The 144179-nt window shown below is 43.9% G+C and overlaps 1 protein-coding gene and 1 long non-coding RNA gene across 5 annotated transcripts; one reads left to right on the forward strand and one right to left on the reverse strand.

The window, feature by feature from the left end:
• Positions 1-24250: 24250 nt before the first annotated feature.
• FAM107B (family with sequence similarity 107 member B) lies at positions 24251-104121 on the reverse strand. Of its 4 annotated transcripts, none has more exons than XM_014607514.3 (4): positions 103991-104121; positions 37170-37353; positions 30412-30565; positions 24251-27554 (listed from the first exon to the last, which is right to left on the reverse strand). In XM_014607514.3, the coding sequence occupies exons 2-4, from the start codon at positions 37295-37297 to the stop codon at positions 27438-27440; spliced, it is 399 nt and encodes a 132-aa protein (XP_014463000.1). In that variant the 5' UTR covers positions 37298-37353; positions 103991-104121; the 3' UTR covers positions 24251-27437. The 4 variants fall into 4 exon arrangements, with proteins under 4 accessions (XP_014463000.1, XP_006273259.1, XP_014462999.1 ...); XM_006273197.4 differs by lacking the exon at positions 103991-104121 and adding an exon at positions 38703-38769; XM_014607513.3 differs by lacking the exon at positions 103991-104121 and adding an exon at positions 38706-38749.
• A 103-nt stretch (positions 104122-104224) lies between these two features.
• On the forward strand, positions 104225-108518 carry LOC132249952 (uncharacterized). The gene is made up of 3 exons (XR_009461495.1): positions 104225-104810; positions 105883-106207; positions 106412-108518. It is a non-coding gene; the product is annotated as an uncharacterized LOC132249952 (long non-coding RNA).
• Positions 108519-144179: the final 35661 nt, after the last annotated feature.

The following is a 144179-nucleotide window of genomic DNA, read 5'->3' on the forward strand; positions in this document are numbered from 1 at the left end:
TCATCTCTCAGAGGCTTCGGCAGAGCATAAGCTACAGGTACCCTAGATCCTGGCAAAGTGACAGGAGGATGAATTTGAAGCTCATTCTAAAACCCACTGAAAGTCAATTGAAAAATCCCTATTGACTTCACTGAGCTATGGACTAAGACCTTGAAGATCTAATTTACATCTATAACCACTAGGATCCTCCTCTTTCTTCCTTTCAACTTCCTTCCTTTGGTCCCTGCTCTTCATTCCAATTAAAAGAGTTGCAGATAGCATGTGAAACGACAAGCAATGAATTGCACTGCAGGGATACATGGTCCAAGTATCCACACTTCACAGCTCATGCTCGTTTCTGTTATTAATCATAGTTTATGAGTGACTAATGATGAAAAGTACTATATGCAAATACAAAGCAGTGTTATGAATGGTCTTATCTGCTTTCTTGGTGCCATATCATCTCTGATGAGTACGTTTTTATGTGGTGGTGGACACACTCCTAGGTCCTAATTTATTTATATAGCTATTTTAAATTAAAAACAAGAACCAGAAGGAGAAATAGAATAAGAAATCCACAGTAGTTAAACTTCAAAGCTATTTCTTCCTGGCTGGCTTCTATTAAGAATATTTCATAGTTGCCAAATGCTGCTGTTTTATTTAACTTTATGCCTAGTAGCAAAGCATAACCTTCAAGTGTTTACACTGGAAGGGAAAAATGCAACTGTATCTCAAAGAGGAGATGATAGGAGATCAGGTCTTAGGCTGCTGTTGCCCCAGGGACCCAATACCAGGAGTTATGAGTTAGATACTGGATGTGGTTTAAGCAGGGATTTTATGTTCCTTCTTTCCCAGTTGCATGTGGCAGAGATGCCTGTTTGCATGGAGTGAAAGACTTTTGTGGTTCACAGCACAATCACTATTTTATGTAACAGCAAATCTAGTAAAACAGAGGTGGGCAATTATTTAGGCCGGAGGGCACTTAGGGAGTTTTGGTGAGATATTGCAGGCCGGGTCAGCACACCCCTGCCCTGCCAAACCAGGTCAGCACTGCACCCCTCCTCCCCCAGCCGGCAACAGCCCACCAAAACTCCCTAAGTGGTTCTGCCCCAGGGCCCAGCCCCAGCCCTGGGGTCTCCATGGAGAAAAACCCAAGACCTGCACAGACAGGGCACACAGCCAAATGATATGGGGCTGAAGGTGGGCAGGGAGTGGCATCCAGGAGCAGGATAGGTGGGCAGGGCTGGGGCTGGAATTACAGGCCCCCGGCCCCAGCCCTGCACTACCACAGCCCTGCAATCCCACCCCAGGCCTGGCCGCACACACCCATTGTGCTCCCGGATGCTGCTCCCTGCTCATCCATGGCCCCATCCCATCTGCCTGGCTGCACCCTGCCCACACGGGTCCCTCTATGGAGACCATGCCCACTCCATCTAGTATCCCCAGTGGTGGGTGCAGGGTGGATGGGCTGGGGTGCCCGTGCAGCAGGGCCAGGTCCAGCAATAACTCTGACACTAGCAGTGACAGCCTGTGGTTGGGGTATGGGGGGGCAGGCATGACCTGCAGTTGGGGTGGTGGGCAGGTGCAACCTGCAAGGGGTGGCGGGGAACTTGCTGAAAGTTGCTACTGCTGCCAGGAAGCAGAGTCTGGTGACCGATGCCCCAACCCTGCTGCACACCCAGGGGCAACGGGACCAGCTGCACTCGCCATGGCCCAGGCTGCCCCCCATACCTGGATGGGCAGGGCTGAGGGGTGGGCTGTGGGCCAGAAAACAATCCTTCAGGGGCCAGATCTGGCCATATTTTGCCCACCACTGTGATAAAGTGTTCTCAGCATGACTAGTTTTTCTTTAAGCAGTCATCCTGTGAGCCTGATCCTGAGTTTACTTAGCACCAGTCAGGATTGGGCCCAGGTTTGAGTAATGCGCTCTTTTCTTTTCAGACACCCCTGCTCTGGACCCTAGTGTATGAATCCTGAATGGACTGGGGTGGGAAAGAGACACTCAGCCAAGTTGGTAGCACCCCAGGGCATGTTCAGAAGCAGAAGTTCAAGCATTGAGTAATGATACTGGTGAAAACGTAGGTTTCTGTAGATGAAAGACAGGAGGGTTTGTTTGGACTGAGGCACCTGAATTCTTAAATTTCATTTGAGGCATCTACCTGCATTTGTAGACCTGGTGCTCAGCTCTGAGAGCAAGACCTCAGTTTTTCCAGTGCTAAATATGTTATAAGCACTAACCACAAAAACTTAGCTCATTGTATAAATTATTATTAATTTCATAGATTTCATAGACATTAGAACTGGAAGGGACCTTGTGAGATCATCAGGCCCAGTCCCCTGTCCAAGAGGCAGGAAGTCAGCTGGGGTCAGACTACCCCAGCAAGATAAGCATCCAAACGTTTCTTAGAGGTATCCGGAGTAGGTGATTGCACCACTTCTGTGGGGAGTCTATTCCAAACTCTGGAGACTCAGACAGTAAAGAAGTTTTTCCTTATGTCCAGTCTAAAACGGCCTTCCAGCAGTTTGTGACCATTAGACCTTGTCTTGTCTTAATGAATTAGTTATCCAGAACAGATGTGTATAAATATATAAATGAGAACTTATCAGAATTTTGACTGTTTAACAATCATCATCATCATCATGACTTGTCTATACAGCCCTGCTGTGCAAAGACAGCCAAAAACCGGAGCTCACAAACCACATGACCATTGTGTCTCTGGGTGGCTTGTTGTTCTTAAGTACACTTGTTCCAGATCCAAGCCACTGCAAATGGTAGAGACTTGTAGTTGTGCGCAGGGGATGTAATAGTACAAAGGGCCTCTCATGTTCGGCCTCTTTGCTGCCTTATCAGAACAAACTATTATGAGGTTTCAGTTTCCTCTCTAGAGAGAACTTTATTTAAAATTCTGTTTGTACGTTTCATTTGTGGTGCCTCGGGGGCTTTACCACTGTGGAAGCTTAAGAATGCAAACTTCAATGAATTTGTTTAGAACAACTTCACTGCACCAAAGCTTCCCTGTAAGCCCCAAATGCAGCATGGTGTCTTTGATTATTGCTACATCCCATTCAATCTTCATGTCTGGTAAACTTTTCCCTTTCCACACTCAAGGCTGAAATGTCCCTCTCCAGCTGCTGCATTATGAAGGATAAAATGTAAATGTTCAAACCTGCTGAATCCCTAGTTTTGTTAGAAACTGATGGTTGTGCTAATACCTTGGTGGTTCAGTGGAGCTGAATCTAGGTCTGCCAAAATCCTTCCATTATTTGCATTGCAAGGGAGGAAAATAACTCACCACTTTCATCTTGAGAGTCCAACTTGCAGCTGGAGATGCCATCTTTCCAAAACTGTGTAAATAAAGTGCCTTAGTCATTACTTGCTATATAAAATCCCTAGCGAGTTTTGGAAGTATGTTAGTGATGCCTGGCCTGGTCAAAATCCAGTAATCACATTATGTCTACTCAAATGCCCCATGGCATTTCAATTAGATGCAGTGGGCCAGGCTTTCAGCTGGTATTAATCAGCATAAATCCACTGATGCAACTCTGCCAACATACACCACTTGATGATTTTGCAGAGTTTTCTTCACTTCCCCTTCTTAACTATTGTATGCACTAAGCTGTGAACTCTTGAACAGTCACAGGATTCTAGTTATGCATGAAGTGACTCTGGGGGCGCATTTACAGGAGGCATTAGCCTAATTTAATGCACATTATGGGCGCGCGTCTACAGGTGTGTGCCCTTAACGTGCATTAAAAATGGAAAAATTAGGTGCAATTAGTTAAAGCACATTAACACACATGTAGACATGACCCAGCACTAACTTTAGTGCTGGGTCTGACCTGCTGCTAGAGGCACGTGGCAGAACTTCAGGGACTTGACACTGACTTTAGTGCCAAGTCTCTGCATGTGTAGATACTGGCCAAAAATCACTTATTGCACATTAGCTTAACATGCATTAAATTTAGTTGTACTTAAATGCACGTGTAGATGCACCTTGGATACAATGTTTCTATCTAGTAAAGTTTATAGTGTACTTTCAGACACTCTGGGATTGAAGGCAATATAAAAATATGGAATACTGGTGTAAAATAGTGACCTTAATTCTCTTTATTGCACTTTTTCACGCCACTGTAAAATAGGCAATCAGTAGGGATCCAGGTTTTCCATTTCTCTGGGAAAAACATTTTAAAATGTCAGTTTTCCCTTTTAACCAAGAAAAACATGGATTTTTTATTTTAACGGGGAAACGCATGGATTTTCCACTTTTGCAAAGAGCTCTCTGCAGGCAGGCAGAGTTCCAGCCTGCAAGAGGCTGGGGGGAGCAGGAGAAGAGCGGTCAGGCAGGGAGCGCCATGTTGGCTGCCAGACAGCCTGGACAGCAGCTCCTGCAGGTAAATCTGGTGAGGGTGGATTGAGGCCCCCATAGGGAGAGAGGGAGGGAGGGAGCTCAGCAGGGCTGGGGCTGCTGTCCAGACAGGCGGCGCATGGGGCTTGGGGTCCAGGGCTGGAGCTTGCAGCCTCAGGGCCCCAGCGAGGAGTGGGACAGAGCTGCAGGTGGCTCATCAGAGGAGCAGGGAAGGGCTTGCTCCCCATCACAGTGCACACTCTGGAGGGATATGGGGAGGATGTGTCCCCCAGATTTGTGCAATGGGCAGGGGCAGGCCGCCTGCTACAGGCTCGGGCTTCCCTCCCTGCTGCCCTCCACCAGGAGTCTCTGCAGCTCAGTGGGTGGGACCCGGTAGGGCAGGGCAGAGCAGGGAGGCTCCTTGCTGCTGCAAGACCTGTGCCATCCTGGTGAGGCACCGCCTGACAGCCCAGCTGCAGTGGGGGTGGCAGCACAGAGTTGTGCCTCCTGCTGCTGCCTGGCAGGCAGGGGGTACCTCGCTATGGTAGTGCAGGGCACCCAATAGTGGTAACGAGCCTCCCCGCCTGGCTTGCTCTACCCTGCAACACCAGGTCCTGCTGGGCTATAGAGGCCCTGGAGGCTGAGCAGCAGGATGGGGAGCCCTGAGCCCGCAGTGGGCATCCTGCTCCCCTCTCCCCCCTGGCTCCACTCCAGCCATACAGTGCACAGGGGAAGAGGAGCTAGGACACTCCGCCACGGCATCCAGGGCTTGGGTGCTGCTGGGGAGGTAGGGGGCTGCAGACCCGGGTCTGGTCTAGTAGCCCTAACATCTGGGGGCCCCTCTGGCAGGGCTGGGGGAACTGTGGGTAGAGAGTGAGGGTACCAGCAAGGACTGGGGAGCTGTGGCTTGGGAGTGAGGGCCTGGACTTGCATCCTGGTGAGCTAAGGGGGCAGGGGAAGCATTTCTTGTCCACTTCCAGGTCTGCTGCTGGCACACTCAGGAGCCCCCCATGCTTCTTTGGGACACTTCATGTGCCCCAGCATCGCAGCACTCATGAGCTGCCGGCTACCTAGAGGTATGTAGAATGATTCTGTGGGAGCGTGTACGTAGCTGTGTCTGTGTCCAAATCACCGAATCTTTCCAAATCTCTCCGAATTGATTCAGAGAGATTCAAGGGTCCTCTGATTTGATTCGGATTCAGAGATTTGGCCACCGAATCAGGCCGAACGTCCGCCGAATTGAATCAGGGACTGAAGCTTCACACAGCCCCCAAAACCAGGATCCCTGGTAATCAGGCCCACATTATAGAAAACAATGCTCTGGTTTATAGCAACCATCTTATTTTTGTTCTCAAATCAACTGACAGCTAATATGTACTGTTATTCTTAGACATCATTATATAAGTAGGAAAAGCAATATACATGCGTGGATCTTTTGTTCTAAATCAGTCTCTCTTACCAACAACATCTGCGTTCATTTAAAACATTCCCATTTGTGTATCATTTAGGGCTGCATTCTCAGCTACAGCAGAAGATTGAGAGTACAAAGATAACATCTATGTTACCTTGACTGTGGATCCACTTTGCAGCTATTTGGATTGCCTGGCAATTTAATGACTCCATAAGACTTTTTGTTTGATAAAGAATAGATGCTTACTAAAGTCTGTTACCAATTGCACCGAAGAGCCAATAAAGGTATGAAAGATAGAAACAGATAAGCTCACAGGTAATAAGTTAGTGGTAGTACAACATTTTGTGTCAACATTTTTTGACAGATAATTTGACATTTTATTTAATGACAATTTCCATGGCAAAAGACCATTCCCTTTGAAAAATTCAATTTCTCTTTAAAAAAAGTGCAAAAGGAAAAAAAAAAGACTTTCTTAACTTCTAACTTTTAATAAACCCCTGTAACCTTCAGCAACAAATTTCTAGGAAAATGATGTTTTCCATTTTATATCATTTTCCATAGAAATTTTAAAAAAACATTTTCTAACCAACGAATTTTATAGTCAATCAAAAGTGAATAGAATAATAATTTTGGATGCTTACACAGGAACACCTTTAAAGAATCTAATTATCTGAATGCAGATCCCTTCTCTGAAGCCTACTGAAATGTTTTAGGCTGGACACTCAATCTCAATCACTAAATATAATTTCTTATTTCTGAAATTCTTATCCACAATTAAAGAATCCTGGCCAGCAATAGCAACGACATTCCAACGGCAGAATCTTTATTACAGTTTTTCTGCTGAGGCATAAATTAAAAAAACACTTACCTTCATTTCAGATCCCAGAGTAGTTTTGCCAGGCTGAAAGTTAAGAAAATGTTTTATCAATCAAAGAAATTGAGTCTGGAACATGGAACTCCATGGTACAATTTTTATAGTCAGTTTTCAGACTGTATCTGTCAGTGTATCAGACTGTTATCTCCTGCCCTTTGGGCAGGGGGCTGGACTCGATGATCTTCCGAGGTCCCTTCCAGCCCTAATGTCTATGAAATCTTAATTTTAAAAACTAGCATATATATATTTGATTTTCATTGGTTGGGGGCATAACTTAAATTGTGAGAATGATTGTTTACTCATTTTTAAATCTGCATATACTTTGCAGAAAGTCTCCTCTAAAACTTAGAACTATATCAAGAAAAGCTCCCAGAAATCAGAGTGCAGAAGCCCCTGAGTGCTAGTTTACTTATTTTAGCTTATCTAGTCAGCTTTAATCTGTAGGAGCTATAGATTCAAACTGGTGCTGGAGTTGTCACACAAATCCTATTAAAAAGTAACTGGATTTCTGTCTCAAAATCTCCATGAACAACTTTGAACTATTACCTTGAGGCTGTTCGGTTTTCTGTCCAGACCTAAATGTAAGATACTAATCAAGGAACAAACCTGAAAGGCCATTTTGAGAGAAGAAACTAGTCTCGGCCTTTCTTGCTGAGTAAATAAACTTTCTTTACACATGAGAACAGTTTTCTATACTGTCTGGAAGAGGAGGTCACCCATGTGCTGATGACCAGTACAAAACCGATCTATAACCCACTAGTATGGATTTATGTCCTGCTCTGTTCCTGATTCATAGAGGGCATAAGCTACAGACCCAAGACAGAGACTTGGTTTTTTAGCTACAGGCGTACTGATTTATACATTTAGCTCTGAAGGTCTCTAATCTGTCAATAAAGGTGGTGTCCATCACATATGAACCACTTAATTTCTCCAACCAAGGAGGTGGCTTACTGGACATCAAGCTTTCTCATATGCCTCAGCAGAGAGGACTGTGATGCTGTATTTCCAAAGCACTGAACAAATTAACTAGTGAAGCCTCATAACAGCCATGGAGGACAACTTCATGCAAGTCTTGGGGAAATGATATACCCCATTGTGGGTGCACAGTGAAAGGCAGGAACTGTTTTACTTAGGTTTTTGTCCCAAGACTTATATGGTAATTCTAGGGAATCTCACACACTGCCAGTAATTCCTCCAACACACTACAGCTTTGGGGCTGCCAAATGCAGGAAATTTTGTCTTGGATCTGCCTAGCCATAGGGAGCCGGCCAGAGCCCAGTCCCAGGGCTCCTGGCTGGGTGCCTCTCCTCCCCCAGGGCCATAAGCAGGTTTTTATTGCTGGTGGCTGGGAAGGGTGATGGAGGGGCACTGTTTATTGCATGGGGAGGAACAGGGATAGGTTGTGAGGGTAATAGTGTTTTTTGTTTCATCTGTGTGTGTCCTGAGAGTCGTGCTGGGCATGGGCAGTGGCTAGGGGTTGTGTGGGTAGTGGGCTGAAGCAGGGAGTGCAGAAGGAGCGGGGTGGCCAGTGCCTCCCGCAACTGGTGCCTTGGCCCCCGCTGGCAGGTGCACGGCTCTCCTGGGGCCCAGGCACGGGGATGCCTGCTGGCGCCAGCAGGGCCAGCACCATGGCCAGCAGGAGTGGGCTGCTGGTCGTCACTGGCAGGGGCCAGGCTGGAGCAGCGGGATGCTGGGCATCACTGGCAGAGGCAGAAGCAGCCCTGGCACAGGAAGGTAGGGTGGACAAGGAGGGAGCTGCTGCGTGCTGCCCCTATGCTGGGCATGCAGCTCCTGGACAGGGAAGGGGCTGGCCAGGGATCAGGGGGCGAGGGTATGTTTCTAAAATGACTGCCAAATGCTGGAAACTGGCTCTGGCTTCAGCATGGTGCTAGTGGCTATGTGTCCGGAAAATGGAGCTCCTCCTCGTGGCCACAGGGGCACATGGCAGGGCTGAAGTGACCTGGGATTAAAATTAATCCCGAATTCTCCCATATGTAGACACCTGGAAAAACCCACTTAATCTGTATTAGTTTAATTCGTATTAAATTTAAGTCTGCTTAAATTCATGTGTAGATGCACCCTTAAAGACCCTGTCTGCTACTGCATTGCTCTCTTCTCCACTGATGGTTAGTGCTGTGCTGCTGCAGCAGTGCAGTGTCCCTACTCCTGGTTGCTACTCCTGCTACAGACATTGCTGCAGGTGGACTGGAGAAGTTTGACTTCAGACTCAAATGTACACATCTGGGGATGAGCTGGGACTGGTGTCTGGATGGTAGGGAGGAGCTAAGGGATTTGTTGTTTGGATGGCTATTGGGTTTGAGGCTAAAGGGTCAGCCTGGGAAGGGGGGGGGGGGGGGTGTTTCAGTCCATAAAACCAGGCTGCATCTTTCCGATGATTTAGAAGAAAGACAGTAAATAAGTCTATGGTAAAATACTAGCTGTCTGCTTTTTAAGCTATGCTACAATTTGCATATGCGTATCTTTGCACTTATAGCAAATTTTGTCTTAACTGATTTGCAACTGCGCATAATTCTTTTGGTCACCAAATTATGAGTCCAGTTAATTTAGGCAAAAACATTGAGCTGTTTGAACATGAGAATTAAGGTCCAAAATTGTAAGATACATAGGTCACAATACCATTTGGTACAATAGAATGGATTAACACTGAATTTGGTTGAGTATTACATTTGTGGTACTTGCTGCAGTGGTGTAGACAATTCTGGATTGGGAGGAACAAGAGGTGGGAAGAGTTACTGCCCAATATTTAGGGAATGGTTTAATAAATATAAAGAACACAGAGCTTGGATTGCAATCCCATGTGCAGGCTATAGACTAGAATGAGTGGTTACAACAGAACAACGCAGAATGTGTGGTTATTCATACTAGCATCGATACCAATTCCAGCATTGGTTTTAGCCCCAGGCTACTTGGAATTAATCTTTCTGCAACATCTGAATGTCAATGGCTTTGTCCTTGCATAAGATCATACTCTACTGCATTCATGTAAAATCATGCACAACTTGAGCCATGATTTTCTCATTATGGATCAAAGCCATGTTTTAATACGAGGTAGAGGACTGAAATGACACCCTCATAACATTGGCAGCCAGTATCACCAAAATAATTTTTTATCAACTTCTACACTTCAGAAAGCAGCTAAAGCTTGGCTTGGCTGAGTGAAGAACTGACTGCAATGATATTTCTGTAAGCGGAGAGTTGGCTTGCAACAATGGAATGGAGTAATCATTCAATCATGGCTGAAATCTGAACCACATATGTATTGGACTTGCATGTAATGCAAAGTGCAAGGTTTTGAATAATGCTGTAAACTTTTTAGTCTAATTTTAATTGAACACTATACTTTGTTAAATTAATAACTTGAAAATAAAATAGATGTACTTAGAAAATTTGTTTGAAGAACATCACTGGGGTGGGAAGCCCTCTTGGCTAAACAAGGAAATCACGGTCCTCCTAAGAAAGAAGAGTACAAACAATGGAAGCTCGGGACAGGCCCCAAGGAGGACTATACAACAACAGCCCACACTAGTAGGGAACATATTAGAAAGGCTAAGGTGGCAACTGAACTTAAATTAGCAACAAGAAGTTCTTCTTTAGGTACGTAGGAAACAGGAGAAAAACAAATGAGAGTATGGGGCCATTGCTCAGCAACTCAGGACAGCTGGTTACTGGCGCTCAGGAGAAAACTGAACTCCTGAATGACTACTTTGCTTCGGTATTTCACTGGGCCCAGTGGAAAAATCATGTCAGATAGGATACAAAATGAGGAGGGCAGGAATTACTCCCTTCCTACTATTACCGTAGAACTGGTGTGTGATCAGTTAAAGAAATTAGACATATAAAAATCACCAGGACCGGGTGAACTCCATCTGAGGTGCTGAAGGAGCTGGTTGAAGTCATCATGGAGCCCCTTGTGAAACTCTTCCAAAACTCGTGGTGCTATGGAGAGGTCCCTGAGGACTGGAAGAGGGCCAGTGCTGTACCCATCTTCAAAAAGGGGAAGAGGGAGGACCCAGGTAACTATAGGCCAATTAGCCTAACTTCTATCCCAGGGAAAATCCTGGAAAAATTCATTAAGGAGTTTATGTGCGATAGGCTTGCGGAAGGTAGGATTCTAAACAACAGCCAGCATGACTTCATTGCGGGCAAGTCTTGTCTTACCAACCTCGTCTCCTTTTATGATCAGGTAACTCACCACCTGGATAAGAGAGAAGACTTCCAAAAAGCCTCTGATCTGGTATCCCATGATATTCTTGCGAGAAAATTGGAGGATTGTGGACTTAACAGTGAGACAGTTAGGTGGGTATGAAGCTGGCTGCAGGGTAGGACCCAGAGAGTCCTAATGAACAGATCTATGTCATCCTGGTGAGAAGTGGTCAGTGGTGTCCCACAGGGGTCAATGGTTTGGATGTGGGAGTAAAGAGCTCACTGGCCAAATTTGCAGATGACACCAAGTTATGGGGAAGCGTGGGCATGCTTAGAAATAGGCTATAGTTACAGGCAGATCTAGACAGGCTGGAAAGTTGGGCAAGTCAGAACCAAATGAAGTTCAACATTGAAAAATGTAAAGTGCTCCACCTGGGGATGAACAACCCCCAACACACCTACACACTTGGTGGTGCCAAACTAACCAGCACCACAAACAAAAGGAACCTAGGGGTAGTATTAGACTACAGTATGAATATGAGCTGGCTGTGCGATGCTGTGGCTAGCAGGGCAAACAATACTCTGGCATGCATTAATAGATGCATCTCCAGCAAAACCAAGAAAGTAATTCTTCTGCTCTACTGGGCATTGGTGAGACCACAGCTGGAGTACTGCATCCAGTTCTGGGCACCACACTTTAACAAGGACGTGGTAAAGCTTGAGAGAGTCCAGAGAAGGGCCACTCGTATGATCAGAGACTTGCACGGCCAGCCACATGAGGAAAAGCTGAGGGACCTGGGATTCTTCAGCCTGAAAAAAGAAGACTGAGAGGGGACTTGGTAGCAGCTTACCACTATATCAGGAGAGTACATCAAGGTGCTTGGTGAACAACTGTTCACCAGGGCACCCTTGGGGAACACCAGGTGTAATGTCCACTCCTGGAAGACTGCTTCAGGTGCAACCATTGGTGATGTGTGGGGGGTGCACATGCACCACCTGAGCTTGGCAATGTACCCCCTGCAAAAAGCACCACCAATGCTGCTGGCAGCACCTGCAGACAGTCGCCGGTTGCCACCCTTCCCTTTGCTGCTGACACCACTGGTGATGTCTGCGGATGGTCCCCAATCACCACTGACACTGCCAGTGGTGTCTGTGAGTGGTCACCGAGCACCAGTCGGTGCTTGCCACCCCCTCCTTTATGTTGATACTGCAGCACCTGCCTGTGGGAGCTCCCCACTCGCTGCCACTACGCCCCCACCGCCACTGCTTGCAGGCAGTCGTTGTGCCTCCCCAGCCTCCGGGGGCACGCAGCATTCATGGGCGCAACATTAGGAAGAACTTCTTCACAGTCAGGGTGTCCAGACTGTGAAATAAGCTCCCTCCAGAGATGGTGCAATCGCCTACCCTGGAAATCTTCAAGAGGAGACAGGACGATCGTGCCTTGCTGGGGTCACCAGACCCCAATTATCTTTCCTGCTTGGTGCTGGGGGCTGGACCTGATGATCTTCCACGGTCCCTTTCAGCCTTACAATCTATGAATTGCCGCAAATGTGTAAGTGCAGCCTTTGGATGCCCCCCCAAAAAATGGGTGTTGAAAGATCACAACATCAGATCCAAAACCAAGCTCATGGTTTATCAAGCAGTTGTGATCCCCATTTTGCTGCATGGAGCTCAGACATGGACAATGTACAAGAGACATCTAAAGTTGTTGGAGAAGTACCATCAGTGCTGCCTGCTGAAAATGCTCTGAATCCAGTGGGATAACAGACATATCAGGCACTTACATGTGTGTGAGGAGCCTGCTCTGTCACACTGAAATTCAGTGTGTTGAAGCAAACTCAATTAATCAAATCTGCTGGAGCACATAAATTGCTGTGCCTCGGTAGCTGCACGTGTCACGTGTATCAGCAGTGCAGCGTACCTCTGTGCTGAGAAAATGGTGGTAATGCACTTTGAACTAAAACACATTCGATATGCTTTAGTTCAAAGCACACTGCCACCATTGTCTCAGCATGGAGGTGCATTGCACCGCTGATCCATGTGCTCCTGACATGGCACTAGGCACTTTTAATTACTGCAGCTCATTAATTAAAAGTGCCTGGTGCCACATTGAGTATTTTTACATGTGTTCCCATTGACATTAGTGTCCTCTTGCAAGCAAACACTACAACTATTGAGGTGATGATCATCCAACATCAACTTTGCTGGGCTGCCATGTCATCTGAATGTCTGACTCCAGACTCCTGAAGCAAGTTTTATTCTCCCAGCTCAGCCAAGGTGCACAATCAAGAGGAGGGCAGATAAAGCATTTCAGGGACATCTTCAAGGCCAGCTTAGAAAAAACGCAACATTGATGTCAACTCATGGGAGACTATCACCCAGGACTGCCCCAAATGGAGGAAGAGTCTGTTGCAGGGATCTCAGTACTCTGAAACCTCCCAACAATAGCAGGAGATGGAAAAGCAGGAGTAGCAGAAACAGTGTGTCATGGACCAAATCAAGAATCCAGCACCACCCACCCTACATGGAAACACGTGTCCAATTTGCAGTAGAATTTGTTGATCCTGGATAGACCTCAACCATCTTTGGACACACAGATGAGACAATCATGGAAGACAAACATCCTCAACTGCGAGATTGCCGAAGGTTTCGTAGTACTTTTGTTACGATTTTCCTGGTTTCTTCTTTCATCTCAGAGAAAACAGCACATGTCGGCAAAGTACTTAAAGTCTTTTGAAAAACATTAACAGCCTCTTGTACTATGAAAAATGTAGTGCCTCCCAAAACTAACTTGCCTCAAGTCTTTTCCTAATTAAAGAATCCAAACAGCATGAAAGCTTCATTTAAGTACTTCAGCAAAATCCGTTTTTTTGCTTAAAAGCTGCAGAATGGAAACAAAGTACCCAGTCCCTAGCTTCCAATGAAGAAACCACTGAAAATCATCCAGCCAGTATGAGCAGACAGAATGGCCTTGTTTTGCACAGAAAAACACTTACGCTGTGACTAAGGCAGCATCTCAGAAATACTAACAGTAGCAGATCATTCTAGTTGTCGCCAATAAAAAAAAAAAGTTGCTGCAAAAGAGAAGTGTTGCACACAAAGAACTGGCAACACACAACCATCAGCAGAAACAAGAGCACACTGCCTGTCTTCTGGGACTGTCAAAGGTACCCCTGTATTCCCACTTGCTGGGGTTGGTAAGTATTGGTCAGAGTCCATCATCTGCTGAGAAGAAATCAGGGTGCAAGTCTCTGGGCACATGGCTGGGATGCGAGCTGCAGGTGCTGCACATCTGCAGGCAGTTCTCTTGATAAAGAGCTCATTTCGTTTTAGAAGCCTGGAGTCCTTTCCTGTGATTACCCGGCACATGGGATGCTAATCAACCAGTCCTTGAATTTGTGCCTCGTCGGTTTGGAATTCAGCAACTTTTGGAAGGTTGTTTGCTGGAGTATGAACAGCTGAGAGGGAGGGACAGTTACAAACTCTTGGGCTTTGTTTTTAAAACTTGTAGGTTTAGATTTTTTGTTGTTTGAAATATTTTTTTCCTGCTATAAATTTAATGTACCGATTCATTTTATCTACAGTGGAAGTCTGAGGCAGAAGCGGTTCTTTTTCTAGGATTTGACTGTAACCCGGGCGGTACTCCAAGAGGTACCCCCTCTCCAATTGAAGGGATCAGAGCAGTGCACAAGCATTGTGGGAGGTGTAGGGATCCTCCTTCCCCTATAAAGCGTGGGGATCTTAATGGGGACTTAACCATATACCTTTTAATGAGAAAAACAGCAGTGGGAACATCACATGTAGTGTCTCCTATACCCCCTGGTTTATACAACGCCCTGAGGGGACAGGATTCAAGAAAAGTTAGGCACTTACACTCGTAGACGTATTCATCCAGTTGACAAAAACAGGGTTAACCAAAATATAAAACACAGACAGCAGAACAAACAATACTAGCTGATGAAATATAAAATGCACAAATACAAAACGTCAAATAACAAGAAATATAGGGCCTAGGTACCGGGGGGGTAGGGGGGAGGAAAACCCAATGAGCCACCTTCCTTGTGGTCCCTTGCTGGTCTCCCCCTGAGTCAGCTGCACTGCCCCTTTTATCCCCCTCCAGGTGACCCAAGGGGCCAATCAGGGGACATGGAGGGTGAGTCTCTGGGGCCTGATTGGTGAGGAAAGGGAATCCCAAGCCCTCCAATCATCTTTTACCCTTTCAAAACCCCTGGGCCAAATCACTACCAGCTAGCCTGTCACATGACCATCTGCTGAAGTCCACATTGCTTCCTTAATTGACATGTATTTTCTACAGGATGACTGCTAGGATGAACAGGTTGCCTGTAGGTAGTTTGTCAGTCTCATCTCAGCTTTATTGAAATGGTCTATTTCAGCTCAGGACAACTGATACAATTTGAAGGCTGGAAAAGGATTTGGCTATCCTATGGGTGCTACTTAGACAGATGCCTACACAACAATCAACCATCACTAGTCAGTTAGTCATCTGAGGTCACCGCCCGTTACTTACCCTAGCTGCTTCATTGTTACCTTGTGTGCCTTCCCCCCCTCCATTCTCTATCCATTTGTTGCATCTACCTGCTGTCTCTCACCTTACACTTCTGTTGCAAGGTCTCTTGGTGTAGAGTTAAAATTCTGTTTGCTATTCCTCTTATTGCGTTTACACATGCACAAAAACATCGAATTAGAACTGTCTGGAATACCTGACCTTATAATCTGGTCACCCGCTTTGAAAGTATGAGCATGCGTTGGTAGTGATTGAGTGAATGGCAAGAAACCAGTATACCTCATCTGAGGTATACTGGAATAACCACTTTGAGTGACAGAAGGTTGGCGACATGAGTGATGGATTTGATTGGGGAAGCATATGACTGACAAGTGGCAACTCTGCATGATTAGGCACCTGAGAGTGGGGTGATATGATGTGAATGAAAGTATACAAGGTACCCATGTACACCTGGTGTGAGAGAGTGGGCGCATCTACACGTGCTTTAATGCACAGCAGCCTATTTTACTGCGCATTAAGGCGCCACGGCAAAAACCGTGATAATATGCTAATGCGCAGTAAAATTAAGCTACTGCACATTAAATGTCACTAAAAAAGCATGCACTTTAATGACTGTGTGTTAGTAGCATGCATTTAGTTAGTACCTAACATGAGAGGTACTAAATTTAATGTGCAACAGCAAAAGCATATTAATGAATGTGTAAAGGTACCCAGTGTGCGAGTGTTTTGGTGCACCTTGGCTAATACCTAACCCTTCCGGGCCTAATATCAGGGTTGCATCCCTCTCCCAGGCTTTGGGCTCAACATTGGCAAGAACTTTTTTTTTTTTTGTTATGCAAGAAGAGAGCTTAGCACCAGGAGGCCCTCGTCCTTGACTGGATCCTCCTCTTGACACTTCCGCAATAAATAAGATAGTCTATTAACCCTCTAACTATCATCTCATCAAAAGCAGCAGAACTTGGGTTCATCACTTCAGTGCTGTTAATGGAGAGTAAAACAGCAGGTTGAATTTCCAATGTTGCAGATGGAGAACATTTTTTATTTAGATTTCCCTCCATTTTTATTACATGAAAATATTCCTCCTCCTCTTAGATGCTGCATAACAAAAAGCCAGACACAAAACAATTCCTCCTACCTTTTGTGATTTGAACTATATGACAGGTGACAGTATACTCACCTTGATGACTTTAAGTCTAAGAAAGGAAGGACAAACAGCCCATTAGGGCATGCAAGGCCAGAATAAAATGTTTGTACATGAACGAGAAGGTGAGAAAAAAGCACATGCGCAGCCTTTACAACCTGGCTGAGCTCAGAGGCTTAGGTAACATGACTCAAAGCTAAATTATTGACAAATGGCCTGAAAACAGAATCCTTTTTTTCTCTGGCTACTTCAGCTGGGATGGGAAAAGACAACAAGGCTGTGGATAATCCTGAATTGGAATATGAGGGGTATGTATGTGTCCATGTATGTCCGCAAGCCCCTTCATTTTGTACTCTTTACAACAAGTGTAGGTTGTAGATAAGCCAAACCTTATGATAAGTTCTGCTGAACACCCATAAGTGAAATACCTGAGACTGAAATTTCACAGGACAAGCGTTCTTCCCACCTGCTGAACAGCAACAGCAACTTTCCCAAAGTCTCCTTTTTTCACATTCTCTGCCCACTTGACTTGCTCTGTGAAACAGTGCAAGGGACTTGATCAACAGACTTGTACCCTGGCTCAGTCAAGAACTCCTGAATCCTCATCTCAGCACCCATTAGAGCAGCACTCATGGGGCCCTACCTCATTGTGGTCTTCAGGTGCTACAGCAATATAAACACTAAATAATGACAAACTGAACAGAGGCCCCAGTACTGCACTTCCCAAGAGGTGCTAAATATCCTCAATCCCTATAAAATGTAATAGAAGTTCAGTGATCAGCACTTTATAGGATTATCCCCCTACTCCTTTGGTAGGAAAAACCTGCCGATCAAAATCCTCGTTCAGAAATCCTGCTCCTCATATCGGTAGTATAAACCCCCCACTGAAGAATAAGTTTGATATTGGTAATAGCCACTAGATGGCAACCTTATGTACAGGTTCAAACAAATGTAGCACTTGAAATCTGAAAAGTAGTGTTTGAAGGGTAGTCGAGGAGGAAGCTATGTTAGGCTCTCCAAGCCAAGGCAGACGGGAAATCTATCAGTGGAAATATTTTTTACATTTCAAACATTTTTGGATCCTATTAGGATTGTCCAACTCTGGCTGTGGACAGACAATACTAGCAATTGCTTTAAAAACAGATGGGGAGCCGCAGCTTAGGAGTTTCTGCTGCTGCACTGCTGTTGTTAAGTTGGCAGGCACCCAGAGTGATGCAAGTGAATTGAATCCCTGTAACTTTAACCCCAGAAGAAAACAGGGTTAAAATTACAATGGCTTTACTACACTTGCATTTCTATTATAGGAGCATGCAGACATAAGAGGTATAATGTAACAGCTTATACAGCTGTGGTATTATAGTACCATTCCACAATGATATCAGCATGTCATTTCTACATCCTCATCTAAATAATGGGGAAGACTTCACGCTACAAGGCACCACTCGGAAAATGCCAGCTCTTATGGCATTTTTACATGTGCTCCTGATGCGGCGCCGGGTGCTTTTAATTAGCGAACTAAGCTATTTCAAAGTGCCCGTGTGTCGCATGCATCAGCAGAACAGCACATCCCCATGCTGAGAAAAAGGCAGTAGTGCGCTTTGAACTAAAGCGCATTGAACGTGTTTTAGTTCAAAGCGCACCACCACCATTTTCTCAGTGCGGAGGTGCGCTGCGATGCTGACACACGACACGCAAGGCTGCCAGGGCGAGTCAATTTATGTGCTCCGGCAGACTCGATTAATCGAGTCTGTCCAACACGCTGGATTTCCAGCGCATCGGAGCAGGCTCCCCGCATGCAAGTGCCCATTAGATCTCACTGTTTTTGACCATGGAGAAATAAAAGTTCAGATCTTCTGTTGCAAAGACCTCAGAAAGACCAGAGCAGAATGCGTTTATTTGAAATCTCTAGGTTTATCTTGTGAATCATGTTTGTACATCTAATAGCGCCTCCATTTCGTGACACCCCTTAGCACCCTTGAAAGGATCTCAAGGCACCCGTGGTACCCTGCTTGGGAATCACTACACTAGACAACATTATTGCATTATTTTAACAGCTTAAACAGGATAGGAAAAAACAACAGGATGGCTTGAATTTGTCATAAGATCCATTTTCTTTGTGTCCTCAGGTCTATTTTACCCAAGTCCCTCATAATTCTTAATACACTTACCCTCAACAGCAGTCCTATCCAGCAGGCAAATATTATTGTCCCCATTTTTCAGCCAGGGCTCAGGGGCATGGAGATGACTTGTGACAGATTGCACTGGGTGACTGAGGCAGACCATGGATTAGAGTCGAGCCCTCCTGAGTCCAGCACTTCAGCCGCCAGGCCAGCCATGCTCTTCCCCTCCCATGTTTCTCCGATGGCTCTTTGCAGCCAGACCCGATACCTTTACTTCTCTACAACATCTTTTTTCTTCCTCTCTCCCTTCAGGTCCCCAGGTTTCTTGGAATATGAATAGCAGTGCAGTGTTTAAGTCCCAGTTCTTCATTTTAGGATCTAGCCCTTGGTATTCAGAACTAGTCAGTGCCTTTTATTACAATCCGGTCCAGGGAAAAAGCAGAGTACAAGGATGATCAAACATACAGTGGGAGCTGGGGGTAAAACTAGGAAAGACAGAACAAGAGCCAAAAGCACAAGGAAGCTGCAAAAAAGGGACATGCCATCTAGTTTTAACATGAAGAAATATGGTCTAGTGGTTAAAGAACAGGACAATTGCCTCTTTCAGCCAGTCTTGCTGTTTGATCTTGGACGCAATTACAGGGGACTCATGCAGAGTGAAACCCCTCACCTGGAAGTAGTAAAATACTACTACTTTTCCATACATACCTGAATACCCCCACTGATGCACCAGAGCCACTGACCCCTGTCCACGGGACCTCTGCCTTAGAAGAGAGCCCTAGATTGTCATGTATTAAACCTCCCTAATCCCAAGGGTAACTAACATTCACTAACCCCAGTGAATGTGAAACCCCAGTGGAACGTATAGACCAGTCTCCTTGCAGATACCTCGGTGCAAATCAGAGAGAGCTCCACCAACGTGGCACAGTAATGACAATCCATGCATGTGAGAGGGTCTGGCCAGAATCAGTACTGGATCAATGCTAGTGTACAAGCACGGTCATCCCCGATAGGAGGAACAGCAACACTCTGTGTATCACACGGAAAACCTGCAGAGGTGGGACTGAAGGAGACGAAGGTTAAAATATTCAGAAGTGCCTATCAGAGGTGTAGCAATGTAACTGGGGACATGGGGCAGCAGCACCCTCCAGCCGGCGCCACGCTGCCAGCACAATCATGTGGCTGTGGGGGCAGTATTTGTTCCTACTCCACCTCCCCCAAGTCAGCACCTAGGGCAGCAGCAGCAGTTGCCCAACCTAGTGCGTAGGCCACGTGTTTGAGGCCATGAAATGCTGCCTCCTTGCCAGACCTAGGACCACCACCCAGGATCCTTCAACACTCAGGGTAGGGCAGGGGGGAAGGCATGCCAAGCATGGGAGTGTGTATGAGGATGGGGAAGGGGAGCAAAGTCCTATATGCTGCTTCCTCTGCAGAGTGAAGGGGGGATACACTGCTTGGTGTGGGACTGTCTTGCCCAGCTCCTATAGCCAAGCACAGGCAGCATAGGGTGATATGTGTTGTGGCAAAGATGCCTGAAGATGGGGTTCATGTCCCACTCACCCCACCCTAGTTATGCTACTGCAAAGATCAAGACCCAGTCACTTGCTTCTGCTCAGCATGCAACAAAGCCCAGCCGTTCCCCAGCATTTGTCCTGAGCTGGCAGTCCAGCGCTGTTCTCGGGGACTCACTGGAGGGGCACGTGCTCAGGACAGCTACTCTGCCAATTGTCAGACTTGGCTGAGGGCCAGTAGGCAGAGCTTGGTCCTCTGCATTGATCCCAGGCTCAGCAGGGAGCCATCACAGACAGGTCCAAAGAGGGACTTGAGTTTGAAGTCCCATGGGCTGTGCTAGCAGCATTCTCTGGGCTACCGTACTGTAGCTGAAAAAACAGTGCTCTCTTACTATAAAACTCTTACCAGTGCAATACTACTGATTGCATATTGAATTTATCCACCAGGAAAATACACAAGGACTTTATTAAATAAAGCTTCCCTGATGAAAGGCTTAATAAGGACTTCAGGGTCTGGCAGCCGAAGGTTAAAGAAAGTCTCTCTCTTCCTGTCATTAATGATAAAAGCTAATCCTTATTTAACTTTCCATCAGGGAATGATCTTTTAGTCCTGGCTTCACTTACTAGAGTGCCTGCCTTTGAACTCCTTTCTTCAACGCCATACTATAACCCTCCTGCTCCCCAAAAGGCAACAAAATTAAACTAAAAAGCAACAAAATAAAACAAATGGGCAAAGTTCAAAGTGTTAATTTGCTAAGCCACAACCACCGAGTGCCTGGATTTCAGCCTGCTGTAGGGAGCACGTCTTTCCCTCTGCCTCTGCATACAGTCTAAGATGCCTCTTGTATCATATGAAGGACTTAGAGACACTGACTTCTCTTTGAGTTTCAAACCCAATAGATAAGGGCTAAGAATTTCAAGTGCACCATCAGACATTTTTTCTCCAATACAGCTGTACCAAGTAGTGTATCCAGTCAATCAAGAGGTCTAAGCACAGGACTGAGAGTCAAAAGCAGATTTCTCATCCTGGGCTTGACACCAAATTGTTCTGGGGCCTTGAAGTGTTGTAGTAGTTTCCATCCATTAAAGGAGGGGGGGGAGGGGAATACGTACCTTCAGCTTCTGCTACTACTCACAGGAAATAATATTCATGAAGCACACAGAACATGCACAACTCTAGGTAAAAGCTTAATATAACTGAGTGTGTCTATATGTATTTATCTAAGTGTCTGAACTTGCCATCTAAAACAAAGGTAATTAGTTCTGAGCCAAAAGCAAGTCAGAGCACTGTATGTAAAGGAAGCTAAAAAAAAAAAGGAATTTAAAACCCCCATCAGCTGTCCTGATTCTTGTTCCATTCATTTATCTCCCCAAACAGTTGTGAAAAGACACTGCTCCTCATTGCTGTGTTGTCCAATCAGTTACCTGTATAAAGGAAACCCCCCCTTCCCCCAAACCTGAAAGAAAATTGCAAAAAGGCATGTGATGTAAAAGGTTTAGGGTTCTTTTATCTGAGGCTTATTAGGCCTTCTGTGACTTTCTTGTACTACAGCCAAACCTTCAGCTGTATCATGTCTTGTGACTGCAGACAAGAGGAATAGCTGAGAGGAAGCCATTGTACTCTGAACTTACATGGCATGGCGATTGCTTATAATAGCTTGTGATTAACGCTAACAGCATGATAAATATCAAGGACAAAACACGTTTTCTAAGGTTGATGCCAAATATTTTGATAAGCCAGGATCCTGCCCTCAGCTAGCACAGAAAAGGGGCTTGGTTGAACTGCAACATTAAAATCTAAGATGGCCTGCACAATGACCTGCTCCTCAGAGCAGTCCTTGACACTGTTTGACACTTAGTCCTGTTCCCATTCATGTCAATGGGGAAAATTCCCATTGATTTTAATGGAGCAGGATGAAGCCCATAAATATGCTAGGGGAAGATACAGAGCCTTCCTCACTATCATTCACATACAGGCACTACAACCTTGAAATATGCAGGTCATTCTTGGTAACCTTCTTATTTCTAAAGGGCTTATTCTACACTCTTTGTGTTGCTTCCCTCGTAAAACCACCCTCAGCCTAGTGATGCCAAAAATTTGGCAGGGAGGCCATGGTCTAGGCCCAGTGGTTTGAGCCTAGGACAGAGTCCAGACCACCATCTTCTTTTATAAAACCTCTGAGACGCATCTTCTCTGTTGTCACGGTTTTCCATTTCCATCAGTCAAAGGATTTCATGCCGCTCACCAGAATATTTTAAGACTTGAGTGTGTCAGATAAGAGGCTATTAAAGTGCAACAAATTTATAGCAAAAACCTGCATTAGGTTGTATTTTCATGTTCCCAGATCTCAACCCTCTGTGCACACACTCATTTGCCAGCCCTTCCGTGTTCTCAGAGAGGGAATCTTGCCTTTGAGGTTCCCCAGCAGTAAGAGACTTCGGGAGGCGCACACAACTCCTTCACCCCTTGTACCTTCCTTAAAAGCAATGCAGACAGTACTGATTTCAATCGTTTAATAGTTGCATTGCTGTGGCTGCTTCCTCTCCTCTCCAGGCCAGAAATCATTATGTCAGTCACATGGGTGCAAGCAATTTTAAATCATGGACTAAAATCTAGGGCTGGCCCAACCTTAACGGTAGCCAAAGCCTCTCTCTGCATAGTACATCATGTTCAAATGAACATAAGATAAAGGAGAACAGACTTCCTCCCTGTAGTGAACTTACAGAAGATAGTACGTGCAAAGCCATCTGACACGATACATTATTAGCATGATGCAATCCAACCCTGTACGAAGAAAGTGCATCTTTTTTGTTTTGCGTTGTTTTTACTGGAATCACGACAAAAGCAGATCACACACCCTCTTCCCTTTATTTGTTTCTGAAACTGGAATCAAAGGATAATTTGAACCACATTTTGAGTAAGTTTGGGGTGGAGGGTGCTGGGGGAGAGCACAGGGCCACATTTCTGACAGGTTCTGTATTAACACCCCATTGCCTCTTACCTTCCCCCACCAATCTGACAGCTCCTGGAGCAGCTCCAGTGTTTCCACTCCAGCAGCACTGCCAGGATCCATTCCCCACGCCGAGTACTTTCTGAAGGAAAGAGCATTTCCTGACATCTGCTCTGATTTCACTGCTCTTCCCTCCCCCTTCCACTCGACCCACTTCTTTTTGTCTCTTTTCCTCTCTACACCTGATTGGGCTAGTCTCAGTGCTCAGGTCAACGTTGTCATTGCCATCAAGAATTCAGTATAGGAGGGGAGAGCCACTCACCTACCCACACCTCCTTTTTTCCATTTCTCCCTGTTTTTGCCAGTCTGCCTTGACATGTCATCATCTTGTTGTCAGACAACTGAATCCCACAGTTGCTAAGCATTCTGATGCCAATCCAACAATCATTTGAGCACGTGCTTAAATTTAAACACCTGAATAGTCCCATTTGTACGCATACGCTTAAGTGTTTTTCTGACTTCAGAGCATCTTTGCAAGACTAAACCCAGGACTGCTCTCATTTCTTATTCCTAGGGTGACCATAAGTCCTGATTTGACCAGATTACTCCCGGATTTCGTAAACTGGTCCTGGCCGGTTGGTGAAAATTAAAAACAGAAGTCCCAGAATCACAGGGGTGCAGGCTCCAGTTTGGTAGGGAGATGGAGCAACAGGTCCTTAAAAATGATATGGTCACCCTACTTACTCCTCACTGCTTTTTCTATTGGGCAAAATGTATCCGTGGTAGAACCTCCTTGATCTCCGGACTGAATTTTATCCAGTTGGCGCTAAGAAGGGTAGCAAACCTGAGCGTGATAGTTTCTAGGAACTATTTAATCTCATTAAAATTTTCCCTAACACATCCTCTCCACACACTTGCAATAGCTAAACAGCTTTGCAATCCTTCTCTCTCTCAAATTGCTTCTCCATATTCTGTCCATATCTTAAATGCCTTCCATTGAAAATAGGATGCAAAATGATTGCAAGATTTAGCTGCACCTGCCAACCTAATATGCTCATAATTTAGCACATATAAATATGGCTGCCATTCAAAGCAACCGCGTCATTATGACCTTGAAATTACCCCCTGCAAAAAGAAAAAGAAAACATAATATTTAAATAAACTTGGAAAACTTTCAGCCCAGCTCAGAAACTCCATTTCAGCAGGTGATAACAGACACAGTTGCATATTCCAAGCACATAGTAGATTTTATTAAGCTTAACTTTGGTTCTAAGTATTCCACCCTCATTTTTCATCATACCTTTAAAAACAATTATACAAGAGCAAATACAAAAAATATTAAATTATGAAAACAAATCCATTAAGGCTCCCTTTTTATATTTATATATATTTATATATGTACACTCAAAGAAGGAGATATATCAACAGGAGGTTAAAGCCAGCTTTAGGAGCTAGAAACAAAACCCTACGTTTACTATCCTAGTATCAAAAAGTAAAGGGTTAAAAAGATTCTTGCCCTATTGGAGGCAAAAGTGGTAAAAGTTTAAATCAATGGAACACTTGGAGGATTGCTTAAAATTCCAAAAAACTAAGGGCCAAATTAGGAATCCCTTACTCAGAAGGGCAAACTGCCCTCCAAACAAGCACCCCATTGGAAACAATGGCACTTCTGGTGTGACTAAGTGGTCACCAATCTAGGGGCCGCACATTCTAGCCCAATGCTGGACCCTGATTTTAATGACCGATTTTTGCCTTTCGAAACACCATCAAATAGACTTTGGGATTCCTTGGCAAAGATTTCTACGGTGTCCTAACACACGCATCAACGTTCTACTAGTATTTAATCTAGCAAGAGAGAATTTGAATTAAAAAGAAAGCCTACTTCACACTTTATGTACAAGGGAGTTTTCAAGCCTTCTGCGAAAGAAAAGCTCTACCCTGAATCACAAGCCAATAGGAAAAGAAAGTGGAAAAGATCCATCCTGCATTTGCCACAATCACCTAATCCAAAAATCAATGAAATTAAAGGAGATCTTCCCATTGACTTCCCTGTATTTTGAGTTTAGACCCCAATTTCTTTTATATCAGTGGCTGTGAGTAGCAGGGCTGTCTCACAGATGGAAGGGAAGTGGTAAAGCCTACGATTCCTTCTGAGAAAACAAGTTGATCAGGCAAGATGGGCATTTCTTCCCTCTTGCTGAAGACCTGCCTGTTGAACATGAGAGCAGCTGTAGAGTGGAGTTCAGCAGACTTGAAGAAGGTCGTGATGAGGCAGGGATTGGGTGGCTAAAAATCAAGGTAGGATTTCTAAGGGAGCATTTTTCACAGTCCTGTCTTGTAGGATGCACCACATAAAACAAGAGTGTAGGGCCGTCTTAACAGAAGACAAGCAGCCAAGTCACTTGATCAGTGTGAACATCTGAACAATGGGCTGACCAACAGGAAGACGACTTCCTTCCCAAGGAAGTACAGAAGGGAAGAAGCTGAAGTAGTTAGAATTTTGTTTTGCAGGAAAACAGCATGGAAGATCCTTATATTTGGCCTCTATAATCTATCCTCTATAACTGACCATAAAGGGAACAATTTTGTAAGCCCTTTTAGCGTTCAGTCTTCTGAACGTGAGCTTTGCTGTAAATCTAGTCAACGGTAGTATGTTTGTCACAACTTAATTTACTTCTAAATTTGATTGTGTCCTCATAAGAAATGCCTGGATCTTAACGACATGACAGATGCAGCCAGAAAGCATAGCTAAGTTGGCGCATTATGCCCTGCCTGCTAAACTGAAGTTGTATTTAATTTCCAGGATGCAGAAGGGAAAGCAAAAGAGAAAAATACAATAAAACTTCTTACGCAGAAACGCACACACTTCATATTATCAGAGCGTGTTCTCAAACAGTGAGCTCAGGTGTAAGCACAAGCTAGGATGTATTTCTGTTTAGCAACTGATGGCAAAAACTACAACCAGATCACCACTGGTGTGATGAGCATTTCTCTCTAGTTTCTAAGGTCTTTGAGACATGTGCACCCATTTATCTCAGCTTAGGACCTGAGCCTACATGAGCCATCATCTGTTCCGCATGCCCAACTCCAGGATGCCCTGGAAAAAAACAGTAGTCATAAACACAAAGGGTCAAATTCTTCATCAAACAAAGTAGAGCCTTACTCAAGAGCAGTTCAAGGGACTACTTGCCCGAGGATGACAGAAATCCAGCCTTAAAACTCAGTGGTAATGCGAGTCCCTCATTTCACGAGGCAAAGGAAAGATAAGATAAATCAGGTCCATTTCATAAAGCAAAATTAAGAAAGGTTTCTCATTTCAGTAGCAATTTAACTATCCCTCCATAGCAGGTCTGGGTCGCCATCCCTGTTCTGGTCAATGGGAGTTCACAGGTAGAATCACTCCCCTAGCTCAATGGGCCTGTGGTCAGTCACACCAAGTGCGATTACAGGTCCTGACCAACCCAATAATACTGAGTTTGGATCTTGGGGTTCACAGCACAGAAAAAACACATCAACAAAATAGGCAGGATTTCAAAATGTAACAACTAAAAGTGAGGGCTGGTTGCCTGTAAGAGCTGGGAAAAGCAAGGTGAGCAGGTGGAGCTGCATGGGCCTGTCCACAGTACAATTCCTCTGTGGAAGATAAAGGAGTGTCTGAAGGTAGAAAGGAAAAAATAAAAAATAAAAATCAGATTTTTACCTGCCCAAGTAGGGAAATAATCTGATTTTTGTTCTCTCAAGGACCAAATTCTAGATGCACCTCCGGAGGTGGAATTTGGCTGAAAATATTTCTAGCTGCTCAGGGCTGCTGAAAGCAAGCATTCCCATCTCCCCACACCAATTTCCTCTATTGTAACAGATAACCAAGGTGCTCAGGTATGATTAAACTATACCACTTCCTCTCTGGATTTAAACACCTATTAAAATTAAGTGCATGAATCCACATTTCCCAACCAGACTTGACCCAGACCAAAGGGACAGACAGTGAGAAGTTTACTGCACAGCCAAATTCCATAAAATACTAGCAGAGGATTTTTTTTTCCTTAAAAAAAAAAAAAAAAGAGCAAAATACAACTTTGATGTCTTCATTAAACTGGGATTAGAAGAAACCAAGCAGTGCAACATTCAAGGGGTTTATCTAGGGCCCCTGGTTTCTTTTAAGTCTCCGATTAAGCACTTCAGATGTCCACAACCCTGAACTGACAACAGGCTGCTTCCATTTGTCTCAGGTCTGTGTTTGGCGAATTCAATCGTTTTATGTTGCAGTCTTAATCCATACACGTTCCAGAAATTCAAAACTCATCCTCAGCAAATGTCACCTGGATGCTGTTTATCCTCTCTACTGCGGGCAAATTTGAGACAATCTCTCTCTGCAGCCACCACTGGAACGCTGGCAGTCTTAGCAGGTGCTTGCTCTAGGAGTCTGGGGCTTCTGTAGTTTCTTGGACCGTCCTCCTTAAATTGCCTTTGACTTTTACAAATTCAGGTGCGTTTTCCTGCTCCTCCTGTATCTTCTGCTTCTCGAGTTCCAGCTTAAAAGAGATTTGCATATAAAAATAAAATGAAATGACCATGTTGCAGGGCAAAACTACAGCCTTCATTCCATGCAGAAGGAAGCTTATTTTCAAAGAATCAGGTATGACAGAGGGTACACTAAACATTCCCCTTGTCTTTCCCCCCTCCTCCACCCCACAAAAGGTGAAGAGGCTTCAATCAAGAGTACTGGACTGCATCTGTTTTCTATTTCACTCCAAACCCTTCTCTCTTCAAAGCTCCGTTAGATTTGGGAACACTTTTGGTACATGGGGCAAACTGCTTGTCTGATGGGGCAAAGGGTCTGGGAGCAAATTCTCATTGCGATCTTTGGTTAAAAAAAAGATAACCTCTCCTCTTCTACTCCACTCCTGGATTGCCAATCCTGTCCCCTGAGAGAACACAGGCGAACAGGCTCTGAGCCATGGAGGTAAGTGCCTCACCTGAGGTATCTTTGCCTATCCTGAATGTCCTCGGTTCCTTTAGTACCCATCCCTTGAACTTTTACATCTCGGAGTTCCTGCCTCTATGTGGAATCATCCAAAAAAGCGGTAGGACATGAGGTTATTCACTGTAGCCATGCACTGGCAAAGAAGGCTGGCTGCTTTACGCACCATTTTGAAGACTAGCAGCCCTACCACTTGACAGCAAACCTAGGAGCCGACAAGCAGGAAGAAGCACCTCTTTGTAAAATGAATGGTAAATGCACTCCTGAAAGCAACGTTTCATTTGAATACACCAAGGTCTCCCTGCTGATTAACGGGGATTGTGTAGCACCTACCCGAACAGGCTCTCCCTCCTCCTGGCTCTGTGACAAGGGACACATCTTATTAAGATAAGATAAGAACTGCTATGCTCTGCGATGAATCATGGTGTCAGGCCGACCTACAGGGCTCCCAGAGTTGCAACACTATTTGTTATGGGCAGGGCTTTTTTCTCTGGTAAACAAGAGTTTTCATTTCTGAATCTGAACTTGAGCCAACCAAGGGCATTTCAAGGATCTACCAAGCGCAGGCCGAGCTCCAGATAAACAGAATCCATTTCCTTCCTCAAAGATAGCACTTACCTGTTAATGCATATCAATTTTAGGCTTGAAATGTAATTAGTTAATTAATATTTCATTAGAATATTAGCCGACTTAACTGGATTTTTATTAAGGCAGATCTTATTGTTCTTCAAACTTTTCTTCTTCAAATGGATTCTTTTTAAGAGGAGAAGTGATGCTTTCGAGGATCGGGTCTTCTGTCTGCGGGCACTTTAGATGCTTGCCTAATGCAGAGACAAGGCACCTTGAGAGAGACAGTGGCTGTCCCTCTGCAGAGCGCTGCATCTAACCCCAGCGGATAGGAGGAAAGCACCTTCTCCCCAGCTCTGCAAGTAAAGTGCCTTTTTAAAAATCTTTTTTAAAAGAGGCCTGGTGATAGATTTATAATCCACAAGGGACCTTTTTAATCACCCAGTCTGACCAGATGCATAACACAGGCCAAAGAACCCCACCTTCCTCATGATTTGTACATTAAGCCCAACCTTTAATCGAGTTGATTATAGCATTTCTTACAGGAACATATCCTGTCTTAAAGACACTGAGGGATGGAGGATCCACCCCCATTCTAGTGGGTAATTATATGTTACTTTTAGTTATTATTAATAACTGGTACCTTATTTCTTGTATATTGTCAGCTTCCAAGTACTGGCTCTCATTAAGCCTTTTTCTACTAGGCTTACTAATCACCTACAATCAGAAGTCTCATCTCTGTGTAGGTACCTCGTCCTGCATAAAACTGTCACTAGACTGAACTGCTTTTGTTTCTTAATCTAAGGGCATGTTTCCCAGCTCTCGAGTTATTCTTATAGAAATATTCTGAACCTTTCTGAAGTGCGGGTACCAGAATTACCAGACGAAGGGTTTTTGAACCCGAAAGCTTGCTTAATAACTATTCTCCAACTATTCGGGTTGGTCTAATAAAAGATACTAAATTCACCCAAGGAACCTTGTCTGTGGTACCAGAATTAAGCACGCGTCCCAGCAGTGCTCGCAGTTATGTTGTGTACAGAGAAAATACACCTGCCTGACGTTTTCTGGGCTATAGCCACAGATTTCATTTGTGCTCTTAGCTCCAGTGTTGCACTGGGACTGGTGTCCAATTTCTTCTCTGCTATGACCGAAACGTATGTGGGGACTGTTTCCCAGAAACCAATCAGGTACATGTCACCTATGTACTTTGCTCCGAGATGTATGAACTTGTATTTGGCCGTGTTAGGAAGTACCACACAACAACTAGCTTCAAGAGTTCTTTAACAGAGGGTGAAGAAAGATGTGAAGAGGGTAAAACCATGGACCAAGATTCAGAAATCTGGGTTCAATTCCATCCTCAGCTATGGTAGCCCAACTAGCTTGCTAAATCTTGCTGGCACAGCGGTGCTGCTTAGAAATGTGACTCTGCTTAGCTGGTAAGCTCTTAATATAGCTGCCATTACAAGAGTGCACACTAGTATTTCATTTACTGAACCAGCCTAACCTATAGCACCAAAAGAACTCTGTGACTGTAGCGGTGTCTGCACTACAAGGGTTTTGTCCATAGAGTTACACCAGCAAAACACTCCTAGTGCAGATACGGCCTTTATCTCCCATGTACCTCAATTCACTAACCTGTTAAATGAAGATAACACTTTTGTATCTCATGACGATGCTGAAAGAACACAGCCCATTCAGAATTGTAAGGGGCTCAGAGACGACATGTAAATACCCACACAGGAAGGTCTTCCAACTACTCTAGCAAACCCAGCCTATTCTACTCTCACGCAGTGAGGTTCTTCACCAAGTTCTAGTCCTGCTAGCACCATTTCCCTGCTCACCTGCTCCAGCTTCTGCTGTCGTTTCAGTAGCTCTATTTCCAGGTCCGATTTCTTCTTCTGTGCTTCCTCTTCTTTCTGCTGCTTAATCACTTGATCTCGTTTTCTCTTCTCCATCACCTTTTGCAGCTCTGGTTTATTCTGAGGTGCAAGACCCCTTTGAAAAGAGAGAGAAAAGCAGAGTTTTTAATGAGCTACATTCTCTTAGAAGCATAAGCAGGTTTCCCAAAGTACTCTCTACAAAGGGTAACAATCGGTTATCTAAGAACAAAAGGGAGACTTAAGAGTATTAATGCAGCACTGCACAGAAGTACACCAAAAGCCCAGATCCACATCAGAATTGGGGACCCCTACTACAGATGAAATTTCCCAGTAAAAACAAGAACAGAGCTGGCTGGGCACACGACCTGGAAGTCCAGCACACCATCTTCCTGTTTTAAGTAACAGACTACACAGACTTGATTCACTGAGGTCTGCACAGGTTGCTGAATCTACAGAAGTCTGCATGAATAGAGTTGGGAAATTGTTCTCAGCTGGATTTCTGCCACATTACTCCTGGGGGTTGTGAGCATCTGGGTATTTTACACGTGACTGGCTGCAATGTTCAAGAGGTGAATCGTTTTTGCTGAAAACATTGACAGCTGCCATGCTAACCTCAAAGAGCAGAAATCCTTAACTACAATTGTGATGGCCCTAGAGATCAGACTAGCAAATTCCCAATGAGAAGCTTAAAATCTTGCGGGGAGGGTGAGTGTTTTCCCTCCTACAAGGTCCTCTCTGGTATACAACTTACTTCTTTCAAGTCTGTGGTTACTGGGGAAGGTAGATTATTTAGCACTTTTCCATTATTTTTACTATCTTTCTATCTTGGTCACCTGAGGAATTTTCCTAAATATTGCCAGGATAAAGAATAAACCTGTGAGGAGATTTCAAATTAATTTAGAGACTGGCATTTGCTATATTACATTTCTAGTAAACGCAAAGCATACAGGTCTGAATTCTATTGCCATTATTACCGTCTTTTCTTTAAAAACATGCAACGCTGTTAAGTACTTTTAATTTCAATTTTAAGAAAGCACTTTTTTCCCCTTCCCATACATGATGGATCTCCATAGCTGCCTAATTCTTCTACATTATGCCAAAATGATAGCACTGCACAATGATGTATTAAGATGACATTTTACCATTACATCTATGAATTACTGTATGTATTATGCAATACTCAAATCTTTGCACATTACACCCACCGCCAGCAAAGTTAAATATTTAGTAACACTAAATGCTTCTCACTATACTTCTCATAATATATCTCATGCCCTGAATGGGATAGACCTTACAAGATTTATTTAATATTTCATTATGTTTCATGCCATTTTGAATTTATATTTGCACTGCATAAAAATGAAAGGCATTAAAATGGGAAGATTAGAAGCACTCATTTTTTTACTACTATTATAGGGAATCAAGCGTGTTGTGGGCCAAACCTACAGAGCCTTCCAAGTCAGTGGTAACGAGTCAAGTTGGTCAGGAAACGGATGCAATTTATAAAAGTAGCATATCTTGTTCTTATTTAACATTCAGTAATATGACACATTGAGCAATGTGTAATCTAAAGATAGATTAGGAGTACAACAGGAAGGGCAGCTAACAGCAGAGGAAGATATAAAGAGGCTCTTCAGTTTGTTTCACGTTGATTTGGCAAGGTTAGTACCCACCTCTAAGGCATTCTTCTACGCAAAGTCATTGGCACCCTAGAGGTTGCCAGGTTATTTAATCACTGCCCAGCACTCAGCATTAACAGTCACAGGTAGCACTATCTACTGTACATTACAGTAGCAGGAGAACCTGCCCTCACTTATAATGCATTAACTATAATGAGGCAAAATCACAGTATAGACAGTGCAATCTGTATTTTAACACGAGTTAGCTGATAGGAGTCAAACTTGAATGCCCCTTTGGCTGACGCTTACCAGCAAACACATGTTAATAGAGAAAAAGAGCATACACCACAGGATCCTCTGCCTTAACCTTTGGACTAAGCGTGGGAGTTAGCTGCTACCATTTCCAGGGAACAGTTTATTTCCACTATGCATTCAAATGACCATACCTATGTAGGGCAGTGCAGAATCAGGCTGCGTATGCATTTGTCTGCATCTGGAAGATGGAGAGTGCTGACTGAGCCCAACCAAAGCACAGTCTTTTCTCTAAAGTAGATGCATAATTTTGATTAGCTGGTCAATGCTTGGGCTCAAGGGAGCCCACCTTACGGCTACTGACAGACAGAATCCTTGAGTGCTTTAAAAGACAGGGGAGAGTCGACGTTCAGGAACTGCACCAGATGTTATATTACTATAGGAGCCTCTACTGGCTCCTATGCCAAACTAAGAGAGCTATATCACTGTAATTAACCTTGGATGAATAAATGAAAGAGTGCTAAATGTGACTACAGTTCTGCTACACCTGCACTGCTACAGAAGTACATAAAAATGTTGGTTACATAGCAAAAGTGTTATACCGTGATTCAATACTGATGGAAATGTTAAGTCTGTCCATGCTCTGCATATCTTCATTAGCATAAAGTGGTGTATTAATTAATATGTTAAACATCTAGTATAGGCAAGGCAATTTGTATTATAACATGTTGGCTGGTCAACCCTGTATGCCTGGATGGATCATGAGTCTGATGATTGCAATACTAAAACTCAAAAATATTACTTAAAGAAAGAAGGTTTACAATCTTTCTACAGACTCTTTCTGTTGGCAAAAATCTGCATCAAAAGAAGTATTTTACTTCTGTGCAAGTGAATAAGGATCTAAAATTAAATGCTCTTGCTAATCAAAATGACAATAAAAAGAAGCATGGGTAAAGGAGGCAGCCCAATTCTTCTGTATAATAGGATATTCTTCTAAAAGAAAAAGAAAGACTCCAGACTAAAGTACTTTATGCTCATATAAACCTTAAAGGAAAAAGTAAAGATTTAATTCAGTGCAGCTACCCGTATTTTACAAGATCAGCAATAACAAAACCGCAAGTGTCTTTCAATGCTTTTAAACTGCTTGGTGCTAGGAGCTGGACTTTGATGTTTAATCCCATTAGCAAAAAATAGGGTGCGCACACATACACAAGCAACCCCTGAAAGTGTGAACTTTTTCTGATCTACTTGGCAGTCGGTGTAATGTGTCCATTTCAATGCCACTGGAGAAGTAGACCACATAAATGATTCATTCAGAGTTATGTATCTAAACCTAGCATTTGTGGGGATTTCACCATTAGAAATGCAGACAGGCCCTTTTCCTTCCAACTCTACCCCTGGCCCCTGACCCCAAATCCTACAGCCCCAGAAACAAAGTGGAGGAACCTGCAGGGTCGGGCATGAAGACTCCAATACAGAAATCCGGTTAGTCTGAAAATGCCACGATGCTGTTTCTCCTGTATCTCTCCGTAGGGAAGTTTCTCAATCAGTCTAATGGAGCCTGCTGGGCCGCTTATCATACATTTTAACCACTAATTAATTCTGGACTATTATTCCCCGCTTTAATTCTTTGTTTTTTCCTCTTACCTCCGAAATAACAACATTTGAGGCAGCCATCATAGACCTGGCACCTTTGCAACTATTCTGCAGGGTGAAGAGACATTACTACTAACTCCGTTTCTATGGTGATCAGTGCCAAATACATCGTGCATTGGTAGAACATTTATTTTACTTTTTTTAGACTATCCAAAAGGCTCAGGGAGGATAAGATAGATGGGGGGAGAAAGATGCAAATGAGAAGTCCAGGGAAGAAGAGAAAGGAGCAAAGACAATCCAATCCAGTCTTCTTCCCAGAACAGGTCCCTCTATTTTGTCATCTCTTTCCAGCTCTTTGCAACGAATGAATATGGAGTTACAAATCTTCCTTCACGTGGAAGGAAAAAGATTCCAACTAGCACTCATTAAAATGTCAGGATCCTGACAGGAAAATAAATATTTTCATTAAAAGCTTATGTAATACTGCTCACTGTGCTCTTCTTTCTATGAAAAGCTCAGGCTGTGATATACATGTATAACTGTTAAAAGGAAATCCAAATATAGTACAGTTTTAAAAAGTCTATATTGGACAAATTTCAGGGGTATTGTAACTCTAAATTAACTGCTAAGGAATACCCTGGAAGATGCTAAAAAGGTGTTGAGCATTTGGAAAATAATTCAATCAATCAATTTGATGTGCTGGAAAACCCGATCTGCTCTGCTGTAAAACACCTGAAGCTACCTTCATGCCCAGATATATGGGTTTGAATAGCTGCGCTCTACAACTGGAACTCTTCAAAATAGGAAATTAGTCACATTATCCAATTTTAAAATTCTGTATCTATAGAGTTTCAGATACTTAAAAACCACCAAACTTCAGTATTTGTCTTCCCTGATTTTGAGGATAACTTTCTAATTTTAGAAAAACTCTGTCTTCCAGCCAAAACCGATCACGTTATTTACTCATTACAAATCCAAACGAAGAGAAAGCAGTCAAAAGCTGAAGGCAGCCAAATGATTTTAGTGTTTATGACTTTCCTCCAAAGCCTAGATAACACTTAAAAAAAAATTCTTGGGATAAAGAAGATTTTTGACTCAGAACCTGGCTGCGATGCACAAAATAATCTGAAGTAGCAGAACATTACAAATCTAAGGCAGCCACGATGATTGACTTTAGGCTACAAGTTATGGTACCAGAGTAGTCCCATCATTTAAAATGATCAACTTGTATCCAGTCCAGTTGCTTTGGAGTCTATACAGCCAGGAACTTCACTGAAGCAAAAAGAAAATAAAAAAGGAAGGTTCAGTCATAATCCTAACCGTCTTCACCTTCATGAATTGATGAGACCGCACATCCCATACAGATATAATGCAATCCTTTCTAATCTCCCCTGGAGTCAGGTCCACATTCCACAAACCCTTACTGGCGCATGCAATTCTCATTCACCCGACTAGCCCTACCAAAAGTCACAACATGACTCGTATGACCAGCCGTTTCAAAATCAGGTTTATCTTTATATACTGGAAGAATCTCCCTTTTCTTGTAAATGCTCAAACCCACAGTGCACTTGTGAAGCAAGTAATCACAGAAACCAGAAAAGGGGGGCATGGGAAACCAGCAAAGCACAGGTGCCTGGGAAATACCCATAGTAGGACATACGCATGGCTATGCCTAGATCATCCCTGACCAGTGGCTGTCCAACCTCTCTTTTAACACCTGCAGTGATAGAGAGGCTACAACTTCCTAGGTATGTATGTTACTGCCGCACTTCTAACGGTGAAGAAGTATTTCCTGATATCCATCCTAAACCAACTTTGCTGCAACTTCAAGCCACTGGTCAGCATCTAACTCATCATTTCTATTTAGAAGATGCAAAACCTGACGTTAAATGGCTTATTCAAGGCCAAAGCTAGTCAGTAAGGAATGCGTGAAACCCAAGTGATGGAACTGAAATCATGGATCTTGCTAATATATTAAAAAAGAAGCCACGTTTAGGTTGGAAATGCAAATTAAATCTTACATGGATAGGATAGACAAGTCTCTCAACACAAGAAAGCAATGTTATACCCTACACTAAAAGGTAACAGTGTCAGGGTTCAATTTACTAATATTTTTTAAGTTGACAATTCATACAAGTAATATGGCTACTGTTGATCAAATCCTGAGCCCAATGAAATCTATAGTATCAGGTTCCATCACAGCTCTTCAAAAGGTACATAAAAGTACTGGGCTCTCTCTCAGGTCCCAAAATGAAGCTTGCACAATGAACAGAAATGTGCAGGCATCAAAAGAGCCTAATGTCAAATATATACTAAACTACCCCATAAAGAAGACTAATAAGAAACTTCCTCTTGTGACATTTTTGATTTAAAGGTGTCCCTGTAATCTAGGGTCAGGCTGGGGCAGGGCAAGAAAAAAAAAAAAAAGCATTTTGTTTTGACACCGTGTTTGATCCATCTATCTAATCCCAGATATGTCCTGGGCAGGGTATGCATATGTATATATCATTTAGAAGTTAGATATATCTATATATATAACTTCTAAATTGACGTGTATATCTATCAGATACACCCCTCTCCCAACATATGTTATATGCTGGTGAGTGAGAAAAAAAACTGAAGAATTTCTTCCTTAAAAAAAGAGAGACCTAACCTAAGCTTTGCCAATTCCTGCAGAAATGCCCTGGTCCATCAGACTTTTGTAGTTTCAAGGTATGCTCAGCATTGTTTTTTCCTGTGGTTTTTGATTACCTGAGACAGCTGCTGAAGAACTGAAGGTAGGCTCCAGACTCAACATCCCACTGAGATAAATGTGGCAGCAATTGTCCTCAGTGGTTTGCAGACTGCATCCATTTACATACATTCAGTTCAGATTTTAAAGATCATCTAAAATGCTTTTGGGGAAAGTAGCTATCACTGATTATGTGTTTTTACAACTACTGTCATAACAGAGTCCAACCTGCATGAGGCCTACATGTGGTATTGCAATATGACTATAAATGGTAATAATTAAGGTTTTTCAAAATAAGAAACAAAAGGGTTAGATTCTGCAGCACCAGATGCAGCTGTCAAAAACAAAAAAACAGATCAACTCCATCCAACCCAGCTATAAATACTGGGATTTTAAATATCACAAAAGCTCTATTAGCGTTTTGGGTAACATGAGGTTTTGGCTGAGAACCACAAATTCAGCTGCCACACACACACACACACACACACACACACACACAAGGTGATTTATTCACTTTTTACCTTTTCTGGTTCATGAGCAGCTCTCTGTGCAGGTCCTGATGGTTCCGGGATGATTTCACAGGATTGATTAATTTCTGAGGTCTAATTAATTCAGGATTGTCATCTTCTATGTAGTCAGGTTCAGCCATGATTGTTCTTGGAATAAGGTATAGATCTTTGGGTTCAGTGTCTTCACCTGAGCTATCTGCAAAACACAAGAAATCATCCCGGTAAAAATACATTAAAGGTCTTTTTAATGATGAGGGGGGAAAAAAAGAAAAGAAAAAGAAAAAGGCTGCAGTGTACATATAGCTGCCATGTTATGTTGGTATTTAAACACTTGTATTACACATTTATGAATAAAACTGACAATGGGTACATAAGTAGGGCCAAGGAGCAAATTACAGCAGCTTCTTATACTTTGCAAAAACAGCATTACTGGGGAGGGAAAAGGGAAGAGAAGTGGAAAGCCACAAAATAAACACTTTTCTCCTCAAAATGTTTTCACGCTGTGAACTTTGATACTGGATTATTTTAGGTATCACATTTTATAGACTTCTGTATTGAGGACCCAACTCAGCAAAGCAGGAAAGCACTTAGCTGAAGTTTGCTACGTGAATAGTCCTATTGATTTTCAATGGATTACACATACCCTTTCCTGGTTCAGAGCTCAGAACAAGCATTTCAAGGTAGTGAAGTGTCAGAAATATTTGAAACAAACTGCTATATTAAATAATGAGTGGCATCCATGTTAACTCCCATCACCCACCCCTGGGAAGCTCATTTTAAGAGCAACAGGAGAATGGTAGTTCGTTTAGATTAAGAGTCCAATAGTACACGCAGGGCTTCGCAACAGAAGTACATATTTTTTCAACAATACAATCAGCATTTTTTTAAAGAATTCATTTAATTTGGAAAACATGTCCCAAAACCTACAAATGAAAATCTGCTTCTGGATCACAGGTGAATTCCAAATAAATATTCTGAGTTTTGATTGGAAATTTTTAAGCTTCAAGCCATATAAATTTACTCCGTGTAAATGAACATAGCTCTGTTCACTTGGAGCCAATAAAGCTACAATGGATTTATACCATGCAAACTTGATTCAAAGTTACAAAAAGCCTAGCATTGTCATACGTAGTCACAACATTAAAATAAAGACTTTTCTTTAATCATAAGGTAGTGAGTGAGCTTCAATACTGAAATAATTTGAACACGACTTTCAATACTTCATTACCTTTAGCAGTGTTGGTCACGGGACACACAATTCCTGCATTTCAAATGAAACACCTTGGGCCAAGTTGTGTTCTTGTTACAATCACAGATCCCCACTGGGGGAATCTGGCAACAAAAGACTTGCACGAGAGTGAACAACTGATTTTAAAAACTAAAATCTCAAAGTGCACAGCTGTTTCAGAGAGAAACTGATTCAACATTATATACATTAAAAAAAAATAAAATAAAAATACAGCCCTTGGTCTGGCTTGCTTTGTTGAACAGCCGAACACTACGGATATTTTTCATATAGAACTAGTAAGAAGTGGCAAGACTCACCACCTTTTTCTGGAAGAAAAGCTGAATCTCTCCCTTTAACCAAGGCACAATGCGATCTCCTTTATTCAATTATTCAATACGGTTACATTACAGCTGCATCAGTTCCTCCCTAGCTAATCATTAATCTGGGATAATTTGTGTATTTATGCTTGGAGGGTTCAGCTCTTGGGTTAACATCTGCTCTATGGGCCTTATTCTAAGTCCACGGGAGTAAATGGAAGAATTCCTAGTAATGAATGAACTGAAAGTGGAGTCCCAGTTTTAGTGCCAAGATTACTCTGGATTTGTATCCATGTAGACGCATCTGAATTAGGCTCTTCGGACACTTTTACACGTGCTCTGGAGGTGGGGGTGCTGCCATGTCTCCCGTATCAGATGGCGGGGGTGCTTGAAAATGGCAACGGGGGGGTACTTGAACTAAAGCTCATTCGACAAGCTTTAGTTCGAGTGCCCCACCATTTTTAAGCGCAGGGACACTGATACATGAGACACAGGAGGCTGCTGAAGCGTGGCAATCGCCACGGTTCTGCAGACTTGATTAACTGAGTCCACCCAGTTAAACACTGGAATTCCAGTGTTTCCGAGCAGCCTCCGTGCTTGTGTATAAGCACCCTTTTTTCCCCGTAAATAAAACTTATCTGAATCACAAAGCTAATTCCATTCCATGCACTTCATGCATCACCTGTTGGATTTAGTGGGAGCAACCACCCCTGCACAAGTAGAAGAGTAATGGCCTTAGACTCAGCTCATCAAGGCAGGGTGGGTAGGTATGTGCGTGCGTGCGTGCGTGCGTGCGTGCGTGCGTGCGTGTGTGTGTTCGCATGCACATGTGTACAGCATTCAACTCTATAGCTTCCCAATACTGGTTGGGACCTTTCTGTGTTAACATGAGTAATATGCAACTATAGTAATTGCAGTAGTGCAAAACCTGGCTATGGCTCCACACCTGTGAAAAATCCTTTATTGCTACAAACCACACTATACAGCTCAGGGTGGTGAAAGCAAGCAATAAGGCAAAAGTCCCCAACTTCAGGAGGGCCGACTTCAATGAACTAAGAAGATTAGTAGGAGAGGCATTGGGGTCTCAGAGCTTCAATGAGATGGGAGTCCAAGACGAGTGGATGTTCCCCAAGAAGACAATCCTCTGAGCTCAAAGGGATTCAGTCCCAATGCGCGCCAAGGGAAGCAGGAGTGCTAAAAGATCCCCATGGCTCAGCAAAGGCATCCAGGGATGCCTGAGGGCAAAAAAGAAGGCATACAAATAGTGGAAGCAAGGGGCTATCACGAAGGAGGATTACACCTCCCTTGCTGTTGATCGCAGGGAGGCTGTTAGGAAGGCCAAGGCAGAGATGGAGCTAGGGCTAGCGATCAGAATTAGGGATAACAAAAAGTCCTTTTTCAAATACATAGGGAGTAAGAAGGCACCGGGTAACGTGGGACCCCTACAGGACAGGCTTGGCAATCTGGTGATTGCAGCAAAAGAAAAAGCTGACCTCTTTAACAAATTCTTTGCCTCCATGTTCCTGAACAGGGACCAGGACATTTCCCCCACTAGGATACCTAGGGTCAGGGACGACCCAGTTAGGGAACTCTTGGAGAGGCTGGTCGTGTTTAAATCGGTAGGTCCAGATGCTCTTCACCTGAGGATGCTGAGGGAATTTGTGGGGGCCATAGGGGGGCCCCTGCAACAGCTATATGAGCGCTCATGGGGCTCTGGCCAGGTGCCAGGGGATTGGAAAAGGGCCAATGTGGTCCCCATTTCCAAGAAGGGGAGAAAGGAGAACCCTGGCAATTATAGGCCAGTCAGCCTTACCTTGGTCCTTGGGAGGACCTTTGAGAAAATTAACAAGGAGCACATCTGCAAGGGCCCAGCGGGGGAGGCAATGCTCAGGGGCAACCAACATGGGTTCAGCTAGATCCAGACAGGTTACAGAGGTGGGCGGACAAGAATAGGATGGAATTCAACGCAGACAAGTGCAAGGTGCTGCATCTAGGGAGAAGGAACCAGCAACACGCCTATAGGCTGGGGAACGCCACTCTTTGTCAAAACAGTGGTAGAAAGGGATCTTGGAGTCGTTGCTGACTTGAGGATGAACATGAGCTGCCGATGCAATGAAACGGTCAATAAGGCTAACCGCACCTTGTTGTGCATCTACAGACGCATCACAAGCAGGTCCAGGGAGGTGATCCTCCCCCTCTATGCGGCATTGGTCAGACCACAGTTGGAGTACTGCGTCCAGTTCTGGGCGCCGCACTTCAAGAGGGATGTGGATAACCTTGAGAGGGTCCAGAGGAGGGCCACTTGCATGGTCCAGGGGCAGTGGGTCAGGCCCTATGAAGAGAGGCTAAAGGGCCTGAATCTATTCAGCTTCCACAAGAGAAGGGCGAGAGGGGATCTGGTGGCTGTTTACAAACTCACCAGGAGGGACCAGCAGGAATTGGGGGGGGAGGGGAGGGGGCTCTGTTCCCCAGGCACCACTGGGGGTTACTAGGAATAACGGCTACAAATCGTTAGAGAGAAGGTTCAGGCTGGACAACAATTTACAGTCAGGGCTGCCAGGCTCTGGATTGGGCTCCCAAGGGAGGTGGTGCTCTCTCCTACCTTGGGGCTCTTCAAGAGGAGGCTGGCCAGATATCTGGCTTGGGTGTTATGACCCTGGCACCCATTCCTGCCTGGGGCAGGGAGTCAGACCTGATGATCTGTTTAGGTCCCTTCTGACCCTAAGAACTATCAAATACACAGTTAAATAAATTAAAGGCAACTCCCAACGCATCAGTCATGCCAACATTTTCTTACATACTCTGCCTAACAATTTATTACATCCCTACCATGATGACTAAAGAAATAAGTCATGCTTCTCTTTGGAAGAACCTTTCTGCACATCCTACCATTTGTTTATTTTCTATGAAAGCCGATCCTCCTTATCATAGCCCTTGAATAGGCTACAATACATAGCCTATATACTTCTTTTTAAAAGGACAGGACAATTTGTATTCTCGCAGCGTTAAGCTGGCACAATTCAGATGGCCAAATCAAATGTTTACAGGTCAGGTTTATTACGGGTGGAAAGTAAATACACCATATATTTTAATAAGATGTTGCCAGTTACATTTTACTGATTGTAGTTGTCAAACTTACAACATTTACAATACTATACTACGCTGCAAAGATAAACCAGCAACAAACCTAAAGCTATTTTAACAAAAGACTACCATTTGCTTTGAGAGAGAGAGAGAGAGAGAGAGAGAGAGAGAGAGAGAGAGAGAGAGAGAGAGAGAGAGAGAGAGAGAAAATTAGACAGCAGATACAGAATTACCTACAGCAGACTTCTCACAGCTGAGGGAACATTAACATCTTTGGAAATGTAACGCGAATAATTCATCGGGCCTTGGAATGTTTGCAAAAACGTTCTGCAGAATGTAACTCTGTTTGGGAAAGCATCAGTAAAACCCACTCAGTCATTTGAAAGGGCTCTCCTAATTTGAAAAACGTGCCTGGATATAGCTCTGTGTTGTTCTTCCATTCTCCCATTTCATTTTTAACGGCTTGTCCTCATTGTAGTATCTAACCCTTTGAGGTCAGAAGTTGAGGTTTTCTGCTGCAACAAACTGTTGGCAACAGACTAGAGTTGATACTACTTGCTCAAGAGCTGGAAATCATTGCATATTCTACAATGCCATGAGTTTTCCAGCTGGGATTTTCAAATGAGAAGAAGGAGGAAGTGAGACGTCCAACTCCCATTGGTCTCTTTCAGAGATTCCATTCCGTTCATGGAATCAGAGTTGGAAGGAACCACAAGGGTTGTCTTGTCCAACTCCCTCCCCTAGATGCAACCCCCTACATAGATGCAAGTTTTATCCCTAAACCATTTCAGGAAGATAGAAATCCACCCCCTTCTTCAGAGCCTTCTTCGAGAGGATTTCATAATGGATGGGATTCAAACTTCCACAGGGAATTGCCAGTGCATTTCTTGTCCACTGCCACAGCCACTTGGCCACTACTACCCAGACAGGTTACATATCTTTACAAAACAAAACTTCAATCAGTTTGTGGACACAAACTTGCAGGTAAACCTGCAGTTTCTGATGCAGGCAACTAATCAAGATAACATCTCTGCAATTCAAAGAGCTTTACAAACGGAAAGTACAGTAAATGTTTCACAGGTAAAAAACTGACAAATTGTTCCACGTGACAAAAATTTAAGCAAGATGCAAATTAGCTACAACGTGTTCCACATTCATTGTGGAACATTTTGTGGCTGGTTTGCCATTTTTATCATGTGAGAAAAACGGATGAGCATGGGGTATGTTATAATTCATCACGTGCTTAACAGTCTGAATGCATGATGAATGTAGTGCTTTCCAGGAGCCAGAGACTTTTAAGAATTTGGCTTGTGTCACCCAAGCCAGAAGCTGGGAATAGAGCCACCCTCCTCACCCCTGGATAAAGCATACTCCCACCTTGAAAAATCCAGGAGACTGAGAAGAGAAAAAGCTCTTTCTACTCACAAAATGCAAAGTTAATCCATCAAAACACTTCTGATCCAAATTACAATGTGTATGTACTGAATGCTTTCATCAATAGTATTTAAACTAGTCATTAAATATACCCACTTTGTTTTGAAACATGCCAGTGCTACAGATAAGCATCTTCTTTCTACTGCTTTTCAATCTAATATTCACTCTCCCTTCTACAATTAGTAAAAGCAAATTTTAATAATTTTTCCAAAGCAATTCATTGGATTTGACTATTCTTGGGTACAGCTTTCTAGAATTTGTGGCAGCAATGAATGCATTTAAAATAAAAACAAACTAAAATTTACTTTGTTTTTTCTTGTGTGTTTTGCTTTAAAGACATTGAATTACCAGAACCATTATTTTACAAGCAAGTGAGAGGCTCCTCCAAAGCAGGGTGGCCAGCCTGCAGCACAAGGGCCAGAAGTGGCATGGGCAACCCGTGTGTGGTGCATGGCAGATCGGGAACTGGACAGACAGCAAAGTGGCAGATAAGGCCTAGATGAGGCAGGAAGCACAGTGTGGGCAGCAGAAGGCAGAGCAGCAGTTGGGATAGCAGAGTGGCACTCAGGAAAGATGCAGGGACAATTTGTGGCATGCCTGCCAAAAAAGGTTGGCCCCCACTGCTCTAAAGCATTTGTTGTTAGTTGTACGTAATCTATTAAGAGTATACAGTTCACTGGTCTACTGGTACTTGGCAGCAATGAAAGCATTTGAATAAAAAGAAACAAACTAGGATTTACTACTATTTTTCTGTGGGTTGTGGTTCAAAGAAATATTTAACAGGCCCCCTATTTTACAAGCATGTGAGAGGCTCCTCTACAGCATCTGTTGTTAATAATAGGTAATCTATTAAGAGTATACAGTTCACTGGTCTACTTGTACTTTAATTCAAGGTGAAAGAGCTTGTAATACAGACATTGGGTATGTCTCGACTGACCTTGTTACCCAAGCAGGAACAAAATACCATTTATCCATTGTGCTACTAAGTCAGACTAACTTCTTGTGAACTTTGGACTTTATTAATTATTTTTATACATTTTTAAAAAGTCACTAAAATTGACATAATCAGAAACAAAGAGTTTTGACTTTCCAAACGGAACAGGAAAAGTATCCGTTAGCCATATAACCGTGGGCAATTTTCCGTAACAAAAATCACATGATAAAATCACTTAGGTATAGGTTTCATGTCTATTCAGAGGTATCAAAGCTACTCCAAGCTATCACATCAGCAAGTTGTGAAAGCCAAAACAAAGGGTCAGATGGGTTCAAATCAAGGAGAGTCTCACCAGTCAACTCAATGGGAGTACAAGCCTTTATACTCTATTATTTTATCCACGGAGACAGAAAGTTGTGAAGCCAGAATCCACCCACATACCTTCCAATGAACACATTGGGGTTTATTATATTTTTCATTTCATTTCATACCCGTTGACTGTATTTATACTGGGATTTTTGGGAAAGGGCTATGGGCAGTTACAACAGTGGAAGCACTATTGTAAACAGGGCTACAGACCGCCACAAGCATTTTCACCATGATCTGACCCAGCTTCAGACCAGGTCTTGACAATATAGTGCTAAGAAACACTTGGGCAGCTTTGCTCTGTAAATGCTGTAACAGCTGTTTGCAAATATGGGAGATTTATGCCAAGAAAGTCTTAATTTTCATAAGAGGTTTTGAATTTATTTAGAACACATTTACTTATATACATCACCTTTATTTTCTCCTCCGTTGTTTTACAGTAGAAATCGCCTTCTCTAAGAAAACTAATTTGGGGTTTGAATTTCAAAATTTTCATGAGATCCCATGTTTGTAGGATTAGGTATACATAATTATTTCTGGCTGTGAAAGTAGAGGCTGAGTTGGGGGCCGCTTTAATAAAAATCAAAGACTAAAAAGACATAAAACATCAAAAATAATAAACGTATCCAGGCCTTGGAGAACTCTGCTAAAAGCTACCAAGCCAGGTTTTATTCACATGATTTTAATCTTTTTCTTTTGCCCAGATAAACTTTGAACTTAATCATGCACAGAAGTATTAACTCAATCATTTTAAGTCTCCTAAAGTTAAATCATATTCTTTAAAGATCTAGAACATCTGGTCTGAATGTCCTATAAACCATCAAACGCTATTTTTGTAAGACTTACATTTTTAGATCATTTAACCACTGCACAGACTTGTGGTTTAGTACAAGTAACCCAAAGGCATTCTTTCAGGAGAAATACGATATCATTGGCATCCCCCCCACCCCTCCATTATCCTGATTTTAAGAGGAATTAGAATAAAAATACCTCAGCATGACTCTGCTCTAAAGTTACATAAGTAGTGGACATTGAACAACCAGGCTTAGCTGGAAAAGGGCTGCTTAAAATCTCTGCTAAACAGCTTTCCCCTTTCCTGGTACACAATGCACAGAACAAGGCTTACGAATATCAGCTACGTACCACTATAATTTCTGTAGAAATGAGGCTTGTGATGAATGCAAGAGACTCCTGATTGGGACCATTTTTTATAGACTGATCCCAATGGGGGGATTATATTTTGAATAAGTGCTGTTTGTTCTCTTCCTAATTTAGGGAAAGACTTCTCCACCCCCCACCCCCACCCTTCCCTGTCCATTGAGGCCATGTGCAAGGGATTATGAGATTTGGATCAGGGAAAGAAACAGAAAATCTGTCTTTTGGGGATGAAAATGCAGACAGCATCACTACCCACCTTTTATATAATAACCCAGTGGTTGGAGTACTTGCCTGGGAGCATGGGAGTCTTTGCGTCTGGTCCCTAACTCTACGGACTGTTTAAGCATTTTCCATTTAATAAACCATTGGTTGAAATGCATAAACAGTCATGGGACTGAAACACAGAACACCCCCTCACTGGGTGACAGTCAGATGTCCTATTATCTCTTTTCTCCCTCCCTCCCCGCCTCTGCGGCCCAATGCATCTCGATTACCCAATAATCCAGCTTCAGGAGGAAGCTGGAGCATGCCCCTGCTCCTACCCCTGCTTTGTCAAAGCTTGCATTGGGCAGCTTTGCTTTGTAAATGCTTTAAACAGCTGTTTGCGGATATGGGAGATTTATGTCAAGAAAGTCTTAATTTTCATAAGAGGTTTTGAATGGGAAGCAAGGTTTGAACTCGTGCACGCTGAAGGTCTGTTAACCAAAAGTCCCGCTTCCTGGGCAAGTGCTCTGTTCACTAGGCTAGGTTTGTCAGCAGCATCACTACCTCCTCTCACCACGACTGAACTCTAAGCAGGCCTACCACAACGGGTCCCTATGCACACTGGGTCTAGATCGGACCCCTTAGTGGATCTGTGCATAGGGGCACCTACCTTGTAAACCCCAAACAGGACTCTGGGGGGAAAAGATAAGTATCCAAGACATGCAGCTCAGCCAAGCTGATAACACCTCCAGGCATGCACTCAAGCACTTCTGTACTCTCTTATTAAACCTATCTGCAGTGGAGCTGTAGGTTTTCCTCTTCAAACCACTCGTGGAAGTGCGAGCTTGAAAGTTAGGTGCCCGATAAAGGATAACGTAATTAGGCCAGCCATGCCTGAGACACAAACACTACAGCGTTATCTCAGAACATCTGGCTGATTAGAACGGTGATGGATGAGGTCAGCTGAGCTACAGTCTCACATATGGGAAAAAAGGTAACGCTACCAGCAATTAATGGATTTACGGGTGCACTGATAAAGATTTTTCTGGTTGATACCGATGACTGGTTATTAACCAGTCATATCAGGCGATACCTATCCGATCACTGGTATGCAGCCTGGCAGCTTGGAGAGCAGCATCTGGCTGGTAAATCTGGGGGCAGGCGGGGAAGGAGCGTGGGGGGGAGGGCAGATTAAGTATGTCCCTGCCCCATTCCCTCACTTACCACAAAAGCCTTGATCTGCCCCACCAACTCCCCTTCCCTCCCCCGCCACCGACTTACTAGCCAGGCTGCATTCCTGGCCATGCGCATACTGCGGCTGCACGCATGCACGTGACATTTATTGGTGATGCTATTGGCTATACTGACCAAAAAAACTCAATTGCTGATCATGTCAAATTTTCCTTTTAATTGGTGCTAATCCAATACAGACTGATATGTTGGTGTACCTCTAATGCAGGGGTTTTCAACCTTTTTTAATAAGTGTACCAGCCAGACACGGAGCGGTGGGGGAAGTGGGTGGCGCATGGCTGAAGGCAGAGCCTGTGTGGCAGTGGCAGCCGCGTGTGAGCTTTCCCTTGTGTCCGGCTGGCCGGGTAGCACCTGTGAGACCCGCAGAGGGGCACCGCTACCCTCACCCCCCACAGCCCTGCTCCTGGGAGGCGGTGGTGTGGGGTGGTGGGTGGCGGCACTCTGTCCCCACCTGCCCACACGTACCCACTAGGGCCTTCCCAAATACCCCCAGGGGTATGCACAGATTCATTAATTATGTGGCTGCTAAGAGACTAAAAGCCTCATCCTACTCCCCTTGGTAATAGCAGTAAGGCTTCCATTCACTTGCACCACGCTGGAGTCAGTCTAAAAGACCACAGTAATGTCAGGGCTTTGGAGTCTGGAATGAAGCAGGCCCTACTAGGCACTTCAAGTAGATATTAAATTAGTTAAAACTGCTCAAAACTCAAAACTTCCAAGAAATCCAAATAAACCTTTTGTTTGCCTTCCTGCCTCAAAATATTACAGAAGCTGTAATGTCAACAGAACAGAGATGGGACATCCACACCACAAGAAACAAGAACATGCTGCATTGGCATAAGGGTGTTTGCACTGGCAAATTTATGGACACTCAAAGGAATAGGATGGGGGAATAGATTCATAGATGTTAGGGTCAGAAGGGACCTCAATAGATCATCAAGTCCGACCCCCTGCATAAGCAGGAAAGAGTGCTGGGTCTAGATGACCCCAGCTAGATGCCCATCTAACCTCCTCTTGAAGACCCCCAGGGTAGGGGAGAGCACCACCTCCCTTGGGAGCCCGTTCCAGACCTTGGCCACTCGAACTGTGAAGAAGTTCTTCCTAATGTCCAATCTAAATCTGCTCTCTGCTAGCTTGTGGCCATTGTTTCTTGTAACCCCCAGGGGCGCCTTGGTGAATAAATCCTCACCAATTCCCTTCTGTGCCCCCGTGAACTTAAAGGCAACCACAAGGTCGCCTCTCAACCTTCTCTTGCGGAGGCTGAAAAGGTCCAGCTTCTCTAGTCTCTCCTCATAGGGCTTGGTCTGCAGGCCCTTGACCATACGAGTTGCCCTTCGCTGTACCCTCTCCAGGTTATCCGCATCCTTCTTGAAGTGTGGTGCCCAGAATTGCACGCAGTACTCCAACTGCAGTCTGACCAGCGCCCTATAGAGGGGAAGTATCACCTCCCTGGACCTATTCGTCATGCATCTGCTGATGCACGATAAAGTGCCATTGGCTTTTCTGATGGCTTCGTCACACTGCCAGCTCATGTTCATCTTGGAGTCCACTAGGACTCCAAGATCCCTTTCCACCTCTGTGCCACCCAGCAGGTCATTCCCTAGGCAGTAGGTGTGCTGGACATTTTTCCTCCCTAGGTGCAGCACTTTGCATTTCTCCTTGTTGAACTGCATCCTGTTGTTTTCTGCCCCCTTGTCCAACCTGTCCAGGTCTGCCTGCAGCTGTTCCCTGCCCTCCGGCGTGTCCACTTCTCCCCATAGCTTTGTGTCATCTGCAAACTTGGACAGAGTACATTTCACTCCCTCGTCCAAGTCACTGATGAAGACATTAAAGAGTATCGGTCCAAGGACCGAGCCCTGCGGGACCCCACTGCCCACACCCTTCCAGGTCGAGACCGACCCATCCACCACAACTCTCTGGGTGCGACCCTCTAGCCAATTCGCCACCCATCGGACTGTAGTCATCCAAGACACAGCCTCTTAACTTGTTCACCAGTATGGGGTGGGATACCGTAGCGAAGGCCTTCCTGAAATCTAAGTATATGACATCCACCCCTCCTCCTGTGTCCAGGCGTTTCATAACCTGGTCATAGAAAGAGACTAGGTTGGTCAGGCACAATCTGCCTGCTACGAACCCGTGCTGGTTTCCTCTCAGCATAATTTGCCCTGCCGGGCTCTCACAAATGTGAGCCTTGATAATTTTTTCAAAGACTTTACCAAGGATGGAGGTGAGACTGACTGGCCTATAGTTGCCCGGGTCCTCCTTCCTCCCCTTTTTGAAAATGGGGACCACGTTAGCCCTTTTCCAGTCCTCCGGGACTTGGCCTGTGCGCCACGAGCATTCGAATATTCCTGCCAGTGGCTCTGCAGTGATGTCGGCCAGTGCCTTCAGCACCCTCGGATGGAGCTCATCCGGGCCTGCCAATTTAAAGGCATCCAGTTCTTCCAAGTGACTCTGCACCATCTCAGGGTCTACGCATGGAAGTCTGGCGCCTTGCTGCTGCCTCTCTACAACCTCAGTGAGAGACTTGTCGTGCCCCTCACTTAGGAACACTGAGGCAAAAGAACTCGTTGAGGAGTTCAGCCTTGTCCCCCCTGTCTGTCACCAATTGTTTCTGCCCATTTAGCAGGGGTGCTATTCCTCCCTGGGCCTTCCTTTTACTCCCTATATATCTAAAAAACAATTTCTTGTTGTCTTTTACTTGGGTTGCCATCCTCAGCTCCATGGTAGCTTTGGCCCGTCTAACTGCCTCCCTACAAGCACGAGCAGAGGAGGTATATTCGTCTTTAGTGATCTCACCCTGTTTACACTTTTTATGTGCTCCCCTTTTGGCCCTTAGGCTGCCCTGGATTTCTCTGGTCAGCCATGGAAGCCTCCTGGCCCCTTTCCCTTTTTTGCCTTGCTCGGGGATCGTCTTGCTTTGTGCCCGAAGGATCATTTCCTTTAGGCACAGCCACCCTTCTTGGGCTCCCATCCCTTCAAAACTCCTACTCTGCAGTGCTTCCTTGACTAATTGCCTGAGTGCATTGAGATCAGCTTTCCTGAAGTCTAGCACTTTCACCCTACTAGTTGCCTTACCCCCTCGACGTCTTATGGTGAATTCTATTATAAGGTGATCACTGTCTCCCAAATGGCTACCGATCTGGAGGTCCCCTATCATGTCATCCCCTGTTGCCAATACCAGATCCAGTATAACATTCCCCCTAGTGGGACCATGCACCTCCTGTGTCAGAATAAATGAAGCAGCATTCTCTGCTTCTCCAGTTACTACATACTAGCACCATGCCAGGGGCTGTTTATGGTTTCTCACTTATTTAAAAGGTAGCATCTCGTTTTGAAACACTGCCAGACTGACTGCCACAGTGCTTCCAAGTTGAAATAAGTCAAGTGAGCTGAAGGATATCCTTTGTCTGAACAGCCCCCAACAGAGCACCTACGCTGAGGACTGAGCCGCAGTTCTTTCTCTTGGTCTCTGATCTAGATTGACCAGGGATGGAGAAATAAAGACTCTAAGAACGTGTACACTTCCCTTGGAAACTGGAGGGCATGGTAGATGGAGCTTGTTTCTACTGGTCCTAGAGACTTTACCTGGTAGGTACAAAAAAAATCTATGAAGAACAGACTCTCTCTTAAGCAGCAATTTTTGGAGGCTGCTAGACAAAAAAGTTCCAGCTAGCAGAAGCTGAGTAGCGAGTGGGGGGGAAGAAAGGGAAACCATCACTTCAAGGCTATTTGGACACAAATTTCTATACAAGATGAGTTGTTGAGTGAGAAACAGGGAATCCAGAAGTAAAAGGGGAGGCTAGGGTCATATCTAAGCTGCCTCCATGCTTAGACCTGAGGCAGTGTAGCCATTGTAATGCCTTGAACATGTGCCTAAAGTCACTTTAAGCTCCCCCTTGTATGCTTGCTGGTGCATGCTCCATCCCCACTCCAAGGTTGCTACGTTACCCCATTTCTAGGATTTGGTGCTCATTAAATGGGGGTGCTGCAGACAGAGTGTGCTTCTTGGTGGTGCTGCAGACATAGCACAGAGGTGGTGTGGACAAGCCCCAGGGCTCCACTAGTTATTTATCTGTGTTATGATATCACTTGGGGAGTCAAAAAACCCCGACCAAAAAACCCATCAGTACCCCATTGCAACAGGCACAGCACATGCATAGTGAGGTAGCCTATGTTCTCAAAACTTCACTGTCTAAACTGAGCAGCAAACAAGAAGCTGGGAGAGGGAGAGAAGCCTAGAAGAGTTGGACTTGCCTAGGGACTCCAATAGGTTGAGTGTCCCCTACCCATGGGACTATTCTGCCTCTGAATCAGATGCCAAGAAAAATCAAACCAAGCTCTGCAGTCTTCTGGGTACTTTTAAGCATCAGATTTTCCTTTTTTACAATAAGTTTGCAAAGAATTTCAGGTTTCTCTCACCCTTTCAGTGAGCACGATACCATATTCTTGTGGATGTTCATCACACCCCCCTTTCCTCCCTCTTCCCCATCACTGCCCCAAAGAGGGACACGGGAGAAGGGAAACACGTGTTGGTAACAAGGAAAAGATCCAATTCTACCAAGGGCTTATGGCAAAGCGTGACCCAGAATATTTAATTCTGCAGGAATAAAAGATCTATTGAGTGCAGAGGTACAACATGGACACCCACACACCTCTTGACCATAACGCGATTCACTTTACAGGGATTAAGTAAGATTTACTAAAACCATGTAACTGAGTATATGAAATCTGGCTCGTACTGAAGAGTGGGAATGTTAAGCAGTGCAAACTGCAGTAAATCTGACTTTTAGGAGAATCAGATGATTCAAATCATTGCCTGCTGAGAAATAAGACACAATAAACTTTGTTCCCCAAAAATAATTAGCAATTCATTAATACGCCGTTTGACGTTAGTCCAGATATAACCCAAAGCCACAATAACTTCCTATCTACCCTTAGTTTAGTTTAAAATTTGATTACTGGAGGCCAAACCCCTTTCCCCACCCAAAAAAACCCAGTCCTACTTCATCTCTTGCAAAACTATGTCAACATCAATAGTGCCTCGCCAGCCTCGACCGATGACCTTAGAATTAGGACAGAGCTGGATAAACCACATTTGTGGACATCACATCCAGGTAGAGCAAGCAATGCAAGTTCAAGTCTCTTTAGTAGGAAAACCCAGTGATCAAGGATGGCTTCTCCAGACTTTGACTGTAGTGAATGTTAAGAATACTGTCAAACAGTGTCACCCAGTGGTAGACGACTTCCTTCAGACTGTAGCAGAAACTATTATTGAACAAAACCCAATACACACACACCTATACACACACACCCTAACAAGATAACAAGGAGGATGACTGTATATAAAATTGCTACAATTTAAAAAAAATAGTAGAAGTCTTATTTGTAATCAGTACTTGGGATATGTACTGAAGATGACATCACATCCTGATGGTTCTCTAATTTAAAAGAAAACAGATACACTGCAAATTACATTAAAGGGGACACCAAAAATTATTTTACACACACACACGCACTCCCATAAAAACTGGCTCTGTGTGTGTGTGTGTGTGTGTGTGTGTGTGTGTGTGTGTGTGTGTGTGTGTGTGTGTGTGTGTTCAGCACCCAAGACTAAGAACAGTGGAAGCTGCTAGGTGCTGAGCATGTATGTAGATCTGATCACTTTGGACATGGAAATGGAAACTGGTCAGCCTTCAGCTCTTGTAAAAACCAACTCCTAAAATCTTGGCAAGATATTTTCAGGTGAAGTGCATGCATTCACAGATGGTGTTTGTACTAAGATTTGATAAAAACGGGTGCACAACAAAAAAAAAATATGCTTATTGCCATGACAAAACATAAAATCCTGCACCTAGGAACAAGAATGCAGGCCATGGCTACAGGGTGGGGGATTTGTGGCATTCAGCAACCCTGAAAGACACAGGAACCATGGTAGGATAATTAGCTGCACACAAGCTGAGCTCCCAGTGCAATGATATGGCTCTGGATCTCAGGAGCAAGTCCTGGTCATATCAACACCTCAACCCTATGCTGTGTCCTGAAAGGCAGGAAGGAGAAGGGAAGGAAGGAGAGCAAGCAACTGACTTTCTCCTTTGCCCAACACCCGTGACCCTTTGTAATGCTCTCTCTGACTGCTCATGATCTGTGGTTCCCATCACAACTTCATACGTCAGGAAGCAGAGGCACGAGGGTAAGGCCCGATATCATCTGGCACACAGCAGATAAAGAGCAACGGAGCCCGTGCAGCCTCTCGGACAGAAGAGTGTTGTTTTCTAGGGAACACGTCTTTCTCACAACATACGTACATATACACATGTACATACACATAAACTCCCTTTCATAGACACTTCAGAATGGCACAGTTTGAAAATAAAAACAAAGCTTTGCACGTGTACACGTACGTACACACACACACACACACACACACACACACACACAACCCCCCAGAGCAAAATTAGAGTTTGCTCTAGCAGAACAGTACCAGGATGTGGCTGGTCTACTTTGAGGCTGTATTTGTAGCAAACTGAATGGGGCTTTTCAGAGGTGACTGAGGAGAAAAAGCACTCTCCCCTCCCATAGCCATCTGCTAAACCCTATAACCGAAGACTAAAACATTTTTAAAAAGCTTAAAATGTTATTTAGGGATGGCTCCAATCTGTCAGAGAAAAGCTTGGTCAACTGGGGCCAGGAAAGTGATACTTCATAATTACCCTTCTTTCCTGCAAGTCTGGAGAGAACAAGGGAAGAGGTCTGCCTAGCCTCAAACACACTCTTAGAGAGCCCTTTTTAAAAAAAAGAAATTTTTCATGTTCCAAGTCAAATCAGCCAAATTAAGTCCAAATCCATAAGTCAGTCCAGAACCATAAGTGGCCCTACAACCGGCAAACATCCTCCACCCCCACCTGGGGCTTTAGATATTTCCAGCGTCTTTTGGCAAGCATCCTATGTGCAGGCCCAAGGGCTTGGGGTTCAGACGCCCCCAAGTTTCGCCTGCCCTCAGCCGTATGGCTGCAGGAGCAAGCTAGGGAGGAGCCGCCGATTTCCATTAAAATGGGCATTACACCCCAACACCTCAGCAGGTACTAAATCATGCCAGAAGAACAGAGTCCAGCAGTCCTACCACCTCTACCCACCAAATCCTGTTGCTGGGCTTGCCTTGGAAACCCGTGTACCTACACAACCAGCCAGATTCATGCACTTACACAGTGCATTACAAACACAGTCTGATCAATCTTCTGTCCCCTTGCAAGGAAAAAAAAATCTCTCACTTATTTCAATCTTAAGGTACAAGACACTGAGCACACAGCAAGAGAGCCAATCTGTAGCAGAGCCAGGAACGGGACTCTGGAGCGCCTCACTTCCAACCCCCTGCTGATTACATAAACCTGCAGACCTGGAAGGAAAATCACCCTCCAGATCAGACCTTGGGTCCTTGCTGTCACTGGTCTGTGCTTAGAGGAAGCAACAGCTAGTAGGAAGGGAGTGCCGGCTGTCCCCAAGGGCATGGCGACACAGCTGATGGGACTCACCCCGGAGTGACGCGGTACACACAGCCCATCGCTCCCACTCCATGCACAACCAATCCCAAAAGTGAGGCAGAGTAGCCAGTTTAAGGCAGCCCTGAGCATGGCTCTGGCTCACTCTTATAAGGACAGTAACAGAAACACTGCAAAGTGGGTACGTTGCTTCATTTGGGGGATTTGGCATGTGCAGAGTGGGAGCAAGTGGGCAGGGCCTGCTTCACAGCAGTGCTCTCAAGCACGGAGGAAGCGTGGACGTGCCCTGAAGCACGTGTGTACGCCCAGGCAGATCAGAAGTGGCTCATCCAGCTCTCCTTCAGCCTGGAGGAGAGAAGGAAGAAAAGATATTAAGAAAATCTCCCCATCAGCCTCACAATAGAGTCCCCTTGTCAGTGCCCTTGCTGGAACAGAAGAGCCCTGGCTTATTTTTAGATAGAGAAGCTGAAAAACTGTGCCTCGCTCAGATTTTGACAATAAAACAGCCTAATTAATACGATGAATAGCTATTGATAACAGCCAATTGCCAGCTGTACCACTTCATATCTGAAACTGCCTCTGTTCTTTATTCATCCGATGCACAGACAGCTCAGTGGGCTATTAGGCCCAGCATGTGCTACAATCAAAGAGAGGAAACTTCCAGGCCAAAAAAGCATTCTTGTTCCACGGGCTGACAGTGAGCAGCATGCTAAAGACATCTCTCAGGAGTTGTTTCTATGTCCCCCAGAATGAGCCTGCTGTGCGAACCTACAGTTATTTGTAGGTGGTAGGAAGAAAAGATGAGGGAAAGCCTGTCTTCTGATACGTACACTCTTAAATAGAAAAAACACCCACCTCACTTGTTAACCAAAGGGACAAAACTGATGAACGAATGGCCAGGTGCGCTTAAGATCCTTCCGCTCCTTAGTAAATCCCGGCCTCAGACCAATTTCATCAATCTGAGTAAGAGGAATTAGTTCTTCCCAGCCCCTGCAACCTTTTTATCCAGTTTCTCGAATTCCAACAGCCAGCATGTTGTGTACGTGCACCTTTCTGCATCGCATCGGTTTCCCAACACAGTTGCTAAACAGTATTGTAGCACGATCGAGGAATTCCTAACTAGATTGCAATTTTTCCATGCTTGGATATTAGGCCAGATTTGGGTACATTGTGTTTTACCACGTTCAAAGCAGTTTACTTTCAGACTAAAATAGCCCGGGGCACCGAGAATAAGGAGCACTTTGCATGAATTGAGTAACATGCAAAATTGGATCTGCACCTGCTGACAGACACAAGACGGACTATTAAGCAGAAGGAACGTGGTCTTGCAATTATGGTAAAGCCCTATCAGTCATGACGAACGTAATCTACTCAGTGGCTACTTTGTGACTGAGCAAGTCACTGGGGCCTATATTTTCAATGTCTCCTTTTCCAGTTGTACGTGATGTCAGGAAAGAAAGCGTTGGCTCTGTCAAAAGCTAAAAAATAAGGCAGTGGTTCTTAACATTTTTAGACTCAAAGTCAGCCCTCAGAAAATGTCAGACCTAAGTTTTTGCTCATTTTCTGAGTACAGAAAGCAACAGGGCAATTCTGTTGCAAAGAGCTCAGGACGACCACAACAGGTCACGATGTTTTTGACACTCTGGAGTCCCGTTTGAAATGTCTGGGTCAATCTTGTGAATCACGTGCAGGTATTTGCATACCTAACACTGATAATATTGTGTGGCACTTCATGACACCACTAACAGGATCTCACAGCACTCCAGGGTACTGAGACACCCTGGTTGAGAATCACTGGATTGAGGGTTAGTAAAATATTCAAAAGGAATTTGAGTCAATGAGTTAGCTCTGAAACCTCTCTTCCATACTGGAAGACTGCAGTACTTTGGTTCATGGTTTTATCTAAGGTGTGGCTATAGCTATTTTGCTTATTTTTATTAATATCCCTTTTTTCCCCCCCTTCCAGAGCTTTGATTTGGATCTCCCCCCCATTACTTTCTCACTTTACAATGTAAACACACAGGAGATATGAACACCACTGTGAAAACTATACTAACAAATAAATTGAAAGCGCTGCTCCTCAGAGATGAAAGTCCACACTGAAAAGCCATCAATAAGGGGCTGGAAGCCTGGGGGTTTAATCCGCCAATCGTGAATATAAACACCTACCTCTAAAGCATGTTAGCAAAACGGTAGAAAATCATATGTCAAAACCTGTCCTCCTCTAAAACAGCATGGACTCTTCAGCGGTCTCAAAGGAAGAAAATATATTAGTTTTAGAACCAGCCGCATGACTTTACCACATATGATGTATTTCTTAGACCACATTCATCATTAGGGACAGTTGAAATCACAATTCCATCCTGATAATTGCCATCTTGATTTGAAACAACGATAGGTTTGTCCCTATTTTGTTATAATGTATGCTGTCTAGAGACGATTTCAATTACCCATTTGACCAATATCCAACGGGTTTCCCTTTCATTACACAATGCCGCACTATATCTAATGACCTCTCTGCACAGAGACTATTTCTGAACTATGCTTAAAAAAAAAAAGAGAGCTAATTAACACAGTTGAAGAGGTAGAGGTTTCTAGCTTAGTGAAGGCATCAGTAGATGAGCTCTAGCTGTGCTGATCAGGATCAGACTGGGACATGCAAGGGAAACAGGAAAGAATTTGGAAAGAAAACTTCACGAGCAAACTGCTGCCCACTTACTTTTTCCACTCGTCGTCACAAAAGGTATTGCAGCAAACTGACTGATGTGACAAGCACAGCCAAACTCAACTGAACGTCGTAAAAAATATCTTATTGTGATTCTGTATGCCAACGATGCCCACAGCCCCAAACAGAGTAGTGTGACCATTATGCATTCATGCAGGATAAGAGAATCCTTGCTCGGGGCGCTTACAAATCTAAATAGGGAAAACAAGGGTAGGAAAAATACTGTATTGCCAGCCCACATTGCAGGTGGGGAATGAAGGCACAGTGAGGTCACATTTAGCTTACAAGCTGTTTGGGGTGGGGGCACTCGGTCATTCTGTTTTTGGGGTCTTGGCTTATGCCTATGACTTCTAAATACTACAATAATTGTAATAAATACGTGACTTGGACAAAGATCACTCAAGTCATCTGTGGAACACCTGGGAAAGGAACCCGGATATCTTAAGTCCCCCGTGTAATGAGGCTGGGGTGACAAGGGCACTGACTTGGTCGGGGGGTCACAAAACTAACATCTGCTGCCTCAGCCGCGCCACTGGACAGCTGGGAGTTGCCACTGATCCAGGGGGCCCAGTTGCCTTGTTCTGCCTCTGTCCTAAGTCCAAGTGTCTCCTCTCAAAAAATTCATTATCCCACCACATCCCAGACTTCTGCAACCCTGCCTAATGCATGCCAAGTTCTGTATAAAGAGGTAATAGTCCACATAGCATGTCCTTCAACCCAACAAGTATTTTCCATATAACAAAACAGAGGGATCAGGACCATTCATTTCAAAGCAAGTTTTGCTGTTAAAAATGAACACTTTTCTGATCGTTTTAAAACATAAATGTATAACCTCCACACCGGATCTCTTTGGTGCAAGTGGAAAAGAGGCAGAAAGCTTCCTGGAAATTTGGTCAATTTTGAAACTACTTTTTTCCTTTTCTTCTGCGGATAAATACTGAGATAGTAGAAATTTTAACAGATCAGGAATGGGGGGGGGGAGGAGGGAAGTGAGGATCACTGCTAACTTTTGCTATCAGTCAGTATAAATATTTTCCATTGAGCATTGAAACATGATATCAGAGATCTAACTAGCTGGAGGGCCAAGTAGTAATATCCTAGACTCTGCATAATATAACAGCGCATAGGTCTCTTAATAAAAGCTTTCACAATGCCAGGCAAAATAATAGGCATGGCAAAGTTTTTCCTGAGCAATAACAAGGAGCAAGAATCAATTCCTCAAGGCAAGTCCAAAGGCTATCAAATAATCCCATCTCTTGATTGTTAGGCTTAAACATGAAATTGTTTCTAGAAATGAAATACATATTAACCAGCAAATGGGAGAGAGTGCTTCGAACGCCTAGGTCTCCAGTTCAATGGAGCCCACTCCTGGTATTTGTTTGGTCATTGTCCAATACTCAGAGAGCTACACGAAAGGAGTTTGCCAGAGCCAAAATTAGTGTTTAAGTACCTGTGTTACAAAAGCCACAACTGTGAACAACAGCTAGAAGCATCATGGGAACTTTCAACATAAACTATACAACAGACCTGAAATCACTGTAACTATCAAAGTGTAAAACCAAAGCTACATGTAAAATGCTAGTTGTGCCTACACACACCAGGTTTCAGATCAGATACCTTTAGGCCCCGACACACGTAACATTTAAGTGTTGATTAAGAGGTAAATCGCACCTTAAACAGTAACCTGGCCACATGTACCAAGTCAATTTAAGGCATGATAATGCAGTAAACGTGGCTTATTTGCAGTATGCCATAAACCAAACGTGGCCACCTGGGACCTGTCAAGATCCCACGTGCCTCCCAGCCGGGCAGCACACAGGATTTTATAGCTCCCTGTGCGCTGAGCCGATTGTCAAACGCGGCCAGAGATTAGTTTGGTTTCTGACCCCAACTGAGGTCATCTTCTTGCTCATGCTAGATTCCACCTGCACCAGCAAGTAAGGTGCAATTTGGACCCAATCCCGAATCCCAAACTCATGTGCATGGCAGGAAGTACAATTGTTGGGATCAAAGATTAAATCCCATCACATCTTAAAGAGAACATGTCAGGGGCCTTAGTGACCTACAAGGGGTGCCCTTCTAAACTGAATGCATGCTGCTGACAGCAATCCTTTACCCAACAGTGAAAAGCTAAAAGGAAATGTTTTAAGGACGCCCGCTGTCTTACAGTAGGTAGCACTACCACACATTGCAACAGACTTCACATTGATTTCACAATACAGCCTTGCTAAAGCCTTCAAGAATAAAGAAGTCTAAATAAGTGTATACATTGATTTAATAGCATTAAAGTGATGTTGTAGCTGTGATGGTCCAGGACTTGAGAAGCAAGGATTTTTGTGGGTGATAACTTTTACTGGACCAACTGCATGGTTGGGATAAAGTTACACGACAAACTTTTGAATGCAAGGCATTGTTCATCAGGTAAATATGCTGATTTATGTACATACCTACCCTTTGACCGATTGATTGAAAATAATTCACGTATTTGAGGTACAATTGTCGCAAGGTTTCTGAACCACTTTGGTTCCAAGTCCCATTTTCAAAAAAGAAAAAAAGCCTTAAGCATGTAGGAGCCTGCATGCTTATCTCCATTGCAATCAGAGGTCTGACAGCAGTGTATATCAGCACATATGAGCTAGATTTAAAGTAAATAGATTGTGTTTTGTAGCGTGGCAGCAGCAGCCTGAAACTCTGTGCACACTAAACCGCCCAGGTATTAACTGTGGGTCTGAAGCAGGTTTTGCCGCCCACGTGGGGCCTAGGCTGTTCTGAGAACTCTGCTCCTGGTACTCAAGCTAGACGTGGCCAAAAACTCAACAAAACCAGTTGGATTCAGGCTCCTAAATCACTTTTGTAAGTGAGATCTTTGAAAAATATTTACCTTCAGTCACTCATAATCAATTCTGCAATCTCCTAGGGAGGGACAAGAGGAACTTGTGCTCTTGCATCAGAAAAAGACATGTCATTTAGATGTTAAACAAATGTTTGGTTTGAACCAATCTAAGAGGAGGAAGAATTGCAGCGGAAAGTCCCACCCCCCACCCACAGATGTTTGCTCTGAATGGAAGCCCTGTCCTCTATTGTAGTATAAAACATTCCTGCAAGGAAGTTTATCTTGCACCTCCACCATCATCTTTAACAGCAACGTAACAAAGGATTTGGGCACCTGGGGCAGAAATGCCCAATTTGGACACCCTGGGTAGAGAACAGGGACACAGGGTGAGGGCCAGAGTGTCCTAGCTCCCTTTGTGGGGCAGGACATGTGTTCCTTAAGAGTTATTTTGGTGCCCCTCTAAACAGGCACCTAGGGCTAGTGCCCGCTTGCCCATCCCTATTTGCACTAGTGGTCTATAATATTGCATCTTGTGGTTTAATACCCAGCAATTCCACAGGGGCCTTGAAAAATCCAAATAAGTATCTACCTTCATGAGGTGCATGGGTGGAGGGTGGTATTATTTTAAAATACACGTTAGCAAATAGAGGAATTGTTATAAAAGCATGCTTTCCATTGGTTTAAGTGCAGGCCTAGCATCCCTATTGCCAGAGAGGAGACAAATCTGTTAATTTTTACATGTGTCCATGCATACTGGACATTTTTTCAAGCATTTTTTCCACGTGAACATCTGGTTACGATACACATTTCAGTGCTTCAAGATGCTGCTTAGCTCAATTTACAAATTACAAAATAATAAAAAAACATGACTAAGAGTTCAGTAAATGGATGAGCTCAGTAATTCTTTCACAAAACTGCTTAATATTTCAAGAAGCGCCCCATTTATGCCAACACTGCAGAGCCAGGTCGAAATAACATGCTGCTTCTTCTGGTAAAGCGCGTTTTTTATTTGGGGGGGAGGTTTCCATGTCTGTCGGCAGCCCAAGTGGACAAATCTGCAGGGGAAGAGCTTCGGTACTTATTTGCAGTAAAGATCTGCAGCAGGATTTCAGATGTCTTTCCCTCTTCTCAGCTGGGGGCAGTTGTGTGGGTAGGGGGTAATAAAACCCGACTGCCAGGTGGCTCTGGGATCTGCTTGATGTGGCACATCTATATTGCTTCTGTGACGTTTCCCAACAACGATCTGAGGAACATGCCTCACCTCCCGTTCAGTATGCATCATACCCACAAAATAAGGCGAGGAAGCCGTTCTTGCTGATGAAATCAAATGTGCTGGAGATGCATCTCATGAGTGGCAGTGGTCACGTGTAGGGCAGGACTCGGTGGCCAGCGCACACTTCTCAACAGAGCACTCCTTTTCACCATAGAGGCGGTGTAGATATGATGCCCGTCCCTTATCCCAGCACTTAGTGGAGACAACTGCTGTATTGAGATACTTGGGTAGACAGGCTGGGCAAATACTGTTATATGATAAAGTTGCAAATATGGGGCTGAGAGTTGTGAGAGTGCCCAGTGGCCTTTCAAAAATTCTTGTGATGACGGCAAAGAGAAACGAAACGGGAGAGACCTCAGACAGGGCAGCAGCGTGGTTACTTGTCCAATTTCTTGGGCCGGACTAATCTACAAAAACTAGGACCAAGCCCTATGCATAGAGCTCGCTCTATAAGAATTGCAGTTATTAAATATTTATTTACTTGACTACATCACAATTTTCCCTACTCTTAAAAATACCAGAGTGAAATCCTGGGTCTTCTGAAGGCAATGGAAAAACTCCCACCAACTTCAGTAGGGTCCTGATCGCAGCCTAATGCTCTTAAATTGGTACGCTCAGCTTGCCCCCTTTCCCACTGTATTTCCAGTATGCTAGTCACTTCCAGCTTCCCACACCAGGGAACACAAAACCATGGAAAGCAGCCTTTATAATCATTTCCTGTATTACTCATCACATCGTCTACAGTACCATTTAGACTAATCACTTGGATAATAAAATGAACACAAGTGCCATTAATATTGTCGGTCTATAGTAATCATCTAACATTTAAAAAAAAAAAAATCCCAGAAGCTGCAGGTTCCTGTAATTTATTCTGAACATTTTGTCAAGAGCAGAGAAGGTCCTCCTCAGCAAAGTTCCTCCAAGCAGAACTTTCTACCTGAAACAGTGCATGTTAAAAAAACCTCTTCCTAATCTTGCAGAAACATATGCAAAATAGATGAATAAACAGTCATGCATCCATGGAAAATCCCAATGACTGGGACAGGAGGAAGAGGAAATATATGCATTTGGAAAGATAAACATTCAAACTAAAATGGAAATGGAGGAAAGTTATGATGCTGGAAAACATCAGACTTCTCACCTGAAACTAAACCAGGAGTCAGAATAATTTAACACAAATCCTTCGTAATATACTATGCTGTAAACATTACACAATGTAATCCATTTAATGAGGATGCTTTTCATGCCCTTATGAAGAATTCCCAAGAGAAGAGAGTGCCCTCTTTTGTCCGACTTGCTACCTGGCTCCAGTTATGGGCAAGTCTATAGACCTGGAAGGCAGCGCTATCTATGCCAAGATGGAGATTGCCCCTATTGCCTGACCAACGAGCAGGATAACCACGTAGCGCTCTGGCACAGCTCCACGGCACAGAAAGCACAAGTTAGCCATCAGGGGCGTGGCACACCGAGAACCTCCCATCATCTTCTGCTTGGCTCACCCAAGTAATAGTAGGGCAAAGAAACAAAACAGTTGCACAAAAGATTTTTTAAAAAAAGGCTCACCAGGTTGACTGAAGGTGTCCCAAGTGCAGATCTGCAACCAGAAGTCCTTATCAGTGAACACCATACAGTTCCAGCAGCTCACTGGAAAGTCTCCCAAGTAGGTATATCCTGATTTTAAAATCTACAGAAAGTGTGCCAGTGCTGATATTGAGCAAATGACACCATGATATTCAGGCTACCACACCCAAATAACATTTGTTAGCTGAAATTTCAGTTCAGAAGAGCTTTTGCAATGTGAGCTGTATTTAAGCGCATACTAAGTCCCACGAAAGTTATACCCACACTTGAGGGCCGTCCTGAATTGGGCTTAGCTTTAAAAAAAAAAACAACAACTTTGAGCTCACTGGCAGTGGAGGAAGAAAAAAATTAGGTGTGCTTTTTCTCTGTGGCATTTTCTTTCATAAACATACAAGGAAATCGGTATTGGTACAAGCGGAAAGGAAGATAGATTTACATCTCCCTATTTCAAAACAAAGTGCTAGCAGCAAAATATTAGCTTATAGACAAGAGAACAGAGGAAGTTACAAAACTGCTTAATATTTCAAGAAACAGTTAGTTAGAACTGTAAATGGAGAAAATAAAATGTTCCTTGAGTAAGATTTAGTAACCCAATAACACAAGTCAAATAGGTTAAGCACTGCATCTGTTGTTATAATTAAATTAACAACCTACTGATGGAATCGTGCATGTTTTCCCCTTGTGTGCCTGGGTGAAGATGCATTGTAGATACAGATATATCCTGTGCTATAAATGAAACACAAAGAGCCAAATTCATCCCTGGTGCAACTCCATTAAAATCACTGAAATTAGGCCAGAGAAAAGCCGGATTCAAAACCAATATTTTTCCATTTGCTGCATTTCAGAACAAATGCTCCATAGCTGTCTGAAAAATAATCAGTGTTTTCATTATTATTTCCATTGATTCAGTTGGATCAGTCTAAAATGACCCAAAACGTTTTATTTAAAGCACTTCTGATGAGGATTTTCAAAAGAAGAATTGGGGTGCGTCAGTTCTCAGCTACCCAATGGACTAGTCTTTAAATGCATCTGCTTTTTCAAAGTGTTGAACATCTGTCCTCGTACAATGAAGCCACTCTAAGGTAGCTGACAGTAGGCATGTAAGTGGTCTCAAAACCACCAGCCAATTTTTAATACCTTGGGCATAAATCCAAATTATTTAAAATAAAATTTAAATTAGGCTGAGATTATGTAATCCAGGCCTATGGAAAAAACATTTCAGTCACTGCAGGGTCTGATCTTCAGCTGGTACAAGACAGTGTTGATCTAGTACCAAAAAGAAATCTCTCTATCTCTGTCTCCAGAGAGATAGATATAGTAAGTGTAAGATATATAGTAAGTGTAAGATACAGATAAGTTATAGAGTAAGTGATAGATCTAGATCTAGAGCTCTTATTCTACCAGCTGAAGACCTGACAGAACTGGGAACTGGCATATTTTATAATATTACAATTCAACATGGACTCATAAAGTTAAATATATATGCATGTGCTTACAAGAGCATGGTGCTCTAGTTAACATGTGCCTGCTGCAACAGTGCTGCAGGAAGGATGTTCATTTCAAAACAAAAATGCACCCACAACCCCTTCCAGCGTGCAAATTATTTGGCTCAAATTTAAAGGCTGCCAGAAAAAAGCATGGTTCTGTTTCATCAGCTGTCTACATCAGGTGCCACGAAATGTTAGAACTGATGGGTGTGCAAACACCTAAGTGTGGTTAACAAAATAAACCCAAACATTTCAAATAGGAATCCAGAGTGTCAAAAACACTCTGACCGGTTGTGGTCTTTCTGTGCTCTTTCCAACAGAAAAATTACTCTATTGCTTTTCTGTACTCAAAAAATGCATGAAAGTGAAGAGCTGACATTTTTCAACAGGTGCCTTGTGTCTGAAAAGATTGAGAACCACTAGACTGCAAGCAATAAGCCCGACTAATAATGTTCATTGTAACCTTCCCCCCCCCCCCGAAGGTTTTGAGCAGAGTTATTGAATACTTTGGTTCAGCCAAAGGAGATTTCAGTTTAAAAGCAAAAGGTACACACAGCTTTATCAGGGAACCATTCTCCATCCCCCCCACCCCACAAATTTTGTTCTGCCTGCCAGATGGTGCGTTTCTAATGCAGGTGACTAAAATTACTGCCTATCAAAAGCTGGAAAGTGGGCAAGTGGGACATGACCCACAGCTATGGATTTAGAAGGGGTGCAAAGGAGAAGATAAAGGGATGGGACCTAATATTCTTTTTATAAAAACAAGATTTATGTCATTAAGAGTCTCTGATGCGTAGAGTCTCAAAGGACCTTGTGCATGATATTTACTGGACACTAGGCAGAGCACACGGAAAAAAGTTTCTGCTAGGCTCTCTGGAGCGGTTTCCTTCAAGTCGTTGTATCCGAGGTCAAGAGTTGAGGACTGACCGAGGCAGCAGGATCTGCATTTTACACATCTCACAGGCCAGGGGACACGGAGTTTCCCTGGGATGCTATTGCGCTGGTCCGCTCGGTTTCTCCTGGACGGCACGATTCTCCCTTAGCCTTTAAATGTTCCTAGCAGAGTCCCTTTGCAGCTGCAATCACAGATGGGGCACAGAGGAATCAGTGTGACTTCATACAGAAATAACTCCCACTCCGATTTCCTGTCAGAAATCCACAGGGATAGAAAATGATGCTGCCAAAGGGTGGCAAGTTCCCGTGCTCCACCACTCCCTGCCTCTAAAAACCCAGGAAACCCAGACAGAGAGGGAGCTTTCCTGGGAGCTGGAAGAACAATGCTGTGAATGCAACCCTCCTTCCACATAGTCCATCTTTGGCCCACAGTTTAACAGGTTTTCAACACCACACCAAAGATGGAGGGGACAATCCGACCTAAAATCTGTGTGTCGTGCACATGTGTACAACACACACACACATACAATTCTGATCCAGATTCAAGACTGGGGTGCATATTTTTTTTGCATTTTCTACATTCTTCATTGCATGCAATTAGGCCCACAAATCACACTGCTCAACCCTCACCCTCCTACCAAGTTCCTCTGGATCATTTGAACTTTCCTGTAATTCTACATTTGTTAAGCCAAGGTTATTTTTGAGGATTTTCCCCTTTCAACGGTGCAACAATCAAGTTAAAGTGCATTAGAATAAAGAAACACAGCAGCTCTTTGGTTTATTTTTGTGCTCTGGCGTTTTCATTTTGTGTCATAATAAATCCATTAATCTATCCTGGAATACAGAGATGACCTATTCCTAACCAGCAGCAATTACAAATCCATATCTGGTTTCTGTCCTTTTCCCCCCACTGAGGCCTGAAAATTAATAATGTCATTTGCCATGAACATCTGAAGTTATAGCAAACGACACATGAAGGAAAAAAATAACATTTTAATAGAACATAACTTCATTACTACAGCTCTCAAATTACGTGTAATAGAATTAAATTCTATTATTAGTCCTCCTGCTCAGATCATTGCTCTCAGTTACGGAAGTGAAAATAATTTCACTCTGAAATGCAAAATCCTGTGTTCTGAAATAATAAAAAAAGGTAAAAAAGTAAAGCCACTTGTTTCTCTGCTTTACAAATACCCAGTAATCATGCCATCTGTAAGTAAAAGCCAACACCACACAAAAAGGGTATTATTTAATTACTCCATTCCTTTATGAACCACTGATGTGTAAACTATCTCCAGTGGTACTGGGGCATTCTTTCAGTGAACCACATTAGAGATGATGCAGTGATTAAGCTGGGAAAATGTATAGGTTAGCATTCTTCCACAGCATGGGACCTTACAGTTAAAATTCACTAAAAAGTGTTTCCATAACTCCTGGCTTACAAAAGGTGCCCAACCCTTCTGATCTACATTATTTTCTGCTATTTTTTACAACAGGCAAGTCAAACATTTTGGCCAGGGGCCAGATCCAGCCCACAAAGTTGTGTTGTTTGACCCGTGGGTCTCCCAAAGGGGCCAAGAATTTGGGGACAGGGCCCACCACTGAAATCTGGGATCTAGTTGAGTTTGAGTCAGTGGCAAGGGACAAGGGACCCTACAGTGTCCCAGCAGCCAGCTGTTTGATGTCAGGGGTGGCACCTATCAGTATGGCCAGAGCCCCCCTGATGGTAGCAGTGGCAGGGAAGCCATGGGGTAGCGCCCCACACCTGGTGCACAGGGGTGTATCCTGTACTGCTGGCAGGAGTGAGCAGGGTGCACCCAGCTTGGCAGCCAGCGTCCTGGGGGACACAGGTAATAGCTCTCGGGGATGAGCATGCACCATGCGCGCCACTGCAGGAGCCAGGGTCAGCCTGGGCGCTGCTCCCCAGTGGGTAGAAGGGGCAGGAGCTGCTCCCCCAGCTGCACGCTTGGCTCGGCTCAGCTCTGCCCCAGGCTAGTGCAGACACACTCAAGCCCCTTCCCTGTCTCTCCCCCCACCCCTCCCAAGCCTGGGTCCCTCTGCTCGGCAGGGCTCATGACCAGGATAGAGCTGCTGCTACCGCAATACCGCTGTGTGTGTCTCCACCGGTGCGGAGCTGTTTTGTTCCCCCTCCTTCCCCCCAAATGGCCTTTGCTCCTGGGCTGCCCCAAGTGAAACCCCAGCCCTGGCGGCTGGGAAGGTGCAACAGGATTACCATCTGGCTGGGATGGGGGCTCTGGAGGTCCCAGGCCATGCTAAGCCATGACCAGGGGGGGGAAAGCTTGGCAGAACTTGGCTGCGGTCCCTGCCGATGGGAGAGGGGAGGAAGCAGGGTTTCATCCCCATCTGCCTGAGCCTGCTATCCCCCGCCCCCACTCCCTCCACTCCAGTAGGGGAGAGTCTGGCAAGGGCTGCTCCACCTCTGCCAGGCAGACCGGCCTGTGTCCCCAGCACACCCAGCTGCATCCCCAGCACACCCACCCCCTTGTCAGCCAGCTATCGCTGCTCCAGATAGAGAGCAGAGGGGTGGGGCAACCCTGCTCTGCTCCAGCAGACAGCCCAGCCCAGGCCAGCAAAGCATGCTGGGATGCTGGAGAACTCTAATTTAACTTGAACCAGGAAGGGGTCCATCACACAAGTTTTAGAAACCAGTTTGACCTAAACAGTTAAGTCTGAACCTACATTCAACCAGGTTTATCTTAAACTAGTTTGGGCCATTTTGAAACTGGTTTACGTGCACTGAACTTCTGCTCTGTTACAGGTTTCAATCAGTTTCTGATCATTTAAACCAGTTTATGTGCAACTTCTGTCCTTAGCCCATGTGTTCACGTCTCAGCGACCCACATCTGATGAAGTAGGCTGTTGCCTCTCGAAGCTTATACCTCTCTCAACCAGTTCGTCTCTAAGGGGCCACCCTGCCCTGCCTTCCAGTTTCTCATATGCTAGGATTCACTTCATTAAAGACTTTAATAAGCCAAACATTTCTGATAGAGGAATCAGGCTCCTGAAGGGCCAAACTCTGCAGGACTGAGTAGCATGGACAGCCACAAATATACTTTATTACAGATGAAACACTGGAGGAGAGTGCTCCACACAATTCTTCCTGGTTTGAACTGCAGTTCTTTGCCAGGTAATTCATTAAACTATCAAACAATCCCCATTCATCCTACACTTATTTGAAAAAAGAGCAAAAAACAGGGTCTCAGGATGCTGTATAGAAATTTACCTAAATTTAATACGATAAAATGCAAGCACCTACATACAATAATTACATGCATCCTATAATCACTCCGTATCCTGGTCCTGGACAATCCATGTCCCACCCACCAAAGGCTTTTCCAGGACAGTTAAGTCTGTCTCCCATCAGCAACTGGTGTTGGACTTCAGTATAGTACCATAAACTGAAAAAGCATCAGGGGAAATCTTAAGAGGTTCCTGACTTCCTAATGGGCTGAAGTAATAAGATAATGTCTGGGAGTTCCCCTCCCCTTCATTTACTTGTTTCAAGTCACGGTGCTTTGTGCACTGGAGTAATCGCAGTTTTCAAATCATAAAAATTACTTTTCCTCACCCAGTGGGCTAAAATATATATATAACATTTCTCCAATTTGACATCTGGTATGAAAAGTTTTCCATATGCTCAAATTTCTTTATCCAATACATAAATGATTATGAACAGATAATTAGTATTTTACACTCTGTTTTTACCAAGCTAAATATGACTCTTATTATCATCAAAGAAAAGCAGCAGCAAATACAGATTTTGACCTCCATTCAATTTATTATGACCATTATCCTTCTCCATAATGGCTTGGACACATTTTTCAAGCTCAGAGCAAAAATCAAAGCCCACAGAAAGATGAACATCATGGGTCCAGTCTTCAGTGAATATAAGTTAGTGTAGCTTAATCAACTGGCCCCATGTATTTCTGTTGCCAGATATCTGGCTAAAAGAACTGGGTAGTTGTACTCATGTTTCCTGTTAGAAAGAGTGCCTGCTTAATAAGATCTTTTGATTTGGAGAAAATTCAGTTAAGATGCATAATGAAGGCAATATAATGCATTTAAAAAAAAAAAAAACAACACATGGGCATAAGGTGCCATTAGCCTAAAAAAGAAAAAAAAAGAGCAGTAAGGCATCCAAGATCACTAGTGATATCTATGACTTCAAACTATTTGGCTGCCCTGAGGAAGACCGGAGGAAATTCTAAAGGCCGTTGGAGCCAAAACACACAACATACAGGGAACTAGCTGCACAAGACCTGCAGGGTTGCTGGATCTAAACTAACTGGCTTGGCACTGCCAGAACCCGGTCGGTTCCAAAGAGCTACTGCTCCATTCTCGTTCGGTGAAGGTGCTGTACCATGTTATCAGCCTATCAGCACGGGAGCAGAAACATAACACGAGTGCACAAAATACTTTCAGCAGGTTACACTTGGCAAAGCACTTCATTATTTCAAGGCTGCTATATGGCTGCTAGCGTTTTATTTTCTCCTATCCAGCAGCATGCCTGTCAATAACCGGGAGACGGTTGTGCATTTAGGAGAGCAGCAAAGAAGTGTTACAGAAGAGTTATATACACACAAGGTCGGCTAGGGACAGAAGTTACACATAAACCGGTTTAAAGTGATCAGAAACTGGTTAAAACCTGTAACGGAATAGAAGCTTGGTGCATATAAACCAGTTTCAAAATGGCTGAAACTGGTTTAAGATCAACCTGGTTGAATGTAGTATCAGACCTTAATTGATTTTGGGTCAAACTGGTTTATGAAACTTCTGTCCCAGATCCCTTCCTGGTTCAAATTAAATCACAGTCCCCCTGCAACCCAGCATGCTTTGCAGCCATGGGATGGGCTGTGCTGTCTGCTCGAGAGAGTAGGGCTAGCCCCCCCTCTGTTCCCTAGCTAGAGCAGTGAGGGCTGGCGGGGGGGGGGGGGGGGGGGGGGGGGGCGGGGGCGGGCAGGCAGCAAGCTCGGCTGGAGATGCAGCCCAGTCCGGGGGAGGGGGGAAGAAGGGTGCTGCCTCCTCCCAGATAAACCCTGGGTCAGGTCTTGGGCCAGGAATGGGGATTAAACACCCCTTTCCCGACTCAAAATTTATTGCTGGCTAAAATTTTCTCCGATGCCTTATCAAGGGTGTTTGTGCCTGAAAGCTTGCAATTAAAGAATTTTTTTGCCAAAATCTTGTTGGTCTAATAAAAGATGTATCATCTCTACTATGAGTCCTGATAGCCTTTTCCTCTAGGCCAATACTACAACCTGGATACCTTATAAATTCCAATGGTTGTATCCTGGCTACAACCTGGATACCCTGTAAATTCAATGCATTTAATCCAACAAATATTGAGGTTCATTGCCCGTGTAAATTATTTCTAAAACAATGATCTAGGAGAGCCATGCTGTTTCAGGTTTTGCATACGTGAAAACAATGCGTGATGAACAAAAGATGGGCTCAGCTTTCCTTCCAAAATCCATCAAATAAAGTGCCAAGAATAAAAACAGGACAGGAATGACCACACTGTAACAAACCATGGCTAACAAAACATTTCAGAAAAAAAAATGGTAGAAACTCTTGTTATGCAGAACAGATTAATTTCCTGGGAAATGATTGGTGAGAATTTTTGGAGTAGAGGTGATATCTTTTATTAAATCAACTAAATATTTGCATTTTTTTTTGCAAGCTTTCAGGCTAAAAGCTTATAAAGAAAAAAAATGTTCTGCAAGTATTTAATTGGTCTAATAAAAGATATCACCTCTACCCAAAGAATTTTGTATGCCTGTGTCCTTAGACCAACACAGCTACAACCAACATCCCTGGAGAGAATTTAGTATTAGTACGACGTCTGTCCCATCACCATGGAAGTGTATTGCTCTCCTACAATTCTGAATCCTTAAAATTAAAGGTGAATTAAATGACAAAGTTCTTCACAAAATGTATCCTTGTAGATAATGTAGGAAAACATGATCAGAAAGACTGAGATCAAACTTTATTATCACTATGTCCTGAAAATATAAATATTCAAGTTAAGTAGCAGCAAAACACAGCTGAAAATTAAGTTTTCAATTTGATTTTTTTACCCTTATAACAAAAGTAGTTCCTGCAATTGTTGTAACTGAAAGACAACAGAATTAAAAATGTTAAGAGATATATTCTATTTATTTATTTTGTATATGTTTGGTAAAATTTGGGGCACCTTGGGTTCTGTGAAATTCTTGCAATGGGATGCTGCTCAATATTAACACTGTTAGGTGTGCGAACACTTAGAGATGATTCACAAGATAAACACTGAGATCCTGGCAGCACATCTCTGTAAGCAGGAAACCCTGGTTTTCCCTACTTATGGAGGCACATCCTGGAGAAGTGCAACCCTGTAAGAAGAGAAAGTCAGGCAGGTGCTCCCAGGGCTTGAGGGGCCCAACCCTGTGCAGGAATTCCCAGGGCACGCAAGACCAGGCCCCTCCAGGGGAACACAATCACCCATTGTCCCTCAGCATCAATGGGCAGGACAACAGATGATGCATTTTCCCTAATAAAATGGATCAGCTGTGCCACTTCATTTGCAACATCTATTTTTATCCTGAGAGCTAGTTAGTAGCAACCATACTGAACTGAAGACGAATAAGGGAGGCATATGCATAGAGAGGAAGTGGAGAAGCAAGTGTCCGGGGTAATTCTCAGGTCTATTTACTCCCCGTCCTGATAGGCTCTTAGAAACTGTTCACTAGGGTGCCCCAGGGGAGGACAAGAAGCAAGGGCCATAAACTGTTGGAGGATGGTTTTGGGCTGGATGCAAGGAAAAATGTGTTTAAGGTAAGGGTGACCAGAACCTGGTATAGACTTCCCAAGGCAGTGGCACAGTCCCCAAACTTGGAAGTCTTCAAGAGGAAACTGGACAGACAACTTGCTGGGATCATTTGATCTCAGCAGTAATCCTAACACAGAGAAGGGGGGTTGGACTCGACGATCTTTCGAGGTCCCTTCCAGCCCTTCATTTCTACGATTCTATGGAAATTTCAACAGAGCACCAAAAATTCTGCGTGAATCTCTTTTAATTTTCTAAAAAGGAAGAGCAGGCCACATCATTAGGAACCAGAATTATGGTTTAGTTCCACGACATTACAGTGAAGAGTATTCCCTTACATTCTGTCTACAGGCAACCCCCGCTTAACGCAGTTTCGCTTACTGTGGTTTCGCTATTAGCGCTCATTAAAAATACCTACCTGGGTTCATTTAGCGCTCAGCGGTTTCATTATAACGCTCAGCGGGGGAGGCAGGGAGAAGCAGTGGCGGCAGCAGTGGTGGCAGCAGGGTTGAGTGAAGCGGTGAGTGGCAGCCGGTGGAGCCCAGCGTGGGGTGGCAGGAGCCCAGGGTCCGCTCCAGCACACGGTGCTGGAGCAGGCGGCGAGAAGCGGTGGCGAGAAGGGGCGGCAGGGGGCCGGGCAGTGTAAGCATGGAGCCTGGGCTGGTGGGGCCCAGGGCGGGGTGGCAGGAGCCCAGGGTGCTGGAGTGGCCAGCAGGTGGGGAGAAGCAACGGTGGTGGTGAGAAGGGGAGGTGGGGGGCATGAGCATGGGGCAAAAGAGAAATCTTGTTCCTTCCTTCACATACCAGCTATTTCCCCCTACCCCACTCATCTGCACAGACATTTATACAGCCTTGTAATAATATGCCATTGCATTTTTTAAGGTACTTACTCCAAGTTAAATGGTCCTCTTACTGCTTCCATCAGACAGAAGCAAGACCAGATGTAATACACCATCACAGAATGCAGGTGGGGAGAGATGGAGTACAGTTCAAGAGCACAGGAAAGCCAGCCCTTGGTTTCTTCACTTGGGTTAGCAACTGCAGACACCCCCCCACCACCCCCCAGTCTCCTAGTAAGCAAGCAGTCATATGTTTTGATTCATCAACCGTGTGGGTTAAGTGCATGCACAGGCAAGAATTCATCAAACATATCATCAAACTGTATTTGTCTGAAGGATGCTATGGGTTTTAGACATGCACACACACGATGTGTTTGTCAAGACTTAAAAGCAATTAAAAGGCATATACAGTTTATTTTTCTTGTGAAAAATTTTAAGTAACCTAATGGCATATTTTAAATCTGCAAGGAACTTCTGATGTCACCACAGCTTTAGTCTACATAACCATTTTTTTCTACTGCTTTGTCCTTCACACTTGGGAATGTCCATATATGCATAGGCATTTCATCTCCTGGAATTATTTCTTTTGGCAAAAGCAAGCATCTTGTTTCTTTTGCCTTACAACTGCCATCTTTTTAAAAACAAACTGAGAGAATATATACCTGCAAAGACCTTATAATACTGTTAGCATCTATAGGAATAGTCACCATAGGTACAGTACTGGATTACACTGGCTCACAGTACTGGATACACTGGCACATAACGTGTTCGTCCGGAAGTAGAACATGCTACTGTAAGACATTGTTGATGAGATCAGATCAATGTTCTGATTGATTTTTGCAGTAGGGAACAGTAAACATGGAGAGGCATAAATGACAAGGCTCATTATCCTTCAGATAACAAGCTAACGAAGGATTCTTCTGTTAGCCCTGGTGGCTGTTCAGAAAGAAGCTTAGCAGCCCTCTGGGAGGTATCTTGCCTAGCTTAGCCTGTGCAGAGGTCCATGTTACTATGCTTCTGACACCGAAGCAAGCTCGTGTAAAGGTAGCTCATGTATCTCTATGCAGAGCTAGCCTTTAAGAATCTGGACCATAAAGTGGGAAAAAAAATTAAACTTGTCAAACTGATAAACACTAAAATCCTACCAGCCCCTAACACATGGAGTTCCCTAGTACTCTCACACACACACAACGAAATGATTCGCCTCCCATAACTTCTAGGGGTGCACCGATACATTGGTCCAGTATCAGATCGGCATCAATATAAAGAATATGGATTGTACTGGAAAAAAAAAAAAAAAAATCGGCCCAATATGCCCGATAATTTGGCCAATAAATGCCCATGCAGGCGCGCAGCTGCAGCACAGCACATAGGCAGCAAGGAGCACAGCTCGGCGGCTTGAAGAGCTGTGTGCAGAAGTAAGATGTATTGGAAATCGGATCAAGATTGGCCAATGTGCCTCCTTCAAAATCGGCTATTGGTATCGGCCCCCAAAATCTCTATCGGTGCACCCCTAATAACTGCCTACCTCGGTGCTGCCCTGCACATGAAATTCTCATTCGTTATATTTTCCCTCTTCAAAAGCTCCAATGCATGTGTCACTGAGGTAGGAGATCAACCTGCTGAAATATTAAATCCCTGACAACTTAAAATTTAAAAAAAAGTATCCAAGGACAGTAGAAGCTAAAAATCTTCAAGTGTATCATTTCAACCGAAAATAAATGCACCATAAAAGAAAGTCTAATTAAAAGCCTGTTAGATTCAGCAGTGCACAAAGATATCATGCAGGACAAATGCAATGCCTGTCTTATGGCCCCTCCCATCACATTTGCAAACTTATCTTCACAGCACCCCTGTGACGCAGGAGAAAGAACATCCCTATTTATACAAGGGGAACCAAGAGGGACAGCCAGATCAAGCTACCTGCCCAAAGCAATACATGAATTCGGGGCTGAGGCAGGAATTGAGCCTCTACTTCCTAAGTCCCAGTCCCAAACCACAAGATCATCCATCCTCCTTGCTCTGAGCTACATCACCAATCCTCTGCCCTATGCCGTACCCCGGCAGGGATGACTGAACAGCATTCCAAACCTCTGAGCAACTACAGAGCCGTCTGCTTCAGGGCAACCTGGCAGGAAACCATTCCCTCCCTGAGATTTATGTCACTGGGAAACAGAGATTCCCTACTTTACCCTGGGATTCACAACACTTGCTTACAGAGCCCTGCAGTTGGGTTTTTTTGTTTTTTTATCTTTATAGTTTTTGTAGCTTTATATATAAATTATATGAATTACTTTTATAGTATTTATACATAATAAAACTGTATTAGCTAGTTCTGTTTTTCTCCTCGCTCTCAAAAAAATAAATCAATCAGTAGATATCTTGTACAGTGATGGCAATTAGCCAGGGACAACCCATGTGATTAAGATATGAATGAGCTTACAGCCTGTAGGACCAGAGTCTTAGAAAGATCCTGTGTGTCTTCATTTTAGAAATGTGTCTTCATTTTAGAAAATTTTGCTAATATTAGATTTTTCAGTAGTTTCTGTAATAAGCAACACCCTGCCAATAATGTGAAAAAAAATTCTTTCTTTTAAATACGGAATATAAAAAGCAAAACTTGGTAGGCTTGTTACAGTACCATGGGACTCTGTGACCTCAGCATTACCCTCATGAGATCACCTTTTCCTCTTTCGTGCTCTACAAAGGGCTAATACTCCATTTCCTCTCTAAGCTTTTGCTCCATTATTCACTTCATTTCAACTGAATTAAAATATGAAGTTGGAAATTAATAAAGCACTTGTAGAGCCAACATTATGCAAGGAGAACAATTAACTTTTAAATATGTAACTTTAATGCCTCTAAAGCAGTCCAATACTGTTCCAGCAATTCTGAATTACAAAGTTCATGCGTCCAGTACTAGAAGTATGGAAGTAAAAGTGTTAAGTTACTGCTTAACGCAGCTGATTAACAGGAGGCTTCCCTTGCCCATAAAGTCAGCCCAGAAAGCTGCTCACAACTTTTATGAGTGCAAGTCCAAGTAAATGAGCAATGAAAGACTACTCTATGCAGTGTCAATGAATTATATCCTGTATGTCTGCAAAAGGAAATACTTTAAACCTAGAAAAAGAAAGTTAATGTTTCACACTGGTTCAAGAGTCACTACTACAGGGATTAACCTTGAGAGGTTCTGAAAACTTTACGCCTAACACTAAAAGTCCGACCTTTACAAAGCAAGTTCACATGTTCCACTAAATTTCCTTTCATGCTGGCTAAATTGTGCACCCCAGGGTGACAGAAAATCTACTACAGATCACAGGCACACCAAGACATCACAGACTCGGAGATCCACTTCCATGCAGGAGGATGCTACTGGTGACAGACTCAAGTCATTACCAACAGGAAACCTGTGCATGTCTGCACGTCCACACCAGTCCTGAGCATGGGAACTAGCACATTTCTTCACCGTCTCCATTCCAGCCCCTAACACTTAATAACAATAAAAATACCAACTTCCTTCTCTAAGCAAGGTAAATGATTTTCCATGCATTTAAAGCACCTCCTCCTTCCTCTCCCCCACCATACTTACCTTTTGGACCTGGAAAGTGTAACAGTTATCCTGTTTAAACACTAGGCTCTTAGTTTCTGTGGGCAACTCCTACTAATTGACTCTTCCATTGTGTGCACCAAAGTCTTCTGCTAGTGTGAGTAAAGCTTCCCCTGTACTCAGTTGCACCAATATAAAATGTGGCCCAACACTTGTGTGCTCTGCAATCACCCACATAAGCTTCCCAGCTCCCTCCCTAACAAGCAAACCCGGTTCCTGCTAATGTCCACTGCTGCGGGTTAATGTACATGTTTTACAGCTCAAGATTAAGAAAATGCTACTTGATCTATAGTTGTATATCCCTACATCCAGACCCTAGAGCCTGGCTCCTGTTTGTAAATGAGTTTCCAACTACTTTTAATCTGCTTTAATCAACCCCAGAGAAGGATTTTTCCTTTTGAAAAGGTTAACAAGGGGAAAAAAAAAAAAAAAGGGAGAGTATTTTTGATCTCCATAAAAGCATTTGAGGCTAAGTACTTTGTACACATGAGTTTCATGTGGCATAGTTATAGGAAACAAGGGATTTACAATGGAAAATGTTGATGTGATCTTAACTACAGTCTACAGCTGCAGGAAAACACTGGCATTCCACTGGAAGAAAAGAGGGTTTACAACTCAGCGGTCTGTAAAAGTAATAATAAAATCATAGAAATTCATGCACTGCTAGTAGATTCCGACAAGATGCCCGTTACGTTGCACCACTGCCTGTGCATGATAGATACTGTGCAGAGCGATACTAAAGGCAGTCCAATCTGTATCTGCAGCTGTTACTGTCACCTAAATAAGGAAGTGGGCCGAGAACTGGGATAGTGGGAAGATAAAAGAATCTGCACTAAATTAAAATTGATTTTTTTTCTCCAATGAATAAATAAGGATACTAGAATCTACCAGAATCAAATCCCATTCTTTAAAGTGACTTTTATTACCAGTCTCGGTGGAGCTGAATGTTTGCCATTTGTCCCTCAGTTGCTCAGTTATCCACTGCTTGCTTTTGAAGCCTATCCTCTTCCCACTACCACTGAGTTATTTTCCCCACCCCCTACCCTTCATCCTTGGCAAGCTTTTCTTTTTTTGTGCCTGTTTCCCATTCTAGACATGGGGAAATGATCAAGTTTAGAAAACCAAGGGCCTATTCCCAAGAAGAGCCTAGATTCTGGATGCCTTGGACTGGATCACTGCAGTACTTTACAGCACATTTATGGATTCCATCCTAGATTTGGGTTCTGCTCTAAAAACTTTCCATTGACTTCATCAGCAGGTCCCTCAGACTTTAATGAATACCAGCTATCGCTTTCTGCAGATGATTAATTTACTTCTGGAATAAAGATACTGTACTTTGCATCAGGCATGGCTGTTCTTCCAGCTGTCCTTCCAGTTTAAAACATCAGTAATACCATTTTATTTTACTTTTCACTACCAGCCAACAGTTTGTGTCCTACTGAAGGAATTTCTTCATAAAAGTTATCCCAGTTCTTCATAAAAGTTATCCCAGCTATTTCCCAGAGACCTGAATGTTACTGAAGACAGCCTTGAACTTAGTAGAAGTTTCCCAATTATCAAAAGAGTTCAAAAGGAAGGGGAAACAATCCTACCAAGACTGCTTTTTCAGCACTTCAGAAAAGTATCAGAATTGTATAGAAATGTAAAAGTTTTCCAGGACAATTGGCTGCTTACGAGCAGGTAGAAAAAATATAACAAAACAACCCCCCCTCCCAAAATAGATGCTCTTCTTCTAGATGGACCATTGGTCTGACCGAGTATGACACTTCTCATGATCATAGCTGAGGCATACAAAAAGAGACATTTTTTAATCCTTCTGTAATCTTAGATGTTTTTGCATGATTGCAAACTTTTATAAGAAACAGAAGCATGCATGGATCTGATAGGAAATCATCACAGCATGCAGCTAAATGCAAATGTGAAGATGCAGAACTACAGAATATGTATGATCGCATGTAAAAGGAATTAATCTAAAAATAAAAAGACTTTTTTTGGTAAAGACATGACTGCAAGCTGGGTACTAAAGATGCTCAGGTATTGCGCTGCTGTAATTGAAAACGAGATCAGAACAGTTTCTCATTTAATAAGCATTTTCATTTTTGCATCAATGAGCCTACTCTTCAAAGCAGAAAGCATGCATATTTTAATTGTCCTTCCATGGTCTTTAAGAGACAACAAAGGAGTGCTCTGAACAAGCAGTTCACCAACTGCAACTATGGGCAAGAAAATCTACTGACAAAAATTCTACTGAAATCACTGAAGTCAATGGAAAGATGACTTCTGAACTCTGAATAAGACCCGTGTCAGACAGTAAAGAAGCAATTCCAGTCTAGAAACAAATGAATATTGTAAAAAGTGTAAAGATCATGACCATTTGCAGGAGTCCAGAGGGGAAGGAAAAAAAAAAAAAATCAATCAAGCCTTTATGTTAACCAGAGAAACCAACAGGGACTTGGAAACGGTCATGTTTTCAACAGTATTGTTATGATGGGATGACCATCACCCACTTTCATACAGACCAACAACAGTCAGGACCGGGAGGGGAGCCAGGGCTCCACATCACAGATGTAGGCACCCTAGTGCAAGTCTGGATACCGTGGTACTAGACTACAGAGATTAAAATGTCAGACCCTGAAACACCCTGGAAGAGATGGACTTTTCTCTGTGGCCACATGGGACAGACCTAGGAGCAATGACTTCAAGCTGAAGCAAAGGAATTTAGGTTGGCAACTAGGAGGAACTTTCTGACTGACTAGGAGAGGGGTCAAGCATTGGAACAGGCTGCATAGAAAAGTTGTGGACTCTTCCTGGAAATTTTCAAGAATGGGTTGGACAGACACTTGGCTGGGATGGTTCAGTCAGGGATGATCCTGCTCGAGCAAGGGGCTAGATGACTTTAGGAGGCCCCTTCCAGCCCTACTTTCTGGGGACCCTATGATCCTAAGATATCCCCTCTATCTCTGACAGCCCTGCATTGCCAGTCGCCATTGCATGCCTGTTAACTTTTCTAACACAATTTTTTAATGCTTTTTTCATGCTGGCATGCACTCCCCATAAACATCTGTAAAGCATCCTCCCTATTCTCCCACAAATATCCTAAAACTCTTCTTTGCAATGATACCTACAAAAAAAAGTTTGACAGCAGTTAGACTCAAGTTGTATTAAAACTACTGCATACCATACTGGTCAATATAGTGACCGTTGCCTTGTACTGTACTGTCCAGTCTCCTCTCTATATCTCTTTCTTGCATCTGGCTTTATATGTAGCTTTTGATCTTCCTGATAAGAGAGACTGTTTTGGGTTCACTGTTCATACAACGCTCAGCATGGTGAGATCTTGGGCCATGATTTGGGATACACCATGACATAGAAAATAGGATGTTCCTTGCTCATTTATGACGTATCCAACCATTTATATTGTAGCCTCAATAAGAATTCAAGGCCTTATTCTAGGTCCTATACATATATAAAACAGTCTGTTAATAAAAGAAATCAAGAGTCTATGATTAGAAAACACCTTTACATGTTCTATTTTGGCTTGTAGATTTAATTATTTTAGCAAACATGCCTCTGGTTGTTTTTAACAGGCAAACGTAGACAAAACATCAAGTCTTATGTTAGCTACACATGCTTCCAAAGCATAGTTCAAAATGAATTCCTTTCCTCTTGGTCTCCTTTGGTCAATTTAATCAAATGTACATTGGATATTTGATTGAGGTTCTCCATCTCACTTTTTACTTAAGGGAAAACATAACTCTCCAAGGAAAATATTCAGTATATGAAAGGCACAAGAAACGGGATAATCATCCAAAACGACAAACAGAAAGGAGCATTAACACTGCTGTTTCCTATCATCCACGGAAAAAATAAAAGAATCAGACATGGTTTGTTTTCTCCAACACATGAAATGTGCCAGCACATATTTAGAACTAAATCACTTACACCATGAACCCAGAGTCCAATTTGAGAAAGTACTTCAGCACATGCTTAATTATCATCAACTTCCATATGTCTTTACCACTTTAGACTCAGCGGAGGTTTTAGCCTTACATCTGTTTACAGCACTGATGAGGACCAAGTAGGGAAGGGAGTGCAACATGAACCACTCTGCCACCTTATTAAGGATACACTCCAATGGTTACACATACAAGAGCAGGCTAGCATTCAGGTAAAAAAGGTCACCCTGCCGTACCCTTTTGATGTCATCTGAGACTGATTCAGGGAGGCATGAGCTTTCCGAGGCAACAGACTACTTCATTAGATGATACAGAAAGAAGTGGAAGAAATTAGCTTCCACCTTGTGCGCTAACAAGGGCCCAGGGAAAAAAATGACAAATAATACATACTTAAGGATTCTTTTTATTCTAAAAAACCCCAACCCTACTGTCCTGATCCTGGGGTCAGGATCCAGCAGGATCCTTCAGCATCCAGCAGGACTTGAGGGATCTCCAGGAACATGGTGGAAATTTTTCATATGAAAGTTATTTTTTGCTAAAACAATGCAGATACATGTCAACCAAACCACTGCATAGATTCATGCTCAACCCAGCTATTTGCTCCAGCAGAAAAAAAGATCTGAACTGTGGCATTTAAACTTTTTCAGAACACGATATTTTGGTTTTTCCATTAAAAAAATTACATCAATTTTGCACACATGCACAGACGTATATAAACACTTTATAAAGGTGCAAGGCACCATTAAAACCTCTGCCCAGCTTGATAAAGGGAACCCACCACAGGTGCCAGGTTTGGAGGGGTGCTGGAATTACTCCCACCTCTGCAGAGTCTGTGCTCCGGCAGCATTGCCATGCTGGGAAGCCCAAAACGGTCCACTGCTGCTGCTGGGTGTCAGCAGTAACTCAGCCAGGACAAATTAGCATGGGAAAGAGCGCTTCCCCCCACCTGCTCTGGGAACCTGCACATTCTGCCCCTGCACTCCGCTCTGCTCTTGCCCACTCATGCCCACTGCAGGGTTTGCCCCAAGAGCCACCTCTGCTTATTACACCACTGTCTAGGCCGTCCACGATTGCAATGAAGGAACTTAGCTAAAAAGAAGAAAGAGTCTAGGAACTAGCTGTTCTACATTACATGCTCCCTCACAGCATTTACGATAACTTTTGCACTGCTGTCTTAAGGAATTAAGGGCCATAATATCTGGAAGGGCTAGGGAACCCTAGGCTGACTGATAGGGCTGTGCAAAATTTCGGCAGCTGTTTCATTTCAGAGGTGTTTCGGGCAGTTTCGGTGCCCATTCCGAACCAAAACAGAAGGCTCCGAAACAAAACGAGGCATCTCCAGAACAGATTCGGCCGAAATGAAATAGGACAGTGATCTGAAACACCGAAACAAATCACTGTCCTCCAAAACGGCCAAATCCGAAACCAAATCAAAACACAGCCGATCCACACAACCCTACTGACTGACTTGTAAGGAGAGATAGATGACCTCAGACTGCCCCTTGCAAGCCAATGAAGGATACATATGAGAAGCACAGGGGTCTAGTCCAGGGGTGGGCAATTATTTCAGGCGGAGGGCTGCTTACTAAGTTTTGGCAAGCCATCAAGGGCCGCATGACAGGCAGCCACAGGCAGATCAAAAAATTTAGAAAATTAATATTTAGGTGCCCAGAGGGCTAGATAGAATGGCCTGGCGGGCTGCATCCGGCCCACAGGCCGCATTTTGCCCACCCCTGGTCTAGTCAGACACTAAGACCTCACAGAAGTACTGGTGAAAGAAGACTGCTGGGTCAAGATCTGTAGGAGTTAACCCTATGCTCATGTTTCTTGGCCAGTCACTTTAGTGACCTGGACAATATTAAGCATTTATATCCCATGCGGCAAGTGAGCCAGACTGGAATAAATCATCTCCGTTTCTGATGCCCAAGTTATTCCTTTGCAGTATTCATACTGAAAATTTTTAAAATACACCTCCCAAATTCTAGCAATGTCACTGGAAAAGGCATTGTGTACATTGCAACATTAAAACAAAACCCGAAGCTGCATTACAACTTTTTGGACTTCTCACCATCAGCAAAGCCAACGCTATCAAACATTAAAATATTCTTCTCACTTTTGAAACAATTCCTACTAAGAGATTCAAACCTTGTTTTGAATCTAACTTCCTCTGACCAGGTACAAAGAGGTTGGTAGTACTCAGATCCTCTACCTCTCCCCCCCTCAAAAAAAAGAAATTGCAGCAAACTTCAACTTTATCTCCATTTAGGGTTGGTGGTTTTCCCACAGGGAGAAAAATAAGAGCACTTTGATTTGTATGCACAAGTATGTCGATGCAGTGCTTGGGGGTGAAGTGATCACTGCCAACCCTGCACTAGTTCCTATCACTTACCTCACTTAAAAAAAGAACCAAGGAAATACATCCCTGGTGTTACAGCTGGCAAGAAAATGTATTTAATGTAAATTGAGAAAAAAGTACATTAGCAAAGAAAAACAGTATATTTGTATTCACCCTGCTTTAGAGCAAAACCCTTTAAGTACGTTACATACAAAATGACAATAAAGTGCAGAGTTAAGACGAGTGAAATAAGAGATAGGTATATTAAGCATTCCTGATTCCAGCCCATACCTGGAGGCTCAAAATTCAAAGAAAGGTTTGCTGACAGAACCCTCAGGTCTCCGAGATGGAGTTTCCAAGCTTCCAATTTTTAGACCTCTGTTTGCTGCTAAGACACAATCTGATTGTATGCCGGTGCATATGTATTAGAATAAAATGAGGCAATCCAAAGGATAACACCTTTATATAAATGCATACAGAAGACTGGATACTTCCATAATCACAAATTCAGAACTGAAGTTATAACTTGCAGAAGTTAACAAATCTCAAAGGATAGCCACGATAACAGCTTCAAAGTATCAAGAAAAGGACTAGCAGCAAGGGATGTACGAAGCAGGCCCTATTCGATTCAGATTCGGCCCAAATCAGGGACCAAATCAATTTGATTTGATTCGTTGATTCGGATCACTGTCCCCGAGTTGATTCGGCTGAATCCAAATCTGAAATTCGATGCTGATTCAGGGAATCAGCGATTCGGCCACAGACACAACTTTAAATGTTTTTTCTACTTACCTCGAGGTACCAGGCATGGCTTGTGAACGCTGCAATGCTGGGGCAGATGGAGCGTCCCACAGGAGTGCAAGGGGGGACCTCCATGTGCTTGGCAGCGAACCCAGAAGTGGACTGGAACTACTTCCAGTCCACTTCTGGGTCTGCCAGGAAGCACACAGGGCCCCCCCCTGGTGTCCTGCCGGCTCAGCAATTGGTCACAGGAGGACCTCGGGTTTTGACCCCAGACCTGGGAGGCACCAGTCACTGAGCCAGGGGTGGGTGCAGGGGGACCCCCCTGCATGCTTCCCGGTGGCCCCGGAAGTGGACCCGACATGCTTCTGGTCCACTTCTGGGTCTGCTGTCCAGCGTGCTGGGGTGTACCCCACATTCCCGTGGGACACCCCATGCGCTCCAGCACTGCAGCGTTCACGAGCTGCCTGCTACCTAGAGGTACGTAGAAAAAACATTCAAAGCTGTGTCTGTGTCTGAATCTACGAATCTTTCCGAATCAATTCGGAGAGATTAAAGGGTCCTCCGATTTCATTCAGATTCAGAGATTTGGCCACCGACTCGAATCAGCGACTGAAGCTTTGCACAGCCCTACTAGCAGCTCTCTCTATCAACCAAACATTGAATGATTTCTTTTGGCCCGGCCCCCTAGTAAAGAGTTACTTCCCTGAGACCTGATGTGGGAGAAACATGACTAAAACAGTGTAGACAATGTGGAAGAAGAACCAAGCATTCATTCATTGCAGAAAGCATGAGAGATTTGAAAACTAAAGCGGTCATAAATTTTAAAGGCATGTAAAGTTGTGTATAGAAAAGTCAAACAAAACAGGAAAAAAAAATTGCTCAGCTTTCAAATTACAGTATAATGAAATAGGGATTCACTTAAGTTTTAAAAACACCAGAGGATTTCAAAGCATTTTGTGCACCATATACCGTGAGGAAAAAAAAAAAAAAAAAAGGCTTTCAAATTGATAGCGTTCCCTTAGATATTATCATCCTACCACCCAAAAAGCATATATCAGCACGTTTCCTTCATAGAAAACATAAGGGGTGCAGGAAATGAGGAACAAAATTTAGAAGCAAAAAAACCCCCAAAACCCACAACTTTCATATAAGGCATTTAGTCAACTAAAGAACTTTTATAACAGACTGATCAGGACCTCACAAATCCAAAAAAAAAAAAGAAAAGTGAATTAAATTACTTTAACAAAGTCTCCAATAAAGCCTAGCGCATGCTTACCTTGGAGAGCCCGAGGAAATAAGATTTAACAACACAGACACTCAGTATTTTATCCTAGAGTATTCAGTGTTTGACATGGTTGCAAGTATCCACTCACTCTGTGTCATGAGATCATGCGTATGCACTCTAGATAAATTATGCAATTATGCCAAAATCAGACGTGTCCCTTTATTTCCACAGTGATTGAAAAGTATTATTCCATTCATAGTCTGTTATGTCCAAATTTTGCTGGCACTTGGAATAAGCCATGCTTCCACATGAAAGCCTGAGCTGGAATGGATATTTAAGCCATTCGGCAAGGAGTTTAAGTCTCCCTTTATGAAAAGTTAAATGGTTTGGTTAAGTAGTAGTGTCCTTTTCCCCTTAAAAAGCTACTACAGCAGAAGGTAAAAATGTTTTTAAAACAGTCGGTGCAGACATAAAAGTAGTTTGCAATGAATTTAACAGTTGAGATTGTTTCTTAAAAGCTGTAAATGCAAGGAGTTTTGCTGTCTGGTTTGGAGAAGGAAGGTTTTCATTAAAGAGATATGAACTGGTTCAACAGTAATTTGAGCATAGTATGATCTCATTGCATGCTATGCCACAATTAGCAAGAGACTACAGCACTACAGCAGCAGTTTGCAACTAAACAATTTCACAAAACACCAGGGTGGGATAAGGAAATGAAAAAGCAGACAGAGATCTAGTCCCCACCTTCTAAATAATCACAGGACAGTACTTCAGCGACTCCCTTGGAAAGAGCAGTTCCTCATTTTCAGAGTTGCAGATTCCAGTGGTGTTTAAATACAAGTTAACCAAGAGACAAACCAGAAAATTAAACGGTGAACTTGGGACAACTGATGGATTTTCTTGTCTCCTTCACCAGCAGCTCTGGGAGGTCCCCACTGCGTGGCTTAGTGAAGACAGAAGCAGACCACCATGATCAGGCACAGTTGCCCATGGAGAGTGGGTTATCAATGCAAGATTTCTTTTCTCTCTTCACACCTGTGAAGTCCACCCACCACATATCCTACTCTGAACCTCAGAGATACCATGTGGGCCCTGACAGGCACGTTTGATGCCCAAACAGAGTTGTCATCTAGTTTCCCCTTAATCCACTAGTTTGCTAGCATGCTGGGAGGATCTGAGTGAATTAGATGGTCAGCGTTTCCTTTACCAAAGCCTTGTTTGGCTCTTCCAGGTTGGATCAGGCCAGGATCCCTATACACAGGTGGGATCTCTTCATAGGGAAGGGGAAGACAGCAGCGGCACAGCATGGACATCCTACAACTCCAGAGCTCCAGCACTGGCGCCGTAGCAGCAGCAGGTGCATGTGCAGCTCGCAGTGCATGGTGGGGAAGGGGCTGTGGCAGTGCGACCCTGGCTCCTCCCCCGCTGTCCACCCAGAGGTGCACGCACACAGAGCAAGTGCCAAGACTGCAGAGCCTGGCACAGCTGTTTGCAGTCTCCCAGACACTTGCTGCAGATGCCCAGAGCACAGGCTGGCTGAGGTAGGTGGCGGGGAGGCTGCAAACAGCTGTGCTGGGCTCTGGAGCACCGGCTGCATGATATCAGCAGGTGCACGCACGGCTAGCAGTGCATGGTAGAGAATAGCTGGGGCAACAACTCCAGCCCCTCCCCTGCCGTCCACCCAAAGGCATACATGCAGCCAGCAGAGGGGATCAGGCCCCTTGTGGCTCCCCCATCTCTGGCATGCCAAGTCAAGGTGCGGATGGAGGTTGGGGTGGTTTTGGCACTTCAGCCAAAAACATTGCCGACCCCTATGTAAGACATTTTGAAACAAGCGGTGGCAGAGCACACTCAGCCCAAGTGACTAGAGCAAGTAGCCCAAGGGCCTCCTTTTGTTGGTGCACAGACATAGCATTCAGGAAAAGAAGAGAGTAACAGGCTGGCAAAAAGCTGCAGCCAGGGTCCCTGTACACAGGGACTGCCGGCCCACATCCGGGATTGGAGCTCTGGGTTTTGGAAAGTGTCAGACAAAGTGGTTTTGTATGTGTAGGAGCCTTCAATCAAGCTGGAGCAGGCCGAGACAGTGCCATGGCCTCCTAGTCTCGTGCATCCATACAGCAATGCTCCCAAGGCCCCTACAAGAAAGCCTTCAAATAGGAAACAGTTTGAGTGCTTCTAATTCTTGGTCATCTTGTCTCAGCTTTGCCATTCAAGTATCTCCTGGAATAGTGCGGTACCACTCGGTTCTGCCTCCAGGTGACAATATCAGTGTAACAGGCTTCCTAAAAACATAAAGCTATCAGGAACTAGAGAAATGTTCCATTTCAGATAATGTACCCAGGGGCAAGACCTTTCATCTCTCCAAGATTTCTGCAAGAGGCAGGAGATGCTCAGAGCCTGGATCTGCTCAGAGCCATCATCTGCTTGGCCTCGGGATAAAATAGAATCTGAGTACAGTAAAAGGGAAGACAGTGAGAGTTATTATTACTTCCCTCCTTCATCAATTAATTCCCCATCATCACCGTGCATTCTGGACAAAATTGTCCGGCAGACAGCATCAGGCTGGATTCTCTTACCAAGAGAGAGGGGGCTGGGCTAGGTAGGCTGTTCCCTAGGACCACTCCACAAAACAGCTGCAGGGAAAGAAGAATTGGGAAGATGCTTTCTTAATGACACAGGGGGCTGCCAGGTCTGGCTAGAAGAAGTCCAGCTGTCCATTGCCAACTCAGACTGTTTAAATCTAGATTTGCTGTACCTCAATGATGTTGAAGAAGACTGTGCATCAACAATAGCCAGATTAAATTGCTCAGGAGTCAGGAAGGAGAAGGTTCAAAGTCTGCCACATGGGAAAATGGCAAAAACTAATAAGAGAAAAAGCAGCTGCTTTTAAACTCTGAAGATGGCATCACGTGCAATGCAGGTAGAAGACAGCACAGCTCTTTGTCAATTAATTCTATGGAAGTACCACAGCAAGCTTTACAATTGTACATACAGGAAATTTTAAATGCATAGGAAATTACAAAAAAAGGTACGATGAAGTCCGAATAACCATTATCTGGATGGGTAGTGAATATTTGCTAGCCATCTTCACATTACTACTACATGCCCTTATGCCAGGGTTTAAGTCACACAAAGCACCAATAATTACACTATTAACAAAATATTAAAAAAAAAAAATACAAACAGCAGCTGCTAAAGAGAACACCTACTTTTTAAATTACATGGGCAAGAGGCCAGACAGTGCATTTAGTCTACTTAAGCTTTATGAAACTCATAAGTGATACATTTCTGACCTCCTCCTTTTTTCAGTGAGGAAAAATGCCTTATGATCTCCCTTTCTCTCTCATACAGGGATAAATAAGCCCTAAAACACTAACACTGCAAGGTAGAGAGCAGCAATGTCATATTAAAAACAGAGTTTCATCAAATGCTGAGCACTTTCCAATACCTTGCCTACATACAAAAGTTGTTTCACTTCAACTATATATGTACAGGTAAAGTAGTATAATCCTTCATTACACCCGTGGGGATGACAGCATATTCCCACATAGGAAGAATGGCTTATACCAGGATAACAACTTTTATATATCAATTTAACTGCATCCACACTAGGAATTATACTGATACAAATATACCTTTTCTTTTTTCATTTATTATGGGTTTTTTTTTAATCAGAAAGAAGAGGATAAGGAGTTGCTCATCAACCCAGAGAAGTAAGAAAGCATTTTACAGTAACACTGACTTCAGCAGAAGCTGACAGAGCTCAAAACCCAAACGTGACAGTAGCTAACAAAAAGCTGGAGTTTTTTTCTGGGAAGGGGGGTGGGGAAAAAAGAAAAGGTCAAACAGAATTTCAGGTGATAAAACGTGCTTCAGCCACTCTTCGGTAAGCAGGCACATGCATGATCTTATCTAGCGGTAAATGAAAAGGTAATCTGTCCCTCAATTAAAGTGGGACAAATTGTTTAAGAATTTACCATGGCATAAGGGCATACACGTGGGCAATTACCAGGGAGTATCCAGCCTGACACCTTAAATTCACATTCTTGCTTATCTCATGTAACTTGTTTGCGTGTCTATATGCAAAATAACTTTTTTCCAACTACTCAGTTGGTCTAATAAAAGATATCACGTCTACCCAAAGAACCTTGCCTGCCTATATGCAAAAGATGCGCGGGATGGGGTAGAGAGAACTGAATGCATCTTGCAGGTAAATACCAACAAAACCTTGTTTTAGTGTAGAATATCATTCAGTTACTAGATTCATAGACTGTAAGGCTGAATGTCTTTGTACGCTGGGAAGAATTTCAGATAAAGGTGTGCCCCTTGGTAAGTAAAGGTGACCAAGCTGTAACAACCTGCGGGCTGCAGTTGCAGCAGTTTTCTATAATAAATGGCTTGTTAAAGAACTGATCCCACATATCACAACACACCCTACCCTGCATTCTCCATTGTGGTAGGACCTGCCTATCTAGTTAACTGAGTGGCTAATTTTTTTAGAGTCAGGACACAAAGTACAGTGGAATTTATTTTTTTTTAAAGGGCATTACTTTAAAATGATGTGGGTTTCCTTCCAAGTTTTCTAAGACTATTTTTCAAACCTTTTTTAAAATGTAATGTCAATGAGTTAACAGGAATAGGACATGCGTGTAGTTTATGCAGGGTAGTAGTAAATGAAGAATGAGTTTCTAAGTAGTGAGAGAAGTGGAGGTAGGTACACGTGGGTTTTTTTCCTTCTCTGCGGTTTCATCAGTTAGAAAATTAGCCAAAACGAAAGCAACTACTCTTTCCTGTGCATGCTACCCAACGTATGGCAGTTAAAGTAATGCAGCCGCTTTTGTAAGAAGTGCCGAACTAAACAACTATGCTGAAGTGTTAAGAGATGGGAGGAGACAATCTAGAATATCGTTTCACTGCAAACATAGTAGTTAAACTGGCCTGGCTGGAGTACCAACCAGAGTATAAAAGACTTGCTTTACAGCAACATTAGGTATTCTCCTGGTCGCAAAATGCAAACAAGGAAAGGAGCCGTTTCATAACCAAGCAGCAAATATGAGGTTTGACCTGATCAAACACTCAAAAAAAGGGATGTGTTTGCAGTGGTACGTTGCCAACACTGTAAGCAGGCACTCCCACAAAGCTTCCCCTTAACCAATGTGAGGAGTCCACAGGCTTCCAAAAAGGGAGAGGTCAGGTACAGACAACACATTTCCTCCCCTCTTTGAACAAAAGCCGTTCTCCCGTGACAGAGTCCCACTCTGCAAAGGACTAAGCACTAGGGCTGTGCGAAATTTTGCTGAGTGTTTCATTTCAAAGCTGTTTCTATGAGTTTCGAGCTCAAAACAGCGAAATTGAAATGAAACAAAAGCATCAAAGCAGCTTCGAAAGGAAATGAGGGCAATCAAAAAGTTTCAAAAGTTTTGAAACGGTTCGACTTTCGAAGCAGCACGGTGGTGAGGGGCAGGGGAAGAGCCAGTGGTGTGCTCCGAGCCACTCTGCAGCCCCACGTAGCTCAGCCCAGCGGGAAGCGCAGCCCTGGCTCTCCCTCCCTCCCAGCTGCGCTCTGTGGGGCTGGCAGAGCCGATCAGAGCGCAGTCCGGTGGCAGGAGATGGGCAGAGCCGGGGCTGCGCTCTGCCTCCCACCGCTGGGCTGAGCTCCATGGATGCACCCAACGCCAGTCCCAGGTGACAGCGGCAGCCTCCTGTCTTCCCCAGCATTGGGTGCAGGCTGTGCCCAGTGCCGGTCCCAAGCAGCAGCAGCAGCCTCATGTCATCCAGCACAGATCCGGGGGCCCATACCCCCGGAAGGAGTCCGGCACAGTCCTGCAGCCCTCCCGGGGGTGTGAGCCCCCAGATCTGCGTGCCAGATGACAGGAGGCTGCAGCTGCAGACAAATTTTGCTTTCAAGACTTTGAGGTGCAGTTTCTGAGAAACCTTGCACCTATCTCCTTGAAACTTGGCAAACTTCATGCCCTCAGAAGGGGCTACCATCCCTGCAATCTGGATCTGAATCAGTAAGAAATGACAACATTTTAGGCATTTTCATGATTGCCCATTATAGCCAATGGGCAAAATGTCAAAACGAGTCAAAACAACTAAACAGTTTTGACTAAACGAAACGAGACAGTGCTTCGAAACGAAACACTGCCCCTGTGAAATGGTGAAACGGACATCAAAATGAAACGATGGCGTTTCGCGCAGCTCTACTAAGCACCCTACATCTCAACTGACACTAGTGGGAACTGAGGGCATCCTGCACCATACAGGTAGATGCAGGCACACCAAATGGAAAGGCAATAGTCCACCTGCCAACTAAATTTTCCATGTCTTGGACAGCCATGATAATAATCTTCATTACCAAGCAAATAACACAAACATTCTGGTCAATGCAGGAGCTGAATATTAGCCAAAAAATAAACCATGAGGATAAAAGACTTGCTCTATGCCCACATACGGGCCAGCCAGGACTTCCATTATGCAATCTGTGGTGCTGGCCTGGAAAAGTAACACACCTCTATCCGATACCGATCAACCAAACTGTACTTGTTCACCGTTCCAGCTCGTCGAGGAAATGCAAAATGTGCAGAAACATGACAAAGTGAAATTTTTCAAAAGTTCCACTTAGTTTTCATTCAGCCTCTGTGCATTTGTACTGTTAGCACCATGATCATCCCCTTCTCAGGTCAAGAGAGGAGACTACAAGCGACTCAAATGTCATGACTGAATAAGAGTAATGCACTCTAAATATTTTCTGTATTTATTTGCCTTGCATCGTAAACCAGTTTTCTTGACCACAAGGTGACCACATGGCTTTGGTGGAGTATTTTAAGCATTTTACCTTGAAATATAAAAACCGAAACGTACCACTACAATAGTGGCTGTGATTTAAACTCTATTACCATCCTCCCCACTTCGAATAATGCTGTGTCAGTTAACTTGTATCAGATTTTGCGAGCATAACTTTCATTATTCTACAATCTAAACAACATCACAACTATCAAGTATATTCTACTTTTTATTTTTATGTGAATAAATCCAAATGAGCCTTATATGGGCAAAGCACCAACATCAAACTCTGATTGTGGCAAAGAAAGTAGCTGGAATGCAGCCTGTTTCGCACAAGGAGCCACACGGCCCACACTACTTTTCACCCCTTGCTTGTTCTGTTCATGCCTGGAGCAAGATCAGAAAGCAGAGGGGTCACCGAGACACTGCTTGGCTTGGCTTGTGAGGATGCTCACTGCATGTGAGGATGCATGCGTCTGCATCTTGCTATGCACTGCTTGGCCTATCACAGACAACATGTGGAAGCCAGAACGGGGCTGGGCATATGGAAGGCAACTTAGCAATATGAGTAGTAGCTGCAAGGCAGATAGCCATTTGTTTTATGGGGGTTGTGCTCATGCACACACTTGGCCAGATTTCAACCTGGGGCCTTGAACTTCTGAAACTCAGGTGAAAGCTTCAACATTACTGTCCCTGTATGAAAAGAATGAGATTCGGAAAGAGTAATGCTTGGGGAGCATTAAGAAAAATCTCCATATCAGGGTGCAGACTGGCTCACTTTAGCATTGCTGGCATAAAAACCCCATACCTAAAACTATTTGCATTCCTCCTTGCTCCAGATACCACGCTCGTCCTGCAACCCTCACGACCACAGTGGAAACTTAAGCTGAGCTCAAGGAAACACCTTACAAAAATTCTTTCCCCACTCCCAACCCCTACTGCCTCCACTGAAAGCTTTGAGGTACTCCACCACAAATCTAGATTAGTTTTAAATGTCTTCAGACAAGTGTTTCCAGGTTCCAACTTTCTGCTAGCAACTTCTTTTTAGACTATTCTTAAAAGAGACTATTGCTTTTATTGCACGACCTTCTGTTCCTCTAGAGCTTATGGTGCAGCATGCATGGATTAGTGATTTATTTCAGATTTTCCATGAGTCAAGCTTTGGCCAGTGTCCATTCAACTGAAGTCCAAGCATCAGAGACAGTACAGCAGAGTATGGTGTAGCCAGGCCAGAGGAATCCGAATTATGTCATTATGAATGCTACATAAAGACCATCTAGTGGATGGGAAATCTATTCGTTCAGAAAAGTTAGAAGGGAGATTTTCACCTGATTACTACTTTTAAAAATAACTGCAGAGAAACATTTATAGTGAAAAGGCTGGATTTTTTAAACATACCACTAAAAACTCCCTATCCATTCATTTCAGTATCTTACTTGAACTGGAAAGGCCCAAGCACACCGATGTAACACACTTTCCTAGCCAAAAGAAAAAACAAATCTTAAACCCTGTGTTCAGACCACAAAACCATAGTAAATTCTGAAGCATCAAAAGCCCTAAAACATATAATTAAGACAGAAAACAGAAATGCACTACACCAGTCAGACTGGCTTCGAACGCCACATAACCTAAATGGAGCGCTGTAATCTCAGAATGAAATTTCTGGCCTCATTTAAACGAATGGGAATATTCCTGTTGATTTCAATAGGGCTGCAATTTCACCTTGGTTTACATAACCTGGCACATAACATGTAAAATTATATACCAAAGTCTGTACACTTCTAGCTAGTTGCAACCTATTTCTTGCTTTAAGTCCCAGTGCAAGTAGTTCCTTCTTTGTCTAGAAGGTTAAGAACAAAAAACAACCACAAATTTAGTTACAAAAGTTTGAGATTAAAAAAAAAACAAGCAGCAATTTAGCAGTATCTCAAATTTCAGCTCGGATCTCACAAGGTAAGCAGTCCCAAGCCTAATCAGCCTAAATGAGACACCTTGATAAACATTTGACATGGTCCTGCAGGTGCAGGTTTCTCTGAGTCGATGCTCAATCAGTGTTGGGCGGTGCAGTGCTATGGGAGAGATCATGCTCTGGATGAGACATAAAACCCAGAAGTCCACTTGCACTCCTTAAAGATCCAAGGCACTTTTCACAAGGGCAAGGCTTGCTTCTCCCCTTGGTCTAGGCAGAGCATAAAAACGTCCCACGTTCAGAACTGCACTACCTGGAACAGGGAGAATTTTGATTTAATTATTTTCCCCTTTCTACCCTGAGCTGCTGTGTGATGCCAATGAAAAGCTGCCACATCTCACCCCTCAGTCAGCTCCATTTCAGCCTAGCAGACTACTCCAGCATTGGCAAAGGTTATTTGGGAGAAAAAAATTTGGGGGATTTTCTTCCCTTTATTTATCCTGCTGCCATCCAGCACTACTGTTAGTTTTTCGAATCACTGCAGAATTAACCCAAATGTTCCCGCTTTGTATCTGCAAAACCTGGAGCAGCACTTAGCCTCAGCCCCTTCTTTCTGACTTCCCTTTTTGCGGATGCACCTCGGCGTTAAATCGTGTAGAAAGTTCCAAGTGACAAGCACAGGATTGGCAAAGAGAAGAATTGCTAAACTGGACGAGATTGGGTCTGTCCGGTTCCTATTTCCTGCAGTGATCAGTACTCATTGTTTTTGAGGAAGATGCAAGAAACTCAGAGCTATTGCAAAATTGTCAAGGCTTCCTACTGAGAAAGATTCCCAACTGTCACATGTTTCTGGTCATTCATACCCTGAAACATAAGTTGTGATATATCATCTCATTCTGTTCCCAATTCTAGATAAAGTAGATTGTTGTTCATAGATTTTTAGGATCAGAAGGGACCTCAGTAAATCATCAAGTCAGACCCCCTGCCCTGGGCAGGAAAGAGTGCTGGGGTCAGACGACCAATTCTTGTTTGAATCCCACCTGGCACAAAGTCCTGAGTTCAGATTCTCGGTCCCATGAGTATAGCCCTGAATAAGTCACTCCAACTCCTTGTTTCTCTCTGTTTTAAATGCGGGCTAGGAAGATTTATTTGCATTCTGGAAGATATTTAAATATGCAAAAGTTCTTAATGAACAGCACTCTGGTCTACATTCATTTTTGTTAATATAGTTATTGGATATTGAAAAGGAAAAAACGCCCGTTTCTTTCATTTCTGAGCCTCTTGTTTGAACAAACCATATTGTTCTAAAGTGGGTTTGTGGCATCTTGATTACCAGGGCAGGTGTGCGGGGTCACAAAATTTACACCTTGATTACAGAGAACTTTTAGTATTAAAAAGTTTCTGAGCAGTTGACTGTCCATCATGAAACTTCCTCACCCCCTTTTTTTGGCCAGCAGAATACCCATTGGCGGGGGAAGCAGGAATTCTTTATTTCATTCCTTTTACAGCGATGACTAATCTTCTGGCCACGCTGGGCTTCTGACAAGCCATGCGTAATCTGGTGCTTTCCAAACACAATCTTTGCCTGACTTAGTGACACTGTTTTTAAATGGCTTGGTTTAAAAACATAAATTCTGGGTGGTTGTTAGTCATTTAAAAAAAAAAAAAAAAAAAAGTTGTCCATTTTCTACTTAACAAAAAAAATAAAAGGTCAGATTTAAAAAAAAATATATACAACAGTCATCACTGGGACAAGAACTTCAAAGGAGTTTCCAAAGGAAGTAATAGCAGTTGCTGGGTAGTGAGCTCTAATGAAAATATGGTCCAGGAGTTTTAAATGTAATATGGTCCAGGGTTTTTAAATGTATGTAAGTATGCAAGCAAAATGTCTATTTAAGTCTGTTTACAAGTAATGGGAATGAGGTGGAAGTGATCTACTGGAGAAAGTATTTGGTTACACATAGAACAACATACTGATTTAACTATGCCAGCACTGCTAAGACGTATCTTGACCGGTACGGATGCAGGATATCAGAATAAGACTGCTTATGTTGGCGAAGTCTAATAGATGGGAAATAAGCTACACTGAGAGGAGGTACCTTTACATCAGTGGAACTGCACTCCTTCTAGGGGCTGTACTGCTAAAACAACTTTGGTAGTAAATCACATCCTTACTTGAAGTAGCTAGATCGATAGGAATTGTACAAGCCTGGGATGTGGGAAACCTGGTTCAATTCCTGGCTCTGCCACTCCTTGTTGTATGACCTTGGGACAGTCACCTTATACTTCCCATGTCTCAAATTCTTGTGCACTGTTGTGCCTATTTACACTGAAGGCTCTTCAGCGTAATGATTTTTTTTTTTACTAGGTTTCCAAACAATGCTCAACTAAAAAGGGCTTTAAGGCCTCTGGGCACAACCATAAAGCAATATTATTATTAATATTAAATAGCTGACTCAATTTTTTAAGTCAGGGGTTGTTAGCTTATTCTACCTTTCCCAAAAAAAGAGAAATGTCTTTGGCTATGAATCACGGCGTACAGCTCTGGTAGGTAAGCAAAGTTCAGCGAGTGCTCAGACATTCCTGGGTTTAGCAGACACATTTTTGAGACATCACTCTCTGGACTACCATTTGGGCATGACATCAGAGACTCCAAATAGGTCCAGGACATGTCCACATATGCACCTTTCTCTTCCAGCAAAAATCTAATTTTATTTTGCATAAGCATATACTGCAAAACGGTTCAGTGTGTAGAGTCCAGACACAGGTCTGAATGCCTCCCCAGTTGGCATAGGCAGACAAGGTTCCCAGTTGGCAGGAGTTTGGGCAGGCTGATCACTGGTATGGAATTGATTGTGCAATATCTGCTTGAACAAGTCCTCTATGGAAAAAAAATCCTGTGTCTGGACACTGACCAATTACATTTTTCAAAATAAAACTGCAGGGTCTAAACCAGACGAGACTGGGTACCAAAACAGCTTATCAAGGCATTATGTGGAATCTGAGCATATTACAGACTTGGCAAATTACTAGACTGCCGAATTGCATTAAGAGCCATTACACAACTCCAGCAGCTCACCAATCCCCACCACATTTGTACAGAGGATTATCTCCATTCTGTACATGCATTCATTTACTCAGAATGAGGGACTGCTCATGTAGTCTGGCGTGTTCAACAGAGAGAAAAAACCACATTCCTTACCTACATACTTCTCGAGCAGTTCTCACAATAGAAGGAGCTATTGGCATCCCATTAACCTTGTTACTATGGTGCTGAATACTCTAAGAGTTGGAACAATTTTATGAATGATGGCAAGGTATGCAAACAGCAGTTCATACATGTATAAATATAGCATGAATCCTCAGGGGACACTTTCAGCAGCTTCCCAATGTAGAGCTATCCAGCTGAACATCTTGCATTTTTTATGCAGTTTTACTTTTAGTTGATGCTACTCTAGATATATGTCTGCAGATCTTTTTGATTCCATGTATGTGTAAGGAAAAATTCCCCTATATGCACAGCTTAAAGTTTACAATCTTTGGAAAGTGCCATTTCCTCAGTTCTAGCAATCTTTAATTTTTTTTTAATCTTTGAAAATGCATCATTATAAATTAAGTAAGAGCTATAGCACTAATAAGGGAGTGGAAAAATTACTCATTTTGTATATTAGAAATGCATCTTGAAGGAATATATTAACAACTGGAGAACTAGTAAAGCTAGGACCTCCCAGGCATCAAAGAAAGCAACTGCTTAAAATTTTTGTTAACATTTGGAGTGATTTAGTTTTGCTTGTGCGTTTCTATTACCCTCCTATCCTCTAGCCCCAATAACTCAAAGGCCCAAAGAAAAATTTTTTGTTAAAGACTTTATCATTCCCACCTCTTCTCTGAAGGCCTTAACAACAAATCCTTCAAGCATAAACATATAAGTAGCTGCAAAGATACCAGTCACTCCAGTGAATTTGGAAGAGTTCATATAAGTTAAATTATTTGCACGTGGGTTTGCAGGGTTAGACCCCAAGAACTGCTCCAAAAAGTGATGCTGAAGGACTTCTTCAGTACAAGGGACATTTTTAAAAATATATTTCTAAAAGCAAACCAGTTTTTAAGGGGCCCTGGAAAATTTATTTCAGGCCTTCCATATATGTTATGAAGGACGGTACCAAAGGGGCCCCAATTCAATTTTCCTCCTCACTTGTGTTCTTTTCAAAACTCAAGGAAGACTCCAAACACAACAATGGCAATGACATTTACCTGCTATTTTGTTGGGGGAAGGAGGTTTAATGAAGAGTTTTGTTTGGTCTTAAATTGGAATATGTACCTTGTCCAGTATAGCTCATATCCAAGGACAAATTGCTTGGGAAAGGTGCTACATAATGGAATATTATCATAATCCAACCTGACTGCTTCAAAAATTCAGCCAGGCTACAAGCAAATGTGGCTCTCCAGCCTCAGATGTCTCATCACTTAAAGATGTGGACTCAGACTCTGTATCAGAGAGAGTACAAACCTAAGTACAGCACAGACAAAGCAGCCAAATCTAAAGGGGCATCGGCAACAAAGCTGTGGGATGCATCATCCATTTCTCTGGGAATAAATACAAGGAGACCGAGGAAAGAACTATTTTTCTCCTATTTAAAACAGTAGATCAACGTACCAAGGATGATTCACTTATTTTGAAGCACTGCTCAGCAGCTTGTCCTGCCAGTGTACACTAAAATTTGCCAGACTAGAGTCCTTGCTTCTCCCCAGACCTACGAAACAATAAGACTTGCCCCCCAGTGCTGTATTAAATGTGCAAAGTAAACTAAAGAAATTGCAAATGGATGTGAAGCGCTCTACTGGGCCAGGGGTCCAACACAGCTTAGGTTTTCAGATGTGCTGCCTGTTTAGAAATCTCTGACGGTTGCTTAGAAGTATCCTGCATCGATGCTGGCCTAAATCTGAACAGTATTTATGTAGGAAAAAAACATGCCTGACCCACTTCTCATCACGCCCTCTTGAATACCCAGGGCTGTTAATTCCATTTCATTATTTTCAGTAGAACAAAAGATGGCATATATACACGAGGTCACATGAATTCCCATTCACTGTACCCACCAGGCACTGAAAGAATCGTTCTATTATATCCCCTGATAAAAACCCCAATACCCTCCCTTTTGCCAAAGAAAAAAAAAAATCTCCACTGGATGCCATTGGTATAAGTTACCTTTGACTGGCTCCGATTCCTTGAGAAGCAGATGCAACTGGGCTCTGAGTTAACAGGCACCAGCAGGGACAAGCTAGCTCCTTTCTACAGAGAGAGGGGGAACAAATACGCTAAGTTACTTTCTGGGAAAGGAAACCCACAGTAATGCTAGCCCATTTCACAGATCGCATATCTAGCACTGAGGTGCACTTTGATTGCAGAGCCAAAGGAAGCGATCCAGCCACAATTAGACATGAGGTTATTCCCCGAGAAGGATCCTGCAGATTTCAGTATCCTAACTTATTGCAAAGCTGAAATTCCTTTGAATGTGGAGGACCAAAGTGATGCTATAAAGCCCTGGGTGAAGCCATCCAATACTTCCAGTGGAAAGAACCACTCCAAATCCCCTTCTTGCTACTTCAACATAGCTTGTCACAATGGGCCGATATGGTAGAAAACTGGGATATGCCAGCAGATGGAATATAAAACCTATAATCCCCCTTGCGTGTAGAGGTGCTGCCCTTACATTAGGACACAGAGGCACTTTCGCTCTCAGAAACGTCACTCGGTTCCTAACTGACCGCATTGCTTCACCTTTTCTTTAGAAAACATCATGCCCCTGTCCAAAAGGCAGTAAGGTCTACCAACATGAATCCAGACAGGCCAAGACATAATAATCCTGGGTTTCTCAAGGTAAGCAGGAAAATGGCACAAAGGGCAGTGTTTGCAGTCTCTTCCCTGGCTGAGAAATAACAGACACCTGCCCTGGTTGATGATTTACTAGATGGTAAAATCAAAGGAGGCTGAGTGCAAGAAAACGGTTGAACTCCTTATGAGAAGGTGAGTTGCAGCGGGCCATCAGAAACACCAACATGCCAAGGCAGGGCAGGGAATGACAGCCTCTTTGTTCAAAATACTGGGCTCAACTGGGGGGAGTTCTGCACACACAGACCCCCAAGTCCTTGTGAAGTATTTATTGTTACCCACAATCTAGAAACTTGAAATTAAAACAAAACAAAAAAAAAAAACCTGCTGCTTTACCAACATCTTTTCTCTGCATAGACATTTCATTGCAGAGTTGCGTACAGAGGTGGCTTGCCAGTTTGAAACATGTTGTGCAACAAACGGCGAGGATTAAATGGATTTTGCAAAACTACCCAAGTGCTAACCTCAATGCTGTGCGAGAGAGAATTGTTTCAGACCTACTTACACCTGAAATCACTAATCTTAGGAGTACCACCTGGGCTCTCTACAAGAGATCTGAAGATGACCATTACAGAACTAAGCTGCCACCTTCCTTCTCCTCTCAGACATAACAGGACTTCCTGCTCTCAAGTTTAAGTCGTTTTCAAAAATTTCTCCATACAGAAAAGTTCTGGGCTCAGTTCTGTACGGCCATACAGCTCACAGTCACTCAGATGGGTTCACAGCTGGGACAAAACACAGATGAATAAAAACAGTACTGTTTTTGCATCTACATTAGTGAGCAGGTAGGGGACTAGGCAACTGTATGGCCGGTTTCTTGCCATTTTTTTTAATGGAATGATAAACCTGTTGGGAATTAGGGTCTACCCTCAAAGCAATATAGGAAACACGTTGCAATGAATGGTTCCCAGGCTCATGTAACAGATGGAACAGAGCAATTGCGTTCCCAATGCCCAGTCAAGAGACCCATTTGTACAGGCCACTGAGTAGAAAGCAAAGTGCTTCCCAGGACATTCTTCCTCTCCTAAATGAGTTGTGCGTCAAAAAACTTCCCAGTAAACACCTGCCAATTCAGCAACTCCTCAGCCTTGTGGCCCCTCTAATGAAACATCCATATGAATTTGTACTTCACGTGACCGCTATACGTACCACAATGAACTGGCAACACGTCCAACAAGGCAAACTGGTTTTCACGCCCTTCTACTCAGTCAGTCTGGGCCATGTCACTTTGCTTCATTTCTTACAATTTGTGGAAAGAGAAAGGATGATTAGAAGGTTACAGCACTGGCCAAGCACTTGAGAGACCAGGGCACAAGTTCCTTCTTTGCTACCTGGAGCAACTCAGTAAATTTTTAGTGCCTTAGCCTTCTCATCTGTAAAATGTAGGGAAGGGAGAAAATAACACCTCCCTACCTCACTGGTATGTTGTATGGATGAGTACGTTAAAGAAAAAAATTCTGAGGTACTCAGATATAAGGCTAGCAGAGGTCACATAAATACCTAAGTGAGAGGCCGCTCTAATTTGAACCGTCTCTTCCATCCAGAACTGCATCCTTCAGGGATACTCTATGATCCCAGCTTCAAACCATTCTGTTTTGCTGAGTTTGCCATTCATATTCTATCCTATTCCTTTTCCCCTAGTTGCATCTTTCTACCTCTCCATTTTCTTTAGCTAGCGCACAAAAATGCTCACTTTTGCCCCAACTCTTTCTTCCTTTGTACATTGTTCTGCTTCCTCTGCCCTTATGAAGAATGCTGTATTCAACCCTGTAAAACAATACTCCTCCTTGGCATCTCCTTGGCAAAGCACTGATACCTTACCTTCACACAATGGTATAGAAAAAAAATTCACTGAACCTTTGGATCTATTCACCCAGGCTGTCCCAAGCCTGGCAGCTACCTTAGACAATTTTCTAAAAGAAAACTCTGGCCCTCAGCAAAAGCACTCAGCATCGTGACTGCACAGATCAGCGTGTGACAAAATAAGTCATGCATTTCTCCTTGGGACACCAAAGACATTCAGAGCCAGAACTTCTTCATTTACCGAGCTGTGAACCGTTACTGCAAGGTGCCTCGGTACAGTTACTCTCAAAAGCAGCAAGTGCTCAAGGTGAAGTGGAGTTCAGAGGAAGTTCTACTGAATTATGAAGAAAGAAAAAGATGCCAAGACTGGGGAAATACAAAAAAAAAAGCACGATGGTAAATTAAGGGATGGGAGAAAGTAAGTGGAAAGAATAAAGAGGGTCGGACTGGAAGACTCCAAGCCGTCTTTCCTCTCTGCCCTAGCACTTATTACGCATCACTGTAACACTGTAATAAGTAATACTACTATTTTATCCTCAGCGCTTGAGTAATATTACACTGAATTTCTTAGGTCCTGAAGAACAGAAGTCAGGCTTAGCATGCCAAATTATCCCTGGCACAATTCCACCGACGTCAACAGACTAACACTCAGGATCAAGTTGACCCAAAAGCTACTTTGATGCAATGAAAGGAGGGAAAGGAGGAAAAGGAGCAATGTTTCTCAATATTTGTAATAATGACTAAGATAATGTTCAGGTGAGCAAACAACTGTTTGTTGATACTGAGCCAGTTACGGTTGACAGCAAGCAAGCGGTTATCGCTCTTAGGATGCACCACCCCCTCCGCATGGTACCATGCGACGCATGGTTAAAAGATGAAAGGTTGTGACTGCCCACTTCAATTCAAAAAGCAACTTGAAGAAGGCGGTTATCTGTGTTTCCTTTAAGTGCCTACAGGCTCACACAAAAACCACGAGCAACTACTCAAATGTACACAATATGCATCCCTAATTCTGCCAAATTAATAACAGTAGTGAAAAATATCCTAGTCACTGCCACAGGACTTGATACAAGTATTCACAAATCAAAATGAGTAATAGCCTACTGCCAAAAGTGTCTTGATGAAAAATGTTTTCATCATGAACTGCACGCAACTCAATTAAACTCATTCCAGAATACGTTTCTCGTTACCGCGTTTTAATTTTACCATGGAAAGTCTCAGTGAAACCGAAACTCGCATGTTCCCGTCTCCTTCTAAGTTTGCTACAGATGGACACGTGTGCTCAACTTCAGGCACAACACGCGCATCTTGTACTACTTTGTAAGGAAAATGCTAATAGGGTCGTCAAGCCTACACACCCCGCATCACGCACAGCTCTTGCACACCTCAAAATCAAGGCACCAAGCAATGAAAAAAGTAAAGTTTAAATATTAAAGTTACATGCCCCCTTCTTCTAACCACTACCACCTCTAACTCAAGCACAAGTACACATTTTAATAATAAAAGGACATTTGTGCTATTACCTTTATACTGGATTTCAATGCAACCTGCTATGAAAATCAAATGAAACCCCCAAGTCCGTTACGGGAAATGCTGACAGAAAGGACACGTATTTATGGTTTACTACCAAGGGATTTCCCCACCATAAGTTTGTATAACTGATAAAGGATACCTATCCCCCTTGCCCGAGTCCATCATAATTGCAATCATGAGCAGACGTTATTATAGATCACCTCTAAAGATGTACCTATTACATAATATTTTTACAAGAAATCATCCTTCAGTGGCAGGATTAAGTAACGAAGACCAACCTACCTACAGTACCCACGGCTCTCATCCCATCATCACATAGCTACGTTAGCCGTACCAGACTGCTGTGAAGCATAGAAAAAGAAAGGAAGCTGCATGCTGCTTGCTTTTAGTCTTTCAAAAGTTAAACAGAAAAAGACAGAGAGGCTGGAAGAAGAGTCAGGAAACAGAGACAGAAATTACTTCGGAGATCCTGGCTGGCGCACAAAAATACTCCACGAGCTTTGCAACGTGTGGAAGCCCCCCCAAAAAAAGCAAGGAAAACCCTCCATTAAACCAAAAAAAAAAAAAAAAAAAATCACCATCCTGCTCCAGATTTAAATGCCTCCCTGCCCAGGATCCCTGGCTGCAGAACCAGATCTAGCTCAGGATCTACCCCATGGGCTCATGAAGCATCCTGTCCTCCTCAAGGAGCAGTTCTGGTCTGGCGGCACTAACAGACACCCCCAAAAGCAGCGCGGACAAAGAGCCCCTGGGGGCTGTGGGGGTGGGGGGCCAAGGCCATTCCCCCTGCCCAGCCCTGGGCTTCTCCCCCAGCCCCAATCCTCAATGAAAGCCCCCGACCTGCTGCTGCTTCCCTGACTCACATGGGCAGCCTGGCAGCACAAGGGAGAGGGGGTTTTGTTGGGTTTTTTTTTAAAAGAAATCTATTTCTGCTCAAGTAAATGCAGCTGCTGAGAGAGGACGGTGTCCCCCACCCTGGCCCTGAGCCCCTCTTCTTGTCCCGGGGGCAGGGCTGGATCCCGCGGCAAATGCACCCCCGCCCGCCCCGCAAAGCAGGAGCCTTTGTGTGCGAAGTAAGAGCCAGAGAGAGGGAGACACCCGGGCACGACACCCACCTCGCCTCCGCGCTGCTCTGCCCCACACACACGGGGCACCTTCCCGGCCCGGGGCGCTGCTCTCCGACCGGACCGCCACGGACCCGCACCCGCTCCCGCTCGGCCCGGCTCGGCTCGGCTCGGCTCTGCCCGCCCGCCCGCGCTCGCGCACGCCCAGCCCGGCTCGTGCAAGGGGCGGGGCGGGGCGGGGCGGGGCGGGGCCGGACCCGGGCATGTGGCTCCGCCCCGCTCCCGCCTCCCCGCCCGGCCACGGCCTTTGTTGTGCGCCAGGAGCTGCCGGGGTGAATGAATGGAGGCACCGGGGTCGGGGTGAATGCAAGCGGGGGGGTGTGACTACAAGTGTGTGCGTGAATGCAAGCAGGAGTGGGGTAGGGTGTGAATACAAGCGGAGTAGGGTGCGTGTGCATGCAAGAGCAGAGAGGGGGTGCATGTGAATGCAGGCACTGCGGGGTATCTTTGTGGATCTATGAAGAAAGGAGGGGGGAAGGAAAATGTGAGAGACTTGAGTGTGTAATGTAGGCATGGGGGGGGAATGCAGCACTTGTTCCTGGGAACCAGAGTCTGCTGCGCAACAGGGACTGAAAGATGTTTGAGAGAGAGAGAGAGAGAGAGTGTGTGTGTGTGTGTGTGTGTGTGTGTGTGTGTGTGTGTGTGTCACATCCCCACCACGTGGCCTGTGGAGGTGCATCACGGCCTGCGGAGGTGCATTGGGAGTGCTGTGCTCCTGCCTCCTTGTGCAGCCAAAGCCCTGGAATGGGATTCAGGGAGACGTGGGATCATTTTTGTGGCTCTGGCAGGCAGGCTGTCCCGATGGCTTTGGGTAAATCACCTAATCTTTCTGCCGGTTCATCATCAGTAAAATATAGGTTAACAATGTCTTCTGCTCACCCTCTGTCTTTTCACATTGTAAACTCTTGGGGGCAGAGGTTGTCTCCATAAGAAGTTGTACAGCACCTAGCACGGCGAGACCTGGAGCACCAAGCGCTACAAACGAGGGTCTGGCTACACAAACACATAAGCAGGAGGGTGTGAACACTGAGGCGATGAGGAGGTGGTGGTTTTCCCCACTGTCAGCCAGGGATTCATCATGGGGGAAGAGGCAGCAGTGAGCTAGAGCTGTGAGCTGGCAGCTCAGCTCGCCCTCCCATCAGTTGTTTGTGTGGCCGTACCTCCCAACAGCAGAAGGACACTGGGCATGAGAGAGGGTAAAACAGAAGAGAAAAGAGCCCGAGTTTCATGTTGCCAGCGTAATTCCAACGCGTTCGAGTGTTACGCGCAGGTTGAGAACCGTAAATCGGGGCTCGTTCCCTGACATCGTGGTGGTTTCTGTCTTGCAAGAGAACAGAGTTAGGATCAAACTGCAGTGAATTTAAGGCTGGGGTGGGGGAGGGAAAAAGGCAGGCCAAGGCATTAAACCCCTTGGGTGACCTGTTTCACTTGAGAAAATGACTCATTCCCTTTTTTTGTTCCTGCAGAGGAGAAATTGCAAACTGGGTTTTTGTTTAACTTCCCTTTCCCTCATTTCTTTCTTCTGTCTTTTCTTTATCCAAAAACATTACTGCTCCGCACCAACCCCTCCTGATATTGCTACCACCCCCAAAATGAAAACGAAGCCCCCTGCCCCGAACCTGCTAGGATCTCACAGCTCATTACAGAGTTTCTGAAAGGCAGAGGTACAATAGGTTACGAAATCTTGTTTCATAACGAGTAATACTTGGTGGAGAAGTGAAGGAGAATCTGGAACGATATTATGGATAGTTTTTGGAAATGCACAATAAAAAATGAACCTTCTGGGATGACGTGCTTATTGGAAAAAATGGTGTGCATACTTGGAGTCCGCTAGCCCCTGTGTATATTCATCACTAGGAAACTTTTGTTTTTTTATTTTTCAGTCATGGGCTTGGATTCCACTCAATCCTGGCTGCGAGGACTGCAGCATCTCAAGCCGTGCTGAAGACGGGGACAGGCACTCAACCCAATGTCTCGGGCTGTGACCTAATTAGCTAAGCAGTGTTGAGCATTAAGCAATATTGAATATGGGAGAAGTTAAAACAAAAAAAAAGCAGCAGTAGCAGTAGCTGGCTGATATGGTGCTGGAGGCTCATTAGGTGGCACTCTTTCTACCCAGCTGATACCACCACATCCATGTCCCCCAAAGGGTGACGTGGATTAGGGTGCAGTTGGAAGCACTGGATTTTCTTTTCCCCCCCCAAAAGGGTAAGGTATCCTTATCCCCAGACAGGATGACTTGGCACTTGGGTGTAGGTTGTAGGTTGACACTTGAGGTCACTAAAGGTGCCTGGGTGCTTTGTAAAACTATTTCTTTACTATGAAATAAGACTGCCGCCAAGTTCCCGTGAAAGTCACTTAAGCCAGCATTTTTCAAGGGTGGTTGCTAATTGTGCAGTCCTTATTTCCCAGGTGCCCCGTTTGGAACGCGAGAATTCAGAACAGCAGGAGCGCGACGCTCCCACCAGGACAAAGGGCAGAAGGCAGAGTACATGTGCACCTTATGCACCAGCGCTCTTCAACCTTTTGGCCCCATGGGCCAAGACGAGAGGTGCAGGGCCCATCTGCAGGCTGGATCCGACCTAGAGTGGCCACTGACGCATCCCAGGAATACAGGACAGCCCCTTGGCCCCCTTAGCCAATCAGTGGTGAGGGATGGGGCCGCCACTTCCTCAGCGAGGGGTGGGGCCATTGAGCCCTGTGGCCAATCAGCAGCAAGGGGCGGAGCCACTACCTTCCTCCCTCCTTCCATACCTCCCTAGATGGATCTCCTGGCTGTGCACCTCCCTTTAGCACAGCCAACAGAATCACAAGGACAAATGATTGACATATATTTCCACCAATGAACTGAAAAACAGGACTTTCTGCTGTCCTTCCTCATTCAGAAATGGACAGGGGACAAAGCATTGAAAGTATAAATGACCACCCTAATCAGACCCTGCATGCCAGGATCAGGCTTGCATGCTCAGATCAGGCCTTGTGCCACTCCTGCCTGGCTCCAGCATCAGGCCCTGGGGCCCTGCACCATCGTCCTGGGTCAGGATTGGACCCCATGCCCCCCTGTGTGCCCAATCTAGCATGCCACAGACCCATGGGGAGCCCTGCAGGCTGAATCTGGCCTGCAAGCTGGGGGAGTTCAACACGCATATTGTAGACTAACTGATCAGAGATAAATAAGCTTTCATGAGTCACAGCTCACTTCAACAGACGCTAGGAAAGGGCATGCAGGAAACTGGCTATCAAAGAGGAATGATCTAAACACAAAAGACAGGGAAGGGGGTGGGCAAAGGGAGAGGGCAGTGCTGAGACGGGCAGAAGGGGCTGGAAAGAACGCAGAGCAATAAACCCACAGGGACATAAAAGCTAATCCAGGCAATGGGATAAGAATCTGTAGTCCCTGTTTATTGTATACTTCACGCAATCCAGGCTGTGGATGATTTCTTGTTCCACAATTAAAAGTTTAAGAACAGCTATTCTGAGGCCTGTGACAGAATGTCCAGGGAAACTAAAGTGTTTTGCCCTAAATTTGCGTGCGTTTCTGGACTTGATGTCAGCTTGGTGCCCTTTGTGCCTGTCTGTCCATCCAATGTAGAGCGCAGAAAGGCACTGAGCAGGTGATAGCATATATCACATTGGTAAAGGGCCAGTGAACGAACCTCAGATGCTAGAATCCGATGGTCTAAACATCTCTCTAAATACAAATGATGTCAAACAAAACAAAATGCTATAAAATGCAATGTACTCTCACAAACCGGCCTGTCAGTATCTCAGATCGAGTAGGCCTGAAGCCTTAGTTCACAATTTTGACAATTTCACCTTTATCATTTAGCATCTCAGCCCCCCTCCTCCAATCGGTAGAACAGAGGTGATAGCAGTTCCCCTCGCAAGGATTTTTGGGAAAGCACATTTGTTCATGTACATGGAGTACTCAGATACTATATGGAAAGCACCAAGAAAAAATAGCAATTCTGTAATCAGTGCATGTTTGGACAGTGTGCACTCGACATGATAAGAGGTCAAACATTGAATGAAAAATTTTAAGACAAATAAGGAACAATTGTCCATTCAGTGAGTGCAATCCATCCTATGCACTGAATAAAGTTGGGTCCTTTGGATAAAATAATATACAAGCAGACATTCAAACTTACTGCACAAGGAAAGTGAATTCATGTTGCATGCACAACCATAACCTGGCTTTTCCAAATGTCTGCCTTGCCACTTACAGGCATGGGTATATACATAATTTACTGAGGGATAAAAAAAGGTGGGGCTTAACTGGGCATCAGCTAGTCCAAAGTGCATACTCCTACTACATGGTAAGTGAAAGCTGAACTGTGGTAATTTACCCCTTTTTCACTAAGAGCTAAGCTACAGGAGTTTAACTTCCACTTCCACAGGTAAAAGCATGTACCATACAGTAGCTAATACAGGTTAGGTCAGGGGTCCTTTGGCCCTATGGTAAGTTGGTTGCATGTCCATAGCCTTAATGGTAGTGTAGAGCTAGATACAGACACTCAAAAAGCCGGATGCTGAATCAATTCAGTCTTGGCAGGTTAGTCTAAACTGCACAGATTAAATTGAAACAGAAGTGAACAGACATCTATTTACCTTTGATTCAGGAAATCCTGGGTGCTGCACTTCAGGAGGGATATGGCCAGCATCGAGAGGGCCCAGAGGAGGGACACTTACATGATTGGGGGCAGCATTGCAGGCCCTATGAGGAGAGGCTACAAGACCTGAACCTGTTCAGCCTCCACAAGAAAAGGCTGAGAGGGGATCTAGTGGCAGTCTGTAAACTTACCAGGGGGAAGACCAGAGGGGAATGGGTGAGACCCTGTTCCCCCACTCGCCTCCCGGAGTAACAAGGAATAATAGCCACAAGCTGATTGAGAGTAGGTTCAGGCTAGACATCAGGAGGCACTACTTCTCAGTCAGGGTGGCCAGGATCTGGAACCAGCTTCCAAGGGAAGTAGTGCTGGCTCCTCTCTTAGGGGTCTTTAAAAGGAGGCTTGATTACTACCTAGCTGAGGTCATATGAGCTTAACTTAGTGGGGGGTCATATGAGCCCAGTATTCATTCCTGCCCATGGCAGGGGGTCGGACTTGATAATCTGCTCAGGTCCCCTCTGACCCTACATTTATGAATCTATGAATGTATGAAATGCAGCCACATGCCTGCAGTGGCTCAGGCCACAAGCCTCAGCATGCTAGAGTACAGCTCTCTGGGTGTATTTATTTCCTCTTCCTGCTGCCCCTGAGATCTCTGGGATTTGCAGTCCAGAATTACAGCAGCAGGACTCTGCAGAGTTGATCACTTCCTCTTCCTGCTTCCAGGTGCCTCTGGGATTTGTAGCCCACAGTTGCAGCCAGCAGTAAGTTTAAGCAGGGGAAGGGGTGTTTAATCACCCTCCCTGGCCCCAAACCCCAGCTGGGGTTTGCCTAGGGGGACAGTCCCTCCTCCCCCAGTTGTTCCCCCTGTGCATCTCCAGCCAGCCTGCCCCCGCCCCCCTTGTCAGCCAGCCCTCACTGCTCCAGCTAGGGAGCAGAGGGGTGGGGTCAGCCCTGCTCTCTGGAGCAGACAGCACAGCCCAGCTCAGGGCTGCATAGCATGCTGGGGGACTGTGATTTAACTTGAACCAGAAAGGGGTCTGGGACATAAGTTTCATAAACCAGCTTGACCCAAATCAGTTAAGCCTGATACTACATTCAGCCAGGTTTATCTTAAATCAGTTTCAGCCATTTTGAAATTGGTTTATGTGCACTGAGCTTCTGTTTTGTCACAGGTTTAAACCAGTTTCTGATCACTTAAACCAGGTTATGTGTAATTTCTGTCCCTAGCCTAAGAATCATATTGTAGCCACGATGGTCCAGAAATTATGTGAGAGGCAAGGATTTCTTAGCATGATAACTTTTGTTGGTATGGAGTTAGACAAGCTTTCAAATGTAAGACATCCTTCATGAATGACCAACTATACAGTTGATCTAATAAAAGCTATCATCCTAGGAAATTCTTGCCTCTCACCATTTTTATTTTACATTTCACATATTTTTGTATGTATCTATTAACTATTTCCTGTAATAACATTTAGAGATCCCAAAGAAAACTGGGTCACCATTGTGCTAGACACTTAGAGAAGGTGCAGCCTTGACAATTTGACACTCTACATAGACCTGAAGGACAAAGGATGGAAGACACAGAAAGCTGAAATGACAGAACAGTGGTGGCTAGGAAGAAGTTTCTACTGTCCTGACTCCTCATTCATTCTCTTATGCACTAACCCTAGAGTCGTCCCTCTGGAAACATTTAAGAAGCTATCATCTTCTCTCGCAAATATTGTACTGGAATCCAGGAAAAAACTGGCTGTACTTCAGAGGAACTCCAAGACTGAAAGATATCCTGGAAATATTTAACAAGCTATACCTCCTTTTTATTGATATTTATGGCCAAAAGTATATAGTCATTTCACTTGATAAACATCAGGAGACAGACGTAATGTGATCACTTGGTATTTTTCTATTTAGTATCTGGATTTTTTTCCTGTTTGTAGCTATACATCTTTTAAAATCTAAATGCAAAAGTAAAGAAAAACTTATCCATTACTTAAATTGTAAACTGTTTGGGGCAGGGACTGTGTGTGTCTGCACAGCATCCTGACCTTGGCCTCTAGATACAACTGTAAAACAATATCAGGTAATGATAATGTACTTTCTGCTGCAAAAACAACATGGGACACAGAGTCAGCTGGTATAAGCCAACGTTGTTTCATTGATTTCAAAGGAGAAACACTGATTTATATCAGATGAGATTCTGGACCTCATTGTTTAAATATGCTTTTTTTCAACATAATTTTCTAGACTTTTAAAATTTATTAAATTAAAACCAACAGGACTGTGGGTTGTTGTGGACTTTTTTCCATACCACAAATCTGCTGAGACATCAATTAAGTATCAGAACAAACATCTGCCATATAGGAGCTGTACAACATTAAATCTTAGTTTTCAGGATTTTCTTTTCACAAAGCCTGGGGCGTAAAAGGGATTTCCTCTGAGTTTTCCTGTGTATCAATAATGAGGATCAGGATGCCACCTTGGTTTCCTCTCTTTTTAAGTATATGATGAGCGGAAATGGTTCTGAATCAAATCACAAAGAACGCTGGAAAAACACAGAATACTGTAGATGCAGATACTCCCTGGCTTAACTCTCTAGTATACTACATCCTTATGTAGGAGGGATATAGATAAATCCCATATGTTTGTAGTTGGCCCCCTGTGGCTGACCTCCAGCTTAAATATTCCACGTTGTGATTAATGATGCGCAGTTGGATCCAAAATGCATTAAATCCACAGGCAGCAGGAAAAGGGAGAATTCTATATACCTTCCCAACAGCCACATTTTATTTGCGCACTGTTTTAGGAATTGTTTTAATCACCACCTACATGTTGGCCACTATCCTGCAAGGACCTTACGACAGCAACTCGGCACTTCCTGGAACCCAACTCAGAAGACCCGGGTCTGCTTGCAGCCATGGAGTGACTTTGGACAAGTCACTACAGACAAGATACTGGTCCATCTACTTGGTTTCTAAGAGAAGTTGGACTGTGGCTCCAATCTCGTTCCACCCCACTCAAGTCCCTGAAGCATTTAATCCAGAAGTGGGAAGTTCTCGGTCCCCCTTGCTGTTTATTTAGTCTCAAAAAAGTAGATTCATTAACCATTTTTCACGGACTTGAACTGGCTAGACTAGGATTGCATTTCGGTGCCTAAACCAATTTAGGTGCTTAATCAGTGCCATAGATGTGGTCCTTTGTCCCTCTGTGCTTCTGTTTACCCATGTGTAATATGGGGATAATGATACTGATATCTTTTGTAAAGCACTTTGAGTTTTACTGATAGAAGTGCTAAGGATTATCATCATCATCATTTATGATGTATGGGTTTAAATCCAACATGCTACCTAAAATGTGTGACTTTTTCCTTTGCCTTCAGCCTCTTCCCTTATATTTGTTACTTGTATGTGTTCAGTTATTATATTACACACTGATACAATCCTTTCAGTGTTGGCCTTCTCTTCTTATAATCACTTAAACTTTTTATTGTTTCACTATAAATTGTAACACTGTGATTGACAGAGGGAAACAGGCTCTTACTAAACGAGCCAGTATATCTGAGGCTGTGTATAATCTGAAACTAAATCTATAAACATAATGTGCAAAGAGGGAGCATATAGTATGCTATGAAGCATTCAAGTAGTGAAACCCAGTTTTTAAACAGAACAGATCTAACAGGTGGTAAGTAAGGACAGATCATACCCGTAACTGTAAAATATGCATTGTGTCGTACTGAAATGATCTTATATTTTCATTTTCTACGTGGGTTTTTTTCATCCCTTAAAACAATGTCTCCCATCTGATTGGCCACTAAGTGCTTCCATACATAAATGTTAGAGAACAATTACAACATAATTTCCACTATATTGACATTCTTTATATGGAGGTGTCATCAGCTGCAGGGGACCTACTTGCTTTTAGGAAAGCCAGGAATTGAGGGCCTGCTCCAAAGCCCATTGGAGTCAATGTTAAGCCTGACTTCAAAGGGTTTTGGATCAGGCACTCACTTTTTGCTTGCTGCTCACACAACGTGTGAAAGTAAAGCCAAGCACTAAAAGGTCTGCACTTGCTTCTAGTGAGATCACTGAGAATTTTACACTAGACTGGGACCCTGAGGAGGCAGACTTTGAGGGTGGATACAGCTGCTGGGTAAGTGGAGAGAAAGGAGACCACAAGCAATAGTCTTTGAGACGACGGGGTTACTCTTTGTGTTTGTTAGTTATTTCATTTATACAGGGTAAGACTTTAACTGGCTGCACTCTGGTGCCTTTGTAGCAATTAAACCTGACAAATGTCCAGTTTCCCACTTCAACTAGCAGTCAAGCACTGGTTCCTTTATGTCTGGAAAAAACGATAAACTGCCCCATCTATGGTACTCCTAAAAGTGCTGTAAAGCCATACCTATCAAACTGGATTTTCTCAGCATTCTTGGTTTGCTGTGATGACTTCAAAAGGATCACTCGGGTTTAGAGTTACAGATGTGCTTAAGCGTTCTGATGGATCGGGAGTCTGTTTCCTTTTTCACGACAGGTTTGCAAAGTGTTTTCTAGACTTTGGTTAAGCTGCAGCATCCATATGAAATAAGTGGATACCCATCTCATTGGGTTATTTGTGGTGTGCCCATCATCAGGGTATCTGAACACTGTTCTGCAGATGGGGAGACCAGGGCTAGGCACTCACAAGTCAGTGGGAGCTGCACAACCCAATACAGTAGAACCCAAATCATTCACACCCAGATAGTTCACAAGCCCGTTAGTTCAAAGTGGGTTACTCTATTAAAAGACAAGCCATGCTGCTGTTTGCTGTAGCTTTTACTTCAAAGGACATGGATTCTCTGTGCAGCTGGATCCCATCAGCATCCCTACATAGTTGGTTCATAAAACTACATATACCACCAGCAAGTTTGCAAACCTTCATTTGAAGAATGGGGGTGGGGGAAACCAAACCCTTCAAAGCTCTACTGTACATTTGAGTCCTAAGGCTTTATCAACATGGCACAACGGAGGGCTACTTAGAGATACCCAAGCTAGCCTGTATCCTGCCTTCTCAGCCAGGTAAATTAGCCCATGCAGAGTTTCATGTACTTTCAGTGCCTGAGCTAGCACATCTTGGGTATCTTTATACTGCACTACATTGTACTTGGGAGACCTGTGGGGCAGAGCTGTACTGCTACCCAGCACATGCACAGGTACCAGATAATGGAATGACCTTCAGGGAAGGTAAATTATGAAATAAGCAGGGGTAAATCTGATGAATAAGCAGTCATGGACCAAGCAGCGGCAGTACCACCAAGATGTGAGGACAGCAGATGTCAATGGTTTCCCTCCTGAAAAGCTGCAATTATCCTTTGATGCTGATGTGACATGGCGAGTACAGGTCACCACTATAACAAGCCTGCCCAGCCCCCAGCCATGGGTCTACAAGTACTCAACGGCAGAGCAAGCAGAAGAAAATGTTAGAATCTCAATGGCTACAAAGGCAAATGTAGTCTGCAGTGGACCGAGTTGTCTTGGTCTGCTTGCCGTCGGATCAAGGTCCTGTTCTGCCAAGAGCCATGTGGAAGCTGATATGCAGCAGCTTCTCCACAATAAAAGAAGTCACACACAGGCATCTTCCATGAAAACAGCTTTTCTAACACATTCCTCAAGCCCTTTGGTGACCAGCTAATGGTGATGGGAGCAGGATTGTGAGGTCTGGAAGCTCCTAGTCACAAACTGGCACGAAGCCAGCAGTTACAAGAAGGTCATCTAGCACCTGAATGAGACAGGAGTGCGATTTGGCAGTTATAACAGTGACTGGTCAGCCCTCTTCAGCATCTACTCTGCTTACCCCACATGGGGAGGGGACTTGAAAAGGTGCCTGAAGCATAGCCTGTCTAACACAGTATTCTGTATTTCTTCCTGACTTGATAACCATGTCCAGTGGGATCACCAAAATTTGTCACCATTCTCTGCCTGCTCCATGACAGTATGCAAGCAGTGGTTCTCAGTAATGGATTTATCACAGATCTCTTTGAGGTTAAAGTGGGAGTTAAGCAAGGTTATGTCATCACTCCAACACTCTTCTCAATATTCCTTGCAGCGATGCTACATCTGGCCACCAACAAACTTCCAGCCACAGTGGAGCTAAACTATTGAATGGATGGTAAGCTGTTTAACCTCAGCCAGCTCCGAGCCAAAACCAAGACCACCCCAGCCTCAATCACTGAGCTGCAGTATGCTGATGATGCTGTAGTATGTGGTCACTCAGAAGCAGACCTTCAGGCAATGGTCAACACTTTTAGAAGGCATACAAGAAAATGGGACTGACACTTAACATTCAGAAGACTAAGGTCCTCCATCAGCAAGCTTCTAATGAACAGTACCCAGCTCTGGTAATCTGGATCCATGGTGAGACTCTGGAGAATGTTGAGTATTTCCTGTACCTTGAAAGCCATCTCTCGCAGAAAGCTGACATGGATGAAGAAATGTAACTTTGCCTCAAATATGCAAGTACAGCCTTTGGACACCTGAAGAAATGCAAGTTCAAAGATCATGACATCAGATCCAAAAACAAGCTCATGGTTTATCAAGCACTTGTGATCCCCACCTTGCTGAGACATTGACAATGTACAGCAGACATCTAAAATTTTTGAAGGACTATCAATGCTGCTGTGAAAGATCCTCTTAATCCAGTGGGAAGACAGAGGAACCGACATTAGCATCCTCCTGTGAGCAAACAGCATGAGTATTGAGGCGCTGATCATCCAACATCAACTTCATTGGGCCAGGCATGTCATCCAGAAGTCTGACTCCAGATTCCTGAAGCAAGTTTCATTCTCCCAGCTCAGCCCAAGCGTACGCTCAAGAGGAGGGCAGAAAAACCATTTTAGAGACATCCTCAAGGCCAACTTTAAAAAATGCAACGTCAACGTCAACTTGAAGGAGATTATCACCCAGGACTGCCCTAAATGAAGGAGAAGTTTGCTGCTGGGATCTCAGAACTTTGAAACCTCCTGACAACAACAAGACATGGAAAAGCAGGAGCGGCAGAAACAGCGTGTTACGGACCAAATCAAGAATCCAGAGCCACACACACCACATGGATACGTGTCTGAGCTGCAGTAGAGTCTGTTAATTCCAGATCAGTCATCTTCATACCTAAAAATAAGACAATCATGGAAGACAATCATCCTCGACTGTGCGGGATTGTCAAAGAAGACTTGGGAGACATACACTCAGTCTCAGAATCCAACTTAGACAGTTCAACAGTGGGTACTATGAAGCTGCATCAGTGTCTGTTGTAAGCTATGCCAATTGCTTGGGATACTTTGGAATTTTCAAAACAGAATCTTTCATTTAAAAATATTGTAATGAAATGTTTTGGCATCTTCAACACCTCCCACCCCACCCCAACCCCCCAAATTTTGGCCAAAATTGTTTGCTGAATTTGACCAGATTTCACAAATAGCTTGGGTGCCTCCAAAACTGTTTTCCAACAAAATAAATCCTTTCTATCAAAAAATTAAAAAATACCCAGACCCATAAAGAGGTAACTTGCAAGATAATCATTCAAGTCTGCTCCCCTGGGTCTAAGCAACTACACTGGAATTAAGCTCCCCTGGGTCTAAGCAACTTCCTGAATTACCAAGACCTTGCTGGTACTGCCTTCCTCTGTGACTAAAATCCATTAGTCATTAGGATTTCTGGTTGCCTGTCTCATTGGCCATTGAGCTGCAGTATACTGATCACCTCTGGTTCTTTCACAGTGAATTGTGATAGAATTTATCTCCCCTTCTGGACACACGGGAAGAATTTTGGCAAGGCACCGGAAGACAATTCACACACAGGTGATTTAGTTTGGATCCTCAGTGCAAAATGAGGTGGTTATCAGTATCATAGAATCATAGAAAATGAGGGTTGGAAGGGACCTCAGGAGGTCACATCTAGTCCAACCCCCTGCTCAAAACAGGACCACCCAATTAGATCATCCCAGCCAAATCTTTGTCTAGCCAGGTCCTAAAAACCTCCAAGGATGGAGACTCCACCACATTTCTGGGTAACCTGTTCCAGTGTTTTACTACCCTCCTAGTGGGAACATTTTTCCTAATGACTAACCTAAACTTCCCTTGCTGCAACTTGAGACCATTGCTCCTTGTTCTGTCATCTGCCACCACTGAGAATAGCCCAGCTCCATCGTTTTTTGAACCCCCTCTTCAGGTAGTTGAAGGCTGTTATTAAATCCCCACTCAGTCTTCTCTTCTCTAGACTAAATAAGCCCAGTTCCCTCAGCCTCTCCTCACAAGTCAACCCCCCCCTAGCCCCCTCACCATTTTCCTTGCCATCCACTGGACTCTCTCCAATTTGTTCACATCCTTTCTATAGTGGGGGGTCCAAAACTGAACATGGTACTGCAGAAAGAATCACTTCCCTTGACCTGCTGGCAATGCTCCTACCAATGCATCCCAGGATGCTGTCTTCTTAGCAACAAGAGCACACTGTTAAACATTTGGGTTATGTTCAGCTTATGTTCAGCTTATTGTCCACTCTAACCCCCATGTCCTTTTCTGCAGAGCTGCTGCCCAGCCAGTCAGCCCCCAGCCTGTCCTGGTGCATGGGATTGTTCTGTCCTGGGTGCAGGACTTTGCACTTGTCTTTGCTGAACCTCATGAGGTTTCTTTTGGCTCAATCCTCCAATTTGTCTAGGTCACACTGAATACAAGCCCTACCCTCCAGTGTATCTACTCCTCCCCCCAGCTTGGTGTCATCTGCAAACCTGCTGAGGGTGCACTCTATGCCATTTTCCAGGTCGTTGATGAAGACAATGACCCCTGGGGCACTCCACTTGATATCGACTGCCAACTAGACATCAAGCCATTGATTACTACCTTCTAAGCCCAATGCTCCAGCCAGCTTTCTTTCCACCTTACAGTCCATTCAGACATCCCATACTTCCGTAGCTTGCTTGCAAGAATGTTGTGAGAGCCATATCAAAAGGCTTGCTAAGATTAAGGTATACCACAACCACTGGTCTCCCTGCACCCACAGAGCCAGTCATCATGTCATAGAAGGCAATCAGGTGGGTCAGGCATGACTTGCCCTTGGTAAATTCATGCTGACTGTTCCTAATAACCTTCTTCTCCTCTGAGTGCTTAGAAATGGATTCCTTGAGGATCTGCTCCCATGATTTTTCCAGGGACTGAGGTGAGGCTGACTGGTCTGTAGTTCCCTGGATCTTCGTTTTTCCCTTTCTTAAATATGGGCATAATGTTTGCCCTTTTCCAATCATCTGGGACCTCTCTGGATTGCCTTAAGTTTTCAAAGACGATAGCCAGTGGCTCTGAAATCACATCAGCTGATTCCTTCAGCACCCATGGGTGCATCCCATCTGGCCCCTTGGACTTATATATGTCCAGCTTTTCTAAATAGTCCCTAACCTGTTCTTTCACCGCTGTCGGCTGCTCCCCTCCTCTCCAAACTGCTGCCAGGTGCGGTGGTCTGGGGGCTGACCTTGCCTGTGAAGACTGAGGCACTGAGCACTTCAGTCTTTTCTGCATCTTCTGACACTAGGTTGCCTCCCCTATTTAATAAAGGACCCACACTTTCCCTGATCCTCCTCTTGCTGCCAACATACTTGTAGAAAGCCTTCTTGTTACCCTTCACACCTTCCCTAGGTGCAACTCCAATTGCACTTTGTCCTTCCTGACTTTATCTCGGCATGCCAGATATATCAGTATCTGGGTGGTTATCAGTATCAGCTATGCTCAGGTATAAAACATCACCAGATCTGGGTAAGAACATTTTTTTGCATGGACAAGGAGATTAGCGGCAGTAAAGATGTATCCTGTGGAAATGCAATAGATCCCTGATCTCATTTAGTCTCTCACCACCCCTGTCATATAAATATTACTAGTAATAATAACAGCAGTTATGAGAAATTCTTTATATAGCTTTTAAATATATTTCCTGGTTTCACATTAAAATAAATTATCAGCATTCCCAGCATTCTGTGTTTCTTTTTCCACCATCCATCCCCCTGTGGGTTAGTAACCAGCTGGCATTCCTTATAAAGAAATCAGCATGTTGAATGGTATCATGGCTATCCTGAGTCTTTTGAGGCTTTATTATTGACTGACCATATCTCATTTGAGGTTGCTGGTAAATTATAAATCCTCTGGGGAAAGCATCTGCCCCATGGCTGCTCTCTCCTCATTATAAAACCTAATCTAAGACAGCATGTCTCTTGCAATTATCTGAGGTTAGAATTCAAGAAATGTCTTCCCCAGTGAGTACAAGTAAGATAAACTGCTCCTAAGTACAGTAAACATGAATGCTCAAGAGCTTGGCTAAATGTTTCCAACCCATCTTAAAGAGCCATGTGTGGCTTCCAACCAAATAACATATCGCCAATGCTATTAGCATTGACTGTTATGTCACCACAAAAAATGGATACCCTTTTGGGTAGTCATAAGACTCTTCACAAACACTTCTGCCTCTAGAAATCATGCCCATGACAAATCAATACACTGGGGACAATCCAAGGAAACACACTAGAGAAGCAGTTGGCTCATGAATTCCTGAGGTCAAGGACAGGAAGAAGGAGACTCTCCTGCAAGCAGTAGAAAGCCTTGGGAGATGCTTAACATACTTTTAACTTATGAGACAAATGAATGTCAGGAGAGAACTGGAAAGAGAAAGTGCTCCAGTGGAATCATTGCATGTCAGATAAGGCTCAGATCCCAAGGAGAGATCAAACTCCTTCAATGCTGAGAAGCATCCGTTGGCCAAGTTTGTAATTCCCTAAAAAAAATAATAATAATAATCCAACCATGAAGCCAGGAGTGGATCCAGTTGGGTGCAGTGAGGCAGTTGCTCCCCCCTGATCCCTGCTCCACCCAAACTTTAAAACCACCTGCTTGGGGGGGGAAGTCATATTTCGATTCACGCAGTTCTGAGAGAGTCAATCAACTTCATGGCTCATTGTCATCTCCCTGATTCCTGCTAATCCTTTTTAATGGTTTTAATGTTCCACTATTGAAACTATCCTTGCTTCTGCAATTTAACTGCCTGTTAGCCATTCCTGATAATAATAAGTCTTTCTCCTATTTCACAGCCCTGCAGACTGTTTTTAGCTGTAGCTGAAAAGCTTAAGTCATGTGTGATAATACTAACTCAGGTAGAAATGACTGATGGTGAAGTTTTGGAGGCACTGTCAAGGCACTCATAAATGCTCAATTTTGTTTTATGAATTTGAATAAGAGCATACATGTAATGATAATGGCTACCAGGCTAATGACACATATCTTTTGATTGTTTTGACTATTTTTTCTCTAGTTTGTTGTTGGTTTTTAAACTTTATATACCATCTATCAAATTAGTTATAGTTGCTTTTTTCTTTGATCTTAAACTAAATAATATAATACTAGCCCCCCTAGCATACTAGTCAAGCTTCTAGTTTCTCTTTAACTGGAGAAAAATGTGTTGTGTTAAAAGTGATAATGTGCCACACCATCTGCCCCCCTCTTTTCAAAACCCTAGATCCACCCATGAATAAGGTTAACTATTGCCATTTTTATCACCTTCCACATTCACTAATAGTTACCTTTCAAGCATAACAAGGGAATAGCAAATACTCAAATCAGCCTACCACATCTGCTAATCACTGATTCAATAACACCCCATGCCTGTCATCCGTCCATAAACTTGTCAAGCTCCACTTCGAAGCAATTCAAGTTCTTTATTCTATTTAGTTTAGAAGAGCAATCCGAAATTTTACGCCCCCATTCATTCAAAGTCTCCATTTTCAGTCTAAATTTGTTCACAGCTAGTGTGTATGCATTTGATCTTACTCTGATACTGCCTTAACTTAAACATCTTTTTTCCCCTTCCCGATATTTACCTGCAAATATATTTATAAAAAGTAATCATACATCCTCTCAGCCTTGCTTTGCTCAGCTAAATGAGACAAATTCTTCTAACCTCATCTTCTAAGCTTCTCCACTCCATCCTACTATTCAGTCCCTTAACCAGCCTTTTTTTTGTGCCTATTCCTAGACAATACTTTTGTCCTGCAGAGCCAGCTGTGGCTAGGGAGGCCTTCTAGTAATCCTTTGGGAGATGTCCTCCTGCACAGTCCCCTCTGCCAGCAGAGGATGATGTGACACTACTGTCAGGAAATGTTCTTTCATTTATAGTATAAATATCATTTATAGTATAAATTGCTATACTCTTGACACATTTCCACAGAGGAAGCCTAATTCTATAACCACTGAAGGCAAAACTCCCATAGACATTGGTGCAGGGTCAAGGCCAATGGGAATCTAATACCAATAGGAACTTTTTCGTAGACTTCAATGGGGTTTGGATCAAGCTCTTAGTTAACTGCTGTATGACACTGTAGGTGGTTCTAAAAATTAAAACTGTGATTAGTCCAATCCATGTTTGCATCTCCTCTAAATAGCCTTTTGGTTTTTTTTAACAGCTTTAGATTCACCATTCCACAATTTATGTGAAAGCACCATGGTGTTAACTGTGTTGGGAAAAAGCTATAGAGTAAGCCTTATTCATACAGATATCTCCAGGAAGGATGAATGTATGCGTGCTAATGAATAGTGAATCAGGGCAGCCCTGGCTGAATGCAATTACAGAAACAAATAGCTCCAATGAAACACTGTTCTCATTTACACAGGTACAAGGCCCATCTAGCCAAATGTTGGCCCTGTACACCAACAGGTGTAAACCCAAATGATCTCATTGGAGTTACCCCAGATTTAGATCAGCCCTATTTTGTTCTGGATCAGCGTTTTTCCATTGTACTATTAACAATTGCAGACGGAGCCTGAAAATACAGTAGCTGTAATTAAGCTACTGTACTGTCTGTGCATTATATGTGGCTATCCCTCAGTCTTTTCCTCAATTATACATGCCACTGTGCATCATACACTCAATATGCTTTGCATTTGCATTCTTTTATGCTGTGAGTCAGTTGTAGAGCTACGTACAAATGGAGCCCAGGGGGGCTCTGACTCCTAACGGCAATAAATAAACCCCCATACTCACAGAGAGAAAAAGGAAACAAAAAGCTTCCCGCTAGCTTTTCATGGAAGGATATCAGTGGAATAATTCACTCCTGGAGTGTCCCATGGAAACACAATATATAGTTGTAAAATGCCAAAACTGATTCTAGCATAGATACAATTTTAAAATGTCAAACATCCTAACTTTAACAGACAACTAGGGCTTTCCCAGTTCATTTCTTGTCTTTCTTTCCTTCAGAATTTGCAGGAAACAGGAACATTTCACTCCTAATTTTTACCAGGACAAAATGCCCATTGACTTGATAGTGAAAATGCACAGTCCTATGTGGGATCATGGGGGTGATTTTTTGTCAGCAGCATATTCGTCTGGTCTGATTTACAGAATTCTCCTTTCCTTTATGAGATACAAATTTTAAGTAAATTCTAGTCTGCTTACTGAAATAGTCAGCAAATGATTATTTTTGTTGCTTCTAAAAAACTGCAACAAAACCCCCAAAATAGAGATTTTCAATTTAAATGCAACCATTTTTCAAGGTTTGTTCATGTATCAATGAAACCCCAAGACCTTTAAATGAAAGCAGACATTCTTTGCAAAATCATAAGCATATTTCCTATAAAAAAAAAAAATCGGCAGACAATTTTCCACCAGTTTTACTGGTTCTGTTACAAATCAGACAGCTCCAGCGACTGCCTTAGAGCTTGTAGTCTCTGTATGCTGCGCAAAGAGGACGTTTTTCCTTTCATAAATTATGAACAGCTTACTACCACATTTCAGAGCCTATCCCTTAGCACAAAGGGGATGATGGAAAATAAGCACCTTTTAATTATACGTGTTCGGGGGCAGGGAGGAAATCTGGGGAGAGAAGGATGTCTGGTAACATTTAGACAGGAGACATCCTCTTATTTCACTGCCCTGACCTGCGTCATTCATATGCTGTGCTAGCACTAAGGTAGGCTAAAAAGGTTGGCACGTTGTACAGTGATTTAATTTAATTGACTGTGCCTTCAAAGAGCTGAGCGGGCGGCTTAAAGTTTCTGGCAGCCACCTTGCTCTTCCAATGGCTCTGTCTCTACACCTGATTCAGCAGTCCAAGCTCCATTCTTGGCTTCCAAGTTGCAACCCCATCTGTCCGGCGGGCTGCAGCAGGTACTTGGAGCTCCCTTTTCTGCAACATGATGCTCAGCTTGCTGGCTTGTCAATTCATATATGAAAAGGCCAGTCACCTTACAGGCTCATGATTAGCAAAGGTGATTGCCGCCATGAGGTAAGGTTGCTGGCAGGTAGGTAATGCCTAGAAGTAGGCAGAAAAGGTTACAGACAGTGAGACATCTAGACCCGTTCCTGAAATCTCCAAGGCACAGCCCTGAGTGGTGACAGCAAAGAGGAGGATGTAGACTGTTCAGTCGTTATTTGAAAGCTCTGTCTGAGAAAGGGTCTAGGCTGTATGCTAACAACACACTGCACATGGAGTGGGAAGCTCCCACTGAACACTCAAACGGCCCCGTTCATGGATATCCATGAGCTTTGCCCTACAGCTCCCTGGGACCCTGGCACTGGGACAATAAATGTGTGTGGCAGCTCAGTGAAAGACAGAATTAAGAGGATAGGGAAAAATTGCTAGAGACAATAAGATGCAGTGTGATGAAGCGACCTGCAGAGAACCACTGGACCAGATCCTGACCCATGCCACATGAGTGCAGAGAACAGAGGGCCAGGTCTATAGTGGGGTTTGGTCATTCAAAAAACTCCCCCTGGTGAATTTTTATTTTGCAAAACCCAATCAGGGAATGGTTAAAAGCTGGGTTCTGTTTTACCTAGACTCCCAGACTGGAGATTTAGATAAAGGGCTCTGATTTCCACCCATGGGCCAATGTTAATCTTATTTAATTACTACTTAGGGCTGTCTAGTGCTTATTTAAACTAGATCCGTAACCCAATTAAAACTATTTTGAGCGAATAGGGTTATACTGCAAGACCAAATTCCAGTGTTTCTAACTTTCTCATTTAAACCTTCACAGTATAAGCTAACAAATACTTTTCCTCTTTTATTTTCCACTATCTCACCTATTTCCATACAGGTCTTGTTTCCAGCTAATCCCTTGATAGCTGATTTTACCACTGTGTATATGGTCATACCATATGCATAAGCCAAATGTCTAAGGCATCATAAACAGACAAATGATACATTCCTAAACATATAAATCCATCACTGTAGTGTGCTTGCAGGAAACAGGATGTAGTACTTAGGTTTGGAAATTCATTTGGGTCTCTGGGATCATGGGAATGTGTTGAAGAGGAAGAGAGGACTGGGGAAAAGGATGAGCTAGAGGCATTCAGTAGATCTGCAGCATATTCCCATCAGATCTGGGGGTTGCCATAAAGGCTTCATGCAAACCTCCTTTCATATAAGAAATAGGTCTGTTTACCAGCAAACTAGCTGTGAAGGAAAAGGAATAATTTACAATAAGACAATTAAAAGATTTTCTCATAAAGTGATTTTAGATTAGTTCAAGCCCCATTGCAAGCTGATCTGGTTGTTTCTTTTTTAGGGATAGTCCAACCATTAAGTTTCACAAGAACTTTGTAGTAAGGCTGTAGGGTTGTTGTAACCACAATGGTCCAAAAATTATGAAAGAAGCAGGATTTGTTTGGTAACACCTTTTATTGGATCAACTAAGTAGCTGGGAGAGACGTTAGATAAGCTTTTGGCATAAAATGTCCTTCCAAACCCAGAGAAGGGCATTTTGTGCCCCAAAGCTTGCCTACCTTCTCTCCCAGCTATATAGCTAGCCCAGTAAAAGAACTTACCAAACACACGCTTGGTTCTTGGTGGAATCTTGCCAAGTTTTTCATAACAAGAATCACCCAAGAAATCCAAATTAACCAAGAAATAATTGAATAAGAGCACAGAATCCAAATTAACCCAAATGTTTTAAAAGAGCAAGAAACGCACCAAGTGAACATCAAGTGGATTGAGTACGTGAAATGCACTATGAATTCAGCATGTTTCCTGTTTGTAATTAGTCTGTAAATGAACCACAAAGTTCAAACCTTTATTCCTCATTTGGGTTTCTTCTCCAAATAACCCCACGGTCTCTAAATCATTTGCATCTCATGGGGGTTGTTTAAAGTCCACACTTTGCACTAGATTGTTTGGTCACACACAGTCACATGGTCTTGGTTCGTATCTGTGACTGGACGGGCTATGTATCCAAACAACCTACAGAAAGATCAAAGGCTTCAGTAGACCTGACCTTGACCTTGGCATGTTTAGTGGGGGCAGAATTTCAGCCAGGGGATCTACCTTACCTCCATGGAGTCCGAGTCTCAGCTGGTATCACTGACAGCCTGGGCGGACTGGAAGAATGGGTAAATGACACCATTTTAGACTTGCCTTTGACCTGGCTCCAGACACTTCGGGTCAGATCCTGCACACGCTTGCAGTGCTATCAACTATTGGTTTCTTTGACAGTTGAGCAGGAGATGGTCTTTGCTGAGTTAATGTAGTGAGGGATGGGAATGGATGCTTTAAAATAACAAAACAGATACAGCAAAAAAACCTAAAAATAATTAGACAATAAATCTGACTGACACGTACTGTATGGAGGAAGGCTCAACTCTAGGAAATGCTTGTGGTCTCCTGTCTGGTCGACAGTAGACACTGATGACAATGGGTTTATCAGGCAGTGTGCAGTTCCCACACATGTTTTATTCTCTCAGCTTGCTTTCCTTTCCCCGCCTGCCTTCCTGCCTGGAAATGATGTCCTTCACTACTTCCCCCCACACACCAAGCTGCTCCTCTTTCCCACCCACATCTCATCTCATTGCAAAGTGCCCTTTTATATTCCGACTACATGTGCGGACCTAGCAAACATTGGCCTCTGCTCTGCGACAAGGTCTCTAACGGCTCCAGCCAAGGTCTTGTATCAATTAGGGCTCTGTTCTGGCAAACTCAGCCGGGAGCAAGCACTGCAGGAAGACATGAGGGGCTAGCCCGGCTTTGCAGCTGTGACACAATGAGCCAGAATAAACATTAGCATTGCAAGGAGTGGTTGGTGGCAGGAGTGTCTCCTGCTTGAATTTCAGCGTACTCAATGCTTCGCAGTGCAGAGATCATTGCATAGTCCTCTAGGCAGTTTCTCCACTGACTTTTACTATATGAAACTCAACTGGCTTCAGTTGGGCTGAGTAGGGTGAAAAACAGCTGAGCCCAGTTACTCATTGCTAGAAAATCTGGATCCTGATTTTGATTGGTGCCATTTTTTGCACCTGCAAATAATTCTGGGTATGATTGTATGACTCCAATTATACACGGGTATAATTTGTGTGCCATTTGGATGGCTTATCCCAAATTGTACTAATTGCTTTTGTGCATAATTGTGGGTGCAAAATTGAACCAGCAATTATAGGTGTAGGTAGTTGTAAATTATGGGGATACAGGCTAGTATAATGTATGTCATGACATCTAGGATTAATTGGAAATTTGCTGATAGAATGGGTTTTCCTCAGGAAAAGTTAATTTGTCTAAGCTGAAACTTTCCATGGTGAGGTTAATGCCAACTTCAACATGGAGGGGATGTCTGGTCAAACCTGCAAGGACAAACTGAGCCTCACCCACCCCTTAATGGCCAATAACCCAAGTTCTGGGCGCCCATCTGGGATATGGAAATGAAGCTTCAAATCTCTGCTCTGCCTGTTTCAGATAAGCATCTTAAACCTCAGCATCCCAGCCCTCAGGTGAGTGCCCTAACCACCAGGTTATTGGCTAATCTGGTATGGATTCTTCTTTCTCAGTCTGTCCTCTTGAATCTGTTCCACTTTATATAACCAATTAGAGCTGAATAGGATCAGAGGAAGCAAGACTGATCTTCTACCCCAGCGTCAAATGGGAGATTGAGGTTCAAATCTGTGCTCTGAATCAGGGCATCAGCATGCCCTTAACATTAAACTCTGCTTCTCTGTTGGGATGAGGGGCTCTAGAAGATATAACCTCCTGCTGTTGCTGAATGGAAAAGATTTTGGCAACTTAAACTCTCATAGGACAGAAAAACCTGGTTCTGCCTGGTTCTTGTCTCAACCATGTCTAGGTGAACAACCTACTATTGCTACAGGCCACTCAAGCAGCAGAAGCCTGGCCACTGGATGGGAAATTTCTTTTTTTTTTGCTACATCCAAACTCTGCTGACAAACTATGAGGGCTGTGGGGTCACTCCATGGATAGAAAAATAGAAGTTGAGTCTTAGACAAAAGATCAGACTCTCCACACGTTGTATTTTCGACACATCCACGAGGCACTTCAGGACAAGCTGGACCTGAGCTCTGCAGCAAGGTTTCTGACTTGCGCAGAGTTCGGGTGCAGTCAAACATGCAGCTTGATTTCAATTTAGCAAAAGTGAAGTGTTTAACTAGCTATGAAAACAAATGGCATCCCCTCTGTACCGTGTCCTATTCCATCCACTTAGTGCTTGTCCATTTTTTAATGTGTCAGACTTTCATTTTTACTGTGACTCATCACTTCACTGTAGAAGTCATCAGAGAGAAGTTGGAGGTTTTGGCAGCTGCTTAGCAAGCAGTTGGTGCTTTCAACACATGGGGAGCTGATTGGGATTGGTTTCTTAAAGCCCCTGGCTGGCTTTGAAAATCTGAAGCATTTGTCTGATGTTTCTCCTGAAACCTTCAGCAGTTAACTAGGCTGGCATATATACTGCTGCATTTAAGTTACAGAGTTAACAATGTAGTGACAGTAATGGAGCATTTCATCCTTCTTGGAGCTGTTTCTCAAGGCTCTTGGCTGACCCAAGAATGTAAGGCTGCACTGGTTGCACTCTGCTCTTGCTCTCAACCTCATCTTTCAGTAACCTCAGAGAGCCAAGTGCAAGACGGGGAGTGCCCTCTTGAGAGCCCAGGTGAAATCATATAAATTTGTGAAGTCTAATTATTATGTACCATACTATACACCCTATATATAACTTCAAGAAGGATGTGAACAACCTCAAGAAGGTTCAGAGGAGGGTCAATCATATGGTTAGGGGTCTGCAGGCAGAGCCCTACAACGAGAGATTGAGGGCCCTGGATCTCTTCAGCCTCTGTAAGAGACGGCTGAGAGGTGATCCTGTGGCTGCCTACAAATTCATCGTGGGGAGGGGAGCAAGGAATAGGAGATGCTGTGTTTACCAGGGAAGCCCTTGGGGTAACAAGGAACAATGTCCACAAACTGATGGAGAGCAGATTTGGGTTAGACATCAGGAAGAACTTCTTTACGGTAAGGGTTGTCAGAATCTGGAATGGGTTTCCACGGGAGGTGGTGCTCGCCCCTACCTTGGGGGTCTTCAAGAGGAGGCTGGGCAAACACCTGGCTGGGGCCATCTGGGGTCATCTGACCCCAGCACTCTTTCCTGCCCAGGGCAGGGGGTCAGACTGCATGATCTGCTAAGTCCCTTCCAACCCAAACATCAATGAATCTATGAATATCCTTTCCACTGGAAACCTCTCCCATTCAGATAATCTCTTCAAGCTTGAGTCACCTAAATTTACAAGTTGTTGCTTAGGCCTCTCACAAATGATCAAAAAGACCCCCTTTTCCTAGATTGTGGGGGAAGGTCTTTAGTGCTTGCACTGTGGGTCTGGACATACGTTCTCTTGTAGCACTACAAAAATAGAGCACTACGGTGGGGTAGTTCTAGGCCCCTCACTGGAGAGATACAAAAATTGCATCAAAAGTGAGCTCTCCAGACCATTAGCTGTTTCCAGTGCTCTCACAGCCACAGAAGCACCTGTTCCTATAGGCAGGTCATGGCCTGTCCACGGCCACTGTTGGATCCAGACAGTCTTTACTCCTCCCTGTGCCACTGCCTAGAGACACCTAATATCTTTTGATTCTCACTCTTCGAGTCTCTGAGTGGAGCGGCTGCACAGCTAGGAATGAAGTTTGGAGTTAAGAATGCTAATGCCAAATATTGCAGGTGACTTAAAACAATTTGAAACCCACCTGCATTAAATGCCACCTTCTACATCCCATTTTCAGGGCACAGAACTGAAAAAAAAGCCTAGACTTGCCATTCAGAGAGAGACAGATGTGGACAGGCTATGGTACTTAGTCTGTGCTGTACAGCCATGCCTATACTACTGCACGGGACAGACTCCCATCTATTCCCTGTTCACAACACAGTCCAAAGCAGGGACTGCTTTTATCTTATTTCCCTCTTCCCAACAGACCTCGCTATAGACGTACGATGTGAGAAAAAAACCAGGTTGATTCTCTATTCCCTGAATACCCCAGACACCATGTGAGACTTGATACTAGCACCTTATTCTAAGGCCAGGGCTGGGCTGTTTTCTGGAGTCTCAGCATGCCCAAGGCCCTGTTCACATGCTTTAGTGAAAGCAATTCTGAGCTCAGAACATGTAGATCAAGAACAGATCAACTCTTTGTAGTAAGAGTTGCTTTCATCTAAAGAACCCTCTTCAGGAGGGTCACTGAATAATCAGTATCTGGAAATACATTTCACACAGACACATGAAGTGCCTGACTAGGAAAAAGGTATTGCAATACCTTTTCAAAGCACGTTACATCCTGTTTCATTAAGACACAGCAAGGCAAAAGCAGGGTTTGCTGGCAAGGTTCATCTCTCAAAAGCTGAGTACTTCCCCAAGAACAGTAAGACCCCCTTCCAGTGGATTTTCACTGGCTGAAAATTAATGCAAAGATACATCTTGGGTTTCTCTAGTGAGCTCATCATGCCCTAGGCATTATAGTCATGAAAACACATGTTTTCTCTCTGAAAATACCACATTCTTTCTCCTCCTGGACCACTGGACTCCATCAGTGTTTTCAGCCTGAACCAGCAATGGCCTGAGCACCTCCTGGGAGTTGCTGAATATCTCAATTCCTGCCACACTGTATTTAGATTAAGAGCATACAGCACCTTACAGGTCCAGGCCCCTACAGTCACATCTACTGGATTAGACTTATTTCAAACACAACTGTGTATTACTCAGGGGAAACCAATGTTTGGATGGATGCAGCCCTTCAGATCCCCCCACCACAGAATTGTTCACACATTCAGCTGGTTGTGCACATGGTTTGTTATACAATCAGCCCCTGAAGTGCTCTACAGCCATGCCCTGACAGAAGAGCACAGCTGCAGAGGACTTTAGAAGTGCCTGATCATGCAACAATTGGCACCCTCGTTACGTGAGATGAAGGTATTCCAAAGTGGAGCACCTTCATTAACTTGTGTCACTGCATGCTGGGAGCAGGGCTGGTGCTGTCTTCAGACTGGGAGAGGGGGAAGGGAGCAGGGGGAGTTCAGTCTGGGTTTTTTTCAACTAGTGCTGGAGGGGCAGGGGGTGAATTGGGGGGGGGGGGGCAAACCACAGATGGAGCTCCCTCCACATCCTTCCCCTCTCCCATTCTGAAGACAGCACCAGAGCTAGACAATTGGGGTGGGCAAGCTAAGGGATAGCAGCTACGGACATGCAGCTGCTCCAAACCTCAGTTTGATCCTCCATTCCCCCCTCAGACCCAACAGCAAACGGGTCCAGGGGAACTCTGTAACTCACAGCGCTTCCCGTGAAGTGCCATGATTTACAGTGGGAAGCACATGTCTGTTCGTGTCTGTATACAGCATGCCACATCTACTACTACGTCACAGATGGTTCCAGTCTAATATTGCTGCAAGTGATATGAAGATTGGCTGTCTCTCTAAAGAACAGGCTGTAGACCACCCCGGAGGTTGTGGTACTGGCCTTTTCATGATGCAGTAACCACATGGCAAAATTCCACGGCTAATATTATTCAGGAGGTCATAATGACTGCATTGGGCTTGCAATCTAAGAATCGATGAATGATTCATTTAACTCAAGTGGTTGAGATTTGCTGCTGAAGCTTAAAATTCATCTCCTGCTAATGTTTGGTTGAAACACTTGTACCTATACACCTGCACAAGAACATTACAATGCTCTGCGTCTGGTACAGATGCAGTACTACCAGCAGGGGAAAGCTGTAGCCAGCTAACACTGGCCCACTATTTGGAAACGTTGTGTAACTCCTCGTGCCACTGTGTGCTACTCTAATTCTGCTGCTGTTATCAAAGTGGGCGTGGCACCATAATATAGACTAGTTTTAATAAGCATGTGCTTCTACATAAAGTCAAGCGATGCAGTAATCTTTAGTGCTACATGACCTAGCAGACAACTGCAGTGCATCCATCTGTACTGCAACCACCCTAACCTGCTCTCAGTTCTCAATCCTTTGTACCTATAAAAGGAGGTGCCAATATCTGAGAGGACAGGGAGAACAACTCACCACGGCTTTGGTATCTCAGAAGTGGAATATAATAGAGAAGCACGCTGAGCAGCAATACCTTTGGAACGATCTGGAACTAAGCAGTCCCAGTATTGCCAGAGCGTGTCATATGATGGTATCCATGCATTGCTGGAACTCTTCTCACCCAGTGGGCTAGCTGGTAGGTACTAAATGAGAACTGGTCTCCTTGGAACGAAAGTGCTTATAAATTATTATGATGCTATTGAACATTAAATGTTAAACACAAAGATCAAAGAATCTCCCCTTAGTTTGATGGCCCTGATGAGCAGCACATTCCTGAGGAGAGGGAATATGAGTTATGCTCAACACAACTCCAGTCATGCCTCAAAACTTTCTTTTAAAGCTATATATCCTGAAGGGCATTTAGGTGGTTCCCTCCATTTTAATCCAGCCAAGATGGTAGAGCAAGTCTCTAGGTTTGGTTCCTGACTCTGCTGGTGATTTGAGATTTTTATTCTTGTCCTTTCTCTCCCACTTCATGGGAATCTCTGAATGACACTACTCAGGTCTACTAATCAAGGAGCCATGTGTGGGCTCAGGGACCTACTTAAGCCAAGCATATTACAGATGAAGAGTGAACTTCTGGGGCAGGGGTTTTGTCTAGACCAGTCGTCACCAACCAGTGGATCTTAGATTCATAGATTCATAGAAGGCCGGAAGTGACCTTGGAAGATCATCAGATCCAGCCCCCTGCACCAAGCAGGAAAGATAAGGGGGGGCCAAGTGATCCAGCAAGATGACTATCTAGTCTCCTCTTGAAGATTTCCAGGGTAGGTGATTGCACCACCTCTGGAGGGAACTTAGTCCTCAGTCTGGACACCCTAACTGGGAAGAAGCTTTTCCTAATGTTGAGCCTGACTCGGTCTTTCAGGAGTTTGTGGCCATTACTCCTGGTTTTCTGGTAGAGCTACTACTGGTAGATCTCGGAGCCTCTTGGAGTTGATCTGAGGCTGGGGTGGGGGGGTCTGAGTGCCTGGGTTCATGCTCATGTGCGCCCCAGGCCAGCAGGTCAGTCCATGGGGGAGGGAAGGCTCAGGGGCTGGATCGAGGCCCCTACAGAGAGGGAGGAAGTGGGGCTAGAGCTGGGGCCTCGACCTGTCCCACCCTTTCCCCACAGACTGACTTGTTGGGGAGGTGCGCCCCCAAATTATTTTCTTCCCTCTGCCTCAATCTGCTCCCCCTCCCGTTCCACCCCCACAGACTTACCTGCTGGGCGGGGGAGGGGGGTGGCAGACAGTAGGTCTTGGGTTGCTTTTAAATGCCAAAAGTGATCTCCTACTTAAAAAGATTGGAGTCCACTGGTCTAGATCCATGTAAGTGTGCAAAGCACTTGGAAAAATGTTGGCTGCTCGTAAAACAAGGAGGCAGCATAGGAAAAGGATACATAAACCCACATGTAAGAGAGAGAAGCACTGGCAACAAGGAATGCTGGAGGGGAAAACAAGAAGTGAGATGTACTGGTAGGCAGAAATCTTGAGGGAGAAGATGCAAAGCCCAAACTTTATACACAGGGATCTGGCTTGATCTGAACTAAATTGAATTAAATTGAACTGAATTAAGAACAATAATGGGACACAAGGATGTTGAGAATGAGAAAAGGCCCTTTTTAAAAAGACAAGCCTCCTTGTTACCATATAATTAACAGAATATTTATACCACTGCCCCTTATGAACCTAGAATTGTCAGGCTCCACTGCAGTCACTGAATCCCGGTAATTCATTCCTGTGGTTCTCTTATTGGCCAAACAAGAAAGAAATGAAGTCAGTTAACTAATTTAGAAAATGCCATCTCTTCTTTCCTGAATTGCACACACTGAGGACTATAGCCGGCATTGTTTAAAGTGCTCCTGGTGAATAATATTGCTTTTGTGCATCAAATAAAAATTAGGCGGCAAATAAAATTAAACAAGGACTGTTTGGCACAAGTTCATGAGCAAAGTAGCTTGTGTACCTGAAAGGAAATAAGAAAAAGACTTTGATAAGTTTGTCCAAGATCAGTATAAATTTGATTGTGGTTTTTGTTAAAATCGTTTATTACAATAGATCTGAAACACAAGGAGTTCTTGAAATCAAAACCAAAATCTCTGAAATGAGGTTCCTCCTAAGTGGTCTGAATTTTCTAACTGCCAGGTGTTGGGAACGCTGGCATTGTCAGGGTTATAGTTCTCCTTAAACAGTAGCCAGCAGTACAGACATTCAGGCAAATATGCACCTCTGTAGAAGGCAACTAGGTACAGACATTCAAAAAGCCTGAAGCAGAATCCATCTAAGTTATGCAATTTTCTGTAAGCAGTGTAGTTTAGCTCAGCAGCAAACAGAACACACATTCGCCCTGTAGGGAGGGGGCAAATCTTAGACCGACCGGGTTCCAGCATTTTTCAACCAGTCTGTGTGTCCCAAGTTTCTCTTCCATTACAGATATAAGACTGGTTTTGTGCACTGAACTTAGGTTCTATTACGGGTACAAACCAGTTTCCAATCACTTATACCAGTAAAAGCGTACTGTCTGTAAGGAGTGTACTTCCAGGGAATGAATTCCACCTGATCTACACATCAAAGAGCTACTCAGCACAGCTCACAAAGACACTCTCATGGACCCAGAGGGACAGCCTTCCATCTTCAGCTCCCTTTGTACAAAAATGACGTTTATTCCCTACTTACAGAGACTTTTTACCATCTTGTACCATCTATACTTTTCCCAGAGCCTGATGAAGGGACTTTGATCCCGAAAGCTTGCAGAAAATGACTTAAGATTTCCCAGTTGGTCTAATAAAAGGTATCATTTTGGAACCAAGAGTTCTAGTTTTTCGTACATCTTAATGTCTATAGGATGATTTTTGCTGACAATCTGATTCTGTGGATGTCCAGGGAAAAAAGCATTTTGTCTAAAAAACAAATGGAGATTCTCATGATACTCCAACCCCATAGCTGTGCAGAAAGGTGATGGTTGACAAAAATGGTAGCATTTCATTTCATTGGAAAATTCACTGGAAACCTTTTTTGCTAGCAAAGAAGGAAGAGCCTATAAAGCCTTAACAAAGTAGGGAAAATATATTTAACAAAATCTATTTGAGCTCTGCAACCTGAGCAGGTCTAGATCTCCTTATTTATTATTTGCACTTTCTGGAGAGTAAAAAGAATATATATTCAGGGCCCCAAAACCAACCCTTAATGAAAAGTCAGGCCTAAAATACCATAAATTAAGTATTTTATTGATACAACAGAGAGAAGCCAGATTGATGTCTATGGGATTGTATACAGGTGCAAAGCCTGAAACTCATTACAGAAGTCAACCCCTTGGCCCTCAGGGCTTGCTCCCATGCTCACAGATGTCTAGAGACAGGCTGCCATTAATTGGGCAGAGTCACGGCATTGGCAAAGAGATATTGAGATGATTACCCACACATAGGGAATATCTTTGACCTTGTTTTAAAAATGACTACAGAAATACTATGGGGAGGCTCTACAGTGCCTAATTATAAAGATCTCCCAAGCTTTTGGACCATTGCCGTTAATTATAAAGGGAGGTTTGCCAGTAGGTGTAGTTTTGAAATGTTTTCAGGATATTTTAAATAAATAAAAAAAATAACGATTAAGAGGCTGCATATATTTAAAATCACTTCAGCACTGCAGCACTTTTACGTACATCAGAGTCAAGGGAGAAACTACGGACAGATCACTTGTATTTCCGTCCAAACAAAAGACAGTCAAACAGCAGCAAGAAGTGTACATTTTTTGCACTATTCCCTTGGTCGCCATGTACAGGTAACACTACGGCTCAGAAGAAATGCTTAAAATTGCATTTTTAGGTAGGTAAGGAGACAGCTTCATCCACAGATTTCACATGAGTGACGCCAGGGCTGGATTTGGCTCAGTCTCTGTGTATTATTGTGAACCAAGCTGTTTGCATTTTGTCACTGCACTGACTCTGACCCAAGAGGATACATTTCCTTGGCAACAACAATTAAGGGCCTGACAAAAACACTATGTATTATCTGCACATTTTTTTCCTGAGACAAAGGCTCCATTTTTTTTTAAACGCAGATTAAGGGGCCCATCCTGCTTCCTGTGAAATCAAAGGCAACATTTCCACTGGCTTCAGAAGGCCGATCAGAGCTTCACCCCAGCCCTAATTATTTCTCCAATAGCAACCTGTTCCAAGCAGCATCTCCAATTGAGTCTGGGCTCCGGAGCTTACATTTTAACTGGCGATATTTGTATTACCCACTGCAGATGTAAAAATGTGCGAGGGAAGATGCCCTTTCAGCCTCTCAGTTCAATTTCCGCCTTTCCAAATAATTTCCTGAGTGAGTGTCACTAAATCCCTCGTCCTGCATTCCCCCCTGTAAAATCCTGACTTGTCTATTTAGATTGTGGGGACTCCAGGTTTAGCTCCTACAACCATGTTTGTACAGTGCAACCCTGACCCTTTTTGGCCTTTTAGGCGGGACTGTGATAGAGGTGATTACTGTCATCATGGTATCTTAGAGCACAGATAACATGGCAGTCCCGAAACACACACTGTAGTTTTTTTAATGTTTGTTCCCTGTAAGAAATGTTGCCAGATGCTAATTCAAAAACTGAAGACTGACCTTTCTGTCTGATATGACAAGTATTTGATTCAGCAGCATTATTAATAATTGCAGGAATCCCTACAATTACTCTATCGAGATACCACTCTTTGGGATGAAAGAAGCTGTGTAGAGAGAGGCTGTAATAATTATTAGTTGTAATGAACTGAGCTACAATGAAGGGGTGTCCAGAGAGGCACAGATGCAGACACTTCTTTAGCAGAGTTTGTATGTGGCTCAACGTACAAAATTCGACACGCCTGAGAAGGTCCCTTATGCTTAAAGATTCACAGGACTGAGGTTTGCATAGTTGTTAAACCTGCAAACTGCATCTATCATAATATATTCCCTTCTAAAGAACTGAGCTAGTGATAATGGAAAGTGACTGCACTGAACGTTTATCCCCACTGGATGTGAAATCTGCTTTTGCCCACTTCAGATGGCCAAGCCTACATGGCAGCAGGAAGCCTAGGAAGGCAGAAATAAATGCAGTTGTCAGTGCTAGCAAATCCACTTCAGTCAATAGCATAAGCAATACTGAACATCTAGGCTAGGTACAGACATTCAAAAAGCCCAAGGCGGAGTTGATCTAAGTTATGTAGCTTTCTGTAAGTGGCATTGTTTAGATCAGTAGGAAAGAGAAAGCACATTCACCCTTTGGAGGGCAGAAGGGGCAAATCTTAGACTGGGTGTGCTGAACTTCTGTTCTCTTATCCATCTAGAGTGGTTTCCAATCACTTATACTGGTAAAAGTGTAATGTCTGTACCTGGCCCCATAGGTAAGGCTGGAGAAACCCAGGCAGTAATCCCGAATGACGGCAGTTCTGCAATCTCTGCTCTGTCCTTTCCCTTTGGTCAGTCCCGTGCTTATATGGTGACCAGATAACAGCACCATTGGAACCAGCAGCTCTTATCCATTAGCAAAAATCATCAGTATAAACACTGCTGGGAGACTCAGTCTATGGCTGGCCCCTTTGGAGCGACAGGCGGAGGGAGAGAGGGACAGGAATTTCTACATCTGTTCCCTTCATTCGTTCCTTATTTACAGCTGCCCCCTAACAGGAAACGCACTGCTCCATGTCCCAGCCACAGAGCCTCCTGGGAGAGGGGCCGAGAGCATGGCTGGGAGTTCTTCACACTTCATCTACTCGAGCCTCAGAAACCTGGGCTGCTATTAGACCAAACTAACCTTGCCGTGTCAGCGCTTAAGTCTGAACTGAGAATACATTCCCATTGGCTATATTGGAAGGAAAAAAAAAATCAGTGAAGGGGAGATGGAAAAAAAGAGAGACATGCTCAATGGAAACCATTCCTGAGCACAAATCTTTCAATTATTGTGCACATCATATGGAGAATTCAATTTTTACATGGGTATAACCTCACTGTCCTTTTGCCCTGGGTTACAAATAACTTATTGCAGCTCGAAAGAGCTCCTTTATTGCCTGTCTTGAATTCCCCACTTAATAAATCTGCTACAGGATGTCCCCTCTACAGGAGAAGAAGGATGTTTTCAGTCATTCTTGCTATTTAAAGGTCCCAAAAGGTTTGTCACCTGCTTAAATTGAGAATTACTTTTAGGAATGTGTTTTTCTGTTCGACTCTGAACAACCACAGGAGGATGGCTGGCTGCTTAGCTCATATAAACCAGCCTACCTCCATTCACTTCAGTGCCACCCCGGTTTTTCACCTGGCTCAATCCATGCACCTTTTGGATGTGTGCCGCCAGATCTTCAGCTGATGTCATCAGCACAGCGCCTCTGCAGTGAGTGTGGCTGGGCCAGCTTAGCCCCAGCCAGGAGGTTGGTGTCCCTGCCAGCATTTTCCTGAATAATGTCTCTTGCTGGAAACTGCTGCTGTAAGGACTTGAGAACTGTTTTCATTTGCAAAGATTTATCTCATTTTCAAAGGCCGTGGAAGTAAAAAGTATCCTCCTTCCCCACCCATCAATTAATGCAAAGGATTGCCTGAGAGCACAGGAAGATTAACAGCTGTCATTCAAGCACCTCTTTTCCCAGGGACCTTTAAGCTCCTGACCTTTGTCCTTTATCCCAGGGGCCAGATAAGCCACGTCCCTGATTCCTTTCAACCAATTCTCACTTTATAAGGTCTGGACTTCTGTGCTTTCCAAATGATTAGAAATGTCCTGCCTTAAGCAGAAACACTGGTAAGTTTTCATTATGCAAGAGCCTGTTATGCCACCCCCATGTTTTGTGCAGCAATTCTGATTGCAAAGGCAGGACTCATTCAAGAGATCACATCTTCATCTTGTGCTAATCAGCAGAGTCCCGTGGACTTTAGTGGAGCCAGATATGTTCATACCGGTTGAGAGTCTGCCCCAAAAAGAATAGGCTGGAAGGGGTGAGCAGAAGATTTCAGATGTGATTATGAAGAGATGTGTTGTTCCAGAAGCCAAAGCATAAGGCATAGGGGACTGCATTTGCCAGATACTCAGTGATAGCCCTGAGCAAGATGTACAGCTGTCCAAAAATAGGTATGTACCAAGATGTCTCCCAGTGCCCTGCAGAAATGGGCTGCTTAGTTGGATCTGCTGAGTCTTCTGTCTTCCTCGTACCAGCATAATGCAGAAGTTCATCTAATTTGACCTGTGGTAGCAGGGAATTCCCACTAAGGATGGGGATTATAAGCTTTGCTTTTTCTTCTGCTTCTTCTGGTAGGTACCAGAGCCCAAATTCATCCCTGAACTGGTAGTAAGACAGGTACACGGACAAAGAGATGGTGTTGTACACGTTCTCTGGCCTGTGAGTGACGGGATCCAGACTGACCCAGTGCAGATTACAGCAGTCCCAAGAATTACTGTTATTTGTACTCAACAGCTGTGACTGTTGAGGATGAGATGAAGTCAGGCACAATGGAGTCCTTAGCATTTAGACATTAGGGAGACAGTTGTCTGTAGGAGCAATTTAGTGTGTACATTTAGCTCCCTCAGCTTCCCCTTGTGTTGTACCACACCCATTTCATTGATTTTCTCAGTTTTCAGACTGAGTTTTTTGCATCCTCCCTTTCCTGCCATTTCCTCTCATCCCAGAGACATAACCTGAGCAAGCAAGTTCCCCTCCCAAGAAGATGCCCTTTGTACCACGTACAAGCAGCTGAACAAAAGGATGGGCCACTCTACTAATCTTTTTGGCACCAAAGGAATGAGTGTCTGGGCGGTACAGAGCAAGAGTGCTCTGTTTTTAAGTTTTTAATCTCCTGTCCAAAATGACAAATAGCAGACACAGCCTAACATTGTGTGTGTGGGAGTATCTTGTACTGGTGCTGGCAGCAAAACAAACCTATCTACAAAGATGGCACCACCAGGCAGATGTTTCCATCTGCAGAAAAGTCAAGCTTCCCCTTCTTCACAAAGACAACAGCGGTTGCTATGTTTGCAATTCATGTTCATGCAACTGCTGAATAATCGACACAGTCACAACCCTGCAACTTGGCAAGCAACAGCTGAAATGCAAGACGATATCGGTGTCTTTTACACCAAGCCATGTAACAGCCTCCATGCCGCCTGCCTAAACAGAATATAGCTCACTATTCATACTATGTGCACTCCACTTGCACCTAAAAGCCCAAACAGTCTGGCACGCCACACACAAATTATAAGAGAGAATTCCTGCACTTAGAAAACTACAATCTAAGCAGATGGGACAATTGGGCAAGCAAATCCATAGAGGTAAAGTGACTTGCACAAGGTCACATAGAAAATCAGTGACTATGCTCCCTTCCTTCGACTTCCCCTGCAGTGCCCTATCCACTATGCTTCCTCCCTTATTGACTGATAACATGTTTCATACTCTTGGTACCTAGTTATCCTGCTTCTTGAATGCATGGTCTAGAGACTGACAGTTCAGGCTGGAGAAACAGGGCCAACTTGTTATCTGGGGTAAATAAACACAACACCTTTGAAGTCAGTACAGTAGCTGTGAGCCTGACTTGCCACCCAATGTTCAGCTGGAAAGTTTATGGTACAGAGACCAGGAAAGGAACAAAGGAATAGCTATATAGCTGGGTCAGGACTGAGGTCCAGTTAAGTCTAGCGTCCTGTCCCCAGTCGTGACCAGTATCAGCAGAAGGGACAACACTCCTAGTAGCTATGCAATACTCTTTATGGCAGAAAAATGTTTTCCTAAACCCATTTAATTAGAGATTGGTTTATCCCCTGAAACACTCGTGTTACAGTTCTTGCAAAACTCTTAGGCACCATGTTTTCACACCTACCATGCACTCAGTTTACCTGCTTCATATTCTGACCAACAGCAAGAAGTTATATCAGAAAGTCACTAGGAAGGAACACAATAATATCAGAAGTAAGATTTCTGGAGAGAAAATACCAGACGCATAGGGGCCAATTTCAAAGATGGCAATATATACGCTAAAACAAAAACCCTAAACCTACACCTCATCAGTTCTCTGTATTGAAAGTGGCCTACAAGAACAACAAGAAAGCTATTAATTGGGAAATGATCACCTGCCTGGAATGTCTATTTTCCCTAAACCATGGCCTAGAGTTCGAAGGACATTAACCAGTTAATTTCCACAGCCTAGAGAAGAAGGAAGAGGGAGCAGGCTGGAGGGGGTGAAGATGATCTCTGATGGAGGCACACAGATAATGTTGCAGGAACAGTCTCTCTCAGTCCAGGGCAAGGATGGAAACTAACCTAAAAACTTTCAAGGGAAGGATAAAATTTAAGCAAGAAGTGGGTAGGCTTTCCTTGTTATCTGAACCAGTTCTCTGATCACTCTGTTCCAGCTGACACTCAGTTTTCTTTGGAAAAACTGAACCGTGTTACTATACATGCCTTGCAAGACTCCTAAAGGAGCTGCCATGAGAAACAGGTGCGCAGCAGCATAACATGGGGTGGGCAAGCAAGGCACATGCCCTGAGGACACCACACTCTCCCTTCCCTCATTCCACCTGCACTTTTTGGCCACAGGAAGCAGCTGGCACAGGCAGCGTGCATCATGGGAGGCAAGCCGTTCTAGGAATTGTAGTTTTGTAGAACAGCAGTGGAGTTCACTGCTGCTGGGGGGAGAAAATTTACCCCATTCTGTGCTGCCAATATCAGCATTTTTTTTGCCCTCTCAACATGGGCTACAGCAGCAAAAAAATGTGATGAAAGTTTCCCCCACAGCAGCAGTGAACTCCATTGCTAGTCTAGAGAGCAACAATTCCCAGACCACTTTGTACTCAATGGCTAGGGACAGACATTCAAAAAGCCTGAGCCTGAATTGATTCAATCGTTGCAGGTTAGTCTAACCTGGCTAGGCTGAATCAGTTTTGTAAACAGACAGACATCCCAGAAATGCAGGCACATGCCTACACTGGCTCAGGCTATAAGCTGGGGGACGCTACAGCAGCCCTCCCTTCCCTTCCACAGTACTGAGCTGAGGTGGGGCATGGCTGGGCCTGGGCAGGACTCTCTGATTAGGGAGGGGTTCCCCCTCTCCTGACCAGCCCTGCAGGGAATGTTTATCACCCCTAACTCAGTGTTTATCAGCTCATTAAGAAAACAACAGAGGGACATTACCAGCTACCTGTTGAATCTGCCTTTGTCCCGTCTGCCACAGCTTGGATGTATCCAGCATGTGGTCTGCTAGCTAATGCTCAGGTATCTGTGAGGGATCGGGAATACCTGCTTAGCAGAGAGCTGGAATGGGACAGGGGGAACAGAAGCCAGGCAGATGCCTTCACAGGCTGCAGGAGCTGCAGCCAGGGAGCAGAGGGGAGGAGCCAGCCCTGCTGTGGAGCAGAGAGCCTTGCACAGCCCTGAGAGCATGCTGGGATGCTGGGGGACTCTGATTTAATATAAACCAGCAAGGGGTCTAAGATAGACTTTGCATAAACCAGTTTGAGCCAAGTCAGTTAACTCTGATACTACATTCAACCAGGGTTATCTCAAACCAGTTTCAACCATTCTCAAACTGGTTTATGTGCACTGAACATCTATTCTGTTACAGATTTAAACCAGTTTCTAATCCCTTAAGCCAATTTATGTGTAATGTCTGTCCCTAGCCCATGGCACACATTGCCCAGGCACTTCTTACTACAGCTTCTTCATGCTGCCTCATGCTGAAGCCAGAAGGCAAGATGGGCAGAAGGATGAGAGAAGACTGCCCCAGATTTATTCCTCCCACATTACGTAGACCCAGTCTATGAACTCTTCTTGGGAACAATGGAGGCTGAAGGCCTGTCCCTAGGACAGGGGACACTCATGAGAGACTGTAGAGAGAAACACTCTGTGATCCATGACAATAAGAATCATCAGCTACTGAACAGAACCATCTCCTAGTGCAGTGGTCTCCAAACTTTTTACGGTGAAGATCACTTTTTGGCCCCCCAAAATCTACCACGCCCCCCCACACTTGCCCCACCTCTGCCCCACCCCCTGCCTCCCAGACTAGCTGCCCGAGCTCTGACCCCACTCATCCATCCCAGCCTGGGCGGCAGGGGGTGCAGACGTGCATCCTGCTGCTCCCGATTGTGGAGCCTCTGACAGACTGAGATGGACTGTCAGAGGCTCCACTACTGACTGGTCGATCAAGATCAACTGGTTGGTGACCACTGTCCTAGTGGAGGCTCTCTCTATGGTTCATCTAATGAGTGAGTCACTATTAAGCCTTGGAAACAACTTGAAGGGCATGTTTAAATCAGATTACAATGTTTAATTTTTCTTTTATTAGCCAGTTTGTAGGTGACAAAGTTTAAATGCCTGATAAGTTTTGTATATTTAGCCTCATGCATCTTAGTATTTCTATTCAATGCATCCAATTCTCTAGTGGCTTCACTTCATTGAAGTCCTTAGCATTGTGTCAGGAGGATTTAGCACAAAGTGGAAAGGCTGACAGGCCTTTGGACAAGTGGGGGACACAGAAGTGGGGAACTGTTCACTGACTGAAATTAAAAGCCTGCGACCTCACCTGGACAAAATAATACCCTCTTGAACCATCACTCAGACTTCATCATAATCCCAACCCTTCCCAGGAAGAAGGAAAGGGTGGATTCACCCATGTCTAATGGGATTAGCCCATCTTAACTACATTATTTTTTGTGTGCCTCTTTCCTTCAGTTTTCACATCAGAGCTAGAAGCAGAAAGGCCAAGGTGCCATGACAAAAGCTCCCCCTGGATATATCAAGCCTGACCAAAAGGAGGAACTAGCAGAAACGTCACAAGATTTCCAACCCAGAGTGGCAGCTTCTAAAGACATGGACAAGATCCCCTGACATTTGAGTCCTCATCAGTAAGACTGGAGGGAAATCATGAACTTTCTTGCTTTGTCCAGTCCCCGCTATCTGAAAAGAACCATTCGCACAATGCAGTTTGGTTCTGGTCAAGCCAGTAGGTTCATGCTTGCCACCTTCTCCATGACAGCAAACAACTATAATGGGAAAGGACCTGCATGAGGAGGAGCTGTTGGGTTGTGAGCATTTCCATATGGTTCAGTCGCTAGGGAAACCACTTCCTCTGTCTGTTCACGTTCCAAAGGGCTATTGTGAGAGCACTAAGCTCTCAGGCTGGTCAGACTAAGGGAGAGCCCTGCTGCAGGCAAAATAAAAGAAATGGTTCTCAGAGCCTCAAAGTAACAGTATACAGCACTTATATTTCAAAGAACTTGCATGCATTTAGGGAGCCTGGGATGTGCTTTTATAATTTGCAAAAAACAAAACAACTCTTGCTTTCATTCCCCAGCTACTGTAAACAAATGGACTGTGTTTTGGAAAAATATTTTGCAATGCTGCTTGTTGCATTAAGCAAGGATGACCCACATTTTGTGACTGGGGGTAAAAACCTTGAAGAGCTGAGTTACTTTCAAAAAGCATGCTGGAGGCTGCAAGTGAGAGAGGAACAGTAAGAAAAACCCAGGTCATACCCTGTTCATTCTCCATTTCAGCACCCACTATCTGTCACCATGAGACACAATATTGGGCAAGATGGACCTATGGTCTGACCGAGTAAATGGCATTTCTTATGTTATGTACACACAATCATATCTGGGCCTTTTTACATTGGCTGTACTTGGTATTATTTCCTCCAGTTTTCTAGCTCTCAATATTTGCATGACATTAGATACAGGTATGAACACCTGCCCCAAGTCACTTGTATAGCAGGGCAGAGCTCACAGTTTCACCACAGGATCATTCTCCCTTTCTCTTCTTTTCTCAGAAGAGGGATCTTACATTAGTAACACAGCACTGGTCAATGTTGAAGGCATCTGAGCCTGTTCAGGTTGGGTATTAGGAAAAACTTCCTTACTAGAGGGTGGTGAAGCGCTGAAATGAATTACCTAGACAGGTGGTAGAATCTCCATCCTTGGAGGTTTTTAAAACCTGACTCAACACAGCCTTGGCTGGGATAATCTAGTTGGGGATGATCCTACTTTGAGCAGGAGGTTGGACCAGATGACCTCCTGAGGTCCCTTTCAACCCTAATTTTCTATGATTCTGTTGCCCCTTAGCATCCTTCAGTAGGAAACAAAAAGGTTTGGGGGAAAGCAAAAAGAGAAAAGTACTTTGAGATGTGATACATTCTCTAGTTTCCAAGAGCTAAGCTCATCAATCACCCAGGGACACATTTTACCTCATTCCCATTGTTTGGCTGTACCCTGATCCATGTTTGTCAGACAAGTACTTTGCCTTCAGACCAGGTG

Source organism: Alligator mississippiensis, chromosome 4 (genome assembly GCF_030867095.1).
Source record: "Alligator mississippiensis isolate rAllMis1 chromosome 4, rAllMis1, whole genome shotgun sequence".
Lineage (NCBI taxonomy): Eukaryota > Metazoa > Chordata > Crocodylia > Alligatoridae > Alligator > Alligator mississippiensis.

Bases quoted from the DNA above. Each gene is read 5' to 3' on its own strand.
- FAM107B (XM_014607514.3), bottom strand. From the start codon at position 37,297: ATGGCTGAACCTGACTACATAGAAGATGACAATCCTGAATTAATTAGA. The intron at 30,566-37,169 runs GTAAAAAGTGAA...CTCTTTTCAAAG, and splicing joins CTGCTCATGAACCAGAAAAG to GGGTCTTGCACCTCAGAATA. The intron at 27,555-30,411 runs GTGAGCAGGGAA...ATCTCTTTTAAG, and splicing joins GACAGCAGAAGCTGGAGCAG to CTGGAACTCGAGAAGCAGAA.